Source organism: Triturus cristatus, chromosome 4_1, assembly GCF_964204655.1.
Source record: "Triturus cristatus chromosome 4_1, aTriCri1.1, whole genome shotgun sequence".
Classification (NCBI taxonomy): Eukaryota; Metazoa; Chordata; class Amphibia; order Caudata; family Salamandridae; genus Triturus; species Triturus cristatus.
The window spans coordinates 764,406,814-764,550,992 of record NC_140585.1 but is presented as its reverse complement, the minus strand read 5'-3'; positions in this window follow the sequence as shown (position 1 = coordinate 764,550,992).

Here is a 144,179-nt window from a genome sequence, read left to right as displayed (position 1 = left end):
GGGAGAGACAGCGTCGAAGGAGAAGTCGGAGAAGGGAGGACTCCGCACCCACGTTTCGCCGAGCCGCGCCCACGGAGGAGCGTGGCTGACCCAGGTGCGTGAACGCTTCACGGGCTGGGTAGGGAGGAGGGAGAAGGCAGAGTAAGAACCTAACTGTCTCTCGCCGCCGCACTTGTAAATATAGAGAGTACTTGACCCTATCAGTTTCCCCCCCCCTCACGTGCACTACCGACCCTGAGCACACCAATCGTTTACAGAGGGTAGGAGGCTGGACACAAGAGCACCGGTGTGTATCCCTCACGTCCCCGGCCCTGGTCGTTTCTTTACATAGTAATCGGACTGATCATAGCCCTTGTTGTTTTTGTCTCCCCTGTGTTGGCGTGGTCGGCTACGAGAGTCCTCGGACGTCCCATACCGTGACCTGTCCTTTGGCCAAACCCCTCCGAGGTGAACCGGGAACAAGAACCACTGCGGAGCGAGACGCCACAACCTGGATAAAAAGCACAGACCCGTACTGTTAAAAATAAAACCTTCACTTACTAAACGCCGTGTCCTGAGTCGTCTGTCCGAATCGCCCACAGTCAGCTTCTCTAAAAGTAATTCACATTTGAATGCAAGGAGGAGAAATTAGGATCCTATACATTCCAGGACAGAAATAGCCCCTGGTACTTCTGAAATGTGGCTATATTCCTAAATTCAACACTAAGCTTCCTTCGACACCCAACAATCAGGGCAATTTTGTGTGAATGTAGGGTAAAATTTTGATGGGGTTAGGAGTTGCACACTAGCTCCCCGAAACAAGCACCTCTAAATTTGGTGGCATATCCTTTCCGCATTGTGCCCCTTTCTATTGGAACAAACTTCCTTTTCATATCTGTACCTGCTCTGTTTTTCCACATTTCCTTTTTGGAAGTTAAGTCTGGTGGTGGCGGGGTATTTGGTGAGGGAGAGGATGAGCTGGGTGGCGTCGGCGTAGGATACGATGTTGAAGCCATGTTGTCGGACGATGGCGGCGAGGGGGGCCATGTAGACGTTGAAGAGGTTTGGGCTCCGTGGCAACCCCTGTGGGACTCCGCATGTGTTATTCGTGGGGTCGGAAAGAAAGGGTGGCAGTCTGATTCTTTGGCTTCCGGTGAGGAATGATCAGATCCAGTCTAGGACTGTTCTTTGTATGGCAGCGTCGTGTAGTCTGGCGATGAGCTTACGGTGGGAGATGGTGTCGAAGGCTGCTGATAGATCGAGTAGGATGAGGGCTGGATTGGTACGGGTCGAGGATGGCGTTGTCTTGGTTGAATCGTGTCAGTTCATTGTTGACTGTTTTCTCTGCAACTTTAGCTGCGAAGGGGAGGAGCAAGATCAGCCGGTAGTTCTTGAGGTTGGCTGTGGGCTTCTTGAGCAAGGGCCTGACTTCTGCGCATTTTCAGTCATCTGGGAAGGTGCCTGTTTCCAAGGTGGTGTTGATGATTTGTTGTAGTTTGTGTGTGATGGCAGCTCTGTGGTAGATGTGAGGGGGGCAGGGGTCCTTGGGGGCCCCTGAGTGGATGCCTTTCATGGTCGAGGTGGTGTCTTCGGCCGTGATCGGAGTCCGGGTGGAGATGGTGGGCTGGCTGGTGTGTCTGGGGGACGAGCCGGCTGTGGCATTTGATTGGTGGTTGGCGAAGTATCGACAAAGGCAGATGAGTGTAACTGTGGCTGTAGTAGTCGTGCTAATGTTTTCTTGCTCATTGAAGAGCACATCCTAGTAGCACCCCACCTTGAGACTCTACTATGATCCCACGAGCACGAACAGCATCACATGCAGCCCAAGAGGGTGCAGCTTCTTTCTGCCGTTCAAGCAGATGTTCTACTCAAGCTGCAGGCTTCTCAACGTCAGCGGTAGCGACCTGTCAAGTTTGCACTCTTTGAGAAATCTCACCAGGGAATGGTCTAGCATTAGATTTTCCACACTTGTGTGCACCACTCCACTGTGTTTTTCGGAAATAAACATTCTGTACAGAGCACAGAGTGGGAAAACCTCCGCAAATTCAGTGAACGGAGTGGAGTTTACAGCCCAGGCCTAGTATGATCATCTATATCAAAGCTTTTACTATGCATAATTTGCATATTTTCACTGGCTGGATGAAAGGTTTATTTATTTTATGCACACACTGATAAGTTATTCAGCGTGAACTACTAATTGACAATGATTCGCACAGTACATGTATGTAAACATTGAAGATACATGTGTATATGTTCTGTTGAAGCTGTCAATTGTTTATATTGTCCGAGATAAAGTCTTTTCAATTGAATTGAAATTGAAAACAATCCTAGTTTGGCCAATATCTGATAATTGACTGATTTATAGAGTGAATTATTAATTTATTGAATTATTGTTTGATTCACTGATTGACTATGACCATAAATCTGAGTTAGTTGTTATTATTTCTGTAGGCAGTGCTGATTATGAAGGATAATCTACATGTATTTTTCTTCCACCACAGGGATAATATTGTGGAGGTATCTCCACCAGTATGTCTTCCTGTAGATTCAGCACCGTCTTCGGAAATCTTTTATTACCACCTAAATCTAAATCAAACCTTAAATAACTGCCGGTTGTGCACTTACAGTGTAATTTTCTGTAAGGGTTCTGGGGAAGACAAAGGTTTTATTGTTCTTCAAATAGGAAAGGAGTGAGGGTAGGGTGAGATCTTTACTTCAATACTCATCTCCTGATGTTGGAAAAGTTATGAAGGGCCCTGCTATTATTGTTGGTCGATTTCTACAATTGATATTTTACCTTTTGAGCCTCCTGAAATTGGAATAGATTTAGTTTGATTGTGGCTCTTTTTTTTAGGGTTGTCACTTCTAAACCATGAGCTCCCTGAATTGAGAGTCTTGCCTTGGTTTTATAATTCTTCATGTGAGATTAATGTGTTGTGAACAAAGTGTCCAATGTTTATTCGTAGAGGCCCATTTCGTACTACTGTTACTGGAATAGATTTGACTTTGTTGTTCATTATGTTTTGTGTCCCCATTGGGTACATCTCGTGCTGAAACTGTAGGGCGTTTATTTAGTTTTAAAGTGTATATTGCTGCAAGGAGAAGGGATTAGCATCAGACTGGGTGTTGCCCAATAGTTTTACCTGTCAGTCCCTAATGGTGTAAAAATGAATGGAAAGTAATGGGAAAATAGTGTTGCAGCAGAGAGATCCTTTGTGAGAATTATGTAGATGGCTTTGTGTGCTTTGCTTTCTTCGCTTAGAGACGGCAATAGTTTCATTCCACCAACTGGGACTTTGACATGTATCCTCCAGTAGGAAACCTGGTGTGTTCCCTGAACTACAAGTTAGGGGTCACGGATAGCCCAGGTTGGGCACCATCGTTTTGCCAACATTCCTTCTGATAGCAAACTGTCCTTCATCCTCTTCATAATTCTCATCTTCTTCATTAGAAAGTTTAAACTACACGTTTGAATCAAACATGGACGGAAAGAGCTTACTGTTTATCAGCAGATGCACTACAAGTTTGTTTAACTACTAATGATAATAATGACCGGATAAGGCTGGCACCTTCTGGCCCTCTGGCCCTGTATGTCCCTCCACTGATGCCACTGTCAATTACTATTGGGGTTGCTCTCAGCTAACCTTTGGAGCAATGGCTGCCTTGGGTATAACATCTATGAATAACACTCCTACTGGAATTAAAAATCGAGCAAGGAAGAAATGAGTCCTTCCTACCCAGTACATCAGTCTGGAACAAACAATGATCTTTAGTTAAATCCTTTTGGAACATTTTAAGGTTATTAAATGTCAAAAAAGAGGACAGGAATTCAACGACTTCCTAACATAACTATCGATGCCAATTAATTCCTGTATTATTTCCTGTATAACTTTGCATTGCACATCACTTGATTGTACAAAGCTAAGTTAAAAAGAGGGAATCATCTGCTAAACCCCGAAGGAAGAAAAATAAACAAAAACACGGTCAAACAGGCCCAAAAAGTTAAAAACAGCTTAGTAAACTGTCTAAAACTCCTTTTTTTAAACTTGACCCATTGCAAATCTAGGCCCGACAGGGCGGGCTGGGGAGCCCATCAGCCTTACCGAATCTAGAGGACGCAGATTAGCAATATTGTCATTGTCTTTTTGATGGACGGGGGTGCATATATGATGTGGTTGCGGGAGGCTGTTGATCTGATTTCATTTGTTTGAACTGCTGAAGTTGGGGGATGGTTCTCCCATATCTCTTGTACATGTTTGCATGTAGTTATAATATATTACACTGGTTCGGCGTCTTGGACGTTGAACACACTCATGGTTCATGGCACACAGGTGTGCCACACAGTTAAAAGTCTGGCAAATCTCACCACGGAGTGAGTGTTCGCTGCCGTTCCCTCCCCCTATCGGGTGTTCCCCTGTTGACGTATTGTATGGAAGTTGGGGTAAATGTGAGGAAGGAGGGTTGGCAATGGTCCCGACCTAATTGGGAGGTTGGTGTGGGTGGTGGGTGGAACGATGGGGGTATGTGTTGTATTCTATTTGTGTGATTGCTACATTTTTGTCGGTTGGAGTGAGAGCTGGGCGGTTTGGCAAGTTGGACACAAGTGGCACTGGAACTGCCCTTCTACTGTTGATCGCATTGATTGTTAGGCTGTTAGGGATCACAAAGCGTCGTTATGGGTAAGCGATATAGATTATTGACTTGGAATGTGAGGGGTCTTAATTCCCCAAAGAAAGTACGCCAGGTGTTGGCTTATCTGACTCGCCATGACATACATATCGCTCTGCTGCAGGAAACACATTTGACTAAGCATACAGAGAGAGGTATTGCTGGAAGATGGGCGGGATTTAAGCTGACATCTTCTTATTCATCATATGCTAGAGGATCGATGACTCTGATTAGACGGGGCGTCACATTTATGCCTGCCCGGACGTATGTAGATGAGGAGGGGCGATGTGCAATGGTGCAGGGGAAGCTGGGAGGCTCCTTGGTATCTATAGTCAGCATATACAAACACAAACTGAAGGTGCGCCAGCTGGAACGGACGTGGAGACGCAATTACTCTGAGCCAGATAGACTACAATACACTACAGCTCCCAGAGAATACAAAAACGCAATCTCCTTAGCCAAATCGGAACATCTTTCAAACAGAATCTCTTCCGTGGACAATAAATCAAAGGAGGTCTTCAAAATCATGAACAAACTCACCTCAGACGACAGAACTCTCCCGGGTCAGACCCCCACCCAAGAGACCTGCGATGCTCTTAATCTTTTCTTTATCAGGAAAATCAATAAAATCAAGGACTCCATCCCCCCCCTCCCTCAGATACTCCCCCCAGACACCCCTCCGAACAACTCATCGACCTTCATCCACTTCCCCACCCTCAACCCCAACTCACTAGCTGAACTTGCGACCCAGGTAAAATCAGGCTCTCCGAACGACTGCTGCCCTCCTTCGGTCCTACGGGGTGTCTGTCTCAAACTACCCGACTGCATTCTACCCCTACTGAATGGCTCTCTCAGCACCGGTATTGTCCCCAGGTCCTTCAAGGAGGCCATTTTAGTGCCTCTCCTGAAGAAACCTGGTGTGGACCCGGCGGAACTCTCTAACTACCGTCCCATATCGCTTTTGCCCTACTTTTCCAAATTAATGGAGGCCCACGTCATCCGGTGTCTCTCCAACTTCATCGAGACCTCCTGCCACCTGGAGCCTAATCAGGCCGGCTTTAGGCCAGCCCATTCCACCGAGGCCGTCATCCTAGCAGTCTTGGACACGCTGAGGAGGAACGCTGACACAGGGATCCCCCAGGCCCTCGTACTCCTGGATCTGTCGGCCGCGTTCGACACAGTTGACCACAACATCCTCCTTCACCGTGTCGAGTGGGCAGGCATCCAGGGTCCTGCCCTCAAATGGACCCAGTCCTTTCTGACCGGCAGAACACAAGCCGCCCGCTTGGGCCCCTACACAGCGTCCAAAACCTCCACGACCTGTGGAGTCCCTCAGGGTTCTTCCCTGTCACCCCTATTATTCAACCTCTACCTCCGTCCCCTGATTCACTCGCTTCAGAGCTGGGACATCACAGTGTATAACTACGCTGACGACCTGCAGATCATCTTCCCACTCAACTCCTTGGACGCTGTGAACAACTTCCATTCCGCCATGATACATATCCAGGAGTGGATGAACTACAACCAATTAAAACTTAATCCTGGTAAAACTGAGCTCCTACTCCCCGGCTCCAGCCCCTCCCACTGGGGCCTGCAGTTCTGGCCCAATAAACTAGGCCCCCCCCCCGGTCCCTGTGAAATCAGTAAAAAGTCTTGGTGTGACCATCGATACCGAACTCTCCCTCAGATCTCATGTGGGCGCTGTGATCTCCTCATGTACATTCCAGCTTCGCAAAGTCAGTCACCTACTACCACCAGCCGCTCTGGTCCAGGTTATCATCTCCCTGGTACTATCCCGCCTGGACTTTTCCAACTCCCTGTACTACGGACTCCCAAAATCACTGCTGCATCGCCTTTAGGTCATGCAGAACCAAGCAGCCCGTCTCATCTACAAAACTCCCAAATGGCAGTCGGCCAAACCTCTGCTACACAAACTGCACTGGCTACCTATAGAACAAAGAGCGGCCTGCAAGCTGGGCTGCCTCACGTTCAAATCCCTCCACTGTTCCAGCCCTGCCCTTCCTGACAACACTCATTAATCCACACCGTCCAACGCGCAATCTTCGTTCAGCTCTCCTCAACCTGCTTGCTGTCCCCAAAACCAAAACCAACAAATTCGGCGGCCGTCGGTTTGTCCACCTTGCCCCCAAATTTTGGAATCGTCTTCCCCTGACCATCAAATCCAGTAGCTCCCTCCTTCATTTCAGAAAACTGCTCAAAACCTTCCTTTTTCCCCCACTCGGCTAAACTCCGCCTCCTCTGACCCCAGACTCACCTCTGTCTTACAGCGCCAGGAAACCCACGGTGTCAGTGCGCTCTATAAATTCCACTTAACATAACATAACATATACGGGCCTATTGTAGATGACCCGGAGTGTTTTTTATGCATGTATGTCAAATTGAGGGCATGGGCGGAAGCAGATATTCTGTAGGGAGGTGACTTAAACACATACTTGAACCCTGATCTAGATAAGTCTAATCCAATGTCGCACCAAACCCCCAGAGTGGCCCAGTGTGTAAAGAGTGCTATGCTAGAATTTGGATTGAGTGATGCGTGGAGGTTGCGAAATGCCCTAGTGAAAGAGGGAACACATGCGACACCGCTACACAACAGTTGGTCGCGATTAGACTATTGGCTGCTGGGTGGGGATGCGCTTGAATGGGTACTGGAGATTGCGAACTTGCCGCGCATTCTATCAGATTACAGTCCGGTACAATTAGACATAAAGATTCTGATGGCTGTGCATCGCCCCTATACGTGGCGTCTGCGCTGGGAGTGGCTACTTGATCCGATGTTTGAGGCTGCGGTGCAGGATGGCATAGAACAATACTTTCTACTCAATAAGGGTTCAGTGGACAGTGCCTCCACCTTGTGGCTTTTAAATCAACGATTAGGGGGGTGTGCCTTGGTACCGCGGTGGGCATATTGAAAGATATTAGGGAGCAGCGTTTCAAAGTTGAGACAGCGCTTCAGGCACTGGAACGTAGCTATACAGTGGCTTCATCGACTGACACTCTGGCCCTCATACACGAGCTTGTTTTGCAATATGACACCTTAGCTGACACTGAAATAAGATACATTTCGCATAGGCACACGGCGCGAAGGTACGGAGAGGGGGGAGACCACGCCGTACACTAGCAAGTAAGATTAGAGACCGTATGGAGCAACCTCATATAGATATGATAACGGACTCCCACGGTAAGGAACATTATCACCCACTTGCTATTACCGAGCAATTCTGAGATTTTTACGTGGATCTTTATACATCCAGGGGGGAGGCGACAGGGGCTGAGATGGAGGGGTACTTGGAGGATGTGGCGTGCACCTGGCTGTTGGATAACCACAGGGAATATCTAAGCTTGCCAATCGACGCAGAGGATATTAAAGCTGCTATTCTAGCTCTACCCAATGGGAAGGCGCCGGGACCGGATGGCCTTACGGTCGAATTTTATAAAACATATGCGGATTTGATCACTCCGTATCTTTTAGAAGTATATGCAGAGGCGCATGATTCAGGGATATTGCTACCATCGCTGCGGCAGGCGCTGATTATTACATTGCTCAAGAAAGACAAGCCCCCAAATAAATGTGATTCTTATTGACCCCTTTCACTGATTAATATAGATGCCAAGATACTTGCCAAAATTTTAGCTGTTAAACTACAACCTGATGCCGTGCCTAGTGCTACCGGACCAGTCGGGGTTTATACCTGGCCGATCCCCGTCCCACAATCTGCGGATTATATTTTCCATGTTTCATATTTTGGAACCAAGCATGTCGGTCTAGTGGAGCTATATGTTTTTTATTCTTCAGCATATGGGATTTCCACATATATTTATACAGTGGATCAGGGTGCTATATGAGGATCCATTGGCCAGGGTGCGTGTCGGCGGTTTAACATCAGACCCATTTGATATCAAGAGGGGCACTCGTCAAGGCTGCCCTCTATCTCCACTGCTTTTTACGATTGTATTGGAGCCGCTGGCGTGCGTTATTAGGCAGAGACACAGGGAAACAGCGCTAAACTTTAACTACCGTCCAGTTGCCATCTCGCTATATGCTGATGATATGGTGCTTTTTGGTCGTGAACCTTCTAGGTACCTGGCACAGCTGTTGCGGGAGTATGTTAGGTTTGGACGTTTGTCGGGACTAGTGGTAAATTGGGAAAAATCCATTGTTATTCCTCTGATGGAGTCCACAATACAACCGGACATGGATTTTGCGTTGGTATGGTCTGTAGACCCAATAAAATACCTTGGAGTCTGGATACACCGAGACCCGGATAGGGTGATCCGTGAGAATTATGGGAGGGCATACACTAAATTGGAACAGCAGGTGGATATATGGGTAACTTTACCACTTTCGTTGGCGGATCGGATTGCATTAATTAAGATGGTGGTCCTGCCGCAGTTTTTGCATTTATTTACTAACATCCCGATTGTGTTATCGAAGGTTTTTTCTAGCACTCTCCGTGGGACCCTGCTCCGGTTGGTCTGGGGAGGCAAACATGCCCGAGTAAAATGGTCAGTCCTAACTAGTGATTATGATAAAGGAGGCTTTGGGACACCAGACTTCTATGTTTATTATCTCAGTGCGCAGGCCCAATATGCGTATTATTGGATGAGACCGCATGCGTTTACTCCGCATGTCGCGATAGAGGAGGGGGACATATATCCAGTTCCGTTACACAATATGATCACGTACCGGGCACGTGGAATCCCGAGAATGGAGATAAATGCAGTGGACACAACAATAGCTGCCTGGCAGGAGATAGGGCGACTGACACGTAAGCTGCCGTTGTACGCGCCAGCCATGCACATAGAACATCATGCTGCCCTGTCGGTGACCCACAAGGCGCCATCAATGCGGCTGTTTAAAGAGGCGGGTTTTCAGCTGATGCAGGATATCTATCCAGAGGGGTCGTTTCTCACACCGGACACCCTGCAATATATCAGTAATCCTACGTTGTTGTTTAGATTCGCTATGCACAGACTTAGACACGTGATCAGGGCTCACTACGACACCTACCCTCTTGAACCTCCTACGTTGATGTCTTTACAATTCATGCTTACTACTCCCACTAACAAAAAACTGATCTCCAGGCTATATAGGTTGATAAAGGAAGAATTCATGAGTCAGCCAGACAGAAGCTGGGAGAGATGGAATGCCTGTTGACTTGCTCCGATATCAGAGAAAGATTTGAAATATGTATGTGAATTAACGGGTACCCTTATCATGAATGGAAACTTACGTATTATACATTTTAAATTATATATATCAGGTGTATTATACGCCGGCACGGTTGTATCGATTTGGGTTGCGTGAATCTAGCTGCTGTGCGCGATGCGGACTAGCAGACGCTGACTTTCTGCATCTCGCCTGGGGATGTAGGAAGGTAGCTGAGTTCTGGACACTTGTAGTGAGAGACCTAAAGGCTATGACAGGTGTGGAGCTACAGTGCACTCCACTTGTCTGTCTATTGTGTTGTGTGCCCCACGTTAAAGGAGTGAGTGGTAGATTTGTACGACTGGCACTGCTTATGGCAACATGGAGAGTAGCAATCACGTGGGGCGGGAGGCGTCTTCCGAAAGTAGATCACTGGATAAAGGACTTGGTCTACTGCAAAGGTAACATGGAGACATATGCGGAAGAATTACCTACGATCTCAAGACCAAATGACATTTGGGAGCCCCTGAGACTCTTTCTTCTGAAAAGGGCATCTGAAGCAGAGCAGAGTGACGCGGGCTAGTGTTTACAGGGTTGAGTAGTGTGTGGTCTGAGTGAATGGAAGGGAGATGCTCTATTATTCCAACACGACTTTGTGATTATTTCTCAGGAATGATGTGGGGAGTTATTTGTCTTGGTATTATAATTTGGTGTCTTTATGTATTTTGTTCGATTTGTGGGAAAGTTTTTGTTTATGATTAGTCACGCATACTGCTGATATGCTACATGAATATTTTTGTTATTTTATTTGTTGTATATTTTTTTGTGATTTCTTTTTGAAAAATAATAATTTGTTTTTTAAAGTATTTTATTCGGATCAAAATAAATTAAGACACTTTATTTAATGATAGGCAAAAAATACATAGTCAGTGAAACTCGATTTCTCTACATTATCATTTATAAAATGTAGTTTTATCAGTACAAATGTAGTGGGCATTTCAATTGAAAATGTGCTGTCTGTAAATGACAGTGCACTAACACAACATGCATTAGTAATATATTTTCAACAGTGTGCTCCATATTGCTGTGCCAGCTACATACCTCACCTTATCACTTTCCTGCTGAAGGGGTGTGGTTCATTTGCTACACTTTTTCTTTGTGTGATGCTTGGATTTTACACAGTTCATATGATATCAGTGCACAACACTGATGGTAGAACACCAACTCTGAAAATTGTTCTAGCACCACTGCATGGGTGCATGCTCTCAGGAGGTAGACGTACACCACAATACACAGGCAGAGCATCAATGCATTTTGTATGGAGAGAAACTAGTTTTAGTCTCCATGCCGTGTACAACATCTTTGCTGAAATACCAGAGATCAACAGTAAGCAATGCACTGTGACTGGTAGCTTACAACCGTGAACTACATTAAATTGTACTTGCAAGAAATGCAAGATGGTGGTCACGCAAGGCAAACCCCCATGCATGACCACACCAATGCCTCATGAAGGATGCCTTCTGTGCTATTCATGAATATGGAATTTGACTGACAGGATTTGATGTCCTTGGTAAAGTGTGTTTGGTTTTGTGAAAAGAACAACCATCTGCGAGATGCCTTTAATTATTTTCTAATGCATGTCATATTTATTGATATATTTAAACTTGTTTCTGTAATGTGTTTCTCAAAGTCCATGAGCATAGAGGTTCTGAGTAATGGTAGCTCCCTTACCCCTCCACGCAAACAGTGGCACATTACTTTGCCGTGCTTAACAGCTGTGTCGCGTCGCGTCTCAGCAATCACCACCACGCAGCCAGGTCAGTTTCTATTCTTTATTACATGCATATGTATCTGCAGCCAGCATGCTGCACGTCCTGCCTCGTCCCCCGCTTCCTGTGTATGTTGCCCTTCACCCCTTGACCGGAACTGGTGTCCGGTGACCTCTCCTGCCCTCTGCCCTCCTCGGGGTCCTAGTGCCTCATTTCTCAGGACACTACATCTCCCCCCTTTGTCACAAAGGCATTACGACAGTAGCATTCGTTGGTAGTAAAATGGGACAGTCTCTTTTGTAGTCAGTTGCAGGATGTGAACTGTCGACTGATGTGACCCGTGAGATGCTGCCTAGAGCGGCATTTCACATTTCCTCTATTAGTCTCTTCGGTCTCACAATGTCTCTTCTTGGCCTCTCCACCTGTCCTTGGCCCTCCTTTGGCCTTGTTGCTTCTGCGACACCTGCTCCATTGCATTCCTTCGTTGTTGTTATCCCTTCGGTGCCTGTCACGTGTTCTTCCTCTTTTTCTTCTTTCAAGCCTTTGAAGTGTGAGCTGTTCCTTGTGATTCGCCTGCTGTCTGATTCTGCTGTTATCATTGTTCCTTTCACTTGTGTTATCGTCAATGGGTCGTGGGCGAATGCACTGTCCGACTTCCGTTGTTGTCTCTGTCGTACAATGACAGTGTCTCCTTCATGGAGGTGTGATTTGGTGGCATGTCGTCTTCCATCAGCATATTCCTTCATTCTCTTCTTGGCTGCCTCATCTTTTGCTGCCACGCCTTCGTGCCCCGGCGCGGCCAGTCCTTCTATCTGCGGCAGCCTTGTTCTGCTTGTCCTCCCTAGTACTAGCTCCGCCGGGCATTTCCCTGTAGATCCATGAGGCATGTTTCTGTAATCCCTCAGCATTTGGCATAGTGCTTGTCCTAGGGAAATCTGCGACAGTTTCGCCCTCTGAACTGCCTTCTTGATGTTTCCCATAAATCTTTCGACCATGCCGTTTGCTTGCGGCCATAGTGGTGTTACCTTTCTGTGCTGTATTCCGAGGTAAGCCATGAACCTTCGGAACTCCTCTCCTGAGAACGGAGGGCCATTATCCATTTTCAACGTCTCCGGGAAGCCCCATGCTGCGAATATGTCGTCCAGAACAGGTAGAGTTGCGGCTGCTGACGTTGAGGAGACTGATCGCACAATCGGGAATCTGGAGTATTCATCTATTATGACCAGTAGGTAAGTTCCCGCGTCTAGAGGTCCAAAGAAATCAGCGGCCATTGTTGTCCATACTGCTCTTGGTAGTTCCGACATTTGCAGTGGTTCTTGTCTTGCAGGCGGACCCGTCGTTTGACAGAGGTGACAGGCCGCTATCGTATCTTCGACTAGACGATCTAACCCCGGGAACCAAACCTTTTCTCTCAGCAGTTTTTTTGTCGCCACAATGCCCCTGTGTGACTCGTGTGCAATGCTGACCACTTGGCGTCGTAGTGAACGTGGAATGACTATCCTGGTGCCCCTCATTACGATTCCGCTGTTTGTCTCCGAGAGTTCCCCACTTATTTTCTGTAGAGCCAGCATCTCCTCCTTTTGTACTCCTCCCTTCCATGTGCAGTTGTTGTTTATATGTCTCCATCTTTGCTGTCTCGTCGTTTCTCTGGCCGCTCGCAGTGTGTCATCTTTTTCCGTTTCTCTCTCTATCTCTGTTAGAGTTACTGGTGCCGGCGTGCTTTGCTTTAGCACGAAGTTTAAGTATTCTTCGGCCATTGAGGCCTTTTTTTCTGCATGTGGCAGCGGATGCCGTGACATGTAGTCGGCTGGATTATGCTCTTTCCCAGGTTTGTGGACAACTTTGAAGTCGTAGTCCATTAGTCTGATGCCCCAGCGCTCAATGCGGGGCGGCATCTTTGCTGCTGGGTTGCCGTAAATTGTTACTAGTGCTTGGTGGTCCGTGATGATGGTGAACGGCTTTCCGTACACAAACATGTGGTAATGCTCGCATGCCCATACCACCGCCAAGCTTTCTTTCTCCGGCTGGGAGTACGCCTTCTCAATGTCTGTCAAGCTTTTGCTGGCATATGAGACAATCTTCCTTGGTGACTCCTTTCCCGGCAGGTGTTGTGCTAATATTGCACCCAACCCCACTGGGCTGGCGTCAACCGTCAGCTCGGTGCAGAGCCGAGGGTCGAAGTATGCGAGGTGCTCCGCCGTCATCACAGCCTTCCTGATCTCTTCGAACGACTCATTGCACTCTTGAGACCAGACAAATTTCTGGCCCTGTTTTGTTAGCTCTCTCAGCGGCGTGCTCACTGTGGCAAAGTCTTGTATGTATCGGGCACAGTAGCTTGCCAGGCCTAGGAATGACCTTATTTCTGCCACATCTGACGGTGGCTTTGTCTTCTTTAGCGTTTCCACTTTGCTGGGATCAGGCCTCATCCCTTTTTCCGAGAATATGTGTCCGAAGAAAATCAGTTCTGTTCTCCCTAGCTCGCACTTCTCTCCATTTAGTGTTAGTCCAGCCTGCTTTAGATGTTTGCACACTTGCCTTAAGGCGCTGTCATGTTCTCCGTCTGATTTCCCAAACACTAGGATGTCATCACTGTAATTGAAACTGTTGTGTACTGGTCGTATCACCTGTCTTATTGTCTCCTGAAATATTTCGGCCGCTGACGAGATACCAAAACTGAGCTGGTTGTATCTGAATAGTCCTAGGTGTGTGGAAAATGTTGTTATGTACCTCGACTGTGGGTCCAGCTCTAGTTGGTGATACCCTTTGTATAGATCTAGCTTTGAGAATCGGCACGCCCCTGTCAGCCTGCTGATCATGTCGTTCAGATGAGGTCCTGGATGACGTCCCCTCGATGTTGCAGTGTTCGGTAGTCTCATGTCCACACAGATCCTTATTTTGGACGTATTTTTCTTCGGGACTGCCACAATCGGTGATACCCACGGTGTTGGCCCGTCTGCAGGCTCAATTATGTCTTGCTGCAGTAGGTTATTTATTTCTTCCTCCACTTGCGGTTGTAGGTGGATCGGCACTCTCCTGTGATGCTGTGCCACTGGTCTCACCGCTTCATTTATGTGTAGGGTGACCTGTTTGTTTTTTAGCTTCCCCAGTCCCTGCAGTATTTCTTGATATTCTTGCAGTATGTTTTCTTTTTCTGTCATGTGGTACGTCATCGCCAACAGCCCCATGACTTGTGCCGTGACGTTACTCAGCAGGCAGGGCGCGGGGATGTCCCCTTTCAGCACATGTATTTCTTCCTGACGCGTCACGTCCTGATATGTTAGCGTCTCAGTGAACTTGCCCATGTTTTCTACTGGTGTCTTTGATCCCCACGTGAACACATCTACTGTTGATGGCGATAGCGTTGGCCTTGTTCTCATTTTCATGTACTCGGACATGCACATTATGTTGCATGTGGCACCACTGTCTAGCACAAACGTTGTTCTGTGGCGCCCGACGTCGATGTCTACTGTGGCCGTCTTTTTTATTTGCTGTTTCTCCACCAGCTGGATGTGTTCCTGCTGTCTTCCTTCTTTGGGTGTGTCGGACATGAGGTATAGCCGTGCTTCTCTCCCAGCCGTCGTCTGTTCATCCGACTCTTCCGACGAGCCTCTCTCTGCTGTCTCCATATGTCTGGCGTGTCTGGTGCCTGTTGTCCCTTGTCTTGCTGTTCGTCCCCTCTCGTTCCTAAATTGCCTGCTCATGCAGGTGCTTGCGAAGTGATTGTCCCTATTGCATTTTCTGCATTTCTGGCCCATTGCTGGGCAGGTGCCAACGTGTGGGAAGTCAAAGCCGCATCTGTAGCATGGGACCGCTTGTTTCCTGTGATGTTGTTGCTCCCTGTTGTCGTTCTTTTTTAAATGTTCCGTCATCCGATGTGCCATCGCTTCTCCCTTTTCTTTTCCAATTTGTATTTGTTTGGCATGCTGCGTGGCCCTTGCTTCTGTGCGGGCCATCGTCAGTATTTTCTCAAGTGTTGTTGGTTCTTTTAGGATGCGTGCTCTGAACTCTACTGATAAACACCCTACGATGAGGCGCGTTCGTATTGCTTCTTCGTTGTCAAATTTATCGAATTCGCAGTATGTCACCAACTTCCGCAACCTTGTCGCGAAGTCATCCATGCTTTCTTCTGGTTGCTGGCATGCTGTGTGGAACGTGTACCTTTCAAAATCGATGTTGCGTTGGGGGTCGAACTTCTCTGTGAGGCACGCTTTCGCGCCTTTGTAATCCGCCGTCTTTTCCCTTGGTAGTGTCATCATTAAGTCTTCTATTTCGTCTCCGGCAAGGTTGACCAGCAGATCTAATTGTTTGCTCTCTGCGACGTCCGTCGCGCGCATGTATCGTTCAAATTGTCGTAGCCATCTCTCCCATCTGATGCCTGCTTGCGGTTCCGACATGTTGAATGGCAGCGGCCTGCGGAACACAGCTTGTGTGCTCCTTATTTCTTCGTCACCCATATTCTTCCTTTCTTTGTTTTATTTATGTACTTCTTTCCTTCTTTCTTCTTCCTTCTTGTTCCTCTGGTGCTATTTACTTTCTTTGGCACCTTTTTCTTGTCGTTTTCTCCTTATTTGGACCTTTTTCGTCTATTTTCCTTTTTTGCCTGACTCTAAAATGGCCTCCCGGCCTTCCTGTGCTCCTATTGGCCCAAATTGCCTGACTCCAAGATGGCCGCCACACTCTCGCGCGATTTCGCGCTGTTCGGGACTTTGCCTGACCTTTTAAAATGGCCGCCGTCTATCTTGGGCGCTGATTGGCTCAATTCGCCTGACTTTAAGATGGCCGCCTCCTCTCGCGAGAGTTCGTTGAAGCTCACGCACGGGAGGGATCTTAATCTTTCCTTCAGTTTCACTATCGCGCTGCTCTTACTTCTGTTAGCAGCGCCGGGGTGGGCTCCCGCAATGATGTTTTCTTCTGCTGGCGCTTCGGACCAGGGTGGGCTCCTGGCTCCGAACTTTGTTCCGCGACCGGGTGGGCTCCGACAGTCGCCGCGACGCGTGGATTTCGATCCCGCCTCGTCGCCAGTTGTCGCGTCGCGTCTCAGCAATCACCACCACGCAGCCAGGTCAGTTTCTATTCTTTATTACATGCATATGTATCTGCAGCCAGCATGCTGCACGTCCTGCCTCGTCCCCCGCTTCCTGTGTATGTTGCCCTTCACCCCTTGACCGGAACTGGTGTCCGGTGACCTCTCCTGCCCTCTGCCCTCCTCGGGGTCCTAGTGCCTCATTTCTCAGGACACTACAAGCTGCTCAGAGGCAAGTTTCAGTTCTGAGCAACAGAGCAATAAGGTCTTCTTAATGAGTGAAATACCAATGGGCAGCTAGTGTAGTCTGATAGTAGGGTGGCATGACATCTCATAGCAGATAGCATGAAAAGAGTGAACAAATTTAGCAGACCCAGCCCTCCCAGTGGGAGTAGAAGAGCTTTCTCCATACATTTGAATAAAGAATGAGGTCAAACGACTCACTTTACAGCACCATTTCCAAAGAAATTGGTTAAAACGCAGAAAACTTTGCATGCAGTTCTGAATAGACATAGTTCAACACTGCAGTTCTGATCAAATTGCATAGCAGCTTTCGCAGGCTTGGAACTAAGTTTACTACCCAAGGTCAATTATTTTGTCTTTGTTTTCTTTTTGGTCAGATTTGAGCTTTAGTGTTTTTTCTTAGGATTGAGATAGCCAGGGCCATGATGGTATATGTTTCACTGTAGTTATGTGTGAATACTCAGTAGGCAGTGCTGCAGGTCAATATACTGCCAGAACTGTGTGGAGTGCGTTTGGTTTTGTGAAAAGAACAACCATCTGCGAGAAGCCTTTAATTATTTTCTAATGTATGTCATATTTATTGATATATTTAAACTTGTTTCTGTAATGTGTTTCTCAAAGTCCATAAGCATAGAGGTTCACATATGTACATGCATACCTATAAAAATAAAGGCAGGCGGGTCAAGCATGGACTGATAGTGCAGACCTATCATACTTAAGACAAATATTGTATCAGTATATTAACAATGACTTGAGGGTTATCCATAGTCAATGTGGTCCTTGGCACACCTGTAGAGTGCACACGTTTCTCCAAGAGTTTCTTCCAATAACGTACACAAAAGGACATGCCACACATGCTAATATATCAAGCAAGCATTTATCTGTATCTCATACTTGCAGGCGATAGTGCGTTACCTCTGCACCTGTGCTTCATGACTCCCAACTCTAAACTGCAGAAAGAACCAGAAAGCACATTTAGCCTTGTACACAGATTGATGTGAATCGTCAATAAGTGAGTATTTGGAACATTATGTTCAAGATATCTACATTACTCCACAGCTCTTTTTAATATGATCCTGGGGTCTAATGTATTAACTGTAGAGATCAGTGTCTTCAGCCAGGAGCTTACAGGTTCCGAGTAACGGTAGCTCCCTTACCCCTCCACGCAAACAGTGGCACATTACTTTGCCGTTCTTAGCAGCTGCTCAGAGGCAATTTTCAGTTCTGAGCAACAGGGCAATAAGGTCTTCTTAATGAGTGAAATACCAATGGGTAGCTAGTGTAGTCTGATAGTAGGGTGGCATGACATCTCATAGCAGATAGCATGAAAAGAGTGAACAAATTTAGCAGACCCAGCCCTCCCAGTGGGAGTAGATGAGCTTTCTCCATACTTTTGAAAAAAGAATGAGGTCAAACGACTCACTTTACAGCACCATTTCCAAAGAAATTGGATAAAACACAGAAGACTTTGCATGCAGTTCTGAATAGACATAGTTCAAGACTGCAGTTCTGATCAAATTGCATAGCACTTTTCGCAGGCTTGGAACTAAGTTTACTACCCAAGGTCAATTATTTCGTCTTTGTTTTCTTTTTGGTCAGATTTGAGCTTTAGTGTTTTTTCTTAGGACTGAGATAGCCAGGGCCATGATGGTATATGATATCAAAAACAACCAAAGGTGATGGACTTAAATAGTAGCACCTCACTTTTAATAATACTGCTGCCTTATCTGGCTGTTAGTGCACAATAACTCCAGCACCATTCACCTAGTGGTGCCTCAGAAGAGAATCTCTGACAATTTATTCACAACAAATGGAGGTGCACTGAACATAAAATAGAGAGTCCAAAGTGTTTTTCTGTTTCTTTGTTTGACTTTTATTTCATAGCTGATAAAAACACAACAACAGCCAACGCGTTTTGTTCCTTTAAAGACAGATTTTAACGGAACGTCTTCAGGGCTGTAACAGAATAGAAAAGACATTTTTATAACACTCATTAAAACTGACGGACGTACACATATTTACAAACGTTAAAAAAGTTTTTTGTTTTAGATTATACAATTATATAAAGATACAAAAATGGAGTCATTATGTACATAAGATGCCCTAAAAACAAATGTATTTGTTGTCGTTCTTTTACATATTTTATAGTACCCTATTTATATATGTTTCTTCAAATAGACAAATTAATCACTGTACTATGTTCAAAGATCATATTGACAAATTCTTTAAAAAATCCAAAAGAATATTTAATTTCTAAATTTATATATTCCAAAACTGAGACTCGAAAGGTAAAAACTATTATCTCACCTCAAAATGACAGCAAGTCAAGTATAGGCTTTTTATTTGATGATTGGTAAATAAGAAATAGACAGCAAATCCCACATCAGGACATCCAAAATATCAGAATTAATCTAAAAAATTAAGACAAAGGAAACCAAATTAGAACAACCTGAGCTTAAAACAAGAGATTTCAAAGAGAGGGGGTTGAATAGCACCATTTATCTCACCTTCGTCGGTCGCAGAAGGTATAAATGTGTCTAGAGAGCCAGTGATTCAATATTAAAGATGAGGAGGTCCAATATAATGATGGCTATCAGATTTCTTAATAAAAATCTAAAGCAAAAACAAAAACCAGTATTGAATCAAATATAATGGAGAGACAAAATAGAAAATCATTGCTTCATGAAATAGGAATCTGTCATTTATAAAAGACACGAGACTCCTCAATGTTCACCGTTATTTGAAGAGGAATAGACCAAGACCAGAGATTTCGATTTTGAAAATCAGAACAGAAGACAAACCGTAACCATAAACAATTTAGTAGTTGATAGATCGAACTTCTTACTAGTAATGACTCGGTTCTCACCTGTACGATAGCTTCAAATGGTTGTGTAAGGCAGAAAGTCTTAATTTACAAAAGTAGACGCTCAATTTTTGAACAGCAAAATATCGATCAAACACCTAATAAAAAATATATATTTATATAAATAAATAAATTTATGGTGAACAGATTGATATTTACCAACAAAATTGTATATCTGTATATACGTTCAAACTAGGACATATGAAACAACCTGTGTTTCTGAAAAAATTGAATCGATACTTTATATAATTGCTGGATACTTCAAAAAAGTAATCAATACTTAGAATCCAAATGAACAATAGTTCCACCAGATAATCATAGGAATCACAAAATGCAATTTATTTTATATACATATATTCGGCATTCACAGCTATACTAAATTTTATCTGTAGCTTCAATGCATGACATATATATGAGTATACACTAAGAACCATGGTCTCTGATTCCTAATGAAGAACTTAAAAGGCGGGAGAAAAAAAGGGGGGCGGAGGGGGGAGAAAAAGGGGAGAAGAAGGCAAATTCTGAAGGCCATGGGAGGTTGGGTAATACTATCTAATTAAAATGTATAAGGCTGGACAACCAAGTTGAATATTGCTCCAACAGACAAACAGACTAAAGTTTCAGATTTTTGACCAAAACTAATACATTATTTGTCACATCTAAAAAGACACCAAATTAACCTCATATTGACTATCTAAACAAGTTTACAGAGTTCTATTTGCCATGGAAATACCTTGATACGTGATTCCTGCTCTCTCTCCGATTCACCGACAAACTCCATAGTAGTTTCCTGCCGCTTTTATACCATGTTTGGGTTCTCTAAATCAGAAACACCTGATCTTGAATATTAGACGCGTAATTAGTGACATCATAGATGCGCGACGCTCGCATTGGAGCAGCCTTGTATGTGGGAAGCCTCTCGCAAACGGTTCGGCCATTTTGAAGTGTCTAAAGTATAAATGTTTCCAACTGTATTATACTGAATATAACGCTCGTTGGATAAATATCCGATTTCAAACAAAGAAATAATAATCTGTGCTTTAGTAAATCAGAAAGTGACTATGTAAATCGTAATTCTAACAATGATTACGACTCGGGCAGAAACGACTGATAAATACGTTTCTTTCGCTGTCATGAGACACACAAGAATTCAAATAATTACCCTTGCTATCCTCTAATAAAAAGGCAAAGAAAATACTGAAAGACGAAAGCTGTAGAAATATGAAAAAGGAAACTAAGCAAAGGATACCGTTTTCATGCTCTAAAATTTCGGCTATCTTTAAATGTCAGTTGTATCTAAATCCATTAAGTTGGTTCTTATACTAGCCATGTATATAAATGAAAAGATAATGGTACGAGCCTATAATGATGACTAATATAATGATATGAGTTATAAATCTAATACTATTACGAATGTTTCACTGTAGTTATGTGTGAATACTCAGTAGGCAGTGCTGCAGGTCAATATACTGCCAGAACTGTGTGGAGTGCAAAGGCTGAGGTGTGCTGAAGACATTGTGCACTTGAAGTGGCCTGTTTTGGTCTCAATAATAGAATATCAAAGCATGGTGCTTGCCAGCATGTGTATATTTGTGGAATATCAGTGCTGCTGTAAGTCATATGCGATGTTCATTGGAAAGCTTCACGTCACTGGGTGTGTAATTAAGGGAGTAACTTGGGGAAGGAACATGAGGGAGAAAATGCACTGGAGATAATTTTCTGCAGATCTGTTCTAGATTCACTGGGTGAAATTCACTCTGTGTGGATCTGAGTACTCTAATAGTGGAGCGATGATGTTCTGACAAAGGGATTTTTTGACTTTTACAGGCCTAAGAACTTTACCACTGCTATGCAGATCTGCTACTGATTTTTTTTTTTTTTTTTTGAAAACCTTTATTGTGCACATTTATGCCATCTTACAACGCACATTCCCCGTCCATATGGCAAAGCAGTCAAATAAAGTGTACATTTCCAGAGATAAGAACACAGCCATTTAGCCGGCAACCCGGAGGTCCGGCGGCATTATTCAGGATGACATGCGCGCGGAAGGGGAGGTGTGTGAGTTGTGAAGGGAGCAGGCGCGGAATGTTACGTATGTGCTTTTTAGTTTTAGAGGTGTCTCGGGTGCAGGTTATCAACGGTAGAGGATGGCGCTGTGATCTAGCCCACTCCACAGCTATGCCGGCTGCCACCCAGGCCCCAAGTCAGTGACCCAGCGGACGTCACCATGTCCCCAGAATGTAGAGGCCTCCGGGTGGACAAACGCCAGCAACGCGCTCAGAGTGCGGGCCGCAGCGCGGCAAGGATAACCCAGTATAGCTCACAGCTACACATATGGCAGCGCATAGAGTTGGCGAGCCTGGTATGCAGCATCATAGTCCTTATCTATCCCGTGTATGCATAGCAAGAGTATGTGCTAGGGTTAAGGTCATAAACTCAAACAGGGCTGAGGGGGAGTGAAGAGGGAGGGGGGGTGGAGATCGGTCTGCGGCAGAGCAGGAGGGTCATTGGCTGTCAGGTTGGGCTCGGCAGGACCGCGCGATGTGCGTGGGGGGTCGCAAGTCAGGAGAGGGGAACAAAAGAGACAGGGGGCCTTCAGGGCAACATATCTCAGGGATTCAGGTTATCCCCCTATCCCGGCAAGCCCCCTGGAATGTCCCAAGGAGAGTGTCCCAGAGGTGTGCGATGGGGAACTTCCGGAGCCCTGCCGTTTCCTCGCGAAGGAGCACCGCGCTCTCCGCTTGCGCCCAATTAACAAAGGAGGCTTTCCAGTGGCGTACTTGCGGGGAAACTGCTGCTTTCCAGTGCTTGGTAATCATGCGTTTGGCCGTGATAAGACCCATGTCCCAAAAGCGTGCCTGCACCTTATTGTCTTTTGTGCGCCTGTAGAGTCCTAGAATGCAAGTTTCCCATGTGTGCGGGAGCCGCCCATCTGCACCGTGCGCGAGCAGTGACAGCACCGCGCCCCAGTAGGCCTGTATCTCCGGGCAGTGCCATAGCATGTGTAAAAGGTCCGCTCCCGGCAAGGAGCAGCGCGGGCAGGTTGCGTCTGTCCTCGCGAAATATCTGTTAATTTTATCAGGGGTGAGGTATGCGCGCTGCAGAATGTAGTACTGTATAAGCTTAAAGCGGGGGTTGCGTGGGATGTTTGTTGGGCCGGCCAGTATCATCACCCATTCCTTGTCCGTCCAGTCTCTTCCCCTGTCCGCCGCCCAGCGCTCCCTTAATGCTATTGTGGATGGCTGCGAGAGCGTCTGTAGCGCCTGCGCCAGCCAGTGTACGATGTGCGCGCCATGGCCCATAACGTGTAGGTATTGCATAAAGGTGTGTGTCGGAGGCTCATCTGTCATGTCACCCCAGGAAGCCGTGAGTGTGCGCAGAATGGAAGCATGTAGGAGGAACTGCCCCGCCGGGAGGGTCGAGTCTTCAGACAGGTTGGCGAACGTGAGCAGTGCGCCATCAGCATATAGATCGCTCAGCGTGTCCACCCCCGCTTGGTCCCAGCCAGCTAAGCGAGTCTCCGTGAGCTGCCCCATCGGGCTGGGCATGCCCAAAAGTGGTATGCTAGGGGCATAAGGTTTCGTAGCGCGCGTGAGACGAAGGCTCCTCAGAAAGCATCTGCGCGCCACTGCCAGGTGGATCTGGGAGGGGCAGGGTGCGCGGGTTATCGGATGGAACAGCGCATTAACGCGCGTTTGTGTCCATGTAGCCATATGTGTGGCCGTGTCTTCGAGGTGTTTGCCGCTCAGCCATCCCGCCACCCATTGCATCTGCGCTGCGAGGTAGTACAGCTCCAGATTAGGAACCGCCAGACCCCCCGAGTCTGTGGGCATATATAATTTAGTCAGCGCCACTCGTGGCCGTCCCTTGTTCCAGATGAGCGAACGGAGCAGTGCCTCTAGGTCTCGAAAGAGCCTGACGGGCACATACAGAGGCATGTTCGCGAAGTAGTAGAGGAGGCGAGGTAGCACAATCATTTTGGCTAGCGCCACACGGCTGGGCACGTTCAGGGGTAGGGTATTCCAAAAGCTAATTTGCGCTCGGATAGAAGCGATCGCTCGGCAAATGTTCCCTTCCAAGACATCCGCCGGTGTGCGGTAGATTTGGATCCCGAGGTATCGGAAAGTGGTGGGATGCCACTGTAGTCTGTCTCCCGCCAGCCGGATGTCACATTCCTGTACATCAGGGTTAAAGGGGTACGCCCCCGACTTGGCCCAGTTAACCCTGAGGCCCGATATCTCTTCAAAAGTGCGGAAATCGCCAGCGAGGGAGGCAGGGATGGCGGTTATGTCCCTGACGTACAGTAGCAAATCGTCTGCATACAGTGACACAGCGTGTATTCCATCCGCCAGCGGGATTCCCCACTCCAGCCCGTGTGCTCTGAGGGTCGTGGCCAATGGCTCCATGGCCAGCGAGAACAGCAGTGGCGACAACGGGCAGCCCTGGCGGGTGCCCCTGCAGACCCGGATGGTGTCCGAGATGAGGCGACCCGTGCGAACCCGGACCGTCGGTCTACCGTAGAGCAGGCCAATCATAGTCTGGTACCCCCCCCCCAATCGATATTTCTCTGTAACCGCCCGCAGGTACGGCCACTCCACAGAATCGAAAGCCTTCTCTAGATCCAATATGAGGCATCCCGCTCGCGGCCACTGCCGTGTAGCGTACTCCTCCACCCGGAAGAAGCGGCGTATGTTAAAGGAAGTGTGGCGCGTGGGGACGAAGCCGTTCTGGTCACGGTGTACTAAGGTGGGCACATGGGGGGCCAGTCGTCTAGCCAAGGTAGAAGCCAAGATTTTATAATCTGTGTTCAGGAGTGCCAATGGGCGATAAGAGCCCACCCGTGTGCCATCTTTGCCCGGTTTGAGAATAGAGACCAGCGTGGCTTCATTTAATGTGGGGGGCAGGGCGGCAGTCTCCGCTGCTGCGGTGTACATCTTCAGCAGCTCCGGAATGAGAATATCCGAACCGGCCTTGTACATCTCGGCCGGCAGTCCATCCGGACCCGGCGTTTTACCATTTGACAGGTTAAAGATGGCTTCCCGGAGATCATCAGGTTCCAGGGGGGCACCTAGTTCGTCCTGTTGCGCAATAGTCAGGTGCGGCATTGGCAGGGGGGAGAGGTAGGCAGCAATAGCCATAGGAGGAGCCGCCAAGCGGGAGCGATACAGCCCTGCATAATGAGTCGTGAAGGCTTCGTGAATACCGGTTTGCGTGTACACTATGTCCCCCCCTTCCGTCTGTACAGCCGCCACTGGCGTCGAGCGGGTCTCCTGGGAGATGAGCCACGCTAAAAGTTTTCCAGGTCTGTCGCCCAGGTGATGCGTCCTCGCCGAGTGCGCGGCATAGTTTATGTTCCGGAGCCGCTCTAGGAGACGGGTGTGCTCTGCGCGGGCCTCATGTAGCGGACCCCCGTCGCCAGCCACAGCCCCCTCCTCCCGTGGCAGTAAGTCCAACTCCAATCTGGTCAGGTCCCTCTCCAATTGGAGCCTTATGTGTCCCTGTGCGCGTAGGCAATGTCCCCTGAGTACCACCTTAAAGGCGTCCCATTCCGTCTGTGGAGATGACGCCGTGCCAGCGTTGTCCTCGAAGTACTGCGCAATGCATGTGAGCAGGTTATCTCGGAAAGCCGCGTCTAGTAGCAGCGCAGGCTGCAAGCGCCAAGTGGGGACAGGAGGGAGCGGGTGCGCCCAGGCCAATGACATGAAGTGTGGGTTGTGGTCCGAGTGCGTGCGGCCCATGTATTGTGTGTCCGTCACGTGGGGTAGGAGGGCAGCGGAAGCCATGAACATGTCCAGGCGGACGTGCAAGTCGTGAGCGCCGGAGTAATAAGAGTACGTCCGCGCCCCCGGGTTGCGTTGCCGCCAGACATCATGTAGGTCCCACTGCGCAGCCCACTCCAGCAACGCTTTTGTGGCTCCCCGCGTAGAGGCATTAGCGGGGGGTGGGAAGGAGCGGTCCAGCGCTGTATCTAGTGTGCAATTGTAATCGCCCCCTATTATCCACGAGGTTGCGTGCCATGGTGCCATGACCTGTGAGATTCGCGCCAGAAAGCCGCCCTGATCCACATTGGGGGAATAGAGGGACACTAGCGTGAGAGGCTGGCCATCTAATCTGCCCTGCGCAGCCGCATATCTGCCCTCCCCATCTACCGCCACCTCCGTAGTTACCCAGGGGGTCCCAGGGCGGATCCATATCAGTGTGCCACGCGCATAGGAGGAGTACTCCGTAGCGTAAAGCTGCCCCCGCCATCGTCGGCGCAGTGCTTGCACCTCGGCACCGCTCAAATGGGTCTCTTGGAGTAGTGCTATGTTGATGCGATGGCGCTTTAGGTAAGAGTAGATTTGATAGCGTCTGGTTGGCGTGTGCATTCCCCTGACGTTCCAGGTGCATATGTGTATATCAGTCATGTCAGCTACTCGTGCCTGCGTGCCATCCCTCCTCCCAAGGCGCGGTCCCCCGGTCAGAGACCCCCCAGCTCCTGCAGCCCGTCCCAGCCGTGCAACTGTCATAGGTGTCATATTCGCAGTACCATGATCTCCAACAGGGTATTGGGGTAGGGAACAGGGGGAATACAAAAAGCCTTAACATGGCAACAAAGTCCAAATACCAAAAGGTCGGCCACACAACAGGTCGCCGTCCAAACACTCAAGTGAGCTCGCGAACTATACAGTCTAAGGGGGTGCTTGTGGTTGCGTTCAAACAGGAAACAAAACAATGCAGTTACGGGCGTGCCCAGTGCCCCTCCCGGGTGCTGCACGCAAGCCCCCACTGGCCAGCGGACGCCCAGCGCCTCCCATGTCATGCTGCGGCAGCTATACGTTCAGGTATCAGTCTGGGATGTAAAAGAGTATCAGGGGGGGGTGTGAGCCCCCTCCTCCTAGGCAGGTCAAATTGCTGCGGGCCGGCAGCGGGTCGCGGCAGAGTGCTCCCCCGCGTCCGCAGCGGAGGTGCATGAGCCGCAGACAAACAAGTAGGTAAAGTACTTACAGTGGCCAGCACCGCATTTCGGTTCCCCAGGGCAGCGGCAGTGTGAGCGTTGTCAGGTCCAGGACAGCCCCAGGGCCAAGCGGGGCAGTCAGGCAGGAGCCCTGGCGGGTTCTCATTATGTAGGGGGCAGCAGTCAGGGCCAGCCGCCATCAACCAAAGAGATCCACAGTCTGGGGTGTGACCTCCGGGGGTCCCCCAGAGCTCTGCGTATCCGGCAACCCATATATTGCCTCGTCATCTGTAGAAGACGCTACTGGGCTGGCGCCCGGGTGGAGCGACGGCGCCGGGGAGTTGCTGATTTCCGCCACTCTGCGTAAAGCATCTTGTTGTTCTTGTTGGATCAGATCCGCCGGTGGGGAGTGGCGCACTGCCTCCCCGTGCAGCGGTGGCGTGGATGATCGTCGGCGGCGTCGCCTCCCCGGGCCCCTGGACTGTGCCATCGCGTTGGCTCCCGGCGCCCTTCGCGGCGCGTCAGGCATACCTCCATCCAGCCAGGCCGCGACCTCCTCAGGGTTCATAAAGAAGTGCGTCTTGTCACGCAGCACGACTCGTAGTTTAGCCGGGAAAAGTAGCGAGTACTTTAGGTTTGCTTCACGCAGCCTCCGCTTGACAGCCAGGAAGGAGCGTCTCTGTCCTTGAACTTTTGCAGTGTAGTCCGGGAAGAACATCACCGCAGCGTTCTCGATGGTGACCTCCCCGAGGTTCCTGGCTTCGCGTAGGATCGCGTCCCGATCTCGGTAGTTGAGTACTCGAAGGAGGAATGACCTGGGGTTAGAGCCCGGAGGGAGCGGTCGCATGGGCACTCGGTGGGCTCTCTCCACCACAAAGTGGGGGGAAAGTGTGCCAGCTGGAAGAAGGTCTCGTAACCAGTCCTCGACCTTACGTGCAGGATCCGCTCCCTCCCATTTCTCTGGGATGCCCACGAGGCGAATGTTGTTTCTTCGTGCCCTTCCTTCCGCATCCTCAGCCCTGCCTTCCAAGAGGTCCATTCTGGTTAGGAGGTCATGTACCTTTTTGTCTGTTTGTGCCACCAATGGTTCAACCGCTGCCACTCCATCTTCCAGTGTCTTAGTGCGGGCCTGCAGCTTCTTGTGGTCGGCGCGGAGGTGGGTCAGGTCAATCGCCACGCCATCGATTCTGGCCTCCAGGGAGGCGCGCGTCTGCTGCAGCGACTCTTCCATCCGCTCCATGGCCGCCAAGACGCTGTCCAGCTTCGCCGCCACGTGGTCGGTATCCATCTTGTGTGCCGTTTTCGTTTGTCTCCCCTTTGCCGCCGCAGACCCCGATCCAGTGCGTGTCCGCGCTCCTCCCGGCATGGGGCTGGTGGCTAGCGCAAGTTGATGCCCCCCGGTGTTGTGTGTCAGGGGCCCGTCGGCCGCAGCAGGTCACCCCGGCGGCTCCGGGATCGTCGTCGGAGTCCGCGTCTCACCTGCCGTAGAGCCAGCAGCTCCAAGCAGCTCGGGGCAAAGGTCTCTTCCCAGGGGAGCAGGGCACCTGCGTAGCTCCGATCAGGTCCAGTCTCTCGGAGGGTCGTCGGCGCGAGCGCGGCCGCAGGCGGCGCAGCCCGTTGGTCTATGAAGATCCCGCGCGAAGGAGGCCAGACTACGGCGCAGCAGATCTCAGGTCAAAGCGGGGGGGGGGGGGAGGCAAGTCCCCCGCGTCGCGTCTCGGGTCCAAGGGTCGCCGTCACCTCCTCGGGTTCCCGTGTCCGTCCCCTCTCCGGGTCTACTCCGCCGGCCCCCAGGCCCCCGTCCGCCGACTCCTAGCAGGGCCGCAGATCTGCTGCCATGTGGGTATCCCCGATCCGCTGCCCCCGTCGATCACACCCTCGGGGGGGGTGGGGGGCGATCGCTCCAAGTGTTGCCTCAGCCGCTCAGAGGCTTCCCCGCAGGGGCCGCCAGCCGCTGCGCGCCTCCGCGATGTGTCCCTCGTGGGCCTCAGCGCAAGGCCTACCTGTCCGTTGGAAGCCGCGGGCTCGCGTCGTCCGGGCCCCCAGCAACGTCGCCTCCAAAGCGGCCTCGATCTCGCCTCTAGAGTCGGTGCGGCGTCGTTTCGCCGATCAGCGCCGGAGTCAGCCAGAGTGCGCCTCGGGTCTTAGGGCAGGTCCACCGGCAGTTGCAGGCTGCTCAGGAGAAGTTTCAAGGAGTAATTCGCCCGGGATAGGGAGGCTCGGCCGGGAGCTCTACCCAGGCACGTCCATTCACCTCGCGTGGTAAGCCACGCCCCCATGCAGATCTGCTACTGATGCAGGTAATTTCATACACACATAACAATCACCAACTTTCATAGTGTCCACGTACTGCACTAACAACTTTGTAAATACATTTAAAGCAGTGTCATTATTTGTCACAGTGTGGTGTACATCTAACTCATCTGGTGCTTCTAAAACTACTTTGTTTCCTTTGGTCTTATTCTCATCTGATGCTTCTAATGCTACCCTATTTCCCTTAATGTTAGCTACTTTCTCATTCGTTTCTGTGTTATTCCTTTCTTTTTGTAACCATCAAATAAGGAATGGCTACTGTTAGTACTAACCAAACTATGAGTACTTAAAATATACTACATATGCATATTCTACAACATTGTTGTACACAATTTAGTTTTGGTTTTCCAGCAACCCTATCATCAGCCATTTTGAGTTATGAAGATTTCTCTTCTCTACTTTCGATTTACTTGTGGAATTCAAGATTTCTTTGGGAAATTTTCAGATTGGTCTCACTTTTTCGACAATCTATTCTGTAATTATTTCTTCATCACTTTCTTCATTTAAATCTAAATTCTCGAATTCTTCAAGAATTACATAGATCTATTGAGGACCTTTGAACGTATTGTTCAATACTCCTAATCTTTGACTTTGTCATCTGGGCTGTTCAGCAGATGTCCCAGACTGACTAGAAATTTCATTTACTTGGTCATGTTCTTGATTAACTGTTTTGAAATGATACTTTAACCTTTTAACATCACCTGGCCAGTTGTCACCCCTTTTGACCCTTTTTGCTTGTACTGCACTGTCACGGTCTTCGGGTGTTCTTTTCTTCTCATTTAGTTGTGGCACTATTTGGTTTTCTTTTTTTTTTTTAATATAAATTCTGTTTATTAAACATCAATAACAGGGTCATGCGATACAAATAATCAATTTGCGTATTACGGGGAACAGTGTCATTACAAGCGTTGGTGTTTCGCCTCATGTTATCAAGGTTGCAACAATATCACATGCAGTTGGTTTCAGATCGTCAAGTGTTCGTCAGGGGAGGGAACAATAGGGGGTTCGCACACTCCTCCCCGGTATACATTCCACTTAGTCCAGATTGCTATCCCGAGAGGTAAACCCTGTGTACAATTTTTAATTGTACCAATTTCAGTTTTGCCGAAATGGCGACTTCTTTAGGTGAGGAAAGTGCCTCTTGCCACTCTTCATCGTCAATCTCCAAACCGTCCCTCCCCCATTTCTCCCTAAGTGTTGTCAAAGGGTCTGGAGTATGGTGAACAAGTTTTTTATATGTTAGGGATATACTTTTTTCTGGTAGGTGTCCATCAAGGAGTCTATCTTCGAGAGGGGAGGACTCCGGGAGCGACGTCCCAGCTGGAATATTGACCTGTAGGGAGTGTTTGACCTCTGCGTATCTAAAGTATTCTGAGTCGGCCATCTCGTATGTCTGCTGTAGTGAGGTGAATGTCGCCACCCCATTCTGCCCCCAGAGGTCCCTTATATGCGAGATACCTATGAGATCCCATTTATCAAACCCTTTAGTACGTCCTAGAGTTCCCAACCGTTCTGAGTCCCAAAGGGGAGTCGCTAGTGTGAGTCTGTTGGCCCATCGCAGAGCACGATTAACCACGTGCCATAAGTGCACCACGTGCTTGGTAGGTCCAGTAAGCGGAAATCTAGCCGGCCTAGAATATAGTGCTCTCGTAAAATCCCCTCCCGGTAGCAGCCATCTATCCATACTGTACGCTGGGTCATCCCTGTTTCCATAATGACATTGGTTTATTGCGGACAACTGCGCTGCCCAATAGTACTTATTGATGTCTGGTAGCTCGATACCCCCGTCGCACCATCCAAGAGTTAGCTTCCGGAGTGCTATGCGCGGTTTCCCATCCCATAGTAGATCCCTTTGCAAGGCTTCGATGTCCTTAAAGAATGTGTGAGGGACCGGGCCGGGGTAGTTCTGAAGGGCATATAGAAATCTGGGTAATGCCATCATTTTGACAAGTGCTGCCCTCACGAGGAGGGATAGGGGCAGCGTTTTCCAGGTGTCGGTGTCCCTTCTGAGCCTCTACAAGGGCGGGATGAGGTTCCGCTCATATCGAGTCTTGGCATCTGTGGTGATGAATATGCCAAGGTATTTGAATCCCTCAACAGCTATCTGGATTGGGCAGTTCCTAGGTAAGGGTGGGGTTTTCCCATGGAGGACATAGAGCAACGACTTGCTCCAGTTAATTTGGAAGCCCGAGTTTCTTCCGAAACTGGCAAAGATGTCCAACACCACCCTCAGCGATCGTGGAGGGGAGGCAAGATAAAGAAGGATATCATCAGCATATAATGAGATCCGATCCTCCCACCCCTCGGTCCATCGAAGTCCCCGGATCGAAGCATCACTCCATATCCAGGCCGCGAGCAGCTCAAGGGAGAGTGCAAACAGGAGTGGCGACAGCGGGCATCCCTGTCTGGTACCCCTGCCTAGTGTGAATACGTCTGAGATTTTGTTGTTGACCACCACTTGGGCCAGTGGCTCCGCATATAACAGCTGTATCCACCCTATACATTTGGGGCCGAAGCCCATCTTTTTAAGAACTGCAAAGAGGTATGCCCACTCCAGAGTGTCGAATGCCATAGTCGCGTCCAGTGAGACCACTATCGCGTCTTCCTGGATACCGGGGCATCGTCCCAGTACTCCATGGAGACGCCGCAGATTAAGGGCCGTATTACGGTGGGGTATAAATCCCGATTGGTCTGGGTGTACCAGCTTAGATATAATCAGCCGGAGTCTATTGGCCAGGAGCTTAGCGAGTATCTTGGGTTCCGCGTTTAGCAGGGATATCGGTCTGTATGAAGTACATTCATCTTTTGGTTTCCCCTCCTTGGGAATGGTAACCAGTGTGGCTATACGTTGGTCTCTTGGCAATTTCCCTATTTTCTTACTGTCCTCATACATGGCTTTCAGGTGAGGCGCTACTTTATCTGGCTTGAGCTTGTATAGCTCAATGGGGAGGCCATTGGGATTAGTGCTTTGCTCGTGCTGAGGTCTCTTATTGCTTTGGCTAACTCGTCATTTGTGAGATCTCCCTCCAAATTTTCGCGGTCTTGCTCAGAGAGGGCCGGTAGGTGAATATCTGCCAAGAAATCAGAGGAATCTTTTTCTTTCAGAGCCCCTCTAGTACACTCTTTCGAAGTGAATAGCGAACTCTCTGGCTATTTCGTGGGGCTCAATGAGCACCTCACCAGCAGTATTTTTTAGTTCGGACACCACTCTTTGCGCTCTCTCTTTTTCATCTAGCCAGGCTATCAATTTACCCGCTTTGTAGCACCGCTTTGAATGCTTCCCACAAAGTAGTTGGGGAGTTCACCGTACCCTCGTTGTCGAGGAAGTATTGTTCAATTGCCTGCACCATCGTGGCTTTGGTATCTTGATCTTTCAGATACCAGGGATTTATCGGCACGACACAGCCGATTCTTTTTTCTCCAATGGTAAGGTGGACCCATATGGGGGAGCGGTCAGAGATACCCCTCGCCAAATGCTTGACTTCACGCGTGTTCACGTCCTCCTGAAAGGGCGCGAGAACGTAATCAATCCTCGATAGGGTATGGTGGGATCCCGACAACAATGTATATTCCCTGAGAGTGGGGTGTCGCCGCCTCCAGAGGTCAATGAGGCCAAACGCTTCAAGAAAGTTGGGGAGCCATTGCTGCCCCGAGCTGATGTCTCGCGGTGGGTGTCTGTCCAACTCCCCTGATGCAACAGAGTTAAAGTCTCCCCCAATCACGAGGTGCCCCTCAGGTAGGGAGAGAAGAAATTTACCAAAATCCTTATAGGATTGGGATTATTTGGTTTTCTTTGTTTTTCAGAATTCCTCTCTGTCTCACCCTGTCGAGGGCTTGTCTTTGCAATGTCTTTTTCTGCCTGGATGCGTTCTTCTTCCCTGTCTTGACCCTGTTCAGGGTTTATTTCAGTTTTGTCTTCTTCTCCTTCTACCTGAACGTGTTCTTCTTTTCCTGTCTGGTCCTGCTCGGGTCTTATTGCACTTTGGGTTTCTGCAGCCTGAACGTGTTCTTCTAGACCTATCTGTTCCTCCCCAGACTCGTGAAAGGTTTCATCCACTTCCGTCTGAGTAGATTTTTCTTTCCTTTTCTGGTCCTGCTCAGGTTCTCCAATAATTGTATTTTCACCTTCCTGAGCTTGTTCTTGTATACCTATCTGGTCCTCACTAATTTCCTGCCTTTCTAACTTTGTTTGATTTCTTGTTCTCACAATTACTTCAGGTATGTCAACCACTGGTATCCAGTCATCCTGACTTGTGCTCGGTTTTTCTTGATCAGCTATTTCAGGATCCAATATTCTAGATCCTTCAGCTGTACCACCTTCTGCAGCCTCAAACGCTTGTGTCAGTTGGGAACCTTCCGTGTCAGGTGCTGGTACTCTCTTGGTTTGGCTTGCGTGAATCCAATTAGGCAAGACTGCACATTTCACTGCTGTGGTTGTAACCAATATAACTTGTTGTGGTTTTCCCCACCTGGGTGCTAGACACGACTCTTGAGTGTGGTCCTTCACCACCACCCAATCAACAGGATTCAGATCAAGTGCTTGATTTGGCTGCCTGGCTACTGCGTCTTCTCCAACCTGGTGAGAGATAGAATGCACTAGGTCAGCCAGTTCTTTGCAATATTCCAAAACCAAGTCATCAGATATATTCAACAGTTTGTGTCCTGCTATACATGCCTGCCTCATTACTCTTCCCATGAGTATTTCATGGGGACTCAACCCTGTATTCCTATCAGGAATGCTTCTGAGCCCCATCAGAACAAGAGGTAAAGCATCATGCCAGTCCAGTGGGGTGGATGCACATACCTTTCCCAGTCTTGCTTTTATAGTGCAATTCAGTTGTGCCACCACTCCAGAAGCCCCTGGGCGGTATGCACAGTGCAGTTTTTGTTCAATTTTAAATGCTTCACAGATTAGTCGAATTAATTCATTATTAAAATGAGACCTTCTATCTGATTCCAAGGTTACTGGAAAACCGAACCGCGGAATCAGTTCTCTCAACAAAAGTTTGGCAACTGTTATACTCTCATTTCTTCTAGTAGGGTATGCCTCCACCCACCGTGAAAACCAAACAGACTATTATGAATATGTACTTCAATTCTCTGCAAGGTGGTAATTGGAAAAAATCTAACTGTAACCTTATAAATGGACCTTCAGCTTTTCCAATTTTTCCCATACAGACCACTGTTTTCCTTCCTGGATTTAGCTGCTGACAAGTGAAGCATCTCTGGCATAGACTCTCTGCTACACTCCTGAAGTTTGTATTAAACCAATCCTGTATAACAAGTCTTATCATGGCATCCCTGCCTATGTGGATGTCTCCGTGATACATCCTAGCCATTTGTGAAAGCATACAGTCTGGTATTACTGGCCTGCGATCTGAGTAAATCCATACATCATCTTCTGACCTCTTTTGGCATCCTACTTTCACCCATTCTTCCTTTTCTTTCATCTCTGCCTCATCTTGCAGTTGTCTTACTTCTTCCCATGTTTCTAATCCTGAGAGTAGCATAAATTGGCAGCTGATTCTGTTTGTTTAAATTTTCTTCTTCACTGCCATTTTATATTTGGCACAATGTTGGGCAACCTGGTCAGCATACCTGTTACCAGCTGTCACATAGTCATTTCCTGACTGATGTGCAGCACACCTGACCACTGCCACTTCTTTTGGCAATTGTATTGCTTCAAGCAATTCTTTTACTAAATTTCCATTTTTAATTGGGGATCCTGAAGAAGTCAAGAAATCCCTCTGCATCCATAGTTGGCCAAAATCATGCATAACCCCGTAACCATACTGGCTATCAGTAAAAATGGCTACTTTCCAATTTTTCCCAATTTTGCATGCTTTAATCAAAACCACCAATTCGGCTACTTGTGCAGATTTGACTCCTGGCAAATAGGATTCCTCGACTATTCCAGCCAATGTACATACAGCGCATACACAAGCCGTCTACAAACAGCTCATGTTCAGCATTCTTCAGGGGTTCTTCTTGTATGTCTGGACGGGGTTTGGTGCTAAGTTCGGTCACATCCAGACAATCGTGCTCGACCTCATCTCTCACTTCTTCTCCATACACATCTGACAATTAGGTAGCTGGGTTTAAAACAGTACACCTGACTATTGTCACATTCTCAGCACATAATATGATTCTTTCATATTTAGTCATCTGACTAGGACTAAGATACTGAATTTAAGTTCTTGTCAACAGAATCTCAACTGAATGTGGAACATGCACTTTTACCGGATGTCCCATCACAATTGACTCACTTTGTTCTAGACTAGTACAGGTTGCGGCTACTGCTTTTAAACAACCAGGTAAAGCTAAGGCTACTGGGTCCAAAGTAGCAGAAAAATATACCACTGGTTGTTGCTTCAAGCCATGTCTCTGAGTTAGGACTGAAAGTGCACAACTATTTCTTTCATAACGAAATAGTGCAAATTCTTTCGAGTAATCTGGCATACTTAAGGCAGGAGCTACGCAGACATTTTCGTAATTTTACAAACGCTTCCATACTTTCATCATCCCATTCTATTGGATCTTTTGCTCGTTTCTTGGTCATTTGTATTAAGGGTTTGGCCAGCAAGGAAAACCCTACAATCCACTGCCTACAGTATCCCACGACTCTAAGGAACATTCTGATTTCTCTCTGGGTTTCAGGCAATTTCATCTGTTTTATTAATTCTATTCTCTCAGGAGTCACTCTTCTCACTCCACTTTCTATTTGGTGTCCAGGATATTTGACTCAGGTTCGGCAAAACTGTAATTTTTCTGGGGATACTTTATGTCCACCTTCAGACAAATGGTTCAACAAGGCAATTGAATCAGTAACACAGTCATCTCTTGTTTTGAATGCGACTAGTAAGTCGTCAATATATAGCACCAATACCGACTCTCTGGGCAACACTAAGGTTTCTAGGCACCTTTTCAGTATCTGATTGAAAATTGAAGGACTTTCAGTGTACCCTTGAGAAACGCGATTCCAAACTAAAATACGGTCCTCAAATTTAAAAGAGAAAAGATATTGGCTGTCTGGGTGTAATGGAATAGAGAACAAGGCATGGCATTGATCGATTACGGTTAACCATCCTGCCTTCCACGGTATCTGGTACAGAATCACAGCTGGGTTGGGCACTAAAGGGCAAAGAGTTACAACAATTTTATAAATTTTTCTCAAGTCCTGAAACTGTCCTATATTTTCTGTTAGGTTTCTTTATGCCAATTGTAGGTGAATTACAGGGACTACTAATTATTTCTTTTAGAATGCCTTGTTCAATCATTCGATCAATTTCTGCTGCAACACCAGCTTTAACTTCAGGACTCATCTTGTATTGTCGAGTGTTTGGGTAAACTGCACCTTCCTTAACGGTTACTTTTACTGGGTCTACATTTGCCATTAACCCTACATCTTTTCCTGTAAAATCCCACACATCTGGATTTACTGTCGTTTTGACCTCGTCTGGTAAGTCATCTTTTGTCATCATGGAATACATCTCGTCTATCTCTGTGCCTTGTTTAGCTAATTTTGTAGACTCCATCTTCATCTGGGGTTTGAATTGCAACACCGTCCGGTGCGCAAAATATTGTGCAATTAATTTTGCACAGTAGATCTCTTCCTAATAAATTTACAGGACTGGAGTCACACACTACGAATTTGTGCATTTCCCTAAAATTGCCAATTTGTACCTCCATGGGTTCTGTAATAGGGGTTCTAATCTGTTTATTGGAAATGCCCACTACTTGGATCGCTTCTCCCGAGAGGGGTAGGTTTGGAATGTCTGCTGTTCTCCCAGTAGAATGGGTAGCACCAGTGTCCAATAAGAAGGTAATATCTTTTCCTTCTACTTTAGCATCAACATATGTACCTGACTGGTCTACCGGTAAGGATGCGCCAAGTACGCACTCCTTTTCCTCCCCCCTCAGGCACCTTCATTGGTCACTATCATCGAAATAAGGGTCCTGTAAAAGAAATTGCAAGGTTACAGAACTTTTCTTACCACTTCCTCCTTGAAATCCGGTGTCCGCACTGTACTTGGCCTGGTTCACAAAATTTGGCATAGGGGCAGGTGGCAACTGACTCTGTAGATTTACAACCTGCTGCGGTTCATTTATTATCTCCTCATTCTGCGTCTTTAAATTTAAATTTTGATTTGGGTCATTATTGTTCTGTATAATTTTACACTCATTTTTCCAATGCCCCAATTTTCCTCACCCATGACAAGGAAACTTTTTCTTTGCCTCCTCTCTACTCATTCGGCCCTTTTGTTTTCCCCCAATATTTTCATTTTCGCCCCTTTCCTTGATTTCCTGTCTGGCTGTTTAGTTGGAGTTTCTGCTGTTCTGCTAATTTTACTTGTGCCCACGTTATTTTTTCTTCTAATTTCTTTCATTTATTGTCAATCTCATCTCTGCAATACTTTGCGTATTTGAGAATATCGTCTATGGGCCTCGCTTGCCAACACAACATGTGTTGACGAATTCTGGTTTTAAACCGATCACAAACTGATACACAAAATGTCCCATATCTTTATCTCCAATGTTCTCAAATCCACTATACTGCTTAAATACCTGCAGAAACCGTTCATAATAAGTATGTACGGACTAATTTCTGTCCTGAGTCGTCCTATCTATCTTTACCCAATCTATTTCCTTTGGAGGAATTTTCCCTTTCAGGAAAGTGATCACCTGGTGATATTTCTTCATTACCTCTTCTGAAGGGGCTCCTGTTTTCTCATCTCTCAGGTATTCATCACTCAGCCAATCAAAAGTAATTTTACATTCTGTCCATAAATCAGCAGGTGCCACAATGTCAAACAAACCATCCAAATCCTTTAACAACACTTTAGAAACTTTCACAAATCTTTCAACTTGCCGATACCACTCAACTAGCTTTTCTCTTAACCTCAGGAAATCATTTGTAAATGATAAAATATCCTGTCTGGTCCATGGAACATGTACATATTCTCCGCCTGGACCTCCCTCATAGGACATAATCTTTCTACCTTTCCTGTTTCTTTCATCACAAATTCAGCAGTAGTTCGATTAGCATGTGCTTCTTCCTTTTTCCGCATCCATCTAGCTTTCCATTTGTCCAAGTCACCCCATTTTTGTAAAATGGTAATTAATTCTTTAACCTGTAATTTTCTTCCAGACACATTCATATTTTCCAGGTCATTATCACTGAATTCTGCTCTGTTGGGTTTCTGTAATACTTTGGATTTCCCTATTTCAACTCCCATTTCAGAAGCTAAGTTTGTTAATTTCTCATGGAATATCTTTGTATTTCTAGTGATACTTCTGCAGATAAACAAGAACTCTTCTTCATTGTAAGTATTTAACCTGTCTAATTCCACATCCCAAGCTATCATTTCATCCAGTTCCACTTTCAATTTGTAGATATCCAGGATTTTCATTGGCTGTTTTGGCTTGTCTATTCCCTGAGCCCATCTTTCCATTTCTCCTCGGGATACTATTGTGGCACTCTTAACTCCTGTAGCTGTTTCTATTTGCACTTCCTTTGAACAACTAGGTGTAACTCTTCTCGGGGTTTCATTTATCTGACCTCTTATCGGTAAATCCATTAATGATATCACCGAATCACATTCACTGCCTTGATCATCAATGATTAAGTTCTCTTTTCTGGGTTCAATTGTAGGTGTGGACATGACTGGGGGTTTGTGAGCGATTGTCTTATCTCCATATAAGGTAACCACCGGACCTATAGTCACTGGTATAGTTGTGCTTCAGGGTGAGTACTCAATTGGGTTATTTTCTGTATCAATTCCTCTCTATTCTTGTTTATTGCTTCTCTTTCTTTTTCCTGAAGAACCCTTCCATTTGTTGGGTCATGCATAACTTGGGGAACTAATGGTGTTCCCAAGACCGGAGCACTAGGAGTAGTTCTGCTCAGTCCCTCTTGGTAAGGTGGAAGATTTTTCATTACAATGTCCTCCAAAAAATCATCTTCCGATTCCCCACTACCGGTCATAGTTAAATGTTTGGTCTTGACAACATAGAAACATCCGCTACTCTGTTTGCTCTGCTAAAATCAGAAAGTCAACTTTCTATTACTGCGAGTAAACCATTCCACTTACTCTTCACACACTACGAGTAAAACCCTTGCGCTTACTCTTCACTCAAGCACTGATGAACCTGCAACTCCTTCAGTACTACCCTTTCTAGGTGATATAGGACCAAAGTTTCACCATCAAACTCTTTGCTATCAATCACTCCCACTTTTGTACAAAATAATGCCTAATTCAGCCCTTTCAGCCTTGCATAGCCCTTCAGCGCTACCTTTAGCAAACAAGTAACCTCACTGCAGTGTGGTTTCCATTCACCATCCGCTATTCACTATTCCCAGGAATTTCCAGACAACATAAAACAAGTACAAACAGGTAAGTTAATACATAACCATTAATTCAAATTCAAAGTTTTCACCTAACTAGTTAATAAATGAAACCATAGCTCTGCTACCAGAAAAACAGATCCAGCGGGTTACCAACCTCAGATACTCACTTACAATATACTCATTTGGGGCCATAAACACACACTCATTCATAATAGGCTAGTAAATTCCATTGGGGTCAATTTTTTGTGCTAATACCTATAAGATGATTTTTATCTAATATTATCTTACCAAACCTCTTGATCCAATGTATTTTCCACTAGTCAATGGACCTTTTAGTTAACTAAATAGATGACATTTTTCATATCATAAACCTTTTTTAAAGAACCACAGACTTGGGAGAGTTTAAATTGTTTATCTAATAAATTCATGTGAGCCAAGAACCAAAATACAGTGAGAACGCCGTCTTCGACAAGGAGAGGAAGAGAAAGTAATTCAATCAGAATACTCGTTAAACAAAGTTATTACGATGACAGAACCTGAATAGGGAGGAAAAAGAGAGAGCAGTACATTGACATACTACACAGAATTACATTTACCTAGTATGGTGTGGAAATCAACCCCTTGGCCAAGGAATTGGAAAGGGTCCCCTGGGACAGATCAGGTGACAAAGTCTCAGGACAGGATTCAAGAAAGGATAGATGACCTCTTCTAGATACAACGCCTGCGCCGCACCCCTCTCTGACACTATCTTCCTCCTCGATTCTTCCACAATGTTCTTCTATGTGCCTCCTCGATTCTTCCGCGATGTTCTTCTAATTAATTGATAAATTGGCAAATTAATTCTAAGTCTGGAATTGGATCTTCTTCAGTATTTTCTTAAATTTCGAACAGCATCTCAGTCTCTTAGCACTCTCCGTCTCTCTGTAGGAACTAATCTAACTAAACTACCTCTATTATACCTTTCTAATGGCATGTACCACCCCTAAATGTTTTGAATTTACGAAACTCCTAACTCTGATTGGACAAGGAAAGGGGAGATGATCATCACACCATGCTAAGTTTAATATTTTTCTTTAAGCTCATTGTTCTATGTTCCCTACCCTTAATTTACTTTCCTATGCTTTATTTCCCACCTGTATTCACAAGTTCATTAATACAATGTATGCAATTTTATTTAAAATCCTTTCCTTTCTCTGGACATCATGCTGGTTCCCAGGGTATGTTACTGTTTTCTTTTGGATGACAGTCAAGGCTTTGCATCGCGGGTCCTGGGTCATTACAACTGCGCATGTGAAATGGTCACATGATGCACAAGCTTCAGTCCCGCACGGAGGCCCAAATATGAACTAATAGAGAGGTCAAAGAAAGAGAGTATTAAAACCAAAAATAAATGATTTCACTGTATACCAGTTATCTCTACTCTATTCCCATTTACTTATATAAATCTTTTGCATTAGCATTTTAGTAAACTTACATGGTTTAGTTTCAGCAAAGCATGCACATTATCATGTGAATTCCAAGCAGCCATTTTAAGAGCAACTGCGCAGCTGCATAGATGAGGTAGATGCATGTGCAATTGAGAATCCCGCGTTTAGCAGCCATTTTGGAGACACACGGGTTACTTGTTAATAATACACATAGACAAGACCTAGATCCTAGATCCAGTGTATGGATTTTCTGGTGCAGATTAGTACTTACAAACACAATTATTATGGTATTATCAGTTATTTGAGAGAATTGCTTCCGAGCAAGCCTCTTTTATAGGAGTCCTTGCTCCATCACCTATAAGTGCATTAGAAATGGTGCCTAAAGTGTACCTATGGCATGGGAAGTTAAATGTCATATGTGGGCGGCAGCCACCCACATATGTGACAAAACAGATTTTTGACAGGAGCATCACTGTGCTCTGGGTAGGCTGTGGTTTAAATTCAGTACAGGGACACAAGGCAGGGAAAACTGCATGTGCCATTTGGAAAAATCCTTTTATATAGTTGTAGGCCACCTTTATAGTGTGCCTTGTAAGCCCACAGGGTCGGGGGCTAATATATGTAAAACTTTACACTCATGTTGAGATTACAGAAGATTCAGCAGTAACTCTTTGAACTGGGGATGCTAAGAAGGGCTCCTTCAATTCGTCCCAAGGAGCCTCCCAGCCACAGTAGAAGGGAAAACCAATTTTGAACTTTTGAGGTTGGGAGGGGTCAAAAAGCCGCTGGGTACCATATCTTGAAACGGGGGATCCTAGGTAATTTTATAGGGGACAGTGTGGAATGTTACAGTAAGGCAAAGAGGAAGTGCGACAAAAAGAGGTGGGGTGTTGTATGGTGCAACCGGGCCCATGCACAAATGTCTCCATTTTGGACTAAACGTTTAAACTTGACATCATTCTAGACAGTGACCTTTTACATGCTTTGAACGTACATGATAACAGAAAGTATTATGCTTGCAGCACATTTTTCAATGAGCAGTTTATCATAATATTTGTACACTCTGTCCAAGGCTAAGGAACACTGAACACATATCCCTTGCTTTGGCTGTCTGGTTGAAGGCAGCTCAGAATTGGAAAGACAAACCATTACATCAGCGTTGATTGTATGAAACACCTGTGAGCCACATTCCTCAGAGGAGCACTTCTATGGATCATCCTGGAAAGCTTGCCTGTGACTAAAATGCAGCCCTGCTGACTCTAATCTCTACCCTGCAAACAACAACGGTCTTTTCTATATCAAACTGGCTTCCTGATACATCTTACACAGGTATGGGGAGTTGGTTTGTCCCAAGGTATGTGGCAGAGGATCCTCCCACAATGCTCTTAATAGTGTAGGTAGTATTAGGTAGGAGTATAATTATGATATATTCTCATATACTCATATAAACACTGATCTGTCATAATGGTTGAACTCTTTATCTTTTTCAACATTCTTGTAATGTTGGTTACAATGCTTTGTCTCCTTTTGCTAATAATTGCAGCTCATGTTTTTTATACAAGAATAAAGGTGCTTAAATAAATGTTTGAAATGCCAATTCATATGTTTCTTGTGTCTCCTTTTGAGCATGCCTAAAAAAGAGTAGATTATTTCCATGATTTCCTTAGGAAATTAGAGTGGTCATGTTCTGAGGTTGAAGATACCATACGGTAAGGTTAACGATCTAGATGGCGCACTGTGGGCTAGCTAGGAATTGGGCCAACATACTCTGATGATATGAGTGGACTCAGATCACATATTCTGACATTTAGGTTGTCTGCATACACAGTTGTACTTGATTTGTAGGAACCGTCTATCAGAAAATGGTTATGATTATGTGGTAGAATTTCTCCAATCACTGGCTAGTGCACAGGATAGGTCTGGGATCTCTACCACGCCCTCCTCAAAAGATTCCTGGACAAAATAGACTCCATCTGAGAAAAAGGCCCACACTTTAGAAGAATGTTGACTTCTGACCCCTGACTCCTGCTGGAAAAAGAGGACTTAAACAAGACTTTAAGGCCTCAAGGACTCCTGAATACAGTTGGTATCCAGGGAATGCAACTGCTCTTTTACTACTAACTGGTTGGCTTCAGGTCTAACTGTTTCAGGGATACAAAATGAAGAAGAACCCCTGACTTCAAGTGGGCACAGGTGGCTATAGAGGACTAGACCATGTAGGAGATCCCACTGGCGAGGGACCTGGTGTCCAGAACGCTGCCCTAAGAAGCAAGTGACTGCAGGACTGACCAGAAGAAGCTTCCAATGGAGTTAGAGAATAAGGGCCTGATTTAGAAATTGGTGGGCTCCCATTGTCCTTTCGTGGCAGAATTTACAAGTAATCAATCAAGCTGATGGATTCCCACCCACCCTTTTTAAATGTGGGCTGGCTGTTCCTCCGTCGGCGTTGACAGACTTTCTGTGGCAGAGGCAGCCCACCTCCGACGATGCTGAAATTTCCCCTGCTGGCTAAAATTGCTCCATCGCCCCCAGGGTGGGGTAATTGCACTGATCCTATTTACATTTCTCAGTTCTGCTGGCATTGCAGGATTCCATCGTGAGACACATTCAACATTGTACTATTCCTGTGACTTTTGGATGGATGCTATCATCATTCACCTGATGTGTTTTAGCTAATTGTTTTTACCTGCATACCATACTATAAAACACTCTTGCTAGCCCTGGCATCTTTTGATGTGTTTCCCCTGTCTTTTTGCTTTCTGACCTCCTGGTTTTGACTCTGTTTTTGCTGGTTTAGTGTCTCTGAGAGGTCAAGGGCCTGTAAATCAAATGCTGCAAGTGGGCCTGCAGCACTGATGGTGCCACCCACATGAGGAGAAGGGTCCTCAGACCTGTCACTGCAGTGTCTGCACACAGTTTTTACTTCATGTTGACTTGGCAAGTGCACCCACTTGCCAAGCCCTAACCTTCCCTTTTACTACATGTGAGCCTATGGTAGGCCCAAAGTACCCCTATGGGCAGGGTGCAGTGTATGTGAAAGGTACAACATGTCCTTGTGTGTGTGACATATCCTGTTAGTGAACTACAGTGTAATTTGTTTTTCCCTGTTGAAAGGCAATCTGTCCCATACGACAGAATGGAGAATACTTTGTAACATTTTATACCTTCCCATTGGAACAAGATAGAGGAATGGAGTTTAGTATGCCTGAACTCAGAATGTAGAAATGCATCTTTTAGTAAAGATGATTTTTATGTTCTGTGTTTGAAAATACCACATTTAGAAAGTAGGTATTTTCTTGCTTTCCATCCTGTGTACCTCTGCTGGGTTGTGGATTGACTGTCTGCCTTTGGAGTGACAATGGCTGGGGATGGGCACTCTCTTCAGACAGCCACTGGGGTAAGTGTGCCTTTACTGGGTGAGTCAGGACTGCGCTGAATAGACCTGGGTCACCTTTAGTGTCATGGGAGGATATTTCGTTGCACCTGAATGAGCCTGGTCTGCCTTGGACAATGCTGTCTCCACCTCTTCCTTGAAATCTGGGCCAGAGAAGACCAAACTGGTTTGGACTGAGCACAGAAACTCTCTGCCCAACAGAACAAAGAAAAACTGAGTATAAATATTGGGGCCCAGACCCCAGAACTTTAGAACTTGCTTGGATCAAGAAACCTGCCAAGAAGAAGAGCTGTAAGGACTGCCAGAAGGAGTACTGCCCCTTTGCTGTGTTGTTGCTTCGCTGAGTTCGCCTGCAGTTACAGCTTCTGTCTTGGGCAGTGAAAGAACTGGACTGAACTTTCTTCACTTGTTGCTGAGTATCTCCAAGGGCTTGCAATAGAGCTTGCCTGCTGGTTCACGAAGTCTCAGGGACAGCAAAGTCTTCACTAATCTATTGATACCGCCTCTGTAACCGTGGGTTTCAGTTGCCACAGAGGGGGAAAGCAGCCAACACCGTCACATCACCGCTGGTTCCTCCGTGTCCTTAAGGCACTGCAGAGGGCATCTCCACACAACCCTGGTCTCACCGACGATGATGATTGCTGAGCCGCCACTGAGCCGCTGTTTGCACCACGACCTGTGAGCACCACACTCCACACCGCCCCGCTTCACTCCACCTCCCTGGTCTCACAGATGACATTGCTGCCCACTGACCTCGACATCCGTGACCGCACAGTGGTTTGGGGCACCGCTCATAAGTCAAACAACGCACCGCCCCGTCCCACACCACAGTCTGGGCCAACCGACGTCAGCTCCCATCAGCCTGCACTGCCGCTTGCACCATGACCTGTCAGCACCACAACAAGCACCGCCTCACTTCGCACAGCAGTCCTGGTCGCATCGACACGGCTGGTCAACTGCACGCGACTTGAGGGCACTGCACGCTGCACCGCTATGTTTCACATTGCAATAGCGATGGTTGCTACGACCGGCCCACACCAACGCGGTCAGCCGTAACCAAAGGTACTGTCTACGAGTCTGCTGACTCTAACGCCGGTCCGCACCGATGCAGTCAGCGTAACTGTTGGATTCTGTTGTTTTCTTTTTTTCTTTTTTTTAATTTTTACAATTTCTCAGGAAAGTTACAATGGTTCTAGAAGATGATCAAACCACATATATAAATGACAAAAGCAGTTAAAACAAAAAGCCAGAAAGAAGTAAAGACAAGCATGATTAATCCATAATAGACAAAGCAAGGAATACAAATTATGTTCTTTCTTTTGGGCTTAAAGGCATACTATTTCTTTTATCCTTGGTGCTCCACCAAGGGACCCGAAATTTGAAGCCCTTTTTTCCTAGCTCTATTTCCCTTACATTTATATAGTGCCGTCTCTAAATTAAATACATGAAAGAGTCTGGCATACCAAGCTTGGTATGTCGGAGTATCTTCATCCTTCCACTTTGAAGCAATCATTATACGTAGAGTTGCTGTTGCCAAAAAACAAAAATACATTTGAGTTAATTCTAGCTGTAGGGCTTCATCACAGCCGAATAGGATTAAAGTTGAAGTTAGCGGGATCACTCGCCCCATGAATTTATATAGAAATGTTTCAATCCCTTGCTTCACTGAGCTTAGTTTACCATACTCGGCGAACATGTGGATCATATCAGCTGGACCTTGTCCACATCTTGGGCATTTATTAGTCTCCCTTTTCCCCCATGCCCACAATTTCGCTGGTGTGAAGTAGAGTCTGAAAACTGTTTTAAAATGTTGAGCCTTCAAATTAGCAGATAAAAGGAACTTTTTTGACAGTTCTAGGGATCTACATAAATCCAGGTCCTGATTTCCCAATTTAGCTGCCCATCCACTTTCCATTTTTGTTATGTCATCGGAATTAGCTTCCAACAACATTGCATAGATCTCCTTCAATTGGGGCTGCTTATATACCAGGGAATCTAAAAGTGGAATACAAGCCATATTACTGGGTTGTGAAGTGACTAATTTAATTTTCTCCCTAATCTGTATATATTTAAATAAACTTCGGGAGTCTATCCCATAACATTCCTGAATCTCCTCGAATGACATAAGTCCATTTAAATTAACGATGTCTCCAACACAATTAATTCCCGCCTGCTCCCATTGCCTACCAATTTTATCATACAATGGAGGTGAGAATATTGATGAACGCCATAATAACAGATAACGTTGGATTTTGGGGATTTTTAACAATTTGCTGGATTTCTGCCAAACTATCCATGCTGCTCTAAGAGGTTTAAAACGGGTCTTCTTATAGTAACTCCCCTCCAACTGTCTATGTACTATCCCTGGTGCTGCGTCACCCAGAGCTAATTCGAAAATAGAAGGCGGAATCTCCTTATCCTGAGCTGTGGGTATTATTGGCCTAGATCTAAATAAAATGGTCATTTGCTGGAGCATAATAGCCCAGTAATAATATAAGAGTTTAGGAACAGCCAAACCCCCTTGATCTTGTAGTATGGTCATTAATTTCAGAGACCTCCTGACCTTCTTATAGCCCCAGATAAACTGTGAAAATATCCCCTCTATTCTTTAAAAAAAATAATTTGGTGGTTCCAAAGGTATACATCGAAACAGATATACAATGTTAGGGAACATAGTCATCTTTATGACATTTGCCCTCCCAATAATGGATAAATGCAAATTAGCCATTCGATTTAAATCAACCCCGATTTTCCTAATAAGAGGTTCAGCATTTATATTCCAAAGTGTCCCGACATCTGCTGCGATAGTTATACCTAAATACATGGCGGCCTACACCCTCTGAGGATCCTGCCAAGTAGCCAACTTAGAGCAAATAATTTTTGTTTTGTCAGTATTTTGCTCATACCCTGACTGCTTCCCAAACTCCCGGGCCAGGCTTTCAATCCTCTCTATTGCCACCAGAGGGTATGGGGTAACTACTGCAATATACCCCTGATCACTACAGGCTTAATTACTTGATCGTTTAATATTAATCTGATCAGTGGGTCTATGTATAACGCGAAAAGGATTGGGGAGCAGGGGCAACCCTGCCTTGTACCCCTGGTGATCTTAACCTTCCCCGACTCCCTCCCCATAAATTGTATTTTTGCAAATGATTCAACATACATGGCTCTAAGGGCCGTTAGAATATGTGGACCAAATCCATTTGGCCTTAAATTCTGCCAAAGGTTTGCCCACTCCACCTGGTCAAAAGTTTTTGGAGCGTCCAATAATATCAATGACATCTGTTGCCCTGAGATCTCAGCAGTGCTTAATTTGTAAAATTTGAAGTGCAGGTGCTCAAATGTTTGTCGGAGGCCACACCTACTTTTCTCTGGCCCCACCCACTTCCTCCACGGGCTCCACCCACTTACTATATTAGCTCCACCCACATCTTCAACTGGCACCGCTAAAAGTCAGATGTAGTATATACCTGATCCGAATTTCAGCAAGGGAGCCTTCCTCATAGTAAGGTTTTGATAGGAGGTTCCCCTGCCCTGTGAACAGTGTAAGGTGTAAGAGCACTTTGCATCATTCACACATTGCATAGATACAATCCTACGTGTGTAAATCAGTATATAGGAAATGTTACACCAGGCAGGACTACAAGGTATAGGAGTCACATGTCACCCATGATTGTCATTGTAGGCAATATAGTTTAAGAGTTCGAAGTCTGGAAAGGCGCAAATTCAGAATTTAAAACATAACAACATTGTTAGGGGTTCTCTTCAATAAGAATTGATTTCTACCCAAATTAACCCTTTTTGCAAGATCAGGATAATGAAAGATTGGGCAAAAAAACACATAGCTCTAATATATAACTTGCCGTTTGCATGCAGCTCTTTGATGACAGACTTGTTAATAGCTTGCTGTTCTATGATAGGATTTTAACTTACAAACTGCAAGTAACAAAAGGATCTCTCTGACAGAAGCAGTAACACACACTGACCTATTTTACATTATTTGCAATTTTTGATCTGCATGGTAAACGTTCTTTGCAGCAGGTATATAACCCTTTACTACCTTTCAAGCAGTCACAACTTCCCCTAGATAAAACTCCTGTCTCTCTCCAGGTCCAGGAAGGCGAATAATCACCAGAGTTATCTTGACATTTTAATTTATGCCTGAATATGCTCAGAACTGGGCCCTGCTGCCAGGTCCTGTCTGCCACTTCACCCCTGAAGGCCTGGACGTGAATGGCCACGATTCTGAATCGGACGGTGGTGGTGGTGAGACTGAGGCAGTACGGGTATGCTGGGGTGTGTGTGGCAAAGCACCGAATGAGCGCGCAATTGCAATGTGAAAAAAATCTGCGCACGCTGCTTGCCGTGCACAGCCCCAACCCCCGCAGATTTGCTGAACCGAAACTGAATCCACGATCCAGGCAGCCTGGGCCGGCCCGCAACTGTGCAACATGACATCATCAAACTAAGTGCCGCGGACCCGCGGCCACTCATCATCACACACTGCAACAATCAATATGAAAACATATAATCACGGCGCTTGCCAGGCCCTGCCCTGCCTCATCTGTGCAGCTTTATTTTAAACTCATGATGATTAGACCGCCCGCCGCCGCCGGGCTACCCCAGGCCATGCCTCACCTGGTGGCGCTTAACTCTATGTACTGCACAGTCCAGAGCAGTAGTCTACTCCACCGCCGAGTCCACTGACCTCAATGCAGCCAACGTCATCCAGGTCCTGCTACTTTGAACAGCGGCTGGCTGGCCACGATAACTCGGACGGTGTGGTGGTGAGTCTGAGGCAGGGCGGGTATGCTGGGGTGTGGCAAAGCATCTAATGCGCGCGCATTGCAATGTGAAAAAGTATGCGCACACTGCTTGCCGCGCCCAGCCCGCACAGATTTGCTGAGCCTGGCCCTGAACCGAAACTGAATCCATCCCAGTAGTACTGTAGTACTGACCCATCCAGGCAGCACTGCCGGGCCGGCCCGCAACTGCGCAATATCCACTACTGGCAATATCTGATTAAACTAAGGGCCACGGCCACTCATCGTCAGACCAATCAACATTAAAAAAAACAGTAATCACGGCACCTGCCAGGCCCTGCCCTGCCTCACCTGCACAGCTTTATTTTTTATATCATTAATCATGATTAGGCCGCCGGCCTACCCCAGGCCATGCCTCGCCATCACCTGGTCCGCTGGCGCCGTTGGAGTTCAACCACCAGTGTGGCGCCATTGGAGTTCAACCACCAGTGTGGATACTCGGTGGTGCTGGATGCGGTGCCGGTCAAGGTGGTGAAATGCAGCCGTGCAGGTATGCTGGGGCGTCCCGTAGCAAAATTAAAGAAGCAAATGCGCGCGCATTCAATAGCAAAATCTGCGCACGCTTCGCTGCCTCTGGTGCGCACAGCCCCAACCCCCGCAGAAGAAGACCAGCCCAGGCAAAGCCCTGCCCAACTCAGTGTCCCGCCCACCACTGGGCCGGCAACACTGATCCGCGGCCGGCGGATCGAGCAGAAGTCTAGTCTTGTGAGTTGTGAAAGAGACGAGTGAGAATGAGAATCGGAGTCACGTCACCATTCAGTTAAGTTCTTCACCATGATCATCAGTCCTGTCATGAACAACACAACCAGTACACGGTAAAGTGACAACAGCACTTACGGACATATAGCAGCACACGCTCTCTGTGCCAGTGCCACTAATTGTCAATTACTGACATGCACTAAATGCGTGACTGTAGACCCGGCCCTGATAATTAAGTGCCGGTGCTAAGCACCGGCAAGCACCGGCACAAATTAAGCTCTGGATCTCAGCAATATTAAATAGTGATATTACCCTTTCAATATGGTCTGTCGTTCCTCTACCCGGGATAAAACCGTATTGCCATGGGCTTACTAAGGAGTCCATTATCCTTGACAACCTGAGTGCTAGGATTTTAGAAGAAAGCGTTTTGTCAGTATTTATCACTGAAATTTTCCTATACGAGGCTGGGTCTTCCTCTGCCTTATCCTTCTTCAAAAATATGACAATATTAGTCTCCTGCCATGACCTAGGTGGAATTCCTTTCTGTTGCACTGCTAAAAACAGGTCTAACTAAAGGGGATCCAACTCTCTATACAAAACCTTATAGATCTCCATTGGTATTCCATCAGGGCCTGCCGCCTTCCCTGAAGCCATCAACAACAGTGCCTCGTTAACCTCCTCCAATGTGATATCTATTTCGAATTCTTGAATCACTGGCGGTATTTCTAATGCAGCATTCCCTGCTAATGGAGGACTCAACCTAGAGTTATAGAGATCTTGGTAAAAATCCGCAAATATTTTCACTATCCCCTGAGGTTCAGTAGAGATTAGACCGTCCTTCCCTTTTAGCCTTGTTATACTGTTTGCGGCTACCCTTTGTCTAATACGAAGTGCCAGATGTACCCCGTCATTTCTCCATATTCATAGCTATCTCGTTGACTAGTTTGAAATCTTTCAGCTACTATTTTATTAAACATCCCGTTTATTTCGGTCTTAATCCTGATTACTTTTAATTCAAGATTCAGTTGTAGCTGAGTCTGTTTTTGCACAATGGCTGTCATGTGTTCTTCCTCATACCTACTCAGCTCCTTCATGAGTGCGCTTACCCCTTCTCTTTGTTTTTTCCTATAAAACCCCACAAAACTGATTATCTCCCCCTTAGACCTGCCTTAAATGCGTCCCATATATTCTCCCTAGAATGCTGTACCTGTTAATGTCGTAGAATTGCGTAGTCCAACCCCTGATATGATCGATGAAACCCTCGGTGACTAATAGTTTCCTATCAAAAGTCCATTTTGAGGCAACGTTTTCATACCTCGAGGCTTCGATATCCAATACCAAGGGGTTATGGTCCGAAAGGACCTTAGGTAACTTCCTAATCTGTGCACCATCTATTAGGGAGGAAGAGACATAAAAATAATCTAGCCTTACGTATTTTTTATGTGGGCATGAGTAGTAGGTATATCCCAGATCCCCTGTTTTTTTTAATGACCACAAATCTACCAACCCATGACTATCAACTAGTGACTGTAAGGCTTGAAAGACCCGTGGTTTCCTCCCTTGGTATTCACCCCTACCCACCCCCCCTTGCATCAATATGAATATTAAAATCCCCGCAAATAATCAGGGGGACTGGCCAGGAGGCAAGCTCGATTTCTAATTCTGCCAGCAAATCAGCATTGTCTAAATTTGACCCGTAAATAGTACAAAGTGTACCAAAGCTTGGAATTAAAGCAATTGCCCACCTTCCCCCATTTATCTAATAGTGTCTGTTTAATCGGTGGCAGCCGATAAATTGAGACCCCTCTAGTGTTTGAAGTCTATGACGAGCAAATTGCTTGTGTATAGCCTGAAATGGTATTTAACCCTCTTTTCTGCCAAGGGATGTGAGTTTCTTGCTGGCAGATAATATCCAGACCAAGTGATCATAATACTTCTCCTGTCCTCCCTCTCAACTCTATCGTTCATCCCCCCAATATTTACCGTACAGATAGTCAGCCTACCCATCCCTACCTTTTCCTTGATACTTACTTTTCCTCTTAAACCATTCCTTCAGATTGTCTGGAACCCAAGTCTTAATTTTACAACCAAACTCTGCTTTCCTGAGATTTTTTATTTTTCCTGCCCCTCTCCCCTCCCAACCCCCCTATCCCCCCTCCCCCTTCCCAACCCCCTCACCCCTCACTGTGTAATGAAGCAGCAGACCTATCTAGGTCTGTGGGTGATGATTAAGGGTGTTCTCCCTAGGGTGACATTTAAAAAAAACAATTAGTGCCTTTATTTCCCCCATTTTACTAAAAATTAGACACTTACTAGCCAGAGCCCCCATCTTATGCTACCGCGTATTTACATACAGCAGAAAAGAAAAAAATCTTGACCAAGCTGGAGGCAGGAAGACAACATCTAACCCCCTGGAGAAAAAGATTCCTACATATTTCCGCCCCGGCCTACACTACTTAAGAATCATATACCCCCGAGTCTAGAAACTCCTTGGCCTTGACCTCTGAGGTGAAGACTCTGACCCGGTCTTTCCAAACAACTTTCAGCCTAGCCGGATTCAATATGAAGGCTTGTGCCCCCTTTTCCTGGAAATGAGTAATCATTTGGCGTAAACGCCATCTGCGTTCCACTGTTATATGGCAGAACTCTGGCCTGGTGAAGAAAGAATACCCATCTGCTGGCCGTTGTGCATCTGGTCTGGCCTTCTTGAATACAGTTTGTCTCAATAAATAGTTTCCAAAATATACCAATAATGCCCGTGGCTTGGCATCAGGCCGAGTTGGCTGACGTATGTTAAATGGCAGTCTGTGCGCCCTCTGTATTTCCTCAGGCCACCTCCAACCTTCCAAATATGGAAAAGATTTCTGCAGCAACTGTACCATGAATGCTCTTGCATCCGATCCTTCCTTCCCCTCCGGGATCCCGAGGAAACGTAGATTGTTTCTTCTTTGACGATTCTATTCCAGCTTGCATTGAATGTCTATAAGTTGGGCCTTATGTGCCTCCACTTGCCCCTTTGAACTAGCTAGATCCACTTCCAATGTGTCGGTTCTTGATTCCACTTCGGTCATCCGATCAGAGATGTTGTTACAAGTTCTTGCAATCTTTCTGACAGCCCCCTGGAGTTTCCGTGCCACATTTTGTGCACGTTTGCTCTCCATACAGGATTCCTCACTATGTGCCACAACACAGTTGATGAATACAGGCCCCAGCTAGGCCCGCAAGGCACAAGGGTTCGCTCTCCTGTAACGGAATCTATAAGGAAGTTGGCACGGAAACTGCAAAGTACAAAAACAGCATTTATTAACCCTTAAGGGTGGTCCTACAATCCACACAACACTCTTCAGTATTGCATGGAGTAGCACAAAGAACATTCGTACACAGTCCCCTTTTATACACAACAGAGGGGCTCATAGTGGGTGGATACAACGTAAGGCCGAAGAACATTACCGTTTATGGTCATTCTCGATACTGAATCAATACATGGGCGGAGCTAACACACTCTTTGAGCCCGCGAAAACACATGGTCAAGCAAAGCTAATTATAACAGATGTGGTCAAGTCTGGGCATGCGCCAGATGGACAAGAGGGAGCTATTTATAAACTGTTGCTAGGCAGATTACAAGAGCAACTAACACAGAGGTCGGACTCTCCTCGTGGTGAACACATGGCAGCATGTCAATACAAAATGGAGTCCGGACTTCGGTCAACATAACGAAGAAAACATGATCTAAAGGGAAAGCATTAATGTTTTCAGTAAATGCTTAATCACATTCTGCCTTAATTTACAACAGACGACCCTTTCAGCATTTACTGAAGACATCCGGTTTCCAAGAATAATCATCATATATATCAATTATCATCATTCCCTTAACCTCTTTAGCTAGACCCTTCTGGCGAGCAACATCGGCAATAGCTTTCTTATCTGGAATGCAGAATGAAATGCATACGGAACAGCACAATGGTCCACATTGAATACACATACAGAAAAGGAACAGAACTGCTATAATAATGCAGAGACCAGTTAAGACCTTCCATCCCCAGGCAGTAACCAACGCCCAAAACCATCCAGAAAAGGACCAAGTGCCGTTTTCTGTGTGGATTTCAGCTGCTATTTTATGCAGCTTGTTAATGGCGTTATAAACGGATGGCGTATGATCAGGGATGAACACACAGCAGCTACTTCCAATAATTTTACAGGCTCCACCTCGATCAGCTAGCATTACATCTAATACCATACGATTCTGCAATGCAACAATCCTAGTTATTTGTAACTCTTCCGTAAGATTCCCAAGAGCAGCAGCAGTCTGATTGGTCACAGCTTCTACCACTCTTGTTAATCTTCGGATCTTCCTACTATTCAAAGCGGCTCCAACAAAGAAAAACAGTCCTAAGTTAAAATCAATATACTGTTGCAAGCTGGTATCGGTTTGATCCACATCATCAATTGATAGAGTACGTTTGTATCTATTTACAGTCACATTATTCAAAAGTTTCAAATCCTTATGATATGACGCGGGTGCTAGGAATACAGGAGGTAATAGGAATGATACATAGCATACCCCAGACCACCCAGCCGGCAAACGGTAATAACCTTTATTTCCACACACAAAGTAGGTATTATGGGACGCTAGGAAGGTACTGTCATTCAACCCGTCAATGTTCAATACGGTTATGCAATCACTGACACCAACAGGGATAAAACCCACACTCTGGACACACAGGTCCGCTTGAGCTTGTGCTACTTGGATTACGAATTTGTCCTTCCCCACAGTGTCTCTGGTGTTCGTGAAGATATAGGGAATGGATTCATTGTCCGGTCGGTACTCTTCCCATTCCCAAATTGTCCCATTTGCTTGTGGATACCCATTCTTGTCCTGATGGCATTCTTTATTAAGTCTAAAAAGCAATCGTCCCACTGTCGGTTTCCGAGTGGCAAACAGCAAAGTGTACCATGCTCTACAAGAGCCATTATGAGAGAAAGGAAGTGGTATGAATGGCGTACCTCCTTTCTTCTGATGGGCTGGCATCATCCCACATATCCAACAGTTCGTAGCGTTCGTAGCAACGTGGGTGTGATGCAGCATCTGAATGAAAGTGTTATTCAAATAGGATTGTCGATGCTTCAACTCTTGATACGGTAATGTATAAAAGTAGTGCTCCTCGGGCACCGGAGTTGTCAACACAAGTGTTTTCCGAGCAGGAGTTACCTCCTCCACAAACCATGTGGTTATCCCAACAATAGCTACTGTTAGCATGAACCCCAACGCACAAAGGATTTTCTTCTTCTCCATGTCAAAAGAAACAATACCCTGATATCTTCCTGAAACTAAAAAGTCTGTCAGAACTCTTCCCCTTGGGCAGCGGTTGATTTCTTCACCAGCGGGCCAAGACGGGTGTCGCTACACTAATGCAGGGCTGATCCCCCCCCTTGCCTCATCGGCTCTCCGTTTCACTAACCCAAGGGCCGTTCTGACAGTATGTCCCGGCACTGGAAACCTTACTTCCTTGGTCGAAGATGATATCGCCTTCCTCCAGAAGTCGTGTGGTCCGAAAAGAGCTCCTCAGTGTCTCGTGGCTCAGCAGCACGGCCTGTCTCTGCTGCTAGGATTTCTCGTTGATCGGTCAGCACGGCAGACTCCACCAATCCGGGCGGTACCTTTCGACAGTGCAAGGAATGGATCCAATTCTTTCGGTTCGAGACTCGCACAGCCGTCCTCGTTGCAAGGAGGACTTGTTCAGGTCCTACCCATCTCGGCTCCAAACTGTTCGTTCTGTCGAAGACTTTCACCATAACATGATCTCCAGGCCGGAGACCATGTCCTTCGCCGGTAGACCGATCAGGGAGCGCCTCTCGGACCTGTTGATGAATAGAAACCAAGTTATCCATTAACTGTGCCAGATAATCGCTCATCATTACACAAGGTACATCATACACAGCCTTAGGCCTTGGTGGACCCCAAATGTTCATTGGGCGTCCGAATACTATTTCGTATGGCGTAAGGCCGGTTCGAGAATGTGGCACTGACCTAATTGACAATAACGCCAGCGGCAGGGCGTCTGGCCAAGTCAAAGACGTTGAAGCTTGGATTTTGGCGATCTTAAGCTTCAATGTACCATTATATTTCTCGACTAGTCCTGCAGACTGGGGGTGGAATACGGCGTGGAACTTCTGGGTGATGCCTAGGCCCTTCAAGACATACTTTATAACATCCGCTACAAAGTGAGGGCCATTATCACTCCACAGAAGTCTACAGACGCCGTATCGAGGGAAAAACTCTTTTAGCAGTAGCTTCGCCGTGGTCATTGCAGTATTGTCTTTCGTAGGGTACGCCTCAACCCATTTACTGAAGGCGCAGACCACTACTAGAACATACTTCAAATTGTTACAGCGCTCAAGCTGGATGTAGTCCATCTGCAGAACCTCAAAGGGTGCAGTGGGCGTCGCAAATCCTCCTGCTGGAGTTCGAGTGCCTTTCCCTGGGTTATACTTCAGGCAGATCATACAGGTCTGCACCACCCTCTTTGCTGTGCTAGCAATCTCTGGATGCTCCCAGACTTGGGTAAGCAATTTCACAATTGCGGAAGCTCCAACATGTGCTAGCCCATGTGCCATCTGAACCATAGGTTGTACAAAAGCCGTGGGTAACTTCCATCTATCCATCTGTTTATTTCTCCAACAACCCTCATCATCCAACTCTCCCTCGCTAGCCCATTTCTCCCGCTCTTTATCAGAAGCGGTCCTTTGCATTTCTCGCACTTCCTCCTTCGCATCACGCCAACTCTCCACCTGTGATTTTACTACATACATGGCAGTAGCGCCGGGCTGCATCGCAGTCTCCCGTGCTACTCGATCCGCTAACGCATTCCCTTCTCCAACTTTATCAACCACTTTCCTATGGGCGCTACACTTAACGATAGCAATTTTCTTTGGGTATGTCAATGCAGTTAAAAGATTATGAACTAATTCTCCATGCATTATCTGTACTCCATGTGACGTTAAAAACCCTCTCTCCTTCCAGAGTAGGACGAAGTCATGCGCTACTCCGAAGGCATAGCGGCTATCTGTATAAACATTCACACATAATCCTGTACTGAGCTCACATGCTCGTGTTAATGCTATCAGTTCCGCTGCTTGAGCTGATTTCTGTGGTATGCGTGCTGTCTCCACTATCGTGTGTAATGTGGTAATTGCATACGCTGCTGAAGTCGTACCATCTGGTAGCTTCAGGCATGATCCGTCTACCCACAATTCTCCATCTACATCTGAAAAGGGCGTATCCTGGAGATCAATACGACCCTTTGTTTGTTCCTCAGTCACAAGAATACAATCATGCGCTTTCTGCGCCTCAGGCTGGGTCTCGGGGTATGGCAACAATGTGGCCGGGTTTAATGTCACGCACCTTTTCAACGTAATATGAGGAGCCAAAAGCGTCAGCTCATATCCCGTTAAACGGGCACTGGTCAAATGCTGCGTCTTTGTTTGATTAAGCAGGGCATCCACAGCATGGGGAACTAACACCAACAATTTATGGGACAACACAATTCCTTCACTTTGGCGTATTGACACAGCTGTCGCCGCAACCGAGCGAAAACACCCTGGCAATGCTCGGGCGACAGGATCAAGTACAGCCGAAAAGTATGCACAAGGGCGTTGCTTATCGCCGTGCATCTGCACTAAGACTGATAATGCACATCCATCTTTCTCATGCACATACAACGAAAAGGGTTTTGCATAATCAGGGGTCCCTAACACTGGTGCTGAACAAAGGGCCTGTCGCAGTTGCTGAAAAGCAGCATCACACTCATCTGACCAAGGGATTGGGATAGGCGTGTCTTTTGTCAAAAGAGCTAGTAATGGCTTAGCTATGTGTGAAAACCCCAATATCCACTGTCTACAAAAAGAAACAAGGCCCAAAAATGCACGCACATCCTTCTGCGTGGATGGTCTCGGTGTGTCCAAAATTACTTGGATACGATCTGATGTGAGTGCACGTCCCTCCTTAGACAAAAGGTGACCAAAATAAGTCACCTTTGGTCTACAGAATTGCAATTTCTTCCTAGAGACCTTGTGATTGTGGGATGCTAAAAAGGAAAGTAAGGATAACATGCTTTTCTCACACAACTCCAGGGTGTCAGCCGCCAACAAGATGTCGTCGACATATTGAATGAGGGCGACCCCCTCGAGTAAAACAAAGGAATCCAATTGCCGTTTCAAAGCCTGACTGTAAATACTAGGGCTTTCTGTATAGCCTTGGGGAATTCTACAAAAACGATAAGATCTATTGTTTAATGTGAACCCAAAAAGAAATCGGCTATCAGGGTGAATGGGAATAGAAAAGAAGGCATTTTTCAAATCAATCACTGAGAACATGGTTGCCGTAGGCGGGACCAAGGTAAGCAACGTCGTGATATCAGAAACCACCGGGTACTGAGGTATCACGATCTTGTTTACCTCCCTCAAATCAATTATGAACCGATAGACCTTTGCATCCGTGTCCTTTTTCAAAATTGGGAGAATCGGACTGTTACAGATATTATAGGGAACTTCTTCCACTACCCCTACTGCTATCAAGTCTTGCACAATCTGTATGAGAGCCTCCTCGCCCTCCTGGGAAATACGATACTGCGGGAGGCGTGGTAGCACCGCCCCCTCCTGGACACTAATGTGGACCGGAGGAATCACCATTTGTCCCACATCTGTGTCCGAAGTCGCCCATAAAGCTCGGGGGAGGGTAGCCAACAACGCATCCTCTGATATCGTACACATCCGCCCAGACCGGGGGTAGTTGTCATTCAAGATCACCCTCACACCCTCAGGGGAGCAGCGGATTGTAGCCCTAAAGTACTTTAACATATCAAGGCCCATAATGTTATCCGGTGTATACGGAGCAAGCAGAAACGGACAGGGCGCAGAAAAAGAATCAACCTTAAATGTAAGGGGCTGTGAAAGAGGGCTTCGGGAAAGTGTACCGTCAAACCCTACCGATGTAACCACTGAGCCGGATGGGGGAGCCCCCGGAACCAAGTACCTAGACAATGCACTACGAGTCGCTCCTGTATCTACTAGGAACTGATCAGTAGAACCTAAAACCTCAGCCGATACATAAGGACCCGTCTGATCGACCGGCACCTCGACTGATTCAGACCCCCATCCAACGCATTCCTATGCATGTTGAGAATCGTGATATCCCGATCGATCGATGTCCGATACATGATACTGGTGCTGGCGATCAAAAACATTTGAGCTATCTCGGTGCTGCCCAGCAGTATCGAAACGGGCATTATCATTAGAATTCCATCTAAAGTTCGAGGAACCCCCTCTACCTCTCAGACCACCCGGAGTATGCCCCTGACGGGAAGCGTGCAACACTGGGCAATCCCTGGCCCAATGGCCCAATTGCTTGCAATACGCACACTGGTTCCTATTCAAATCAGATCGGCCCGGAGGGGGACCATAAGATCCGCCCCTTCCTCTATTATTACCCCGTCGGGGCGGGCCATATACTTGTGCTAACATCACCTTAGTCTTGAGGTCTTTCGATTTCTTCTCTTCCTGGCCCTTCGCCTCGTGCTCCTGACGCTCATAATACTGAGCGATAGTCAGAAGGGCCGTCGGCGTCGCGGAGGACCAGGAACTCTCGCTCGCTTTTAACCGGGCCGCAACTGCCGGTAGCAGATTAGCCACATATTTGTCCGCGAAAAGGTGGCGGCCCGTGTCGTCAGTAAGCGACTGGCCACTAAAATCATGAAACGTCTCCTCAAAGCGCGTAAAGAAGTCCGCAACTGACTCGTCAACTTTCTGCTTACATGCAGCTAACATATTCCAGTCAATCTTTTTAGGGGGGATAATCGTCTTCAACTTAGTCACAATAGCAGCAGGGAGATCTAAAATATTCTGGGGTGGTTTCTGTGCAGGCTTCCGTTCCCTATCCTCATCCTCAAGGTCAGACCACCGGGCCTTAAAGGCAACCGCATCATCTACCTTTCGGACAGAGCGCCACGTATCCGGCGGTAGGATAAGGCCAAAGAACAGGTCTATATCCGCTAAAGTCATAATGCAAGAATTCAAGGCCCCCTCGACTTCTTCATAGAAGGCCGCTGGATTCTTGCGGGGGTCAGGCAACGCATTCTTTAGTGCCATAACATCGGCCCTATGCCATGGAGTGTAAACCCAATTATATACAAAATATCCCCTTGCATCGGCGGAGTTAATATCCGAGCTAGTCCCTGCTCCCTTAGGAGGAACATACAAAGGCGCCGCCTCTCGCATTGGTTTAGCATGCACTATGTCATCCTTATCTGACTGGGAGGCGGATGGGTGGCCCCCTGCTGCAGACGAATCCGACTGCTTCTCCTCCTCCGTTTGTTGACGTGCTTTCTCTCTAAGGGCCAGCACCTCGTCCCGCAAAGCGAACAGCCGCCGAGCCGCCTCAGGAGCCTTAGGGGGAGAAAAAACACCATTACGTAATGCTCCGGCATCCGAAGACACTTCGTCAGGCTCAAGGACACTAGAATATTTTCGGAAAGCAGCAATTACTTCATCCGCGAAATGAGACAGAAAATACACCCTCTCTCTATCTTGCCACGACCCCCAAGTATGGAACAAGTCCTCCTTAGATATCTTGCCCTTAAGGGCACGGAGGGAAAGTTTCCGAAGCTCAGCCATATGCTCGGCCGATAACATGGACCGTGTGTCTACCTTACCCGGAGCCGGGCCAGAATCTTGCGGCCGCGGAGCAGATGCGCCAACATAAGGGGGCGGAGAGCGATCTAGCAAATAAAAATCATCATCAGGATTATTAAGGACAGGATAAAGTGGCTGACGAACAACATATTGACCCGAAACCTGTAGCCTACGCTCTTTCTCTTGTCTGTCCGTTTGCTCTTTGTCCTCCCGACGCTTCGCTTCCTGCGCTCGCACATGATCATTCTTCCGTTGTTCTTTATCAAACAGCGCTTTCTCACGCTTCTCTCGCTCACGCACTTCCTTCACCCATAATCGCACACACTCAAACATATCCTGACGAGCACGCCGCTTACACATACACTGTTCCACATACTCAATCTTACGTATATCAAACGATCCATACAAAGGCCATCGCAACTCAGGATCCTTCCTCGTGTATTTCCTCCATAACGTGCTGTACATTATGGAAGAGAGACCATGCTTCACGTACATATACCTATTAGGAGTCCCCTCTGGGGGAGCTGGAGCAGATTCCTCGAGGTTCAACCGATTTCCAAAACAGCAGCACCACTTACGGAGTGCGCTAAAAGCAGGCATGCTAGAAATAATGCAAAATATGCAATATTATAAGGAAAAATGGCACTTAATCGTTGCGCCGTTCAAAGTTTACACAGCTCCTGGAGAAATCTCTCCACATTACCTGCCTATATGTGTTGCAACGCATATATTTTCACAAAGACAAATTCAAAATATGACTAGTCATCATCAATCAAACTCAAATAGCCAACCCAGGCTTCAAAAACTCGGAGCAAGTACCGTACAACGGTTCTTACCAATCAAGAGTCCAGGTTCCAACTGCCAAGCTCCACAATCGCCCAAACGGCTCTCACGGCAGGACCGACAGAAGAGGTCTCAGTCGATGACCGGCGCCACCCAGACGGTCAGCTCGGAAGGGAAGGAAGAAAAACCTCGGGATGCCAGGGCTAAGACGCCGCTGGCAGTGATCACGTCCCCGGCCAAACTCCTCACCTTCGTCGCGACCAGTCCTTCGAGCATCCGAGTCGCCGATGAGCCCCACGTGACGGGCGCCAATTGATGAATACAGGCCCCAGCTAGGCCCGCAAGGCACAAGGGTTCGCTCTCCTGTAACGGAATCTATAAGGAAGTTGGCACGGAAACTGCAAAGTACAAAAACAGCATTTATTAACCCTTAAGGGTGGTCCTACAATCCACACAACACTCTTCAGTATTGCATGGAGTAGCACAAAGAACATTCGTACACAGTCCCCTTTTATACACAACAGAGGGGCTCATAGTGGGTGGATACAACGTAAGGCCGAAGAACATTACCGTTTATGGTCATTCTCGATACTGAATCAATACATGGGCGGAGCTAACACACTCTTTGAGCCCGCGAAAACACATGGTCAAGCAAAGCTAATTATAACAGATGTGGTCAAGTCTGGGCATGCGCCAGATGGACAAGAGGGAGCTATTTATAAACTGTTGCTAGGCAGATTACAAGAGCAACTAACACAGAGGTCGGACTCTCCTCGTGGTGAACACATGGCAGCATGTCAATACAAAATGGAGTCCGGACTTCGGTCAACATAACGAAGAAAACATGATCTAAAGGGAAAGCATTAATGTTTTCAGTAAATGCTTAATCACATTCTGCCTTAATTTACAACACAGTGCAAGATTGATTCAAGTGTAGGCGGCACTGCGGTTGTTTCTGCTTCGCTATTAGGTTGTTTACTGTTCCCCACCAATTGATCTCCTAAGGAATAGTCCCACCTTAGTTCATTCGGTATCGGATTCTCTGGTCTAGGAGCTCTGGAGATTATCTTTCTAGCGGCTAGACTATTTTGCCTGCCACTAATTCCTGTACCAGGAGCACTGTCCTCCTCGCTCGATTCTATATTAGATCCGGTGTCTGATCCCAATCCTGACCAGGTGGCATCCGATAAGGAATAGAAATCGTTCGCTTCTGAATCGATCTCCCTCTCCTTCTACCTTGGTGGTCTATGTGTCCTTACTGACCCTGATGGTTCTTTTTCTTTTCTTTTTCTATTGTCCTTTAGGGGGTGTTGGCCACCCCCTAGCTGATCATTAGGGGTTCCCTTGCTCCCTCCATCCATATCTCCTGAGGCCCCCCCTTGTTTACCACATCTGCCAAGTCTGCCAGGTCTGCCTAGTCCTCTTGAGTAGATTGATTTACTTCTTCTTGTTGGAGCTCGTGGCGACCAGGCCCCCCATATTCTTCTCCAAACCAGCTTCTCCTGCACCCAGATCAGTCCCAATGCACACCTCTGACACAATTCCCTCATTTTCATTTCCCTGAGTGCCTATATCTTTGAGGCTCTCCACACCCCCCTTTAGCTGTGGGGGTATCTGGTGCAGTGTCTCATGTAAATCCCCCTGTAATGACATCGAAAGTATCTCATTATCCGCCATTTCCTCTGTGTGCACCGCCTCCTCTGGCCCTAACGTTGGCTTACTGGTTATTCTCCTGCTCTGTCTGCCGCCTCCCGCTCCTGACTGCTCATCCGCCCGCATTACTCCTTGAGTGCTGGTCCTTTGGAGCAGGTCAGTTACTGAAACTACAGTCCGCAGTGGCTGGGGCTTTAATCCTGCGCCCCTCTCCTTCCTGTCTAGGGGATTCTCAGAGCGGCCCCTCTGCATGCGTCCCTGAGTTGCTGCGTGAGCCATGGGAGCTGTCTCCGATTCCACTAGTTCTCTCCGGGGGGAGTCCTGCGATGTATTCTGCACATTCACCCCTCTGCCTCTCGCTCCAGATTTGGGCGGCATCCCGCTGACGATTGGGACGCCACTGCGCACCTCACTTCGCCTCGCGGATCAGGAGAGCTCTCTCTCAAAGCCTCTACACCCCGCGATGAGCGCCTCAGCAATCTCTGTCAGCGTTCTGATCCAGCACTCAACACCAGGTACTGTGGATCGGCATTTACCAGCTTGGGGGGTTTGCATTCTGGGGTAGCGGGGAATTAAATTAGATTAATCATGTCACCCTTGTGAGAGCCACCTACGACTGCCTCAGCACCGCCTCAGCATGGTCGCCATCTTGCTCCGAGGTCTCTTCGGATTCTGTTGTTTTCAGCACTGCAGTAGCCCCAGATGGAGCTAACGGCTTTTTAAGGAACTGCATTTTAAAGTTATCAATGCAAAGTGCATATTTTTGATCACTGTATGTTGGTCTTTTATCACTTTGGTTTTGTTTGCGCAGATAAATATTGGTAATTTGTTTTAAACTGGTGTGGTGTCCTTTTATAGTGTTTTCACTGTATTACTGTTGGTTATATGCAAATGCTTCACACACTGGCTCTGAGATAAGCCTGATGACTGGTCGTGCCAAGCTACCAAGGGGGTGAGCCCGGGTTATTTCAATATTGTATCCCCCTTATCCTGACTAGAAGGAAGGGTCCCTATTTGGACAAAAGTGCAAACCATTGCCAACTAGGAAGCCTCCATTTCTAACAACATTTCAGACCATGGTCTTTTGCCATTCCACTGCAAAAGAACATTGTTCTTGAGAACTCTTTCAGTGAATTTAGGTGTTTGTTTTTGCTTACTCTGTTTCTTCTTCATTTATTCTTTTTTTACTTATTATCTTGTGAGTTAGTCAATTTATTTAAGTTAATTATTTGATGATGGCAGGGAGAAGAAATCCCTGTTTTTCTGAGGGAGTATTGTCAGTCATGGTGGATGAAATTATTAGAGCCACAATTGCTTGGAGCCCAAGTACAAAATACAACTATACCTCAGAGAAGGCTAGTGTGGGCAAGAATAGTTGACAGAGTGAAAGCTGTAGCAAGCAACCTGCGTTCACAAGAGGAAAATAGGAAGAGGTGGAATGACCTGCAGGATAAGTGTGCTCTCGGGCCTCCAACCATCACCTGGAAGCCCAGAGGACTGGTGGTGGTTCTCCCAGTCACCCCATACAACTTTATCCCTAGGAGGAGAAGGTACTGCAGATCTTTCATCCTGAAGGCTTGACAGGAATCTCGGGTGGATTGGAGCCTGGTAAGTAATACTTTGGAATGTGTCACTAAACCTAAATGTTGTTTTAGCTGTTGCGAATGTGTTTTGCAACTTTGTTAATCCTGCAAACATTTATATGATTTATTTTCTTCCATTTTTGTAGGAAATTTGTAAAAACAAATCTTTATCTCATTTTACTAATTTTTAATATGTGTTGTCAATATGTGTGTTTTGTTCATGAATATATTTTAGTTTTTGCCTTCTTTGTTTGTTTGTTTGAATGCATTTTGCTGTATTTAGGATTACAGGTTCCAATCTCAATTACATTTCACATGATGTTATAGTGCTTGTAAATGTTATTTCACCTAATAACCTATTTCATGAATGTGTCTTATATTGTAAATATCTGTTCATTTTTATAGTATACTTTTACTCGATATGTTCAGCTTACAATTCTGCAAGTGTTGTTAATGTTTAATTGAAATGGCTACAACTACCAAAATGCCTCGTTTATGTTTTGTGAAAAAAATATTGCGATATTATGTTGGTCATTCTCTCCAAGCATTCATATTTTCACATTTGCTAAAGTGCTATGTATTTATTAATCTCTATTTTATGCTGCGTTTTGAAATGTTTTTTTGTTTAATTTTGTATGCTGTCTTTTTATTTTATTGAATTGATGTTGTTTGTTTCACAACTTAAAGTATGCTGGTTTAAAAATTGTATATGAGTTAAAAAAATGAATGAATGTACTTTGCAATGTTTATATTATGACTAATGCTATTTATTCTTCTAAGCTGTTTAATTTTCAGAATTTCTTCCCTCCTAGGCCTTGGAATGGTTCATTTCACATTTCTCCTCTCTACCGTGTTGTGCTTAATGATTGGTATATTTTATGTATAACTTTCTGAAAAAAAGTTTGATTTCAGGACATCATTTTACCTGCTTTTTTAAAGTAGCTTTGTGTGTAATTTAAACAGTTTGTGATTTATAATAATGCTAGTGAAAGATATAATCATTATATTAATTCTCTTTTTCCGTGTAGTTTGCTTGATTTTTTCCTTCTAACTCATTTTATGTATAATCCAGACATTACTTTTTTTTGTTGTAATTTTGAATGCATCCAAAATACCCATACTATGTGGACAGCCATCTGCCACTGCTTCTGATGATACCTCCATGTCAGACCAGGAACAAGCCTTCAGTGAGGAATCCACTCCTGCAGGTGCAGATGATGAGGAGCAGGCTAGTCCATCTTGTCTGTCTGAGAAGACACCTCCAGTGAATCTCACTCGACCCACACCTATACCTCCCATCCCAGCTATTACCACACCTCAGTCTCTGGATACCTCCACTTCTTTTGTCCAAAGGAACATCATGCCAATCTTGTGCCCCCCAGTCCTGACTGCTGTTGATCCAATACTACCACCACCTCCAGTTCAGATAGGACCCAGTGGGAGGGAGCATACTGGGTCAAGGGAACAGGGTAGTGGGGGTAGGGTCCATGGGAGGGAATCTGTGGACTATCAAAGTGAAGCCACTGGGTTCATTGTCATCCAGGCCCACATCTCTCAAGTCTTGGCATCCCTCAATCAGTCACAAGACATGATGGGCCAGGTCCTTGCATAGCTCAGTGAGATGAAGCAGTTGCAGAGGGAACACAATGTTCAGATGGAAAATTTCAACTCAAATTTTGGGTCCCTGACTAGGTACTGCATGATTGTTTCACCCATAAGTTCAGTGCTTTTCCAGCAACGTCTGCTCCTTTCTGTGATTCAACAACATCTGGGCCTATTACATTTGCCTCAGCCACAGAAAGGGAAGCTATGCCACAAGAGGAACACCTCCACACCCTCTGTCGGCGCAACTGTGGATCCACCAGTCCCCCTCAGAAGGCGACATTCATCAAGACAGGCAGGAGAGGATGGCAAGACCTCCACCACCACCAGAAAGAGGCGTAGAACCTAATTCCCTCCAATGTGATTATCATTCACTCTGTTGACTATTTTCTGGACTCATTGACCTTTTTGATGTGAGTTGTATTTTGTACATTGGATTTCAAACAATTTTGGTTCTTTAATATTCATTTCATTCTCCATGATAGAATTTGATATATTTTTTTTTTTAAATGTATCTTGTTTTTTTAGATTTGATTTTGTTGAATGAAATCAAAAATTACAAATTACAAAACTGGTGTTGTATTTCGTTTTTCAATTTGTTCAATTTCTTTGTTTCATCATACATTTTAAAAAGTTAAAAATAAAAACATTGTTTATTCATAAGCAAATGACAAGTAGGTAATGTGTTTCACATTTTTTTAACGGACAAAAAAGTAAACAAACACAAATCAAAAGGTATTTATTTAATTACATTGGAAGAAAGAATAGTTTTTTCATATTTTTCAAATACCTTGGAGCCCATGCATAATCCAAATACTTCAAGCTATATTTTCAATTACAAATCCAGACCTTTTTACCATTCAACAGAAAATAAGTCTAATGCAAGCTTAAAAACTTTAGTTCAATCAATGTGCATGTTGTCTTTGTACAAGATATCACACAAAACTGAAGGGTTGAGGCAGGAAGAAATTGCACCTGCCGATAATGATATAACGGGAAAGGTACAAAATATTCTCAGAGGTGCAATGAACCAAGGAGTACAACCCCTCTCTACTCCAAAAATGGAAAAATACAAAATACAAAAAAACAAATGATGGTTCAGCACTCAGCGGTTGTGTTATAAGAGATACTTGAGTACGGCAACAAGGTTAGAGAACACAGGGAGTTCACTCCGCCGTAGCGGCACTTTTCCGACGGTTCGGCGACAATATTTTTATCGCCATATGTACAAGCTGTCGCTAACCTCTGTTAGAGGTAGTTTTCCAGTGAAAATTTCCATAGAAAAGATCACCACTTCTGTTAACGATAATGACATGCAAGGGAGGCGTTCCCGTGCAAAATCTGCCACTAACCCCACTTTGTGATATTTACAAGGACATTCTAGAAGGGAGGACGTCCAAAAAGCTGCCTCTAACTGCAGTTAGAGGCAGTTTTTTAAGACCAGAAAATAGCTGGCCTTAAAAATGGAGATAACACGTGGGGCCTCATTCCAGCAGGCTGTGGTGCTGAACAGTGCTGCAAGCAATGTTGCTGCACTGCCCTGTGACAAAACAGGGCAGGAATGCGCACCATCAATAAGATAGTGCACATTCCTGGGCCTCAGTCATAAAAAGTGTTGCAGCGCTGCGACAAGACAGCGTTGCAACACTTTTCACTACGCCCTTCTTGCGACACCATGGATGCGCTGTTCTCAATGGACAGCGCTCCATGATGCAATTAATGACAGATACATCTGGAATCCTGATGTGTCTGTCTTTGCTAAAGTCACTCATAGCTGCAGTTGTGTCACAAGTATGATGCAACTCCAGCAATGCCTGGGGCCAGTCTATCCCTGTGGCACTGCGCACCCTTACGCCTGCCATCAGGCAGGCGTAAGGTACTGATACAGTGCCGTTCTTGAGGGGTGCCAGGGTATCGGCACAGTAGGAGATCCATCGGTTGCAGTTGCACGTAGCGGGGTCATCGTCTGTAAGCGTTGGCGGAGTGGTGGTGCTGAGGGAGTTGACAAAACATTCATTGGTGGCCTTAATCCAGCTGCGAGGGAGAGATGATGGCGGTGGTGTACGGTGGGCATGGTGAAGACGTGATGTAGACACTGATGGTTGGTCCAGGAGAGTCCGGTGGTGTGGCTGTAGTTGAAGTTCCTGCTGGCAGGGGAGACATGCTCGACCGTGTGTCCTGCTATGTGGCTTGCTGCGGTGACTAGCTGCTTGAGTCTGATGTTGGGTAACTTCCCCAGGAGGGGGTGGTGTTTTGGTCACTGGGGTTGTCCAGGTGGAACTTGAGTTCACTGAGTAGGATGTCGTTGGTGGCTGGGAGAGCCTGGGGTGCAATGAGGTCTACAATGGTATCGGAGAATGGGAGTCCATGGCCCGTGGGGGAAATGAGGGTGCTGCAGAGGATTGGCTTGGGATTAGGGTTGGTCCAGATCTAGAAGTTAAGGTGTTCCATTGTCACCGTTGGGTCATTAGAGTGTGTTGTCAGATGGGTAGTGTGCTTCTGTAGGTGATGGCAATGCCTCCTGGGCGGTCGGGGTGGTTCTTGCGGGTGATTTAGTAGCCGTCAGTGATGGCGATGGCGATGTCCGGTTTGGAACAGAGGTTGCCCCTGGCACCCTGGCAGGCAATTTGGTGTCCAGGGTTGATGGCGAGGAGGGTGTTGACGTCGTCGTGGTGGAGTGTCCGAGAGGAAGGTTGCTTGGTGTTGAGCACGTTCCAGGAACGGATGCAGACGGGCTTGCCTATTGCTTGCCTTTGGCAGGGGAGATGTCCATTACAACGCAGGCATTACAGCGTAATGCCTTTACAACACAACCCCATCAACGCAGGTGCCTTTACCTCGCATTCCATTACAATGCATTGTGAGGTCAGTAATGGGATATTTTTAAGTTTTAGGTTGGGCATGGGTTTTGGGTGTCGGAGATTAAATTTGGGGTGTATTATGGGGTAAAATTCGAAATTTGGGGTGTGTTTTGGGGTCAATTATGAAAATTGGGGTGTGCATTTGGGTCAAATATTATTTGTAGGTTGTGTATTTGTGGTTCAAAGATACATTTTAGGGTTTAGGGTTTGCTTTGGGGTGCACAGGTTAGTTTTGGGGTTGCACTCACTGAAGTGGGAATAACAATAATTACGTCTCCGCTATGTAACACCTTCCCTACTGTTGCAATATGCCTAGTGTTAGTATGCATTGTAATGGAATGTGATGTAATGGTATGCTTCATATATACCTTTGGCACACCAGTGGTTCGCCCGCTGTGCATGGCGACACAGTGGCCGCCATTGAGATGTGCTGCAGGGGACTGGACAACTGGGAGGTGGGAAACACCAGAAAGGGCACTGGATGGGGTGCTAACGCGGGTGTGTGTGTGAGCTGGTGTTGTAAATATTTACATGAGAGAAATCTTACCTCGAGGCCGGGTCCTGTGTCTTAGTTGCTCCTGCTCTCCTGAGTCTGCTTCCAGGAACAGGAAGTAGGCTCCCTCCCCTAAGCCAATCACAACGCTGCAATGCGGTGTTGGGATTGATCATTGGCGCCGGGGCAAGGCGTTCAGCCAGGGACTGGAGGGGTGGGCATGTTCTCCAGTGCAAACAGGACAGTGTGCATGACTGCTTTGAGCGGCCTGAGTGAGCCGACCAAACAGTCATTGCGCACTTGAGTGGGTATGCCACTCCACCCCTACCCTGCTCCGTGAGTGGAGCAGCCGTACCCACCCTCCCGCCCGCAAAGGAAACATAGCACAATTACATCAGGAAGGTATTACCATGTGTTGATTTTTCCTCTTCTCGCACTGCTTGAAAGCAGTGGGGCGACGCTCTTTTGCTATAGTGGATGAGCCGTCACTGGGGGTACGTCATCTACAGGTGCTAGGCCTGGGCGACTCGACCCCCGGGCCTCCTCCGCTATGCGTCCCACCTTCTCCTTGCCTGGACATTGACACCGTGGCACAATCCACAGCAATCTCTCCAAATCCGTGACTCATCCAGCAGGGGCCTCAGCCAGGTGGGATTTCACAAGTCTGGGTACAGCAGTCGCCAACAAGTCGGCTGGTGAACCTCCCGATGCAGTTGATGCAGCAGGGCCCTTTTAGGCATGAATTCGCAGTGCTTCCACCACACACATTCCACTCAGCTCAGGGGCCTCACCCTCCACAGCGTCCGGCCAGCACAACATCATCTGGCCTGTGATGCAGAGAGGTGCCACCCGCCCAATATAGGTAATCCCATCCATGCACCGTGGTGTAGTGGTGGATTTTAGTATGTGATGCAGACCTCCCTACCATTCACAGCTCCAAGGGGCTCAAGGCAGTCTTCTCACAAAGGGCAGCAGAGTGTCTCCAAGTGACCTACCAGACTTCACCACCAGGTACGGGCGAGCGCCGTGCCTCAATGTCTACCACCATGGCGCATTGACTCCACAGCTTCTCTGCATCCCACTCCAGGCTCCAGACGCAGGTCCAGCGAGGCATCCAGGCTCCAGACGCAGGTCCAGTGAGGCATCCAGGCTCTCTTTCTGGTCATCCTGGATGTTGGGTGGCTTGAGGGGGTTGTTGATGTGTGCTGCACTTGGCCTTGGCTGCTCTATTCTGCATTTCATTTTTGTGTGTGCCTATTTTCTATTGGAGGTCGAACGATAGGCTATTTGTTCCAAGGCAAAAAAACTCACGTTGGGCTGACTAATGTACTTTTTTTGCTACTAATGAGCCTTTCGTTAGTTTTCGCCCGCTAACGCCGGATTTCCTATCGCCATCACACTAATCACACCGGCAGTTTTCACCGCTGATCCCTGAAGCTATCGCCATGTAGCGATGTATTGTAAATATACCACTAACAAGGCGATAGTTTTTAGCGGTACATGGCGGTAAGAAAACTGCCGCTAACTAGCGTTAGCTGTAGTTTTCGCCGGTCCTTGTACATATGCCCCACAGTATGTGCCCAAGTAAGAATTTTCAAAGTCAAGATTTTCTTTCTTCATTTGATCTTCATTTAATATCTTCTCAAAATAGAAATACATCAATGAGATAAAATCCAGTAGCTGACACGTTTCGTCCACATAGGACTTCTTCAGGTCTCTGACGTATATATCTGGGAATCGTCAAATCCATAGTATCTGCTCAGTTTATATCCCAAAGGTAGTCAAGTTGTATAGTCTGTACATCTGCCAATGTAGATCCTTTACAGAGTGTCTGTCATGACGTCTACTTTAGAAGAAGATATGTACATCCAAAGTGTGTGTGTCTTTCCCGGGATCAATCCATGTTCCCTTTGTACTTCGCAACAGCAGCATATAACTGCAAATGTGACAACTTTGAAATGTCCAAATGAAGATGACATTGTGAAGTAACCTAAAACAGATGAAAACATTTTTTTAGATTAAATTCAAAAATAGACACATTAAAAAGGACTCATTTTGAGGACTCATTTTCTAAGAACAACCACAGATAAACAATATAAATAAACACAGTAGTCAATGTGTCCAAATTTTTATCAACAAACATCTTTGCCCTGGATTTTCCTAAACTTGTCCTTTCTAAAAAATATCTAGCACAGACATATATAATCATTAGATTGAAAGTTGGTTTAAAAGTTAATGTAATATTATGTTAACATATATACTTACACTCATGTGAAGAAGTTGTTAAGAACATCTTGACGTAAGTCTATTCCTTCCTCTTCACCACTAACCCACTGTAAGTGTGGAAATCTCTTAAAAATGTTATAATGAGCTCCACTTCAAACTTACCAAGTGAACTTCCAATTTCCATGCCTGTTCGGGTCGATGAATCTGTGCCATTGTATTAGAATGGAGCACAACCCAAACACATCTCCAAAATAAACATCATTGTCAACATTAGATGTTCAGTCAATAATGAGAGGTTTGGTGACATTTTTAAATGTTTATTTTATTTTAAGAGATTAGTCTGAATTTTTGGTCTTTTGTATTTAGATTAGTCAAATAAATACATTTACAGAAAAGTTCTAGAAAATGTGGTTAGAACAAGCATAGAAAATAACTGTGTGTACCATAAAGAATTGGGGCCATATGTATAAAGCCAAATTGTGATCGCAAATGCTGAAATTCGCAGAATTTCAGCGTTTGCGAACGCAATTTGGGCAGTGTGTTATGCTGCAAACAACAACCCACATGCAAAATAAGGAATCGCAAAATTTGCGATTCCTTATTTTGCAAATGCATTTAAGGAATCCCAAATTGCGATTCCTTAAATGCAATGTAGGAAGCACCCAAGTTGTACGATTTTGGCTTAAGGAATCGCAAATTACCACCAACTTCAGGTTGGTGGTAATTTTCGATTTCTTTGAAAAATGCACTTTTTTGCATTTTTCAAAGTGCCATGTGGCGCACATACATGCCCTTAGCGCATGTATGTGCGCCACATGTGCACACATAATTATTTCAGGGGTGCAAAAGGGTGTCCTATTGACACCCTTGCAACCTTGAAATTGCATTCTCAATTTGCGATTCTCTAATTGGGAATCGCAAATTGAGAATGTCTTCCCATTCATTCCTATGGGCATTCTAGCCCATAGGAATGAATGGCAAGGTATTCCTTATTTGCGAATCTCAATTTGCGATTCGCAAATAAGGAATATGAATGATTCGCAAAATATTTTGCTAATCCTACCTACATTGCGTTTTGCGATTCTCTAATTGCGATTTCCTAAAAATCGCAATTTGAGAATCGCAAAACACGTTTCACCTACATATGGCCCTTAGTCCCCATGCTAATCTAAAGGACCTAGCCTGTCCTAGCAAGAATGCATAAAGAGTTTTTTGGGGAAAAGAGAAAGTACAATTTTAGAGCAAAAGGCTTATAACTATGAAAATGTTGAACTCCCAATAAAGAGTAGTTCTGGAAACTCAGTCACGTTCCCTAACAGCTGCAATAGCAACTGTTAAAACAGGTAAAGGAATTAATCACAGCAGTAGCGATGGGTGGCATAAGATATACAGTCTCCTAATAAACCTTAAGAAAAACAAAGAAATCACCATTAGCAGTAGCTTATGGAAATTCAAGTTAGCACATCACAATGCTAAGGGACATGTACTATTTGGAAACTGAAAAAACGGCTGCCGAAACAGGTGGTTATATCATCTATAGCCAATGAGGAAGGATCGTTCGATGGTCTGTTGCCTTCTTCCCAGATCCCCACAGTACACGTCCTTGTCGACATGTAGTTATGTGAATTTAGCTACAACGTATTACAAAATGATACATCTAGGAAGTTTCTCTTGAGAACCTTTGCAAGCCTACTCTGTTAGCTGTTCAGTCTCCCATTGCGTAACAGTGGCCTGTTCTATGAAATGAAACATTCATCTCTAGCATGTTCTGGTTAGATCATAGAATTTAAATCTACAACAAATTTTCTTTCATTAATATACTTGTTCATTATAAGCATATGGCGGAGGAAACAATCTAAAATATAATGCAGTCATACTGTGTGAGGAAGGAACTAAATACATTTTGCGGCAAGCAGCACATTTCATGAAGATGCCAAGTTTTACAGTTCAGGTATAACGTTAAATCATAATTTGACAAAAATGCATTTATTTTCTTAAAGGCATAGAAAAGAATTAGGAAAAGATGGAGGCCTAGCAGTGAAAGAACAATAAAAATGGAAGCTTTCTGCAGAAATAAGTAGCATTTTCACTTTTTGCACGTTTAGCAAAAGCACATTTCCGTACCACTATTTTGATATACATTTTCCATGTTACTGTTAATGCACATTTCTACATTATTATGAGGTCAAATTTACGTCAACATTTTCAACTTCCACAACACCTTATCATCGGATGAGTAGAAGAGGGCTCCACCAGTCTTATACATACATCAAAATCTGGCCCTTAGGAGCCTAAAAACCCTATCCACTGGCCTCTTTGTTCTTCCATGGGCCTCAATGAAGCTGACTTCCCCACGTTTTGTTGGATTCCTTAGCCTGGCCCTTGCAAGTTCTGACACTTCTAGGGGCATGGTGCTATTCTGCACTACAAAGGTATCATGTGTTGATCCTGGAAAACACGCACACACGCTTGTGATGTACAAATCAGATTTATTGTTGAGCCATCGATCTCCAATTGGGAGACCGTGTGAATAAACCCGCTCATGGCTCCATTTCTCTTTACTTTGGGCCATCTTGTCCCACAACTGTTCACAGGTTTATTGGTCACAGAATACAGTACATATCGAATTGATGATGATTATATCAGGGGTTCTCCATTGCCTCCCCGTAAATACCTAGCTGTTGGCCCACACATGCTGAGTGATCCTGGTCTACCAGTGATGAAATAGACCATTCTAGGTGACACAACTATCCTCAAGGTTATTCTTCAGTCCTGATGAGATCCCAGTATCAACAACTGGGGTCGAAATGTCGCCAACATTAATAGGAGACTGATCATAGTTGTGTACAGTGAACACACTGTGTATTTGCCTTTTTTGTTGCATATTTCAATGAAGAGCTGGCTATCTCCTAAGAGAAACCAATTTGTTTTGTATACTCACCTATATGATAATTTTTTGTTCTTTGGTTCTGGTTTTTCACATTGGGTGCTTTCTTAAATCTCTTTAAAGTTCATTTTATTATAAATGCAATGAGACGTTCTGTTTTGTGTGATTTTTAATAAAACTTTAGTTTGGCTGAATCTAATTGAAAACAAAAATGATGGAATACTGGTTGTCAGACTATTATTCAAGCTTGTAAAAAGATTTGGTCTTTGCAGAATATGTGCTACTCTATTAGGACTCGTTCTATATAGATCAATTCTACACAGAAGTCTGTGTATTCACATTGTATCCGAAATGAGTTCGAGGCGAACACATGTTCTTATCTACTATGTTTAAACCAGAGTTCAGATTGGGATGCTCTTGTCTCTTTGTAGAAGTACAAATCTGGTAAGCACGCAAATTGCAAATTGATTGAATAGTGGTTTTTTCGATCATGGTAATCTTGTTTTCAGTCGTGTGGTGGCACCCAGGCAATATGTGTGCAAAGACTTTAAGCATAAGTTTAGCACAGTGCCAATAACCCGGAGCTGTAAAAAATGAAAAAAAAATGCTTTGCCCCTTTCTTTCTTGGCGTGGATGGCAATGTACTAATCCTATGCTAAAAACATTGATAGAAAAGTTGACATTGGAGGTGAGCAAATTCAGAGTGTCGCTGGTGTTGTAGGCTGTTCTATACAGGAGCTGCTCTCCACTTAAACTTGGTAACTACCCAGAGTTCTCTGCTTCCTTTTTGCACACACACATACACACATACATATATATATAGTTTTTTTTGTATGTACATAAATATATATATTTTTTGCATACATATATATATTTGCAATTGTTATAATCTGACAAATAACTCAGCCCAGATAAAGTCACTGGCCTGAATTGGTGAAATAAGGACATAACAAGGGATAAGGTTACTCAACAGGTTACAACACAATTCTTATTTTTATCAGTGGCGAGGAAATGCAAAACAAGAAGAGGCAAAAAGAGAAGGCAAACATACAAAAAAGACCAAGAAATAGCACACCCTGCCCAAACTGATCGCATTCACAAACATGTGAAATCAATATATCAGATTTGTCTTTGGCTGCTGGTCAAGAAAAGATATTCAATTATGGCTTGGGCTTTTCTCCCTGTGTAATAATAGAATTTGTTAACCTCAGGATTGAAACTTACGAATTTGTAAAGAAATTGAAATCACTGAACGACTATGCCATGCGGAGCCCCAAAAGTAACATAAATGACAGTAGCTCTACAACTACCACAATGCCGTTCTCCACTGGTGATATCCCTGAGTTATTGATTATCAAGGTGGGATCAATTAGCAGTTCCTCACAAATTCGAAGGGAGACTGAGATTTCTTAACTTGAGTGCAAAGAGGTGGCATGGGCTGATTGTAGCATGCAATATATGAATAGTATTGTGCTTTGGGTGCGTTTCATTGATGATTTATTTATTTATTCGGTATGTGCTTCATAACAATTCATTCAATATACAATTGACAGCCAAATAGAGTACACAAGAGATTGAATTTTGGAAAGTCAAATTACAGGTTTCTGATAAATCTATCCAAAAGACAATTATTCGTAAAAAAAAAAAAATCTTGCAACTCCATCCTACATGGAAATAGTGGTCATCCATCATCACTGAAGTGGAGCATATCTTACAGCCAGTTACTTAGAGCACGTAGAATCTGCTCCACTGATGCACTATTCAAAATTGAAGCCAAAGCCATGATTCAAGGATTTTTAGAAAGAGGATATCCTGAAAAAGTACTCAGAGAAGCCCAACAAAGAGTACTGGCAAAAAGCTGAGATTAATTGATTTTTAATCAGAAACAGAAAAACCAAAGGACTCTGGTACATGATAACATAAATGAGAAAAATATCACAAGATTTTTTATGGAATGCAACATTAAACATGGTTCAATTTGCTCCCTTTCAATGTGCAATTGGCATATATTACAACCTTAAAGATATACTTGGCCAGCATCCCAAAATCGCAACATCACATATTGAAAGGTTTTGTTGCTTGGAGACATTTTAACAAAATCTATGTTCCCACAAACTGATGAAACAGATTGGCTAACTAATAGGAACCTGGGTTCAAAAAAGTTCATTCGTTGTTAAGCCTGTAAATCTGGAGTTAATCGCATCACTTACTTTTGAAGGAAGAACATGCAAAATGATGGAAAGAATTACATGTGAAACTGATTTTGTTGTTTGCATCCTTGAATGTGGTTGCAAATGGTGTTATGTTGGGAGCACAGTAAATAAGGTTAAGAATAGATCCAGATTCTACTTCACATAAGGGCCATTAACATCAAGCTAGAATGTATCCGAAGACCGAACATTTTTGGGAGGTGCATCAAGGAAATCTGAATAATAGCCTACAATATTATAGCATAAAACATATTAATGCACTCCGCCAAAAAGGCAATAGAGAGTTACAATTGAGGTGCTGTGAATCCAAGATGATCATTCTATTAGGAACTGAAAGACAATGGGGGCACAATTTGGACACAGAATTACATGCATATATGCAGGGATTCCTGGACTTTATGTACAGAGCTTCATGAGTTGATGATGTTTTAGAAGTTGTGCAGTATTGAGCACTTTACAATGACTGATATAATACCAATGTCTATTTGAGTCACACTAAAGTGCAAGTGCTGTCACTCCCTCAATCATGTTTTAATCTGGTTAAGATGGTTCTTTGAACTATTAAGTTTTCAATTTTGAATGTGTTTTTATTTGGACATGTTTTTCTTTACGCTTATGTGTGCACACATATCTCACGTTCATTGTACATGCTCCCTTGCACTTCATTTGTGGCATATATATATATATATATATATATATATATATATATATATATATATATATATATATATATATATATATATATATATATATATATATATATATATATATATATATTCCAGCTCAGGCTTGGTTTCCGTCACGTGGGAAGCACTCGAACAGCGTCCCAGGGCTCCAAGCATCAGCCCTGTATCATAGGTATGAGAACGCCAGGCAGCCGAGTCAGTTACAGTCCTGTTGCCACATACGCCCATCGCGTTTCGAAATCTTTCTTCTTCAGGGGCTGGTGGTATCGGAAGCACTTGTGTTCATTCTGCAACTCCTTTTGTACACATGGTGACGTGCCCTGGATGGGCGGCTCTGAATGAGACTCCGCTGTGTCTTATGGGAGTCGTAGTCTGACCGGACATTGTAGCGTCCTAATTGCAAGTGCAAACAGTAAAGTTCAAAGCTCGGAATGAGCCTCAGCTGTCATCTGTTCTCTCAATCCAACGACGTTGTCCCACATCGAGGGGCTCGCAGGATGCTTTCCCCCGTGGCCCCCAGGTTCTCGGGGTGGTGCTTTCCCGGCGGCACGGACGCCGCCAAATATTCCAGCTCAGGCTTGGTTTCCGTCACGTGGGAAGCACTCGAACAGCGTCGCAGGGCTCCAAGCATCAGCCCTGTATCATAGGTATGAGAACGCCAGGCAGCCGAGTCAGTTACAGTCCTGTTGCCACATACGCCCAACGCGTTTCGAAATCTTTCTTCTTCAGGGGCTGGTGGTATCGGAAGCACTTGTGTTCATTCTGCAACTCCTTTTGTACACATGGTGACGTGCCCTGGATGGGCGGCTCTGAATGAGACTCCGCTGTGTCTTATGGGAGTCGTAGTCTGACCGGACATTGTAGCGTCCTAATTGCAAGTGCAAACAGTAAAGTTCAAAGCTCGGAATGAGCCTCAGCTGTCATCTGTTCTCTCAATCCAACGACGTTGTCCCACATCGAGGGGCTCGCAGGATGCTTTCCCCCGTGGCCCCCAGGTTCTCGGGGTGGTGCTTTCCCGGTGGCACGGACGCCGCCAAATATTCCAGCTCAGGCTTGGTTTCCGTCACGTGGGAAGCACTCGAACAGCGTCGCAGGGCTCCAAGCATCAGCCCTGTATCATAGGTATGAGAACGCCAGGCAGCCGAGTCAGTTACAGTCCTGTTGCCACATACGCCCAACGCGTTTCGAAATCTTTCTTCTTCAGGGGCTGGTGGTATCGGAAGCACTTGTGTTCATTCTGCAACTCCTTTTGTACATATGGTGACGTGCCCTGGATGGGCGGCTCTGAATGAGACTCCGCTGTGTCTTATGGGAGTCGTAGTCTGACCGGACATTGTAGCGTCCTAATTGCAAGTGCAAACAGTAAAGTTCAAAGCTCGGAATGAGCCTCAGCTGTCATCTGTTCTCTCAATCCAACGACGTTGTCCCACATCGAGGGGCTCGCAGGATGCTTTCCCCCGTGGCCCCCAGGTTCTCGGGGTGGTGCTTTCCCGGCGGTACGGACGCCGCCAAATATTCCAGCTCAGGCTTGGTTTCCGTCACGTGGGAAGCACTCGAACAGTGTCGCAGGGCTCCAAGCATCAGCCCTGTATCATAGGTATGAGAACGCCAGGCAGCCGAGTCAGTTACAGTCCTGTTGCCACATACGCCCAACGCGTTTCGAAATCTTTCTTCTTCAGGGGCTGGTGGTATCGGAAGCACTTGTGTTCATTCTGCAACTCCTTTTGTACACATGGTGACGTGCCCTGGATGGGCGGCTCTGAATGAGACTCCGCTGTGTCTTATGGGAGTCGTAGTCTGACCGGACATTGTAGCGTCCTAATTGCAAGTGCAAACAGTAAAGTTCAAAGCTCGGAATGAGCCTCAGCTGTCATCTGTTCTCTCAATCCAACGACGTTGTCCCACATCGAGGGGCTCGCAGGATGCTTTCCCCCGTGGCGCCCAGGTTCTCGGGGTGGTGCTTTCCCGGCGGCACGGACGCCGCCAAATATTCCAGCTCAGGCTTGGTTTCCATCACGTGGGAAGCACTCGAACAGCGTCGCAGGGCTCCAAGCATCAGCCCTGTATCATAGGTATGAGAACGCCAGGCAGCCGAGTCAGTTACAGTCCTGTTGCCACATACGCCCAACGCGTTTCGAAATCTTTCTTCTTCAGGGGCTGGTGGTATCGGAAGCAGTTGTGTTCATTCTGCAACTCCTTTTGTACACATGGTGACGTGCCCTGGATGGGCGGCTCTGAATGAGACTCCGCTGTGTCTTATGGGAGTCGTAGTCTGACCGGACATTGTAGCGTCCTAATTGCCAGTGCAAACAGTAAAGTTCAAAGCTCGGAATGAGCCTCAGCTGTCATCTGTTCTCTCAATCCAACGACGTTGTCCCACATCGAGGGGCTCGCAGGATGCTTTCCCCCGTGGCCCCCAGGTTCTCGGGGTGGTGCTTTCCCGGCGGCACGGACGCCGCCAAATATTCCAGCTCAGGCTTGGTTTCCGTCACGTGGGAAGCACTCGAACAGCGTCGCAGGGCTCCAAGCATCAGCCCTGTATCATAGGTATGAGAACGCCAGGCAGCCGAGTCAGTTACAGTCCTGTTGCCACATACGCCCAACGCGTTTCGAAATCTTTCTTCTTCAGGGGCTGGTGGTATCGGAAGCACTTGTGTTCATTCTGCAACTCCTTTTGTACACATGGTGACGTGCCCTGGATGGGCGGCTCTGAATGAGACTCCGCTGTGTCTTATGGGAGTCGTAGTCTGACCGGACATTGTAGCCCCTGGGGGCCACGGGGGAAAGCATCCTGCGAGCCCCTCGATGTGGGACAACGTCGTTGGATTGAGAGAACAGATGACAGCTGAGGCTCATTCCGAGCTTTGAACTTTACTGTTTGCACTTGCAATTAGGACGCTACAATGTCCGGTCAGACTACGACTCCCATAAGATACAGCGGAGTCTCATTCAGAGCCGCCCATCCAGGGCACGTCACCATGTGTACAAAAGGAGTTGCAGAATGAACACAAGTCCTTCCGATACCACCAGCCCCTGAAGAAGAAAGATTTCGAAACGCGTTGGGCGTATGTGGCAACAGGACTGTAACTGACTCGGCTGCCTGGCGTTCTCATACCTATGATACAGGGCTGATGCTTGGAGCCCTGCGATGCTGTTCGAGTGCTTCCCACGTGACGGAAACCAAGCCTGAGCTGGAATATTTGGCGGCGTCCGTGCCGCCGGGAAAGCACCACCCCGAGAACCTGGGGGCCACGGGGGAAAGCATCCTGCGAGCCCCTCGATGTGGGACAACGTCGTTGGATTGAGAGAACAGATGACAGCTGAGGCTCATTCCGAGCTTTGAACTTTACTGTTTGCACTTGCAATTAGGACGCTACAATGTCCGGTCAGACTACGACTCCCATAAGACACAGCGGAGTCTCATTCAGAGCCGCCCATCCAGGGCACGTCACCATGTGTACAAAAGGAGTTGCAGAATGAACACAAGTGCTTCCGATACCACCAGCCCCTGAAGAAGAAAGATTTCGAAACGCGTTGGGCGTATGTGGCAACAGGACTGTAACTGACTCGGCTGCCTGGCGTTCTCATACCTATGATACAGGGCTGATGCTTGGAGCCCTGCGACGCTGTTCGAGTGCTTCCCACGTGACGGAAACCAAGCCTGAGCTGGAATATATATATATATATATATATATATATATATATATATATATATATATATATATATATATATATATATATATATATACATATATATATGTATTACCTACTGGCGGTCGCCAGTAGCCAGTTATAGTTAGGACCTAGTTACTATAGGAAAATGGCAACATTCTATTCGCAATAATTAATTGGCGCTGATTGCCGAATCTTCACGAAATTTTCAAAACTAATTCTTTGTTGAAATCAGCTCCTATGTTGATTCGTGAAGGGGGGGCTGAGAAAAAAGGGGGGTCCCAAAACGTGTTCTTTCAATGTTAATTTCCATAGGAAACTTTAGACAAGGCTACAGGTCGAACGGGTGAATGGAATTACCCCAAATCTGGAAGGGAGAAGGGTCTTGGTCTAGAAAGCACGCTTTTGTTTATTTGGTGTAAATCCATTCAGTAGTTTTTGAGAAATATCGAAATTTACAGATATCAATATTTGTGAATTCTGCCATCTGATTGGTTGAGGCGTTACAAGCACAAGCTTGCTGGTGATTGGCTGCGAGTGGTGCGAGCGGTTGCAACTAGGAAGTGTTGGCTGCCATTTTGTGATTCTGTGGAAGCGAGTAAGGGGAAAAAAGGGAGAAAAAAGTGGGAAAGAGGAGGGTAGGAGCGCTGTGAGGTTTGTAGGGTGGGTAGGGTGTGCTATAGAGGGAGTGTGAAGCAAATTATTTATCCCTACTGGTGTGAAAGTGCTGTTTTGCCCACTGTATGATGGTGCTGATGTGAGATGCCGGTACAGTCTGGGATTAAACCGTGCATCTAAACTGTGATCTGAGTGCTGTAAAGTGATGTGCTCTGGGCGCTGTAGCAAAGTGGGCGCTGTAGCATATCTGTACAGGTGGTGTTAGTATGCATTTAGAGTACAGCGGGAGTGGGAAGCAAAGTACTTTGCGGTATTGTTATGAAGACTCAGGGATGAAACTGTGAGTGTAAGTCGTGAGTTTATTGCTGTTAAGTGATGCGCTGTGGGCACTGTAGGATACTAGCCGCTGTAGCATACCTGTGTAAGTAGTGTTACTGTGCGTTTATTCTATACAGGGAGTGGGAAAATAACTACTCATCCCTATTGGTCTGAAGAGTGGAATGTAGTGTTTTAGGAATCAGGAATAAAGGAATAATCGTGAAGAATATAATGCAGAATGTTGCAATGCCAGAGAAGGAAAATGGTAAAATGAGTTGTGTCTAAGAAAGTGGTTGTGTGTAATAAAGAGATGGAGTCTGAAAATTATATAGAAAGTGTCTTTATTTCAGTGGCATAATTGGACCCACTGGTGCAAGAGCTACGGTATCCAGCTGATGCAAAGTTGAACCACTTCTGCTGTATTCAAACGTAAGCTCGGGCATTGGTGAATTGTACATTACATATTCCAGTTGCCTGTGAAATAAACAATAGCTATTACACTTGAATGACTCTACATTCTATGAAGAAAACAAAGGTAGGATATGATTAGTACATGTATCGTTTAAGAAAGAAATAAATAAAAAAGAAATTGCAAAATATAGTCATCAAACTTTTTATGTACCTTGGCAGAGCTTTTTTGTAACAGAAAATTAACAACAGTAGAATAGTTAGCAATCTGTTGTATAGTTGATTCAATGTGGTGCGTGTCAGAATTGGTACTAGTTCTACCCACATTGGAACTTTGAGGATGAATACAAACATTTCGCTTCTGAGAAGCACATTCGGTACCATTGTAGTCAAACCGTACATTATTGTCTTCAGCTGTTTCAAAAAAACATTCTTGTGTAGAGAGCTAAGGCATCGAGCTTAGACAAACTCCAATTGCTTCTGCTGTAGTCAAATTGAAGCTCCTGCATCAGTGAATTGCACATTATATGTTACAGTTCTATGTGACCTAGAGAATAGCTATTAGACATGAATAAATACATTGTATAATGAAAATAAAGGTAGTTTACGATTACCACACTGTGCCAACCAGTTCCTAAACAAAGTCGTCTTTTTACATTTTTATCGGGAGGTTCTGAGCAGAGGCTGACTTTGAGTAAAATTTTGTGAAAGGGCTTTGTGAATAACAGGCAGGCAGAGAGGTGTGTGCACAAAGAATAGACGTGGTTTCTAAATGGGTATCGGGTTTAGGTTAATTTTGGAAGTAAATAGCATATTTGCATAGGCCATACATCACCGATTCCTGGTTAGACTGGAGACGTAAGGGGGAATAATGAGGATAGAGTTCAAATGTCTGAGTATACTTATAAAGTTATTATATCAAAGTAGTAGGATTGAAGTGTATTATAAAAAATTTAAAGGAAAGAGTAAAAAAAGATGGAAAAAATCCATTCAAGAAAAATTGTGAGTTTCTTACAAGTCTTGGAGATTCCAGTCCAGAAGTTCTTCAGCTGCTTGAGATGCATAATGTTCCAAGAGGCTGTTGTTGCCATCGTGTGAGAAAAGCGAAGCAATCCAATTCATATCCTCGAAGGGACAGTAATGTTCCTCGAATGTTGGAGCGGTAATTTGAATGGGAGGTCAATCTGTGATGTTTTGAAAGGTCGCATGTTGTAGGAGATCTTTCGCGACTGCGCAGAAATCCCACTGGGCTGCGATTCCTTTTTGCATTGCATTCGCCATTGCTCCACTGCCAGAACAATCATGTTCATGATTTTCAAGATACTCCATTACCTGCTGGATATCTGGAGCGATTGTTGAGATGTTGGCAAGGCATACATCCATTCGCTAGTCGAATGGGCAAGTTTTGCAATCAAACCAAGGTTGTACGCATATTGCATAAGTGTAGATAAATGTTATGTTGTAGCTAGCTCCGATAATAGATAGAGGCAGACAGCCGAAAAGTTTTTCAGTTTTTTTGCAGAATTGATGTAGCTTGGCGTAAAGGCGTATTCTGTCAGACATAGTTGTTACCATAGAGAGCGTAGCCATTTCTAGAAGTAGAATTAGTAGTAGGATGGCCGCAAAGAGGGTGAAAATTATGGGCACTGTTCCTGTTATTCCAGAGATGATCGAAAGAATGTCTGAATGTAGTCTGGTATTAAAAGAAGAACAGTTTGAAAGCGGTTAGAAGGCTGTAGGAGATCGTGTTAAAAAAGTGTGCCAGACCTTGAGTGTGACATGTGTTGAAAGTTGTGTAACAATTCACAAAGTGTAATGGGAGGTTCGTATTTAAAAGGGAGTGTATTTTCCTTGAAGTTCGTGGTATCTGAAGTCGATAAATTCTTTTTGCAGAAGTGAGGGACACTTCTGTTGTGAACAAAAGCGCTTTCAGTTTGGTTTGTTTAATGAAATCTGTTTTCAAAGTAGGGATTGAAGGCTAAGTTGAAGTTTGGGAGTTAGTTTGTGTGGGTGGGAATAGACATTGCCACAGGAAGTTACTCGGTTTGAAACAGTAAGGACATACGGTATGCCAGCTCACATTCCATAGGAGTGCATGTTATTGAGAAGCAGATAACTGCCGTTAGAAAGCTGTGTGAATGTTGGTCTGATTGTGAGAGTTGGCGTCCTTTTAAGAAAGGACGCAAGATTGGGGGCTGTAAACTTAGAAGCGTCATGTAGTTGGACATTCTTGGATAGTAATGAATGACTGCTATTGTGGTCGCACTTTTCACCTGTGAGAAAAACTTCTGAATGCTCTTTAAAACAGCGATATGTAAATGGGAGAAATCACTGCTCGCGAATAAACGCGCTACTTCATATAATCACATACAACATGACAAACTACATGTACACCTAGCAGACACAACGACACTACGTACTGTGGGAACCGTGGCTAGCCATGTACACAAAGCAAACATAGCATGGCACCTCTGCCACACAATGCAGAATGTGGAGAGAGATGGGAGCAAAGTATGTGCGAAGGTGGCAAGTAATTCTCAATTATAAAAGTATACAATGCAAACTCTTGAGGGGATGTGCCAGACAGACTTGAGTATGCAGAGCACAGACATGTACATGTCAACATACACTGATGGTCTATTGAGTGAAGTGGACAGTGGACGCAACCATGATAGTACAGTCAGTAGGGAAGATTACGGAATGGTAGTGCGTACGTGCCTCCTCCCCCCCAAATGTTTAGGGAAGTGGGCTGGCTCACCGTACGCAAGGCTAGCGTAGGGGTATGAATAAAAAGCATGTTTCTTTGGGTGTGGTTCTCTTCCGGATTGGCGAACGTGTCTGCCAGGTTTGCGCAGCTTACACCGCCACGAGGCTGACTCTGTGAGCGAAGGTGGGTGCGTGAATGATGCTGTCAGCCTGCTGGTACTCAGAAACTGTCATGGCCACTGTGACACATATATGCCCCATAGTTCACCTTTCGACACCTCTGTATGTGAAAGAGGGCCGACCACGTGCCAGCGGAAGGTCCTGGGCCGAGGTCTGCGAACTCGGAAGGCTCCTGAGATTAACACTGGTTACCGCGACGCAGGCACACAGAGCCCAGCCTGAGGCCCAGGAGCGTGGAGTGCTCTGTATAATAGTAACACAGTAGTCCGACAGGTACCGACAGTAGAACGGTGTTTTGATACCATAGTGGACGATGTTAGAACTGTATCTGAGAGTGGAGATGAAGGTACTCCCTTCGACCAGCTGCAGCCAACTGTAGGTCCCAACAGTGGAACGGTGTCTTGATCCCATAATGGACGATGTCCGATATTACCTGCTGCTGAGTTCAGAGAACTCCCTCCGTTGAGGTGCATCATACTCTGTGCTTCCGTAGCTAACTGCTGTACAGGATTATTGGGCTTTGTTGACTGCAGTCGGTGGAGTACACCGCGGTACAGCAGGTCCGAACAGTGGAACCGTGTCTTGATATCACAATGGACGATGTTAGAACTGCATCTGAGAGTGGAGATGAAGGTACCCACTCCGATCAGGTGCAACCAACTCTAGGTCCGAACAGTGGAACGTTGTCTTGATCCCACAATGGACGATGTTAGAACTGTATCTGCGAGTGGAGATGGAGGTACTCCCTTTGACCAGCTGCAACCAACTCTGGGTCCCAACAGTGGAATGTTGTCTTGATTCCACAATGGAAGATGTCCGATATTACATTCTGCTTAATTTTTACAGAACTCCTTCTGTTGAGGTGGATTAGACTCTGTGCTTCTGTAGTTAACTGCTGCACATGATTATTAGGCATGGTTTATTGCAGTTGCAGCATGTTCGAACAGTGAAACGAGGTCTTAATTCTATGATTGAGGATGTCAGAAGTTAAAGTGTGTGATGATGTTTGTGTATAGCTTCTGATGAGGCGCAACCAACTCTAGGTACCAACAGTGGAATGGTGTCTTGATCACACAATGGATGATGTCCGATATTACCTGTTGCTGGTTTTTCATACAACTCCATCTGTTGAGGTGCATCAGATTCTGTGCTTCTGTAGTTAAGTGCTGCACATGGTTATTGGGCTTAGTTGACTGGTATTGCTGGAATACACTACGGTAGAGCAGGTCCAAACAGTGAAATGGGGTCTTGATTCTATGATTGAGGATGTCATAAGTTAAAGTCTGTGATGATTTTTGAGTACGCCCTCTGATCAGGTGCAACCAACTCTGTGCTTCCGAATCCAGCGGTATGTGGCTGTGAGTTGCGAGTGACCACTGGATTTGGTGTAGACTGCAGTTCGCAGGGTTCACAATTTAGATTGCGTGGTGATTGTTTAATTACAGAATCCAGTAGTTAAGTAATTAGAACGTCCATTGAAAAATACACAATATTGTTTTAGTATACTTGCTTCAAGAAGTTTTTTTATATCAGTTATAGGTTTAGTGAAATGACCAAATTTATCTTGGAAGTCCAAAGGAACAGTGAATAGTGTAGACTGTGGAGAGATGAAATCCCAATTCAAATTGTTTTGATTTATTCATTGTAGAGTTCTCTGTAATTTATGTTGTTTTATTTTGTACAGAGGGAGTGAGAAAAAGTATTGATGGTTGTGTGTGTGAGTACTGCTTTTAATTAACAATGCAGACAGTAGTGTTCACAATTCAGTTCGAGTTGCTATTGTACATGATGCAGTCCTGTAAGAGAAGAGATTGCTGTAGTGTGCTCTGCCTGCACCACTCATACGCATCATTGCAGGCTCCGCACACGTTTTCTTTGCTTCGTGTATTGCAAACTGTAGAGCTCAAGTCAATGCTACGTGACTGTGGGCCCTTGCTGAACGCTCTCTCTGGCCTATACTGCAGACTTCAGTGTTCACATTTGACACTGAGTCTGTATTATAGATGATGCAGTCCCATTAGGAAAAGACATTGCTCCAGTGCGCTCTATCTGCACCACTGATATGCATCATTGCAGGATCCGCACACTTTTTTTTGCTTCGTGTATTGCAAACTGTAGAGGTCAAGTCAATGCCACGTGGCTATGGGCCCTTGCTGAACGCTCTCTCTGGCCTATACTGCAGACTTCAGTGTCCACATTTGACATTGAGTTGGTATTATAGATGATGCAGTCCTGTAGGAAAAGACATTGCTCCAGTGCGCTCTGTATGCACCATTGATATGCATCATTGCAGGATCTGCACACGTTTTTATTCTTCGTGTATTGGAAACTGTAGAGCTCAAGTAAATGCCAGGTGGCTGTGGGCTCTTGCTGACTGCTCTCTCTGGCCTACACTGCAGACAGCAGTGTTCAGAATTCAGATGGAGTCGCTATTGTAGATTAGGTAGTTCTGTAGGAAAAGACATTGCTCGAGTGTGCTCTGTCTGCAGCACTCATACGCATCATTGTAGGCTCTGTACACTTTTTTTTTGCTTCGTGTATTGCAAACTGTAGAGGTCAAGTCAATGCCACGTGGCTGTGGGCCCTTGCTGAACGCTCTCTCTGGCCATTACTGCAGACTTCTGTGTCCACATTTGACATTGAGTCGGTATTGTAGATGATGCAGTCCTGTAGGAAAAGATATTGCTCCAGTGTGCTCTGTCTGCACCACTCATATGCATCATTGCAGGCTCTGCACACCTTTTTTTTTAGTTTGTGTATTGCAAACTGTAGAGTTCAAGTGAATGTCATGTGGCTGTGGGCCCTTGTGGCCGCTCACTCTGGCCTACACTGCAGACAGCAGTGTTCACAATTGAGATTGAGTCGCTACTGTAGATGAGGTAGTCCTGTAGGAAAAGACATTCCTCCAGTGTATACTGTCTACACCATGCATATGTATCATTGCAGCCTTTGCACAGTCTTTTTTGTTGCTTCGCTGATGACAAACTGGGTAGGTGAAGTCACTTTACGTATCTATGGGTCCTTTGTGACCGCTCTCTATGGCCTACACAGCAGACAGCAGTGTTCATAATTCAGATTGAGTCGGTATTACAGATAATGCAGTGTTGATGGCAACAGATATTGCTCCTAGTACGGGCTGTCTACAGCACGCATTTTCAGTGGCTGTGCACATGCTGAATGCTTTTGATGTGGTTATATGAGTGCACTAGAACTGATGGAGCGTTTATGATATAATATTTTTGTGTATTATTTCAGATCTATTGATTGTGTGTCAGTATACCACAAGTTGTTGTTCTTTTACGATGGAATTATTTCTGTATTATTTCACATCTACTGTCCCTACCTTACTGCAGCATAAATTATTGATTCTTTTAATATTGAATCTCTGTGTGTGATCCAATGATTACTGTTGCAGTTGATGCTAGCAGCAACCATTGTCTGAAGGCTGGTTTAGACTTACCGCACACACATCCAGCACAGACGTCACCATGGTAATAAAAAGGAGTAGAGCGTACGTGCCCGTATCCACTTCTACTATCTATCTGTGTCTGTGTGTTCATTATGTATGCATGATACTGTCTCTGGGCCGTACTATATTATGTTGTATTGTGGACAGTGTATTGAACCATGTTACCTGTGGTATTGGAGAACATTTCGGTAATGTAACTTTTAGGTGTAAGGATATCATAGGTGGAAGGCTACTTTACAGAGCATGAATATTAATGAAAATGATGGTTGCATGTTGTGTGTAGTGTAAGATATGTGTATATTGCAAAAAGTTTTGAACAAAGGCCTCTAAGCAGAAGAGGTGTGTCTCATGAAATGCAGTACAGATATTGACTAAAATGGGTGGCGTTTTCGAACTATTACAATGGGAATTGTTATGAACTAAAGAAATGCTTTATTTTATGGTTACATGGCAATCGCGCAGCCAGTGCGCAATGAGACCACACCCGATGTTATTTTGAGAAAATGTATTCATTATAATATAAGTTTATTAGAGTTATAAATATATAAGTGTTTAAAATATTTTTAATTATCGCTTGCTCTCATATACACTTTAAAGTTTTTTAGTTTAGTTTTGAGACAAAAAAAAATGAGGGCATGGCGTATGCAGCGCGACATCGTACGTCTATGACGTAACACAGGGCGTGGCAGCGTACACTCGTCACATACGCAACATGCAGCGGGCATGACCCTATATGTACATGACGTAATGCGCGGCTTGGTAGTGCGTTCCCATCGCATACCAAAGTAGCAGCTGGCACGACCTCATATGTACATGTTGTTACGTGGGACGCGGTGCCACAAACCCGTCGGATACAAAATGCGCATCATATAAATGTGGTGGATAGGATTCACGTGTTGATCGAGCTTGGTAGACTACCAGTACGGTACTGTAGTTTTCTCCCCCCCCCCCCCAAAAAAGATATACATATTTTGTGGTTAAGATATCAAATATTACATAATTTGTAAAGTTTAAAAAAAGGATGATAGAGATGCAAAATAGTAAAAAACAATTTGAAAAAATATAGGTTTTATAAATACTAAAATATGAAATTAACATTTAAAAAACCTTCGAAATTCACTGAAAAAAACATAGATTTTATAGACGTTATAGTTAGGAATTAGCATTTAAAAAACCTTAGAAATGCTCTGAAAAAAACATAGGTTTCAGGGACGTTATAGTTAGTTGGACATTTGACACATATAAAACCAGAGAAATTCGCCTGTTATAGTTAGTTGAGCTAACTATAACTCGTGCGCCTGCAATGCACTGCTGATGACGTCACATATTACATCACTCATGACATGGTCAGTGACATCACTCATGACATCACTGATGACATCTCAAATGACATTACTGATGATATTACTGATGACATCATCCACGTGATAGTCTGACACACCTCTTCACACTGTAATATAGCCTTTGATAGACGCACTCTAAAATACAGACTACCATTTTGCAAAGCATAGACACACCAATACCAGATACTAGATACCCATCCACTGATTCCTATCTATATATTGTGAGCCAGATATACACTGATACAGTCACTCATACATCGTGTCACTCATCATTACATCAGTGTAATATCCACTCATACACGTATACATACATTTACACAGTGCTACTGATCCATAGAGTTACTCACACATCTATTCAGTCATGCCAAAAATCAATCATACACCCATGTACTGACCTATGCAGATATATACACAACACCTGCCTTATTTATACACACATCACTTTCCTTATTTATATAGAAACTATCACAAACTTACTCTCTTATACAATCACTAATACATGTACACATTTGTGTATGTAGACACTCTTGCAATCACTGTCTTTCACGTAGTCAATTATACACACCAACACTCACATATAGTGTGTAAAAACATATATAGTTTCTCACATATATACAACTGAGACATCAATTCACTAATCGACACACCTGTTCACACAGTCAGCTATCTATACAGCCCTTCTGAGATGCACTTTTGAATCTATAGAACCAGTGAATCGGCCATTCAGACATGTATGAACAGTCAGATACCACCCACACACCCACATAGACAGTCAGACCCCCATTCAGAAGCTCATACAATCAATGAGAAACACATATACACACTGATGTAGCTATTCACCAAGCCATGCACCTGCTTACACACCAAGTGAGAGACTAAGAGAGACATTCACACAGTCTAGTCACTAACCTATGCATTCAGTAACATACATTCAATCAGTGACTTATAGAGTTAGTCATGCATCTACTAAATAATGTATTCAGGCACTTTTACATCGACTTATTCTTGAATAGACCTTGGCATAGATATATATGAAAAATATGTAAACTTTACAGAAACACACATTCACTGGATAATGTCATCAGTGATGTCATCAGTGATGTCATTTGAGATGTCATCAGTGATGTCATGAGGGATGTCACTGACCATGTCATGAGTGGTGTAATATGTGACGTCATCAGTAGGCCTGGGCTAAAATTCCGTTCCGCTCGCGGAAATTGCGATAATTTGACATATTCGCGTTCCACGGAGAGCGCGAAAATGTCAACATTTCCGCAATCCGCATTTTATCAGAAATGTTTTGCTTGCTCGCACTGTAAAATAATACATTCTCGCGTGCGCGCGATCACCTTACCTGAATCCCCGCGTTCGCCGACAAGTTTTCCCGATCTGGTCACGTTCTCCATGAGATGTTGGATTGTTGGGTGCCTTTTGCGCTGTCTCGCGACAGTTCGCGCCCGCAGTAACGTCATTCATCGTGCGATCACGTCTTTCTTCTCGCGATCATGCACCGCGAGACAAGTGAAAACAAGATGGCCGCGCCCGCGAGCAACCGCATGGGTAAGTTGGCGAACCACGACCACGCAGAAAATTATGAGAACGGGCGGGAAAAAAACTTCCGCATCTTCGTGATATTTCCGCGTGTTTGCGGAGCTTTTTAACATTTTCGCGATAATTTGCAAAAGTGAATTTCGCAAATTCCGCCCATCCCTAGTCATCAGCAGTGCATTGCAGGCGCGTGAGTTATAGTTAGCTCAACTAACTATAACAGGCACATTTCTCTGGTTTTACATGAGTCAAATGTCCAACTAACTATAACGTCCCTGAAATCTATGTTTTTTTCAGTGAATTTCTAAGGTTTTTTAAATGCTAATTCCTAACTATAACGTCTGTAAAGCCTAAGGTTTTTTCAGTGATAATATATATATTTATATGTATATACATACATATACATGTTCACATACAAAAAAAGCTGGACATATGACCAACGCACAAGAAGAGTTCTTGAAGTTGTAAGTTTTACACAAGGTGTATCATGATGTGTTTTTTCATAAAAGTTTGTTAAAACTGATGCCAATATATTTTGAACACTTACAAAGGACTATTTTGAGCAGACACATGCCTGCCTAAAATGCATTAAATATGATTGTGCTAGATTTCATAAGGGGCAGTTTTATCAAACAAGCCAAAAGGATATTATGTTCCCCCCTATTAAAAGTGACGTAGGATAACATGCACTTATGATACAGTGGATGTTCCAAACTCACATTTGTGAGTTATTATTATCAACAAACAATAGTAAACATGTCAGCCAAATCACTAAAACATGAGAATAAATGGCTAAAGTTTTGATTGAAAACATAATAAAATTATGTTTTAAATACAATGTTATTTTGTTTTTTAAATGACAACTTTGCATAATGTTCTTCTCATTCACAAATATGTATGTAAGCCGGTCTGTTTATTGAAAAATGAATTCTATATGCATACTTTTTTGATTAGAAAAGACAAATGTAAACACATTAGTGACAGACTAACACATACCAAAAACAAAATACATATAATCTGTAAAGCGCTCTGATACCCTCGGTGGTCATGTTCCTGCTATATAAAACTTTCTAAATAAAAATAAATAAATAAATAAAAATTATTTATGTCCTTCGTTATGGCCAGATGATGACTCAACAGTGAACACAAATCGAATACTTAAGGGGACTTTTGCAGATGGGATGTTCTGTCACAAACGAAACAGATATTTTGTCCAACCTATTCCAAATGCAATATTTTGTAAAGTACTTGGAATTGTGCTGATGGAAATTCTGTCATGTATATGTTGGAGTATCCATCTGCAAAACTCAAAAATAGGCACAAATAATGACTAATTTAGAAATATTTCAAATGCATCAAAGTAAAAAGAATCGTTCCCAGACATATCTACACCCTCCCTCTAGCTCCCCCCTCAGTTGGCCAAACACAAAGCCCTAAAAGTGAGGGGTCTCCTTTGCCACAGGCATCTCACCCCCTGCCCCTATTATGCAGCATCTCTGTAGACTAGACAGTGATAGTGAATGGCAACCAGGGGCTAAGCTGCCAAATTCAACAAATGGTTGCATTTCTGGATGCCATTCACAGTTCAATGTCTGGCATGCATAGATTACTTCCTCACAAAATAAAGTGATGGACGGAGTGTTGATACTTTTCAAAAACTCACCCCCAGTCACAGATCTGGGTTTAATCCATAGTTATTTTGCTCACCACGTTACCCCAGTTTGGACCCAGACATATGCAAATCATTCTTGACACTGCTCCCAATAGGAACAGTCCAGCCCAAACTGCCAAGCCAGGTCCTGCCTGGACTAGAAACAAGCAACCTGCAACCATTTTTGGGGTATGAACCCTCATCAGCCAGGCTAGCTTGAATCCAGTGGTGCAGTGAGCAAGGGAACCACGTCTGGGAACACCCTTAGACACTTAGGGCACACATAGCAACATCACAAAGTAAAATGATGGATTGAGTGTTGAAACTTTTCAAACACTCATCCCCAGTCACAGATCTGGGTTTAATCCATTGTTATTTTGCTCGCCATGTCACCCCAGTTTGGACCCAGCCATCTGCAAATTAGTCCTGACCCTGCTCCCCATGGGAACAGTCCAGCTCAAACTGCCAGGCCAGGTCGTCCCTGCTACAGAAACAAGCGTCCTAGAACCCTGCCAATTTAGGGCAAACAAAGCAAACACAAGGAGATGATGGACGGAGTACTGAAACTTTTCAGACACTCACCCCCAGTCACTCACAGATCTGGGTTGAATCCATCATCGTTGTTTAGCTCACTTCGCCACCCCAGTTCAGACCCAGCCATATACCAATCAGTCTTGAACCTGTGCCTCGTGGGAACAGTCCAGCCCAAACTCCCAAGCCAGGTCTTCCCTGGACCGGAAACAAGCTTCCTGGACCGTTTTCGGGGTAACACTCCTCATCAGCCAGGCTAGCTTAAATCCAGTGGCAAAGTGAGCAAGGGACCCATGACTGGGCATACCCTGTCAATTTAGGATGAACAAAGCAACCACAAGGAGATTGTGGACAGAGCACTGAAACTCACTGATCTGGGTTGAATCCATTATCGTTCTTCAGCTCACTTTGCCCCCCCAGTCCAGACACAGCCAAGGGCAAATCAGTCTCGATCCAGTGCCTCGTGGGGACAGTCCAGCCGGAACTGCCAAGCCAGGTCCTTTCTGGATCAGAACAAGCATCCTTGAACTGGTTTTGGGGACCTGGCCTGGCAGTTCGGGCTGGACTGTTCCCATGAGGAGCAGGGTCAAGACTGATTTGTCCAAACTGGGGTGGCATAGTCAGTAAAAGAACAATGAATTCAACCCAGATCTTTTGACTGGGAGTGAGTGGTTTATAGGTTTCAGCACTCCGTTCACCATCTTGTTGTGTTTGCTGTGTTTGCCCTAACTGACCGAGTGTATGCCCAGACGTGGGTCCATTGTTCGCTATGCCACTGAATTCAAGTTAGCCTGGCTAATGAGGGGTTTTAATCTGAAACCTCTCCCAGGATGCTTGTTGCCGGTCCAGAGAGGACCTGCCCTGGCTGTTTGGGCTGGACTATATCCATGAGGAATGGGGTCAAGACTGATTTTCACATGGTTGGGTCCAAACTGGGGTGGCATAGTGAGCAAAAAAAGATGAATTCAACCCAGATCTCTTGGATGGGGATGAGTGGTTGAAAAGTTTCAGCATTCCATCATCTTTTGTGTTTTCTATGCAGATATTGCTTGACAAAATAGCAGCCTCCTCACTCACCGTAGCCTTCAAACCAGCCCAAACATCTTCCCCAACTCAGGTACCTTCCTCAACCCAAATCCAAAATCCCATCCCAATCCCAAGCACACTCACTTCTTTGCCTGCAGCCACTCCAACAGCACAAAAATCACAATCATACTCACACACAGAAATACAAACACACATAGAAACACACAAATAACATACACACATTATTAAAACTACACCCACAAGCACAACACCCCCAACCACCACCATACCCACAACAACCACCATACCCACAAACACCACAACCACCACAACAGCCACAACCACTACCACACACACCACAACCACCACCACACCCACAAATACCACAACCATGACCACACCCACAAACACCATGACCGCATCTACCACCGCAAGAACCACAACCACCACCACACCCACAACCACCACCCAACTCACAACCACCACAACCACCATCACACCCACAACCACCACCACATACACAAGTAACACAACCACAAACACCACACACTCACACAGAAGCATACCTACACACAAAACAACACCAACCAAAATCAAATGCACACTATCACCAGAAAATCAAACACCAGCCAAGCAACATACATCCAAGCATATACAATAAACACCAAACCCACATGCAACTGCCACACATACAGACAGAAGCACATCACCCACTCCAGGTCGCTCTACATCAAAAAGCCAATCCTCTACCACCCCGCCTACCCTTATTCCTCCTTCTGAATTTACCTCTTATCTGTCGTTAACCCCAACCAAACCTAAACGCATCTCTACCTAGAAAAATCATTGAGGTCCCTGCTCTGTGCCCAATAGATGCCCCTTCCTGAAGAGGTTACCCTTTAGACTATGTTTAGGAAGCAAGTTATTGACAACAAAGCCACAGGGTGTTATTGTGAGAAACCGTTTTTGTTCTTTTATTTAAAAAATACAAGTTAATGAGAAAAGTCTCTCATATATGAATAAAAATGTTTAATTTTTCAAAGTTTGTCCTAACATTATTATTCATTTACAACTCAATCATTGATAAAAATGTTAATAATGAAAATGAGAAATAAATATTCTTACTTACAGTTATGACAGAAAATACATTTTTTTAAATGACATATTTGTAAAGTCCATACATTAGTTAAAATAAACTATGTAATGGACATTCAAATTTTGGTGCAATCATTCACCATGATAACAGACACTTAAACCAAAAAACAAATTGTTTTTTTTTATATTTTTAAGTCTAAATAAGTGAAAAAATAAATACATGCATTGCACCTTAAAAAAATGAAAACATTTTTTTTAATAAAATACAGAACATGCACTAGACAAGCGGAAATGTACATAAATAAATAAATAAATAAAATGATTTAAGTATAGAACTAATAGTGATTTTCCTTTTTTTTAAACGCTTTACCTTGTCTAGTGCAATTACTAAATTATATCAAATTTAAATTATTCAAAATATTTGTAATGCCTATGTTTATAATTTGATAGTTACTAAAAATAATTAAACAAACCTGTATGAAAACATCATGAATTTTGATTAATATCAAATTTTCTGTGTGTCCATTATCATGCAGGAAGCTTACACCAAATCTGAAGAAAAAAAAAGATTAATACAGGTGTGATTTTCTAAAATTTCTAAAATGACAAGATTACACACATATGCATTATACATTAGAAAGATAGTTTCTAAGTGAAATTAAAAAATACATGAGTCCAGAGCAAATGTAGACAAACAGTTCAAAAGAAAACAAGTAAAAAAAAAATATTACCTTTGATTCCGGCGACAATTGTGTTTGTTTCGTGGTCAAGTAGCAGAGGCAAAGGCAGGACTTGGATTATTGGGTTCATGACAGACACAGAAAATAAGGTACGTTTCTACCTTATATCCATACGAACCCACTAACCCAGGAGTGGAGGTTTACCCACCACAGTTAGATCGACGGGGAGGCACATTGTAATTGACCGGGTGAAAATATTGGCTGAAATCCCACCGACAGCTGCTTTTAAATATGATGCCATCGACGCAGGAGGAAAATTCTGGAAGAGACGTCGGCGCATGGCTCGACTATCGTCCATAGACCTGCCTGCATCTAAATTGTGTTAACCACCTAGTAAGCAGATGTATTAACTGAGGGAAAAGTGATGGCGTGAAGAGATCTGCCAAGATCTAAATCAGGCCCTAAGTCAGAAGGTCAAACCTTTGACTGGTCAACTTGCTTGGTGTATCTGGCCTCTGCCCGGTTGGAGTTGGCCTGAAATTGCACCTTGGTCCCAATACACTGCGAACTGTTGTTTTTCAATAGTGCCTTACTTTTCCTAAGAACTTGTTGCTTCAAAAATCTATATCTCCGGTTCCCCTTAACTTATTTTGATAATGTTGGTGTGTTTTTGCTCCTTAATGATTTATCTAATTTTCTAAATTGGTTTAGGAATTGTATTTTGTTGAGTTTTTTACCCTGAAATTGATGGTACTTCTTGAACATACACACACTTCTCAAGGGATTGTCTTCTGCTTGTACCATAGCTACAATGGTTGAAAAGAGATTCTCTCAGAACTGCGTTTTAACCTAAACAGAGTGGGTTTATTTAGGCGGTAGAGGTTCCCCCTGTACCAGATCAATAACTCAATTCCTGACAATTTATGTTCCTTGAGTGTCTCTTAAATATGGAGCATGCCATTTCAGGAATGCCCTCGCCCAGTGCCATCTAGTGCTATAAAGGCAGCATGGGCACGGGAGTCTAACATCTCGTTTCTACTAGTCACATGTGTTGTAGTTAGTTTTGCAGAAGACCACATATCACTCAAATGGACATCATGACCACATGCTGAAACTTCACATGTACACAAAAGGGTAAGTGTGTTTCGATACTTCAAAAAATACATTTTAAATTAATGAATTTCAACAAGTCTAGGTGTGGACTTGACATCTGAAAACTTGTACATGAGTTACTAGGGATTGAAAGCAATTATTTCATGCTTTCTCCTCTGCTCAGGGAAGTGCACCTCTGAAAATGCCTTATTATAAGGGACATCTCTATGCAAATGTGCTTATAAATGCTGAAAGACACATACCTCTTGATTTGGCAGAAAAGTAAATGGTAAAGGGAATCAGAAAATTCCATAAAAGAAAATAAAAATGCAATGGCGTTTGATTCACTAATAAAGCTCCCAAATTATCAGTATACAAATCGCAACACGTAACTTTGTGCCTAGCCAAAGGGATTTAGAATGTTATTTTGAGGTCAGCAGGTGTGCGGGCCCAACCTCAGTTGTCTCCTCATACTATGAGTTCCACAACGGCACAGTGAGGATTTTTGTGCTCAAAGGTTTTTTCCTGACAGGGAACTAGTACAAAGACAAACGACTCATTGGCATGTATTTTGTTGTCCAATGCAACTCCCTTATTGAGAGACTGTTGCTATAAAACAAATCTTCTCCCAGCGTTTTGGCGGAATAAATAGTTTTATAGGCTTGCACCTCTATGCATGCTGTGCTTGGCGGTTCTGAATAAACAAATCTATGGCTGTCATGGGGCTATATGGACCTCTTATATAGGAAGGCCCTCTGATACCATGCCTCTCCCCAGTGCAAGCGCTTGCTCTGTGTGAGGCTCTTTCATGGTAGAACCAGCTGCAGTCCAGCTGTATTAAACACAGTTCCTCCACAGCTGTAGTTTAGGTGTGTGAACAGTGACTTTGGCAGGTGGGGCTTCCTTCCACTACTTTTTAGCAAATGTCCTATTGCTACTAAACTGTTAATAAGGCCCTTCACTGAGCGACTCAGAATACTTGTAAAGCGCCTTCTGAAATTGTAACCGCTCAAGCAAATGGTGAAACTGAAGAAAAGATACACATTGGGACACGGTGGGTTGCATATTCCAAATTCATTTAGAGTCACGTGACATGGACATTAGTGTATGGGGTAATATGATGCAGCTCTCAAGTTGTCACAGAATATCATTCTTTGAATAATATGGACTTAATTTTGACACCCACTACTGAGGACATACACACTCGTGCATGTTTTCTTACCATACACTAGAGACCCTTTTACACGGGTAACAATGACATAGTTATCCTAGCCCATTGCTGAATTCTGCTGCCATTATCTAAGGATAAAAGCCTTTCGGTGTCTTTCCCCACCCACAAACTAGGGCCCCGATTCACAGAACTAATTTAAGACAAAATCCTAAACTTACTACCATTTTCGTATTCACAGAAGGCACTTACTCATTTTGGTATTCACAGAAGACACTTACTCATTTTGGTATTCACAGAAGTTAGTAGTCCTAACTTTAGGACTCCTAAATGCCTTCTGTGAATACCGAAAGTCTTAAAATTAGGATTTTTCTCAGTTTAGGAGTCCTAAAGTTAGGACTCCTAACTTTAGGACTCCTAAGCTGAGAAAAATCCTAATTTTAAGGCTTTCGGTATTCACAGAAGGCATTTAGGAGTCCTAAAGTTAGGAGTCCTAACTTTACTACTACTAAATTGAGAAAAATCCTAATTTTAAGACTTTCGGTATTCACAGAAGGCATTTAGGAGTCCTAAAGTTAGGAGTCCTAACTATACCACTTCTAAACTGAGAAAAATCCTAATTTTAAGGCTTTCGGTATTCACAGAAGGCATTTAGGAGTCCTAAAGTTAGGAGTCCTAACTTTACTACTACTAAATTGAGAAAAATCCCAATTTTAAGACTTTCGGTATTCACAGAAGGCATTTAGTAGTCCTAAAGTTAGGAGTCCTAACTATACTACTTCTAAACTGAGAAAAATCCTAACTTTAAGGCTTTCGGTATTCACAGAAGGCATTTAGGAGTCCTAAAGTTAGGACTCCTAACTTCTGTGAATACCGAAATGAGTAGGTGCCTTCTGTGAATACCAAAATGAGTAAGTGCCTTCTGTGAATACCAAAATGGTAGTAAGTTTAGGATTTTGTCTTAAGTTAGTTCTGTGAATCGGACCCCAGGTGCATACAGTAAAGTATTAATTTGAATCTCACGATGTGAAAATTTGGGTCGGTGGTAAAGTTTAGTTTAGAATTAGCATGTGACTACACTGTCCTTTGTCTTAATTTGAAATCTGTCCTGAAAAACTCCCCTTACCCCTCTGTAATTGGAGGAATACATGCACCGGGGGATCAGGGTATGAATTTAGAGTGTGTGCCACTTGAACGAATGAAAGCTGCACTCTCTCATAGACGCATGGAGCTTCGTTCCAGGGCACGGTAGGCACTGCAAATAAGGGCATCACTTTTGCAGTCAAATTCTTTGTTTGTGTTGGCTAATGTAATGGGAGTGTGTTGGAGACAAGCGGCTCGAAGTAAAAGCTATATGAAGGCAAGTACAGCATGTACTCTTTTGTGAAACATACTCAAGTACAGATATAAATATCGCTGAATTCTTAGGAAAAGAGCACATTTTAGGAATTCACTCTTCAACTATCTATAAAGTTCATGTAGAAAAACTACTTAAGAAACTATCTGAACACGACCGTTTTATGTGCAGAAAAGTAACCCCTCGGCATGTTTTAAGCATTGAAAAGTATGAAGTGGAGAGAGAGATACTTAAATCAACCCTTGATTGTCTATATTTTCAAAGTACATTTTTTGGAATAACTACAGAAAAGTATACTTGTTCTTCCTAATCGTGCGGAATATCTTCCATTTCATAAAAAAGAAAATATTGGAGCTATCTAAATAAAGACACCGTTTCATCCATTGAATTGTCTCGACACGTCTATCAAACCAAAAGAGATTACTGGCACCAGAAACATAAACATGATGATAGGCATTCCGTTTTGCTCCAAAAGTTGAGCTTGCTTTGCAGAACTGAGGAACACGTGTGCATGAAACAAAAACTAGGAGATAAAGATTAAATGTTCGCGTAACATGGATGAAAAGCTACAGACAAAAAAAAAACATCTCCGTGTGACAAGGGAAAGGGAGCTATTCTCTTCACTCCCCCGCTTACTCTACGGGTATTTTGACTTACTTTTCACTATATACACGCTCACTCAAATACACACACTGTGCCATGGAAATCATAAAGTAAGATCAAAGTTTTCGATTAAGTATTTAAAGTTTTGACTGCACAATTAATCCGGCTCCACGGAGCCTACGTGGGTTATCTACACCAACAAGAAATGTATGCACAAGGAAACCTCACCAGTTAAAATGTGTCTGGAACAAGTCATCACAAGTTAAGAAGGATCTCGTGTTGAGTAATCATGTCAGCACATTACACTTCGGTTCCACTGTTCTCTTGGTTAATGTGGGAGTACTTAATACCACTTGAGTCAATAGATTATGAATGTTACGTCTTTCCATTGTGGGAAAAAATAAAGATATCTGAGCAAAAATAAAGATGAGTTGAAAACATGAAAATAGCAAACTAGCAAGTTAGCCCAGATTAGTCTGGAGACATGTGGAGCGGGCAGGTGGCTATGGAGCAGTCTTGACCAGTCCACACTGTTCACCAGTCTGACCACTGCAAGAATGAAGAGCACATATGCAGGCTCAGCAATGTTTGTCACAGAGGTGAAAATGTTTCGTTTCGTACAGTAATGTCGTGCTGGTCTTGTAAAATAACTCAGTGTATCAGTGTGTCTGCTTGTACTGCAAGTCAAAGGTATGCCTCCCAGCAATGCTGGTCCAATCAGGGATGGACATGATACAATGGGTGACTATTAATGGATAATTTGCTAATTTATTAAAAGTGTTTAGTACGGTGAGTAGGCCAAAGGGAGCATTGTGTGTCAAAGCTGCATGAATGAAGTATTTTTATATCGCAGATGCTTTCTAGAGGCATGCCAGCACTAAAATAGAGAAACCGTGAAACCTTCCAGGAATGTGAATAGACTTGGGAAATTGGTAAGTTTCAGACTTTTTATGGAGGCCATATAATTAGCAAGAAATTGGCACTTAAGAGGAAGCTTATGACAGAGGGTAGGCACCCAGAAAGGGAAAGAGCAGGCACCAACTGTAAACAGCCTACTAGCCGTGGAACAAGTTAAGATGAGGGCCAGAATAAGGCTGAAGTCCTGATCTAATGTAAACTTTGCTACTTTCAAAAAGAGCCTTATGTGAGATATGTGGAAATTTAAAGACAATGCACTTCACAATGGGCAACCAATGGAGGTTATCCAAATACATTTTGGCAGAGATGTAACGCGGGAGATTAAGTAGATAAGGCACAATAGCATCAGAACATGCAAGCGGTTAAGAAGCACTTCAGCAGGCCCATCATGGTTGTTTTTCCATAGTCCACGTAAGATGGGCTAGATTCCTTGAAATCAAGACGTCTCCCTTCCTGTAAGACCCTGCAGGATTTTTCTGTTGTGAGTCAAAGGAAAGGCAAAGCAAGTAGTCTAGTCCTAATGACACATGTGGATCAAAGGGCAGACCAGAGTCGTCACCTGTGTGTATTAGTTACAGAACCAAATGCCTGAGGCCACCGGGTTGAAGATCACATACACGATTGTTTACCAAGGATGAGCATCTCCTTTTAAAAAAAATTAAGCTTCAGCATATTAAATATCATCTAATTTATGACTTATATTAGACAGGCCTGAAATGAGGAACACATTAAATAAAGCAGGGCTTAAAGAAGATGGCAAGGCAGCAAATCAAGAGGGGAGCCAAGGACTGAAAAAGCAGTAGTGAAATAACTTGTCTGCGGTCCTGAAGACAGGACATAAACCAGTTTAGCAAGATACTGTGGTCAACCATATAACAGGCTGATGAGACGTTTAACGGACTCACAGCAGCAGTGCCACCTTATCCAAAACGGACCTAGACTTATCAATAGCTGTAGTAACAAAGTTTTTGTCCTGTGGGCTGCTGGATATGTTGGATTAAGTACCCCAGACCATTCTAGAAAATTACTCTGCTGGGAATTGAATTGTTTTATTCCAGAATTTTGGCATACATTGTTAACAAACTGGATAATATGGTAGGGTGGCCAATGGATTTCTTTACTTGTGGTAATGTGGCATTGAAATGCCCTCTGATGGGTCACTCCTTTTCGGTAAAAAGGCAGAATTTGCATTAGAGCTCTTTAAGGAAAGTGGACCTATTGCACATTTCCTAGGTCTGTTGACCCATGGCAAACAGTTTTCACATTACTTCAAAATGTTTATGGGCTAATCCAGGGGGCTTGAGTATTGGCAGAGACTGTCTCCCAAACCAGTAGAGCAATTGTCCCAGTCCTTTCAAGGCAGTGGACATGGTTCTGGCAGAAAGCAAACAGGTCAGCAGGGACATCATTCCTCCCATTCCTTTTCCTCTGCTGCAACAGGCACCAAACCACTTTACGCTATTCTAGGGTCACATGGCCAACCAGTTGGGGACAGGATCCATAACTTCCTCCCAGAGTGGTGGTCTACAATGGCTGAAAGATAGGTCTTTCACATTTTTCAACATGATATATCCTACATTTTCTTTTTGCCTCATAAAATATATCCCTCACATCAGAGGGAATTTCAGATGAGAACCTGTCTATTTTTCTGCAAGTGGTGCGGGCATTCTTCTCCAAGGGTGCTATCAAGAGGGTACTGAACTCAGAAAGAGAAGAGAGTTGCTACTTTTGATATTTCTGATCTCCAAAGAAGGACAGTGGCTTCAGGTCTAATTTTGGACCTTTGGCCCCTGAATGTGGAAGGACAAAATCAAAATACTTATGTTGGTCCAGACCATCTCTGCCCTAGACCTGGGGTACAAGACATCTGGATGGTGTCCTTTGATATGCAGGATGCATATTTTCACTAACCCATTCTGCAGTCCCATAGACCATACCTGTGGTTCAAGATAGGCCAGGAGCATTTTTAGTTTATGGTGCTCCCCTTCATCCTTACCACACCCCTTATTGTTCAAGAATCGTGATGGCGGTGGTCATTAGCCACCTTGGGAGGTTGGGAATTCCAGCCTTTACCTACCTCAATGAATTGTGGTTAAAGATAGGCTTGTCACAGTCAAATGAAGACAACCTCCAGACTATAGCAAACCTCCTTACATTGTGCAGAATTTACCATCAACAAGTTGAAGTCACACCTGACTCCTTCACGGAGACTTCAATTCACTGGAGCTGTGTTGGATACAGTGTAGTTCTGGGACTTCCTACTGTGGCAACATGTCCAGGTAATTCAGGCTACTACACCAATGTTTCAGCCTCAATCCTGGACAATGGTGAAAACTGCTCTGAGGCTTCTTGGCCTCTTATTCTCCTGCATCCTCCTTGTAAGCTACGCGAGGTGGCACTTGTGGACTCTACAGTTGAATTTGAAGTTTTAGTTTGGCAGCATCAAGGAACTCTGTTAAATGTCATCCAGATCTCAGAGGAAACAGCTCGCAACCTGCTATGAAAGTGATCAAGTGAGGGGAGGATAGGAAGTGAACAGCGGGGAGGGAGACCTGAAATGACACCAGAAAACACAAATACCTCTTCACCAATAACATAGAGTATGTATACTACAATACATCAACTAACTATGTAAGGCAACCCATATACCTGTAACAAAAAAAAACATATGCAGCTTGAAGTATCCTACAGATTCTGTGGCTTCTGTGTAGAAACATCAATCACTTCATCACGTTTGCTGTGTTAGAGTATATAAAAGAAGATTCATATACCATAGAAAGACCATGTATATCTATATACTCGAAGTAACGGTTATCAAAAAAGAAACCAGTGTATAGCTCCATACGATGACATACTCTTTCTAGACTCCACAAGACGGCACAGGGGTTGAGTGAAGTCCCATACCAGTCTCGTAACCACCCCTGTTAATACAGCCAAAGAAACAGTAAATATATAATCCACTTTCCAGGTTTGTAGGATATAGCAATTTGCCACAATTACACAAATGATAAATGTGCCACAATGTTCTTGCTGGTTATTTATCACCAGCAAATAAAACCACCATAACTGGAAGGTAATAAGGGTCTTACTATCCACTTTGTGCAAACGATAATCCACTTTGTACAAACGATAATATTCCCACGGCATGGACCACAGGCAATGGCTCGCCAACGGCGGGAATCTCAGAGAGTTTACAAGCCGTGCGGGTGGGGTAATCGGAACACCTTTCTTTCCACATGAACTGAACTGAAAAGCCCGCACACACAGAACGAGTCTTTATAATTCACGGTGCAGAGCACCCTTACCAGACCGCCAAGTAACAGCAATCCATCCCCCTGAACTCTGACATCCAGAATTTCCGACGTTGCAGCGCTGTTCGTAATCTCAATTATGGGCGGTTCTAGCTTATGCAGTGCGTCGGAGCGCTACGAATCATGGGAACAGTAGTCCAAGCCTTCTTCCAGTTTGTTTCCCTCAATGCAGTGACAAAGATTGCTAGCGCACGGTGAAGGTACGTTCCAGGTTTACCTAAAAAGCGTGCTCGCGAGAGTGCGCTCATGACAGGTGGAGACAGCTCACCATTGGCATGGCAAAGCTCCACCTAAAAATGGGTGCAGCAGTCTTTCTTCTCCCCAGGGACAGAGGGGGGGTTTATCCCAATCTACCTCCCCCCAGGGGGGCAGAAAGCCGGTTGGACACCAGGGAATTAAAAATGACACCAAAACAAACAAAAGGAGGAGCCGGTGTTTTTCTCCCCTTCTGAGGGCAGATAGGTTGTTTCTCCCATTTGAGGAAGTTACCCCAAATCTGCCCCCACTAGACATTAGGGATTTTGTGGTTGGTGCAAGGCTTTGTAATCTGGCACTAGCCACATCTCTACCCCAAAAGGGACAAATCAGTCTTTCTACCCACTTCACCCCCTAGGCAGAGAGGAGATTTACCCCCACTTTACCCCTGGAGGGGGGGCAGAAAAGTCACTGTATGAGAAGAGTATACATTTGTTATAAAATCATGGGGTTGCTCTGGCCCATAATAATATCTGGCCCCACCCTCATCCCTAAAGCCTCAAAATGCTTTCTACTCTCTGGGGCATATTCTCAAGGAGCTATCGCCGAGTTAATGGCACTTTAGCGCAGCCAAAGTCGCGATAAATCCATCGCCCCATTCACAAGCCGGTGCAAACTGCCGATACCATCAGTTTCCCTGCGATAGCATCCTCAAAAAACTCGCCACGGATGACCATGGCAACTATCGCTAATAAGATGCAGAGTAGGGGTTCCCGAGCAAAAAGCCGCAACAACACCACTCCGCAACATTCTCAACGACCTTCCACATCGGTGATAAGATCACAAAACATGCGATAAGGCTCTATAGCAGCAGGAAACTAAAACCTGCTCTGACCTGGTGCAAAGTTGGATGACAACCGGCAACAGAAAAGGGAGCCCACAGCACAGCCACACCTGAAGACCAACAGACGCCATGGAGCCACTGATAATGCAGCTCGGAGCCCTAACAGGGACACAAAAATGCCGCCACCACACCCACGACAGCCACCCCCCGGACCACCACAGAGGCAGCGCGGACAAAGACAGCGGACCCCCAGGAAACACAACAGCCTCACAGACCCAACCCCTGACAATGTCATTGCACACTACAGGCTCAAAACCATCCATGCATCCTGACCATCATCGCCCAACATGTTGACAGCACCTACACAGCGGACAACCAACATCCCACCTCAGACACAGCTGCTGGCTGTGCAGCACCTGTTGGCCACTGGTACCTCCCAACCAACACCCGCCAGTCGGAGGAGTCTCACAGCCTGCCACATCTGAGTCCCTCACACCTGCCCGGGATGCCATCATCAGCTTGGTACCCCATTACCCATACGTACACCACAATGCACTGGAACCGCTGGAGACCAAGCAAGGACCATACGCCATAGTTGGAAGCACGCACGTGTCGTGGGCAATCGACAGCACACATGTCCCACTTGGGCCCCCTGCCGACACAGCACACAAGTACCCCAACAGAAAGCACATGCCTCCCATCAATGTGCAGGCAACATCCCAACACCGTTGAATCACCACCAACGTTGTCGCCAACTACCCAGGCAGTCTGCATGAGACCTACAACTCCTGACAGTCCTACATCAACCAGCGCTTCCGGGATGGCACCAATGGAAATGCACAGCCCGTTGGCAACTACCAAATGAACACCCCACATACCTCAACTCCACAACCATGCAACACACAACTCTGGCAATTCACATGTCACAAATCCACATGCAAAATGCCAAACAACATGCCCACCCACCAGACACGACAGCACAACCTACCATGGTAACCTGGGCTAGCCGTGAACATAAGCCATCAACGTCATGGCACCCCAGCCACACAATAGTGGAATGTGGGGAGACGTGCGAACCAGGCATGTGCGAAGGAGGCGATGTGACTGATGAATTGGACTGCACACAATGCCAAGTGTGGCATGGATGCGTTGGACAGACTGCAGTATGCAGACCACACACATATCCATGTCGACATACACCGCTGGTGTCTGGTGTAGTGGACAGTGGACACAACTGTGTCACCCCAGCCTGTGGGGGAGATCAAGGAAATGTAGCTTGTTACGTTCCCCCTCTAAGCATGAGAGGAGTAGGCTGGCCCGGCGTGCGCCAGGTCAGCGTATGGTTGTGAAGGAAAAGCACGTAGGGCGTGGTCCTCTTCCGGAATGCCCAACGTCCCTGCCAGGGCGACGCCTCTCATCCCACCATGTGGCCTACGCCATGAAGTGTGTTTCCTGGGATCCTGTGCACCTGCTGCACCCTGGGCCGCTGGTTCCCGAAGCCGTCATGGCCGCCCCTGCGCATCCAGGCATCACTGCTCACCTGTCGACACCGGCTTGCATCAAAGAGGGCCCATCACATGCTGGTGCAAGCTCCAAGCCCGAGGCCCCCAACCTTGGCAGACTCCTCGGACCATCACGGCCTCTACGACACAGGCCAGTGGAACTCCTTTCTCGTTGACGTACTCCACTGGCATACACAGCAGACAAGTAGGACACACATTTGGAACTGAGTCTTGATTACACCGAGTACATGATTTAAGGCTGAGTTCATGTCACTATACTCCCTCCGATGTGGTGCCACCAAGTCTGTGCATAGGATTCCCACCAAATGTGTCTGTGGGCCCTTGCTGACTCTGGCCTTCTGCCTGCACTGCGGTCCTGCAGGCCTCACACTAATCCAATGCAGTCTGTCACAGGCAGGACACGGCCTCCTCCCTGGCTGCACACCCGCCCAGCTCTGGTGCCACTACCTATGTCAGCCACAAATCTAATACAAATGCCATTCCAATGTCATGTGTGAGAGATCCAGGAGGAGATGGCTGGGCAGCAGTTGGCCCGCGCTGACCGCTGCCTCCGGCCGACACTCTGGCCAACTAGGTCGCACTTTTTGAACTGAGTCTTGATTTCTTTATGGCAGTGTTCATGTCACAGTATGCAAGGAGAGGAGTAAGGGGAAGATGTGCTTCAGTCCGGAGGAGAATAGGCTCTCCTATACGGTGGTGATGGGACACTACCAACAACTGCACTGGTGCCACTAACTCTACGCAGCGCATGCCTGCCACACGTGGCTGAGGGTCCCTGCTGACCGCTGACTCCGGCACGCACTGCGGTGGAGTACGTCACACAATTTGAACTGAGTCTTGCTCACTACACAGCAGAGTCCATGTCATTTTACAGGCCTCATCGCATTAGTGTGTGCCCTAAAATCCATGGGCAATCTCTCTTTGAATGCCGGTGGCGTCTAAGCCCATGGGCTGGAAGCTGTCTTCATCTACATGCGATTGAATAAGGGTCAGACCCAATATACCCTTGAGGGCTTGGGCAAATAAATGCGGAAGGGTAAATATGCCAACAAGGGGTTTTGTTTTAGAGTGATCTATTATTCGTAAATTTCAATGATCTGAATCAATAAACATGTTAAGATGAAATAACATCACTGTGAAATCAATCAACTGATATGAACATTTAAAATATATATAATGACAACAACACACACGGGGGTTCTTTTTGTGATTAAAGCACAATGATTTTTATATTTTCATCCAAAGTAAAAAGATTAAAATCATGGGGATATTTACACATGAAGTACTTGGCACCTGCAGTTCGTATTTATACAGCCAGGCTGTTTCGATTCAGGCGGACCCCCATCTGCGTTCTGAAGACTAACGTCAGAAATCTATAAAATCACGGCAGGATTGACTCCCGTATAAATACGAATAGGCAACTGCAGGTGCCAAGTACTTCATGTGTAAATATCCCCATGATTTTAATCAAAGTTACGTGAGAACACTATTGAGACCTCGAAGAGTCTGTTTTATGCAATTATTGTCCTGAAGATGGTCTGACGGATTGACACCACCCAAGACCGAAACGTCGACTTTACCATCTAATTCCAGTTTAAATGTTATGTACAGTAGATTATATGCTCAAAAAGAGTTTTATCTCTGTTCAAACGAATCAGGAATAGATGTGTTTGTTAGATGAAATGAGGACTTAATTCCGTCCCCTGTTTTCATGATATATTGCTCCAATTGATGTCTCTTTTGTACTCTTTTTACTTTGGATGAAAATATAAAAATCATTGTGCTTTAATCACAAAAAGAACCCCCGTGTGTGTTGTTGTCATTATATATATTTTAAATGTTCATATCAGTTGATTGATTTCACAGTGATGTTATTTCATCTTAACATGTTTATTGATTCAGATCATTGAAATTTACGAATAATAGATCACTCTAAAACAAAACCCCTTGTTGGCATATTTACCCTTCCGCATTCATCTACATGCAGCTGATACTGACAAGGTGGAAAAGTGGGGTCTGTAGCATTCAACTCTGCCATCTTCCTGTTCCTGCTTGCTTCTGCCCTCTGCATCCTGCCCTGGAAGGACGCCTTCCACTGTCCTCCGTAACCCTCTGCGAAATTCCCCTTGGACATCGACGAGTACACGCTCAGCTCGTGTGGCAATACCTCAGTGCACCACAAGTCACTGTCCCATGGCGGAGTGCCTGTGCCGGCAGCTGTGCATCCGGGGCCACAAACTCTGTGCTGCTCAAGTCAGGGACCCATGATGTACATACCTTGTACTGCTGATTGTCTGCTCACTGTTGTGGTCTTTACCAGCACCAACCAACACCTGGTGGTGGCTTACACTTCCCAACACCCATCCAGCACAGGCCTCTCTGGAGATGTGAGCCTGGCAATAAAAGGGGCCGGGTGCACGTGCCTGTGGCCAGTCCCACAAACTCACTTAGTGTGTTTGTGTGGTTATTATGTATGCATGAGGGACCGAGGTCATTCCACATAACATTGTGCTGTGTACAATGTGTGCATCCATGTCACCGCAGGCAGTGGTGTAGACCTGGGACATGAAACCGCGTCGTACCTCCCTGTGAGCGTAAGTGGGGTGAACAGGTGTATGAAAGTACTGCGTAGGGGTGTGGCTACTCCACACGTGGATCTGGGTGTGGTGCAGTGTAGGTCTTGCCAAGGATGTGGCTGATGCGTGTGTCTCTGTTGTAGTGTCTGCTCCACCCATCCCTCAATCGACAATATTGCCATGTGGCATGCCCCTGGTGTGCATGCTCGGCCGAAGGAGTACATGGAGGAGGGCATGCCCGCTCGGGCTCAGGGATCACACATGCCAACTGTTGTGTTTGTCTCTATTATCTCTGCATGGGCCAAAGATGTACCCTCAACTGCATGTCGTGTTCAGCCAGGCAGGTGCTCTACATCTGAGTCAGCCCTGTCCTTGCAATGGGCCGACACACACCTGTCTGGCTACATTCTGCGCAGCATCATCACTGTTTCGTAGTAAGGCTTGTGGACATGCGCAGACAGGCATGAAAATGGTGTGCCGTAGGGGTGCATGTGATTCAATCGCGCTGCACACAATTGTAAATGTGCTCGGGGGTGCAGCAGTGAGGCTACGTAATACACAGTGATGCCGCTCATTAGCAACATGCAGTAAATGTCATACGGGAATCACTAAGTCACACATATCACACACCAATGAACCAGTGAGCCTGCCAACACATCATGCAGTACGTAGTCTTGACTAATGTCTCTCTGCACTGTCACAGATGACCAAGTATATGCACTCTGCGCTTGGATGATGACACAGAAAGCTCCTGTATGACCCAGGCCTCGTGTGCAAGATGATCGTTGCATGTTGTGTGTTGCACAAAATATGTGTACACAGCAGAGCCCCATGGATATGCGTGCCAGATGCACCGGACGATGATGATGAAGATGAGGCAGGTGGACCACACCCCACTGCAGCCGCAGCAGGAATTGCCCGTAGGGACTACATCATTGACAATTTCTTCTCTGGTTAACGTCACATTGTGAGGGTCCTTAGCAGTAATGGCACTGTACGTTGACTAACCACAGGCAGAGCATGTGCTAATAAATCCATTCCCTGCGTGCATGTCACTCATCTGTACAGGCACTTCACTCAGACAAGTGTGGGTGCGACATGTTGTGCTGGCAATTTAGGAATTTGTTAATGGATTGTCGGTGTGTCACCTCTGTGCAGTGAGGCTGTTTCGGGTGTCACGGATTCGAACTGCCAGTTCTGTGTGTCACAGTTGTTACCATATCCCACTCTTCGGCGTTTCACATGTGTCCCAATTCATTCCATTTTGGCTGTCATTTGTGGCCTACAAGTGAAACAGGGCTTCTTTTGGGCTATGATTTGTGCCGCCATGATGTAGGGATGCATCCTGTGACTCAAGCCCCATGACATGGGCGACGCGTACGTGGGGGGAGTCACTGCCCCTACATTGGTCCCTGCTTTCATTATTGCATGGTCATGGACATGGCACGTTGGTGTGTAGGGGGTGTTGTTTGTCCCTCTGCAATGTGAAGAGGAGATGCGGTTTCACAGTGTATTCCATGTTTGTTTCCACATTGGCGCAGCTTACATACTGAATGCATGTCAATGTACATTGTGGCTGCTTGTGGGGAACTGCCTATCTGATTTGGACAATGGTCATTTGTTCTGCATCACAGCTGTGGGGTTGTGCTTGTACGTTGTCATCTCACCGTTTGTTTGGTCTGCTTTTATGGTGCATTTTCCCACCAGACGCGTGTGAATTGCAGGCCTGTTGCTGGTTTTCCCTGCTTTTTGTATCACGCTTGGCCTCATCGCAACTTTTTTTGTCTTCGTGTTTCGCATTTTTGCGGCATGGCACTGATTTTATCGCGGTCATTTGAGGTGTTATCTGGGGACTATCGTATGATGTCGCCGTGTTGTGAATACTTGGTTAACGCGGCGTAAATTTCCCGCGATGGACTACGATGTTGAAGGTTGCGTTAAGTAACTTTTGTGATGGTTATCACACGTTCTTGAGAATATCCCCCAAGTGTAGTAAATCCACGTGCATGGAAATACGGAGAAGACTAGGAACTGTTCCTCCGAGTTTCTTTATTCTGCTATCTGTATCAGCAGCACATCAGCTAGTGTCAGTTGGAGACTCTCAGGTAGTGTGGGATGAAGGGAGCAGGTCCAGTCTTCCTTAGTTAGTACTTATTAATGTAATAAGCTAACCCAAATGTTATCCAATGGAAGAGGTAGGCCTTACATTAGTGAAAAATGAATTTAGGTATTTTTCACTACCAGGACATGTAAAACTTAAAAAAGACATGTCCTACTTTTAAAATACAATGTACCCTTCCCAATGGGCTGTTGGGGCCTATCTCTGGGGTGTCCTGTATGTATTATAAAATTAAAGGTTTAGGCTGGGTAAAAGGTTTATTTTCCCAGGTCAGAAAGGCAGTTTTAAAAACTACACTACAGGCTGCATAGCAGAGTTGAGACACATTTTAAAGTGCTACTTTAGTGGGTGGCATAATGTGTGATGCCAGCCCACTAGTAGAATTTCATTTACAGGCCCTGGGTACATGCAGTACTGCATTACTATGGATTCACAAGTAGATTTAATGTGGAAATCACGTGTAATCCACTTTTACCATGTTTTAAGATGAGAGTACACACACTTAAGGTTAGCAGTGGTAAAGTGCTCGGAGTCCTGATTGCTAACAAAAAAGAATTCAGAAAACAGGAGGTTTAAGGCAAAGAATTTGCAGCGAGGGCCATGTCAAACAACAATGCTGTTCCATCTGAGTATGCACATGGATATGAATAGAATGGGAAAACCAATATGGGGAAGTAATTACTTAGCTACCCTACAACGAATGATTCCATTTTAAACAGAAGGTGGAACATTGCCATTCTGTATATCTCTGGCACTATGACTTTATTTTACGTTTCAGTTATTTCTGTTATGTTTGGAAATATCATATTCTGCAATTTGTACATCACATTGGGAACACAAATGCTTTTTAGGTAAAATTGAACAGCACAGATCTAAATGGAAAGCTCTTTATTTTGTGTTTTGAAAATGTTACTTAGAAAAAACCCTTTACACTTTGATAGGGATCCCATAAGGAATTTATAGCCTTCTCCTTACCATTGAATGGTGCTAGTAATGGAGGGCATTCACTGGCTTTATGCACAGAATAATGAGCCCATGGATCAATGGCAAGATAAATACTTTAAAAACAGAACTTCCGGCTTTAAAATACCAATAGAGAAAAACATAAAATCCACCACATATGGCGTATGGCACAAGAGAATACACAAATTAGTGATCAAACCACAAAAACATCATTATTCTACAAGAATCATGAATGCAGAAAATTCCTCACGAGGATCCTCATAGAGTGCTACAGTTCAGAATGCACCACCACTGAGGTACCACATTCACAAGCTTGCTGTAACGCCAATGAATATGTCAACAAAATAGAGAACCCAAAAGACTACCTCAGGAGCAATGTCCTAATTTAAAAAGAACAAGAATGACAGAACAAAGGATGCGCACAGACAAAAGTCTTTAGTACTCAAGACATCTTTCTTCAGACCATTCATCAACAACGTATCTAGGCCCTTCTAACACTGCCAACTACTGCCCAATTTTCAATAGCATTTCTAAGGAGAACTGATTGAAAGCGCTGTCCTTTCTCACATCTCCAACTTTTTTGAAGAGAATGATCTGACCAGCAAGTGGTTTCCATCCAGACAGGGGCATGAAATCTACCTTGAAAGACATATGCCAATGATCTAGAGTTAGCAATGGATAATATTGGAGTTGCAGCATAACTACGTTAGGACATAGCATTGGTCTTCAACACCTTCCACCGTGAGACCCTACTTATGCAACTAAGAAGGCTCAGCATAGGAGGAAGTGTCTCTTAAACTGGATCTCCTTCTTCTCAAAGATGGTCAACGCATGGTAACAATGCTACCTTTCACCTCATCTCATCACTCCTCACATTATGGCATTCCACATGGCTCAAGCATCTCCCTAATGGTATTAAACTCTAACGCATATTTCAAAGACCGTTCAAGCCCATGCACTCTAACAAGCCACAACTATATAGATTTATTAAAGTGTATTGATGAGCACACCAATAAAATGAAACTTTTTAAATGTATTAACTGAACAATGGTGTCTGCCTGACACGTGTTATAAGTGAAAGTGGTTGCATGCAACTTGGGCATGTCATGCACAACTTGGGTATCATATAAGCTGTATGACAATATATCAAACCAACATCATACCAGCCAACCACAATTGTGTACAGTTATTAAAGAATGACTCTAATTTTTTCAGCAATATACACTGTTGAAAATAAATAAAATTTGTAAATTCAATTCAAAGAAACAATATCATGACATTACATGAATTTTCTAAATAAGACTTCGGACAATATGCCCAATGCATTTCGGGATGGAAGTCTCTTCTTCAGGGGAAAATCTGTAATGGAAACAGAATAAAATGTTCTATGCATCAGGGTGGTCAGTAAACAAAAAACATAATAGCTCTGATGTCAGCTTCTACCTCTACCTCACATGGGCAGTCTGCCATTGTTCACTGATAGAGATGGTCAAGCTTTAGGCTTTGGTTTTCATTGATGTTTAAAAAAATTTTTTTGTTAGAAATACCTTCATCCCAACAAATTCTGTGGCACTACCATCATGACTATGTGCCTGAACATTTTAGTAATTTTTAAGTAATACGTGGGTTGTAGCACCCCTTGCACTGTTTTTATAGACAAATGAGCAGGTGTTCACCATCGCCAGGATGTTGCTTATTGTTGCCTGTTACTTGACTGAAAGAATAAAGAGGTACATCGCTGTCATGCTCTTCCATCTATATTATCCTCTACGATTTTTTCCTTCACTTCCGCTTCATCATCGGTTCATGACGATTTTTTCCTTTACTTCCGCTTCATCATCGGTTCATGACGGAGCCTGTTCTGAGGGTTCCACGATTACAAACTGAATCTGGAAGCGTTTTGACCAGACCGATGTTTCAGTACTGCGTTTTTGTTGTGTGAGGGGGATCACTCACTTGATTTTACTTTATTTGTTGGCAGATTTGCTTTTGATCAAAAGTGATGTATGTGGGGCCAATGTTGTGTTACTTACTGAACGTTATGCCGACTGGCATGTGAGGCAGTAACAAACGACCTCCAATTCTGTCTGTCTTGGTCACATTTCTGTATGGTGCTCTAGCTGAGGTTCACGGACTTCATTTCGGTTTCCACAGTTCACCTTCAGGTGTTCTTTGGCCACCCTTTCTTTCATGTCCCTTTTGGGGTCCCTTGGAGAGTCTTTCTTGTGATGAACTCTTGTTATCTCAGTATGGTTTAAAGCTTTTTATATGTGCATGAGGAGTTTAAAGTTGTTTGTGTTTTTTTAGCCTGTAGAGCTCTTTGACGTGCAGGGTGATGTGAGTACAGGGTGGGAGGTTGCGGTGAGCTTGGTCTCTGAGTTTCGCATGGTCTGGATTCTTCTGGTCAGTTGGGCATTGACTCCGTGCTGTCTCCAGTTCCTGCACTTTAGGTTTTCTTCTGGGATTCAAGAGGACCCTTTGCCAAGGAGAAGAGCTGGAGAAACTGAGGAGAAGTACTGCCCATTTGCTGTGTGCTGTCTGGGGTTGGCCTCTAGTGGCTGTGTCTGCCAAGGAAAGGACAAGGACTTTGCTGTGTGCTGTGTCCTCTGCTTGAGGAAGATCTCCAAGGGTTCGAAGTCGCGCTTGCCTCCTGTTCTGAACTCTCGGGGACACAAAGACTTCACCCCCTGTCCCCCCTGAACTCCTTTGCTGGGAGTTCTGACCTGCCAAGAAGTACCTGCCAGTGTAATGGGCCTCTGGAGATTGTTTCTGGGGCTGGGAACTGCAAAAGACTAAAGAACTGTGAAAATTGATGCATCGCCTTGTTCCAACGATTCGCAGCGGTGCGAAACGAATTTCAAACACATCACCAAAGCTGAAGAATCGACACAGCGCCTACCCACAGCTGAAGAGTCTGCCATGCAACAAGTCCTGTACACCGATCTCCGAAGTCCAAGATCACTGCACCGACTCTGATGCAGGCCCTGCTGTGTTAGAACCGACGCATCGAGGGGACGCAGCAGGAATTGTCGCAGCGCATCCCGGATCTTCATGCATCCCATCGTCCTAGACCGTCAAGCATCGCATCGAGGGGCCAGGTCTGTCGTATAGCTGGGAGACACAGTAAGAAACTGATGCATCACCTCCCCACGCAGTAAGAAACCAACACATCACCACCTCTCCGGTAAGGAACCGATGCCTCACCTCCACCGGAGCAAGGAACCATAGCATCACCTTCCCTGTGTGTAAGGAACCAACGCATCCCCTTCCCTGCGAGTCTTTTTGCTTGTGTTTTTGATGCATCCAAGGTACTTTGTGTTGAAAGTGTTGCATCCGCAATTTTCTAGGAACAGAACTATTTCTACCTTATAAAAGTCATATTTTGATTACTGTATTGTGGTTTTTTGTTGTTTTGGTCTTGTTTGGTTTAGATGAAGATTACTTATTTTTCTAAACTGGTGTAGTGTCCATATGTAGTGGTTTCACTGTATTACTGTATGTGTGCCCAAATGCTTTACACACTGCCTCTGAGATAAACCTGTCTGCTCGTGCCAAGCTGCCAAGGAGGTGAGGAGGGGTTATTTTAGAAGTGTATCCCCCTTACCATGACTAGGAAGAAGGGTCCCCACTTGGACAAAGGAACCTACCTTTCCCATTTCTAACAAGTGCAGAGGTCCTAAGAGGAGGTTATGCTGGTGGAGCTTGCTGTAGGAGAGATGAAGTAAAGAAATTAGTAGTGTTAACAGTATAACAGTACAAGTGAGAGATCATGTGTTCCGCAGGTTTCCTCCTAGTGAGCATCAGTTGAAAAATTGTTCCCTTCCTTCCTTCATCGGCCAGGAAAGATGTGTTTCAGCAATCGTTTTATCCAGGATGGACTACTGCAATTCTTTACTTGTAGTACTGCTAAAATACCTTTTAAACATAGTACAGATGCTTCAGAATGGGGAGTCAGACTGATTTTTGGTTGAAGAAATCATCAGCCATTCCCAATGATTTCAGGAAGCTCCATTGGCTTCCTGTCTGTAAAAGTTGCCTTTTCGAAGCTTAATGTCTATTTCAGAAAATCATTTATAATAGCAGGTGAGCCCTCGCTGTTCTCCTGGTATCAGCACTGTGGTTATCTTGGATCTCAGCCTGCTTGAATGATAAAGGTCCCCAAATGTTTACAAAACGAGAGTAGGGGGCCACTCATTAGTAGTGATTATGGCTGAAGCCTTTAAAGCGCTACCTCCACTATTACGTGCTCAAAGCAACTGCACTGTTTTTAAACATACAGTTTGGGGGTCCCTCTTGAACGCCGAGATTTAACAGACCTGTCTGATATGTATCAGATGAGCATTCTGTATCTTTAGTACATATCCTGTGAACGGGTATTTGATGATGTAAGCCTTTCTATATCTGGGTGTGTCCAAATTGAGCTGGCTTTGGTTTCTTTTGGAGAACTAAAGTTTCTGAGACTTGCCTAACAACACATACACATACACATTTGATTGCTCTGAATTGGTCATTAGGGGCTAGTTTTACCAAAAAGACATGAAATGTAGTGCAACAAGCCAACTTGCTGCATAGCATAATGAGGAGAGCAGGAATGGGCAATATATACCATGATATGGCACATTCCTGATCTCTCCCTGTTCTGGTGCACTGAGTGCTGCCTGGCGCGAATACGGGCCCCTGTGCGCCATGGTGCAAGGGCGCCTGTGTTACAGGGAGGATTGTTTATGTGCAGGAAGCGACACCTTCCTGCACAAAAACAATCCTTTGAGGCATTTTCCTATTTCTAAGTGTGCTGCAGAATGCTTGGAATTTACCAAAGCACACTGAGCCATGCAAGCTTGCTTTGTGTGGCTTAGTAAACCCCACTAAAGTATTTGTGTTGCCTTGCGTTATCTTTCAGGACACAAGGGCAAAGCAAGCTCTTTGTACATTTTTGTCTTGGCGTTTAAAAAGTTTAAAGTTGCAGGTTACTGATAATAAAAACTTATTTCTATATTGCACTTTCAGCTGCAGGATGTGACATTTCCTGTGCTGTAAAGACAGGTTTACTGAACCGGCATCTGGCTGGGAGCGGGTGTGGCAAGTAGGTGAGGTGGGGGAACAAAAAAAAAAAGCCACTTACCTTCTAGCAGGCGAGGTCTCTCCTCAGCTTCAGTTCCGGAAGAAGGAAGCATACAGGCAGCGTTATGATTGGTCTAAGCGCTGTGTATCAGTGCTCAGATGGAGACAGGGAGCCTGTTCATGTTCCCCACCAGGCTGTGCATTACAGCCTGGTAGGGAAAATGCAAAGTGAGCATGACTGTATGGCTAGCCCAAGCCGGCCAACCAAACCGTCATGCGCACTTAGAGTGTCTCCACCACTCCTCCCCCTGTAACCTCCAGCCCCACCCAGCCCTAACCTAGCCCTGTAGCGAAGAAAAATTTAATGATAATAAGGATGTTATTATCATTTTATTTTTCCTTTTTCCTGCTCTGAGAGCGGTGGGCGATGCTCCTCCACCTTGGCGGAGGGGCCGCCCCTGGTTTACTGTGGCTAAGTTCAATGTTATTCAGTTTATCAACAGTGTCAAAAAGAATTCCGATCCATCCTATGAAGCTTCAAAATAATGGTTTTGTAGTTAATCCCAACCATGAATCTGCTCATGCTTTGTAGAAGAGAGCACATCTGGATGCAAGTGTGTTGTGTTATGTGAATGACTCTAAGTCAGTCTGTGTATTTACTATAGAGACAGATATGTTTATATTTCTAACTTGTGCATAAAGTTTTTTCTAGAAAACATGGCAGCAGCATACATGTGCTTAGGAACAGCCATCAAGTTAATCTTTCTGCTTAGATTAAAATCTAAGTTACTTACATAGAATGAATTGGTAATTAATTTTTGTTTTATCCCCTGATAAAGGCATCTGACATAAAACGTTTCCATTCTAAGATAATATAAATGGCCACTGCTGGCTGGCTTAACAAGAAAAAAATCATTAAGCAGTTGATAAGAGGATAAAAGTAATTATTTTGCAAACAACCTAAATAGATCGATGAGCAAGCGTAGGAACTGTCTTATTTTCTCAAAGCCCATAGCTCAAGTTAGTGTTGATAAACGTCAATGTAGTGCATTCTAAGCGTATGCCTGAAAATCGAATTTTTTTTTATTTTGTGATAAGATTATCTAGGTAAAACAACTACTGAGGTGTTTTCCGTAGTTCTTGCAGTTAGAGAGGCAACCTTGCAATATCACAAATGAAATTGCAGGTGTTCGCTAATGAATAGATACATGAATGAATTAATGAATATTTATGTATAGTTAGCTCAAAATGATTACAATTTCAAAGAAACGATAGAGTGTAGCAACATGAAAAATTAATAATAATTGATCAACATCACTTCACATTTATTACGTACATCACCATGGACCTTTAAATGCAGAAAGTAAAATTAAAGACAGGGGTCGGCCAATTGCTTGCAATGTTTCATCCATGAAGGAGTTGGCTCTATGAATTTAGTAAATCTTGTAATAAGCTGCGGATATTTCTTTTGTAGACAGACTAATGTAGTCTGCCCATAGCTTCGTGTACTATAATAATTAAACGGATTTCTCAGCCACCACCTGTTCCATTTTAAAAGCCAGAGAGATGCACACATATGTACAAACGTTTCTATTTTAAAATTGTAAAGTCTGCAGTTTTTGGAGAGACAGTTTTCATGTTCCCGCCGGCCCGGCACTAATTAAAGACATGGGATACCAGCAGGAGTTCAGGCACGTCTTTATTCTACGTGTCTCAGTGCGCACTGCCCTCTTACGCTCCTCCCCTTCCCTTTCCTGCCATGCCTGGTCCTGTCTGTAACCCAGGACAGGCATGGCGATACGACATCTCCCCCCTTTGTATTTTGAGTGTTCAAAGTTCTATTTTCAAAGTTCTTCAATGAGTTGGCTGGGCTTTCTAACAGTTCTCTGTGGTCGGCTGCTTCGTGGTCGAACAGAGAGATGCCTCTCTCTACTGTCACTGGCTCCTGATGTCTATTGGGGTTCTTCATATTTGTTTTCTTCTTGACCTGAATAGTCAGTGTCCCAGTTTAAATCCCGAGCCCGAGTATATATTGTAGGATTGCACCTCTTGAAGTGTGACACATTTCTGGTTGTTCTCTTGACTCCGGCTTCTGCCGTTATCATGGTCCCTTTCTTCTTGATTACTTGCAGTGGCTGAGCGCAGTAGCGGCTGTCAGCCTTGGTTTTCCTTTCCTGCTTTACTAGCACCCAGTCCCCTTCTCGAATGTCAGACGTCTTGGCATGCCTACGGTGATCCGCATATTCCTTAATTTTCGCCTGCTTGGTCCGATCAAGTTCTACCAGTGTCTCATAGTCCGAATTCGTGTATCTGGATTGTGTGATAGCGCCTGCGGCTGGTATTCGACACTACTAACCAATGCCCTGGCATCAGGGTGCCAGGGCATTGGTTAGTAGTGCTGTGTGGCGTGGTCCTGTAGGCCCATAACACTTCATTTAGGGCTGGCTGAATGTCTCGTTGAGCTAGTTCATCTTGTTGCATTGTCTTTTTAATAGTAACCATGAATGGCTCCACCGTTCCGTTGGCCTGAGGCCACAGGGGAGTGATCTTTCGGTGTTTGAAATTTAAATGTCTCACAAATCCTGCAAAGTCCTGTCCGTTGAATGGTAGTCTATTGTCTGTCTTTACGACTGTAGGGATTCCCTATGCGGCAAATGCTTCATCAATGACTGGTATAACAGCAACTGCTTTAGTAGACGAGATTTGGTGAGCAAAGGGGAATCGAGAGTATTCATCCATGATGACAATGATGTACTTCCCTGATTTCAGCGGGCCAAAGAAGTCAACCGTCACGTGTTGCCACACGCTATCTGGGAGGTCCGACATCTGTAGAGGGGCCTGTGGTCCTTCTCGCCCCTCCAGTTGGCAGTGTGGTGCAGTCTTGTAATGTGGTTTCTACCATTTGATCAAGTGAAGGAAACCAGACACGTTCACGCAGCGCCTCCTTGGTGGCTACCACTCCTCTATGTTCTTCATGTGCCAGGTTGATGGTGCCTTGTCTCAACTGGTGGGGAATTACGAGCCTCCTGTCTCTTAATAACAGACCATTGGTGCTGATAGAGAGGTCATCTTTGACATGTTTGAATGCCATGAGTTCGTGTGTGTTGATAGCGTAATTTGTTCTTGGTTCTATCAAGTGTCTCTATGAATTGGTGCGGACACGGTGCATGATGTTCTGTAACGTGGCATCTTTTGCAGATGTCTCTATGATGGCCTCCAGTGGGACGGCAGGCGGGCATGCTTGGTCGATGACGAAATGGAGATATTCTTCTGCTACCGAAGACCGCACTCGCGTCACAGCTTGGGGATGTCGTGATATGTAGTCCGCCGGGTTTTCTGCCTTCCCGGGTTTGTGGATGATGGTATATGTGTAGTCCTGCAGGCGGATCCCCCACCGTTCAATCCTCTGAGGCATCTTCGCCCGGGGATTGCCAAAGATGGTTGTCTGAGCCTGATGATCGGTGATAAGGGTAAAGTGCTTGCCATAGACGAAAAGGTGGAAATGTTCACATGCCCATACAACCGCCAGGCTCTCTTTTTCCGGTTGGGAGTATGCTTTTTCCATGTCGATGAGACTGCAACTGGCATATGCGACAATGTGGCATTGATTTTTTTCATCATCTTATTGTGCCAGATTGGTGCCTAGCCCAACGGGGCTGGCGTCTACCATGATTTCCGTCTTCTGTTTGGGGTTAAAATATGCCAAGTTGATGGCTGAGCTCACAGCAGTCTCAATTTCATTGAACGCTTGTTCACACTTATCTGACCAGTGAAATCTCTGCCCTTGTCGTGTTAGTTCTCGTAGTGGGTAGCTGATGGTTGCATAGTCCTTGATGTACCGGGTGCAGTAGCTCACCATGCCCAGGAACAAACGGACGTCGCTGACATCTTGTGGTTGTGAGGTGTCAGATAATGCTGATACTTTCTCAGGGTCTGGTCTCATGCCCTCCTTTGAGAAGATGTGTCTATAGATTTTTAGGGTTGATTTGTGAAACTCACATTTGTCTTTGTTGAGTGTGAGGTTAGCGTACAGGAGGGCGTGACACACCCGGTCTATGCCTTGTCGTGATCTTCCCGAGTCTCACCAAACACCAGGATATCGTCACTGTAGTTGAATGCGTTCGGGATGTGTTGTATTACTCGCCGGATGGCTTCCTGAATAATCTCGGCCGCGGACGAGATCCAGAAGTTAAGGCGCTTGTATCGGAAGAGCCCTTAGTGTGTAGTGAATGCGGTGATATATCTTGATTTGTCGTGCAGCTCCAGTTGGTTGTACCCCTTGTTGAGATCCAGTTTTGAGAAAACCGTCACTCCGTTCAGGCGAGTGATCATGTCGCTGACATGGGGTCCTGGATGCCGCTCCCTTTCAATGGCTGTGTTTGGGGCTCGCATATCAACACACAGGTGTACTTTGTTGTCTTGTCCTCTCTTGGGCACAACTACAACTGGCAACACCTATGGGGTGGACCCAGTCGAGCGTTCTATGATGTCTGCTCGTAGTAGGTCTTGAAGTTCGTCATCCACCGCTTGCTGCAAGTGAAAAGGCACTTTCCTGTGATGCTGCGCCACTGGTGTAACTTGTTCATTAATGTGCAGTTTGACTTTGAAATGGGCTAGTTTCCCTAGCCCACAAAACAGCTTCGGGAACTTGCTGACAATGTCTGGCGAGTCATCCACTCTGTATAAAATCTCCACCAGCTTCAAGCGTTCTGCCGTCGGTAAACTGAGAAGGCAATCGTCTGTTTCAGGGCCTTCAATCACGTGGACGCGTGCCAGAATCATTCTGACTTTGTATGTCAGTGTTGTGGGAAACTGTCCCAAACACAGCAGTGGTTCTCTGGACATCCGTGTGTAGACTCGTACTGCGGCTGGCTCCAGTTTCGGTTTCATTTTCTGATACTCGGCACCACAAATGTAGTTGAGCGATGCGCCTGTGTCTAGAACAAATTTAGCAAAGTGTCTTCCCATCTGAATGTCTAGCCTTGGGTACTTTTTTACCCTGTCTGGATCTGCCACCATACATACATATTCGTCACTGTCTAACGATAGCGGAGTAAGTGCAGATGACTCCCTGGACGTCAACATGCGGGATCGATATGAGCTGTGTGACTGGGTGCTGGACCTTGACGAACTCGTTGATCGATCTCTTCTCCCTTGCACAGCTCTGACATGGTGACGTGACCCTGTGCTTCGCTTAACCAGTCCTGTTTCCTTGCGACAGGTTTGGCAGGCAACTTCAAAGTGGTTGTCTTTCCCTCATCGATGGGATTGTTGGCCGATGGCTGAACATGGGCCCGTATGAGGGTAGTCTTGCCCACCTCGATAACACTGCGATGGTTGTCTTCGGGAATGACTGCTTTGGTTTCCACTGCGAGATGACCTTGCATGAAATGATTTCTTGAATCTCCTAGACTGCTGATGATCTGGGCGACGTCTCGGTTCAGTGTGGGATTGTACGCGGAGAGCCTGGTCTCTTTTCTCTGTCCTTTCCAACTTGCTGGCTTCCATCTTTTTTGCATGCTCCTCCGCTTAGTTGCTTATTCGGGTGAGTTCTTCTATGTCTTCGAGAGAATAGTGTTTTTTTAACAATCGGCAGCGTAGCGATTCCGAGTGACACCCATCAATGATGCGCAGGCGAAGTGCATCTTCTGTGCTAAAATTGTCAAATTCGCAACAGCGAGCCAGACGATTGAGACGGGAGATGAAATCACTCATTGGCTCATCTCGCTCTTGTGATGCAAGATTGAAGGTGTAGCGCTCATAGTCGAGGTTCCGCTTGGGAAGGAATTTCCTGTTCAGGGCCTCTCTCACATCATCATAAGAAGCCGCGTTAACTGGGGGCAGTTCTTTAATGATTTGTCCAATATCTTTGCCCACTAAATTTCGTAGTGCGATGAGTTGCTTGTCGGGATTTTGGACTTGTGAGCCCTTCATTAAAACCTCAAAATCTTCAAGCCAACTCTTCCATTTGGGGCCCATTCTCTTTCCAGACGTCAGTGTGAGAAGGTGGCCTGATATAAGCTGTCCACTAGTTCTAGTGGGCACCTTGTATCAGTCCAAACAACCCCTTATGGTGAATGGTTAAAGACAACCTTTATTGAAAGCTATCCTAGTGGTAGCTATGGAGAGCAGCCTTCAGGCTAAGTCTTGAGGGAATGTAAAGCAGCTTGTTTTACCAGTCTATAATCTCTTGAATGATCAAATGAAAGGACAACCACACCCGGTATATATTTAAAATATATGTATTTAGGTTAACACACACCCCTCTAGTCTCTTAATGAGGTCGCCCCCCTAGCCAACGCGTGGTCCTCCCCGTGCAGTGCGCTGTGCTACGCTCGACCGCTGTTGCTGACTTTGCCCCTTTGGTAACCTTGCCGTGTTGATCATATTTATTTTTTGCATTTCTTCCCTTTTTTCATTTTGTATCTGGTGTCCCCTTCTCCCTGTAATTGTCTCCCCGTTTTGCCTGCTGTACCCGTGTTTGTGTCCCCCTCGCTCCCCCTTTTGCCTTCTGTGCCCCCCCTCACCCTCCGCTTCCTGCCGCTGCTCCCTGCGGCCCCGCCCCCCGCCGTTCCCATTCGCCACCCCGCTCCCGCCTCCCAGCTGCTCCTCCCTCCCTCAGCCCCTCATATGGAGGCCGCCCGGTGGTAAAGGCAGCGACCCTTGACCCTGTCACCAGGCAGGTCGTTTCCCTAGCCACCGCGTGGTCTTCCCCGTGCAGTGCGCTGTGCTACGCTCGACCACTGTTGCTGACTTTGCCCCTGTGGTAACCTTGCCGTGTTGATCGTATTTATTTTTTGCATTTCTTCCCTTTTTTCATTTTGTATCTGGTGTCCCCTTCTCCCTATAATTGGATCCCCGTTTTGCCTGCTGTACCTGCGTTTGTGTCCCCCTCGCTCCCCCTTTTGCCTTCTGTGCCCCCCCTCGTCCTCCGCTTCCCGCCGCTGCTCCCTGCGGCCCTCCCCCCGCCGTTCTCATTCGCCACCCCGCTCCCGCCCCCAGCTGCTCCTTCCTCCCTCAGCCCCTCATATGGAGGCCGCCCTGCGAACGTGCAGCGGGAGCGCCGATTGTGCGCCGAAGGCGTGCCAAAGGCAAGCCCGTCTGTGCCCGTCCACGCCTGGACCGCGCCCAGCGCCAGACCCCCTGGCCCCCGCAGATGCCAGCCCACCTGCCGGACCTACGACGCCGCCACCCTCATCGCACTCAACACCGGCCGGATCCCCGGCTGCTACCGAGCCACCCCAAGACGCACCCACGGACCCTTCACCTGCCAATCCTGCAAGTTCTCCTGCATCCGGACCTGTACCGCAGCCGCCAAGCCGAGCACCAGCAGCAACCACCTGAAGTGCATCCTGCTCAACACCCGCTCCGTCCACAGACACATCGTGGAACTCTGGAACCTGCTCGACACCACATCTCCAGACGTCGCCTTCCTCACGGAAACATGGATGAACGCCTCCTCAGCACCCGACATCGCCATCGCCATCCCGGACGGATACAAGATCACCCGGAGGGACCGCGTCAACCAGACAGGAGGAGGCATCGCCATCGTCCACAAGAACACCATCCGCATCACGATCAACTCTGACGACACCCTCGCAGCCGCCAAACATCTTCACTTCCAGATACACACCGACCCCAAGACCACACTCAGAGGCACCCTCATCTACAGACCCCCAGGACCCCGCACTCAATTCAGCGAAGACATCGCAGACTTCATCAGCCCACACGCCCTCCCCTCCGCTGACTACATCCTCCTAGGGGACCTCAACTTCCACCTGGAGAACAACAACGACAACAACACCACCACCCTGCTGGACAACCTCGCCAACCTCGGACTCAAGCAACTGGTGAACACCTCACCCACTGCGCCGGACGCACGCTTGACCCAGTCTTCTACTCCAGCAAGCACATCTCCTTCAGCAACTCCACCGGACTCCACTGGACAGACCACAGCTGCTTCAGAAGAACCACGACTCACCACCACCCGCAACAGGTTCCCCGCAGGAGCTGGAACAAGATCACCACCGACCAGCTCACTACTTCACTGAGCCAGAACCCTCCCGCCAGCTCAACGGACCCCAACCAAGCAGCCAACAACCTCACACAGTGGATCACCAACTGCGCTGACAACCTCGCACCTCTGAAAAACCATCCCAGCAGGCCTAGCAGCAAGAAAGCCTCCTGGTTCAACGACGACCTCAAGAACTCCAAGAAGAACGGCCGTACCTTCGAGAAAGCCTGGCGAAAATACCCGACTACAGACAACATGACCGCCCTCAAGCACAAACACCACCAGCTGATCCTAACCACCAAGAGGAGAGCCTTCAAGCAACGACTAGACATCAACGCACACAACAGCAAGGAACTCTTCAGCATCGTCAAAGAGCTCTCCAACCCCAGCTCCGGAAACAACGACATCACTCCCTCACGAGACCTCTGCACCGAAGACACCATCCACACGATGAACACCATCCACTCCGGATCACCAACCGACCCATGCCCCCACCACGTCTTCAACAAGGCTGACTCCGTCATCGCACCCCAACTCCGGGACATCATCAACTGCTCCTTCAACACCGCCACCTTCCTGGAGAGCTGGAAGCATGCCGAACTCAGCGCCCTCCTGAAGAAACCACCGACCTCAAGAACTACCGCCCCATCTCACTCCTCCCTTTTCCTGCCAAAGTCATCGAGAAGACTGTCAACAGACAGCTTGCCGCCTTCCTCGAGACGAACGGATCCCTCGACCACTCGCAGTCCGGCTTCCGAGCCAACCACAGCACCGAGACCGCCCTCATCGCAGCCACTGACGGCATCCGAGCCCTGCTCGACAACGGGGAAACAGCGGCCCTCATCCTCCTGGACCTCTCCGCAGCATTCAATACTGTCTACCACCGCACCCTAGTGCAGCGCCTCAGCAACATCGGAATCCAAGAGAAGGCACTAGATTGGATCATCTCGTTCCTCACTGGAAGAACCCAGAGAGTCCGCCTTCCCCCGTTCAGATCCGAGGCCACCAAAGTCATCTGCGGCGTACCACAAGGATCATCACTCAGCACCACCCTCTTCAACGTCTACATGAGCCCCCTCGCAGCCATCGCACGCCAACACAACCTCAACATCATCTCCTACGCCGACGACACCCAGCTGATCCTCTCCCTCACTAACGACCCAGCCACCGCCAGAACCAACCTACACGAAGGGATGAAAGACATAGCCGAGTGGATGATGAACAGCCGCCTGAAACTGAACTCAGACAAGACGGAAGTCCTCATCCTTGGATCATCACCCTCTGCCTGGGATGACTCCTGGTGGCCCCGCACCCAAACCTACGGACCACGCATGCAACCTGGGCTTCATCCTGGACTCCTCCCTCTCGATGACCAGACAAGTCAACGCCGTCTCATCATCATGTTTCAACATCCTACGCATGCTCCGAAAGATTTTCCGATGGATCCCCACCGAAACCAGGAAGACGGTCACCCAGGCTCTCGTCACCAGCCGACTGGACTAAGGAAACACCCTCTACACCGGAACCACAGCCAAACTACAGAAAAGACTCCAACGCATCCAGAACGCCTCCGCACGACTCATCCTGGACATCCCCCGACACAGCCACATCTCCGGACACCTGAGAGACCTGCACTGGCTCCCTGTCAGCAAGAGAATCACGTTCCGACTCCTCACCCACACACACAAGGCCCTCCACGACCTGGGCCCCAGGTACCTCAACAACCGCCTGACCTTCTACACTCCCACCCGCCAGCTACGATCGACCAGCCACGCCATCGCCGCCGTTCCACGCATTCGAAGAGCCACCATGGGAGGAAGATCCTTCTCCTACCTGGCAGCCAAGACTTGGAACTCCCTCCCCATCCACCTCCGTCTGACCCAAGACCACCTCTCCTTCAGGAAGCAACTCAAGACCTGGCTGTTCGAGCAGTAGCGGACCCCCCTCCCCTTAGCGCCTTAAGACCCTCCAGGTGAGTAGTGCGCTATACAAATTTCTTGATTGATTGATTGATTGGAGTTCGAAGTACTTAAGTTACAAGATAGCAATCATCAGTAAAAGCACAAATACACGTTTGGGCCCTTAGGGGCGTACCAAACCATATACCAAAAAAATGGTATAAGAACCACGACTGGAACAGGCACTAGGCCTATTGCCTCTAGAATCTCTGGGACCCCAAGGAACCACCCAAGGTAGTGACACAGGGGACCCATGGGAACTGTATGCAGTGTGGAAACACAACCGGCTTCCTATTACTTCTATGGGCAATGTCGCGGTTGGAAATTTAAAGATTAGGGACACTTCTAATCAAGTCAGGACCAAACCCTTTTGGACTTAAGAGGTTCTAGGGCTAGCACCCACGAGAGCACAAGAGTACTCGAGTTACCTCACCCAGGGAAGCCGGGTGCATAGGTGTCTTTTGGAGTCGGGTCGTGTCGTCGATTTCAATGGTAGCCTGTAAAGAACTGCTGCTGCCGTGAAGAGGAGAAGTGTCCGTGGAGATCCAAGGCCGGATCTAGGATGGAAGGAACCTGAAAGCAGAGGGGACAGAATCTGGGTCACTTGCCAGTGACCGAGGGCAGGATGGACCAATGCCCACACATGTCGGGTGCTTCAGGTGAGTTGATGGGTGTCTTCAGCCACGAGGTCCAGGAGGCGTCGACAAAGTCCACCAGCCGGATTCGAACTGTCAAACGAAGTCTGTCGAGTGCTGCGGTGTTGGCGACCAGAATGGACCCAACAAGCCATGGCAATGGCAAGTCACTGGAATTTAGAGAAAGGACTGCGGTGCAGACCAGCAAGGTCTGTGGGACTCACCCAGTGACGGTAAGTCGGGACACGTCTGGAGCAACCAGGTAAGGCCAATCAGAAAAGGAGTCGCCTTTGTGGGGACCTGCTAGCCAATGGGCTAGTGATCGCGAAGGAGCCTCGAGCGATCGCACATGAAGCTGGCCCACGGGTCACTCGTGGAGTGGAGGCCAACAATCTTCGGTGCAGGAGGTGCTCAAGGCTGGGGTGCTCAGAGCCCAAAGCACAACTTCGAGGAGGACCAGGAATATAGTGTTGCCGCAACAGTTCACGGTGTCCAGGGGTCACAGTTCCACGTCACCCACGATAGCCACGGGCCTCAGCTTTGCTGTGGACTCAGGGTAGCCTCAGGAAAGTCTGGAAATTCACCTCTGGGGATGCAGAGACTTCGGCGTCTGGCGGGAGCTTCAGAATTGCAGACCGGTCAGTTGCTTCTTTGGTGCCTGCCAAGCAGGGGAGTCACTCCTTGCCCCCAAGGGAGATTTCTTCAGTCTTCTAGTCAGGATAGAACATCGAAGGTCCAGGATGTACGTTGCAGAGTTTCGTCCAGGGTAATCTAAAGTCCTAGGGACTGGATTCCTATGCTTATACTAAGTTTAGGGGATGGACTAACTCTAAGGCCCCATCTATGGGTGGGCCAGGAAAGAGGGGTAGTTACACCCATTTCCTTTGTCCAGTTTCATGCCAGAGCAGGGGCAGGTAGCCCCTGCAACCGATTAGACCTGGAGAATGGACAGGGACACCAAGTGTGCCCCCAGTGCAGGACTTCAAAGCACCAGAGAGTGCTCCCACCCAGCCCCAATGCACATCAGCCTGTCAGGGGAGGTGGGGACACCTCCCCTCGACAGGAAACCTATTTTCCAGGCCTCCCCTACCAGAGTTTTAGTCAGCAGCAGGAGGCCAGACCCGTGTCTGTGGCAGAGGCATGCATTTTGTGATGCCAGGGCTCAGGAAAGTCCTACCTGGTTTAGCCAGTGTGAACATGTCTCTCCCTCTAGAAGTGTGGAATGCTACCCCCGCCGCCAGAACAGGCGGGGGGGATAGTATTCCAAAGCGTTTGACACCAAACACGACATGTTTTGATGCAGCCATCCCAAAGTTAGCATTTACCGCGAGGTTATAATGCGCTGTATATGGTATGGCTGTATCACAGAACAGCCATAAGGAAGTATTTCCGAAAGCTGCAGAGGAGCTCAGCTCATGCTTGGGCACCTTCTCACACAAAACCAAGCACTCTGCCTTCAGGATTGTCGAGGCCAGTGGCTTATAGGTTTATGTGTGTCTGTGTAAGGTAGTGATATAGGTAGCCTATACCACAGTAAGGGGTGCAAGCACACCCTTACCCAGGCTGCAGTAGCAGACCATTGGTGCCATTTTGGAGTGCTTCCCAGGGATGGCATAATACATGCTTCAGCCCCTGGTAAGCCTCTGAGGTACCTATTTCCTAGGTACATAGTGTACCATATACTAGGGGCTTATAAGGCATTCCAGAATCCAATTAGATATGTACCCAATGTACATGGAAACCATTTTAGAGAGGAAGCAGCTCGGCTGTGGTCCTGATTAGCAGGGCCACAGCCAGACGAAGGTCGAAAAACAGTGAAACACCAGCAAAAAGTGTGGGTCCCCATGTGAAGCAGATCCTACTCTCCTACAGTCAGTATTAGGGGTTCCGGAGGACGCAAGAATGATACTCCCATGAACATTGGCCCAGGCAGTGGGGCTATTTGCGCCGAGCCAGTCGCCGCTGGTTGCGACGAGTCAGTTCGTGTAGACATGATGGGGTGTCTGTGGCTTTACTCCATACTTCAGTGAGTCCCACTGGCGTCAAAAAGCCTCAGTCACACTCTCGGCGGGCTCTGGTGTGCTTTCTGGATAGCGCCTGGCTTAAGAATCACCTCACTCCGTGCTTCGGTGAACCCCACTGGCATCTATGGGCCTCAGTCACGCTTTCGGCGGGCTCTGGGGGACTTTTCTGGTGGTGCCTGACTTCAATATGGCCACCGTGCTGGGAGTCAAGCTTAATCAATGGACAGTGCCTGACCTCAACATGTCCGCCATAGTGACTCTTGTCTCCTGTCTTCACAGGGTGCTCTCTTTGGTTACTGTCAGCTTTAATTTTGCCCCCAGACTTTCCTGAGCTCTTCAGAGGGTGAAGGTGCTATGTCAGTCCTCTGGTCACCCCTCACGCTCTCACCTCTTTATTTGCAGTGCTCTGGCCGACAATGAGGATGCTCCGCTCTTCACTCGCAGTAGCGTGTGCTTTTTCCTTCACGCGTGCAAGATGTTAGCGGGGGGTGCCTCAATCTCACCCTCGTCGCCAAGTTTCATGTTCCCGCCGGCCCCGCACTAATTAAAGGCACAGGACACCAGCGGGAGTTCAGGCACGATTTTATTCTTCGCGTCTCAGCGCGCACTGCCCTCTTGCCCCTTATGCTCCTCCCCTTCCCTTTCCAGCCATGCCTGGTCCTGTCTGTAACCCAGGACAGGCATGGCGATACGACAACAGTGAAACCCACTTGGGTAGGAAATCAAGAGCTGGGATCAAGCCAAGCCAAATAGACATTAAGGGCCAGATTTACAAACATTTCACACAGCACAATGCAGCAACACAACTTGATGAGCTGTGTTGGGTTGTAGCTGCGAAATGATCTATGTGGGCAGCACAACACGAATCCTCAAGTTGAGGATCCAGGAGCACGGTAGAGCCATAATAGGGGGAGGCACAAGGTACCCTATGGCAGACCATTACAAACAATGCCATACCTCTGATTCTACATTCTGGTTTCATGTGACTGAACATGTGCTGGCCAACAGAAGGGGCGGAGACAGGGAGCTCACCCTTAGGCAAAAAGAGGCCAAATGGATCTGCAGGTTACGGGCCATAGGCTGTGGTCATAACACTGACAATGAATTTCATTACTTTTTTAATTAAGCTTGGGTATGCAGCAATCTGAGCTGTGTGTAAGACATGTTTACCGTACGTATCATAATGGGAAGTCTGTATAATAGCAGGAAAAGTGTAACATGCCAAAAGTATAGATTATGACTTAACAACTATTGCCTGTTTGGTGTGTTATTTGCTAAGTATATGTTAGCGTTTTTATCCTTCTTTTATGTCCTTTATAACACTGCAGTATGTCTCTCCTTCACATTCACTCTTTGGAATACCATATGAAGCTTTCCAATATATGTCTCCTACCTTCTTATTCTCATTACAGAATTTCTTTTAAAATTCAGGTCCATTATTTTACGGTAACTGAAGTATGTCCATAGTAGAATATGTCCCACCTTATGAGGGATGATTAACACGATTGTGTTTCAGTAAGGCCCATTCAGTAGCTTCAAGACCATCTCCATGAGGAATGGAGGTATAGAGGGAGGTAACATCGATAGTACATAGCCACCACTGTTCTATGTGTTGCGTGTCTAGATCATTCAAAACATTTAAAAGATCTGTAGTATCTTTAAGATAAGACTCTTGGTTTTGTACAATAGGTTGTAGAAAGTAGTCAAGGTATCTACCTATAGGTTCAGATAGAGAACCGCATGCTGACACAATTGGTCGAAAAGGTGGTTTCTCTAAATTTTTGTGAATCTTCGGCAGCATGTAAAGTTTGGGCCTTCGTGGATGCTCTGTATATAGGAACTTCTCTGTTTTCTTGTTAATCCACCCCATCTCTCCAGCACGTTTGAGAATCTGTTTCAGGAGACACTGACGTGCTTTTCACCAAACGTGTTCTTTTCGTATTTTTTAAGTCAGCTCACGTTCACCTCACTATTCGATTATTGGCCACTCCAGCGCACTCAAGGCATTCCGCATTAACCACGCAAGTCCCCAGCTTTTTCTCTATTATTTGTATGTTTAGGCACCACTCATCACTCTAATATTATTTTATTATTATTACGGTTCAGCTTGCACACGCGAATCTATCGCACACTCTAACATAGTCACTTTGATGGGCTTTCACTGACAATGTTACGTTCACCACTATTGGAGAGAGTTGAGCGTTTACGTTCACCTGTTACGTGATGTTCATTATCACCGGAGAGAGTGGAGTGTTTACTTCGTAGCTTTTACGTATCACAGATTATCATGACTGTATCTTTGCAGAATCTTTATTTTGCTTATGAGGACTTTCGATTGACTTGCCTTTTTGTTACTTTTAGCTTCAAGAAATACCCCTGACGAAGGGTTCGCTCTGAACCCGAAATGCATTGGGTTAATTGTTGATATACCAGTAAGGCGGATGATGTTCTATAGCCTTACAAAGAAGTTAATCGACATGGAGAATTCCTATTGAACACAATTCACATTGAGAATAAATCAATTGTTTTGAGAATTTCATGATTACTGGCTCAAATGTTTCCACTTGGATGAAAGCATCAGAGGCTTCCAATTAGCCCATTGAAACAGTGCTCGCGCCAGCAAAGGAATCTTTTTCTGTTTGCACTATAGACTGGATGTTCGCCACAAGTCGTCTCTGGACAGGCGCCTAGGCGCTAGCAGCACACTCTTAAAAACGTTTAATTTGTATTGAACGCTTCACTGAGTGCACGTTGACATTTGTTTAGTATTTCTACATAGTAGAATATGTCCCACCTTATGAGGGATGATTAATTATTTATCCGCCGCATTCTGATTTTTTAATCACCAGTTATTACTAACTGACTGTCAGTGAACCCTGATTGTATTACTAGGGACCTCAACCCATTTAAACATGGCCACCAGAATCATTGAGCTGAAGGGGCCATTTCTGATTATATGAGTTGAGTTAGTAGTGAACTCTGAATATACCATTAGGGACCTCAACCCATGCAAACATGACCGCCAGAGTCAATAAGCCGAAGGGGCCAATTTGGAATATATGGGATCAGCTTGCCGACTGATTCTGAATATCGTACAGAATTTTGAATTCACTCCGATCACCTTCTTCTCCATCTTTTGCTTCCATTTGACTTCCATCTAGCCCATCTTATTGCGATGTGCCATTTCGTGGTGCGAATTTACATTAATTACCGAGCAATATCGGATCATCATAGGCATTAGAGATTCACCCGACATAGAATCTCTCTAACTGTTGTTACGATATGACCCCCATTAGGTACCAATGCAGTATTTCACTTAGACTACATGCATAAGTTATACTAAGATGGCGGCCACTTTTCTGGGCTGTTTGGCAGATGGTCGCGACTGATGCAAAACACACTCTAGGACACCCTAAGATCTGAAAACAACACTACATGTAGATCTCCCCTTTTTATACACTCTGGGACAACCACCCTGGTGCAACCACACTCCTCACATGGCCGCGTGGCTGTTTGTGACTCCATAGTGGCATTTCCACTGTGTGCTCTCCATATGGGACAACGTCTAAGATGGCGGCCGTATTTACAGCTCTCCTTCATTTAAGGCATCCCTTAAGATGGCAGCCGTAGGGTTGGCTAGTATGCGGTCTAGCACAACGAGGGTGTGTGACATGTCAATAAGTGTTACACATTGAGAAGCCTTATCTAGTTTAAAAAGATAACTATGGAGTGAAGCGGGAGACCTTTTCTAGGGAGGATGAATAGAAGATCCCGGGCCGCTTATCACGGTATGTTTGACCACGAAGGTCGCAGTATGCATGGGGACCTAGCACTGCGGGTGTTGCTTGGAATTAGGAATTACCTTCGGCTTTAGCGTTTTTGTAGCAAAAGATATATGTTAGCAAAGGATGTAGTCATCTATGCTTTAGTTGTGTAGAGATGCAGCGGTGCGGAGGGTCTTTCTTTAGTGGCAACTGCCTTTGTGTTTAGCTACTTTGTAGCAAACCGGATTTAAAAACCGGGGCCATAAGGTGGCAATCACTAATGTTTTTGTTTAAGTAGGGATGTTGCATTGTGGGTGTCTTTTCCAAATTTGGGAACCACCATTGTTTTTAACAATCTTTGCAGAATTACAATAAGGCTGCAGCAACTAAAAAGTTAGAATATTGTGAGCATTATACAGGTGGCATCCCGGTAACACGAACCCCTCTTGTTTCAGGCTTTTTGGTATGAAACCACCTAGACAGCAAGAGGAATGAAGACTTTATCGATTACATATTTTGTTGCAGTGGTTGCACAATATTCAGGCACCATGTGGCACCTGACTAATCTTGGTCATGCGAGTCAACATAGACACTACAGACTGTTCAGTTCAACTATGGGACAATTTAGACATATATTTCATCAGTCTAGGACTCAAGAGTTTTTTTAAACATTATACTGATTTATCAATATAACTATGAAAGGTGTTCGCTATCTTAAAGATACTAAGGGGCCCATTATGATGGTGGGTGGAGGCACCACGGCGGTGCTGGCGGTGGTGGAAAATGCTTTTTTCCTCATGCCAGCAGCGGTTCCCACGCCCCCCATATTAGTATGGGCAAACATAGCCCATTCCCGTCCACAGCGGTGCGACGCAAACCCCCATCAAAGTGTGCCAGCCACCATGGCAGTGGGAGCCAATGGAGACTCACCGCCGTGCAGAATGACGTCCCGTCCACTGTACAAATCAGGATGCCCCAAACAGCCAGTTGCACCGCAGCGGAGAAACCGCCCAACCAGAGACGGCGGAAGCACGACAGCGGAGCACGAAACCAGATTCCCGGTCCCTTCCACCCAGTCCCGACCGCAATGGATCCAGCTCTACACGTCTTTCCGGTGCTGTACCTGATACACTACCAGCAAGTTATGCACCGTTGTGGACGAGGCCGCAGGCACGCAAACACACACAGCTCCGCTCACAACCACAACACACAACTCCAGGGCTGATATACGGTTCCTGTCCACACCAGACATCCTGGTGGGGACAGAAACACATCCACAAGTGTACCCAGACATGTTTTACCTGTCACAAAATCACCTCTCTGCATCCAGGTCACCCACCAACCGCGATACTGATGCAATGTCCTGACCACGTCACCGCAGCGGGGAAGTTGCAGAAAAACATGCGTACAATGCCAGCGCCAGGAATGGGCAGTGCACAAAGATCATAGGGTTACACCTCCAGCCGCCACACACTAGGCCCCCCACACACATGAAGGGACATGCCATGTGCCTCTCTTGTGCTCCCCCATGTACACTAATCACCCAGGTGAACCCACACCCTGCACCAAACACCAAACAACTAGGGAGACATCCTTAGCAGGTGGGGCTGCAGAGGAACACACAGTACAGAAGCACAGGGCCAGGGCAACCCTCACACCACACCTACACTACACTCATGGCCACAAAACTGAGTCCAAGAACAAAATAAGCACACATACATTACAGGAACAATCACTAAACTGGACACACAGTCTGTCAAGTCACACAGACATACCCCACACTGACACACAGCCACATACTCAGACCAGATGTTAGCATCAATGGAGGACAACATATGAATATGCAAAGCAGTGGTGTGTATTGTAATCAGTGGCAGCGGGTAGTGAATAGGAGACACAAAGCACATTTACTAACATAGAGATGCAGTTGCAAGCAATGCTTTTACACGTAATAGCTTGTTTAATATTGAAATACAAATGTAGCTGTACTCTCAGAAATACCGATATCTTATTGTGCTAATGTATGATTGGTTTAATATATCATGTTTGTATTTAAAAAAATCCAATAAAAAGTTGTTTTTTTTAAATCAATGGAGGACAACAAATAGGAAAGCTAAAGTGACGTGCACACAAATGGAAGGCCAAGGAGGCAACCACTAAGCATGTTTACATCACATTCAAGATAAGGGATATATAACAACACCCTTAGCCCATCAAATCACACATGGCTGGCACAGTGAGTGAAATCAAACCACAGTCACCTCTGTGCAACAACTCAAGGAGACAGCAAGGCAAACCATGTATAGGCCCAGGAATGAAAGGAAGTCTCTGAAGTCAAACAGTGAACAGACACACATCTGCATCCAACTACTTGACAGGTGTGTGTCAGCAGCACAACACACAGGGCACATTGTTACACTCCATGACTGTCAAACACAAGTAGGATCCTTCACACATCCCCCCAACCTCACACCTGCAGCACACAACACAACACACAGAAGGGTGCCAACAATGTCCAGTCAATACACTGAAAAACAATCACACTCCCTGGGGGGCATCCACAAACATCACACACACACACACTCATAAATGCCTGAACCAATGCTGGCACAAAAATAACAGCTAAACACAAAACTCAATAACAACATACCCAGTAGTACAACAAGACCAGACCTGACCTGTGCAGCAAAACTGTAGAAAGGCAATGGGAGCATAGACAGAACAGGAGAACACAACCTCATCAGTCAGGAACAATGTACAGTCAACATACTACACCACAGACAAGATGTGCATCATCTCAAAACAATCGTGGACACAAACTGAGACCGATGGGCCTACAATGAAACACAGACAGACATACCACACCACCCATCAAGTCAACATGGTGCTATAGTGTACCACATGCATGCACATGCACAATCCTGACAAATGACAGGTCACATATGAGAGGAGAAAACTCCAAGGATGTACACAACACTGCATGCATGACAAGCAGTGTGTGAAACGCCAAACATACCAGTCCCACACAGATATGAGTGACACAACATGAACCCACATAACACTAATTAGCGCAGCACACAGACAACATAACACTCAGGAGGTGAAGCAGTACCTCAGCAAACACACATACAGCTAACCCAACACCCACAGATGCACAGATGTACAAGTCTGGGACTCCCAGGTGACAACAACATGACCAGAGGACTGTGCAGCACAAACAGTAGAACTGCATATGAACAACCATGGCTGCAAAACAAAATACGAAAATCACATATAACCAATTGGGAAACTGTCCTGAGTGGCACATTGGTCCTGTGCACCACAAAGTATAGTGTAACAAAAGAACTGATGGGCAGGCACACACACTGGCAACCCAAGGGGACAGATGACGTGAGATTGAAGTGTTGTGTACGCCAGTAGTGGACAGGTGAGGATTGCCCCATACAAAAATAGATGGAGTGCAGACTCGCAATGGGTAGGCATCAGAAGCACAGATAGGGGACGGTATGACTCCACACCCCACATGCCATAATGGAGCCAAAAAAGCCCCAAGTGATAGCAATGCATGAGAAAACACACCCACAATGCCAGTGTGGCTGAGCAGGTCTGCACAGTGAGTACAAACAGTATCAAGACAAATGGCTGATCAACAAACCACAACACTAACTTGCCAGTCACACACTCTGCATACTCACAACACTACTGACAAAGTCACTCCTTCACACTGCACACTTCCTCAACACCCAAGTGCACACATTGAATTTTACCCATGTGACTAGGACACCTGGCCATCACTAGATGAGCATACACCAACACTGCTATGCACACATCAAGAACGCTCACACAGACATGATGACCCTGGCCAGCCAGCCTGCAATACTGTGGATTGAATCCCACATTGTGCGTGCAGTGCATACAAACATGACATGTGTACAATATAGCTAACCTGACCAAAGAGTGATAATGATACCAGTAGTTCATCACAAACCAACATCATTAAACCCCGAAGCCTCAGAGTCAAGAAGAACTGAAGTGCCTGTCACCTCCGTTAAACCCTTAAAAAATAAACCAAGCCATTGGCAATGTTGAAGAGGCATATAGAGCATATGTCACAGTTAACCATACCCACACAGAAAACGCTTTATTTAGCAAGGACACTGACAAGGCAGACAACAGGAGTAACTGTCTTTATTCGCATATTACACAGAAAAAGTAGACAAGAGCAAGGCCAGTGGCCAGGACAAAGTGCAGATGAGGTACATGAGATCCTGCACAGGGAGGGGGCAAACAGCAAGGCCAGTGGCCAATCCAAGGTGCAGATGAGGTGCATGAGATCCTGCACAGGGAAGGGGCAAACAGCAGTGAACATCAAGGCCAGTGGCCAGTCCAAGGTGCAGAGTAAGTACATGAGAAGCTGCACAGAGAAGGGGCAAACAGCAAGGCCAGTGGTCAGTCCAAGGTGCAGATGAGGTAAATGAGATCTGCACAGGGAAGGGGCAAACAGCAGTGAACATCAAGACCAGTGGCCAGTCCAAGGTGCAGAGTAAGTACATGAGAAGCTACACAGGGACGGAACAAAGAGCAAGGCCAGTGGCCAGTCCAAAGTGCAGATGAGGTCCATGAGATCCTGTACAGGGAAGGGGCAAACAGCAGTGAACGTCAAGGCCAGTGGCCAATCCAAGGTGTGGAGCAAGTACATGAGAAGCTGCACAGGGAAGGGGCAAACAGCAAGGCCAGTGACCAGTCCAAGGTGCAGATGAGGTACATGAGATCCTGCACAGGGAAGGGGCAAACAGCAGTGAACATCAAGGCCAGTGGCCAGTCCAAGGTGCTGAGTAAATACATGAAAAGCTGCACAGGGAATAGTTTAACACAGCAAGGAGCAATAAGGCCAGTGGCCAGTACAAAGTGCAGAGTATGTCCATGAGAAGCTGCACAGGGAATAGTTTAACGCAGCAAGGAGCAACAAGGCCAGTGGCCAGTACAAAGTGCAGAGTATGTCTATGAGAACCTGCACAGGGAATAGTTTAACACAGCAAGGAGCAACAAGGCCAGTTGCCAGTACAAAGTGCAGAGTATGTCCATTAGAAGCTGCACAGGGAATAGTTTAACACAGCAAGGAGCAACACGGCCAATGGCCAGTGCAAAGTGCAAAGTATGGCCATGAGAAGCTGCACAGGGAATGTGTGAGACTGTACACTGCCATGGTCAGCAAAACAGTTAGGGGGATAACAATGGCCAGTCCAGGCTCCGCTGTGGGAGAGACAGGTGTGTGAGGGGGATTTGGACTCAGACTTGGCTGTCAGTTGGATTGGGAGGTGGCTGAGTGTCGTAGCAAGTTGGAGGACTGGACCGGGGAGAGAGAGGCCCAGCTGAGGTAGAGGCATCAGTTCCTTTGGAAGTGGGAGGGCTGCTTGGACCGGGTGGCAAGGTGGCACGTGGAGGTATAGTCATACTGCCGTGAGACACAGCATGGGACGGAGAATGTGGAGGGGTGCCTTTCCACTTCTTGGGGACTCGAAATGGCGGTCTGTTGGTGGGAGAAGTGGTAGTTGTTGTGGCAACAACAGGCACACTCTCCAACAAAGCTGCACCAGGGGCAGACGGTAGCCCTCTGTTAAAAAGTACACCTCAGAGGGTTGAAAGAATATCCAGAATCGATTTGTAGATGGAAAGTGTTGTTTAATTGAAGAAGTAGGTTATACAGCTCAGCCATCCAACTGCCAGCAGGTTCCTCCCCAGATCTCTCACCAACATGCCTCAGCCAGCTCATGATGAGTTGACACTCTAGAACCCCAACACCTCACAGAGATGTCAGAAGTGACATAACACAAATTAGCATATTACAACATATCTCCCTCCTTTACATATTGTATTAACTTCACAACAAACCACAGAACTTTATACGAAATAATCCTTCAAATAAGAAGGTGTGCGTGAAACTCTGCTAGGTCTCATTTTGTCTTGCGGAACAGTTTTCTCTCTTGGCAAAACTTGAGAAAAATGTAACTCATCGTTTCTATTGCATAAAGCAACACGATTCAAATTCAACACCCTGTGATCAGCAGTTCTTATTGCATTATCAAACACTTTTATCACTTTGATGGGTTTGGAAAATTTAGAACCAGCAACACAAAACCCCGGTTTTTTAATCCTAACCATGTCACCAACCAAGACCTTTGTTACTTTGACAGCATGTCGCATATCATAGTTTTCTTTACTCTTAAGACACTTGGAATCTTCCTTTTCTTCCCAAGAAATAGAATCCTTAATCCCACCATTGGTCGAAAGAAATTTGTTCACCCAAGGAGGTTCCAAGAACGTATCAGGATTCCTTCCCCGAAACAAAAGAAAAGGAGACTTCCCTGTTGTAGTATGTGGAGCAAAACGATAAATGCAGACCCTTTTTGATATTTCATCTTTCCAGTCAAGCCCATTTTGCTTGGCTAAAGAGATAGTATCTTTAAGAACTCTATTAAATCTTTCCACAGTGCCATTTGACTCTGGATGATACAGAGCACACTTTTTATGCACAATTCCACAACCACTAAGAAAATTTTCCATCTCTCCAGAGACTAGTTGGACCCCATTATCAGTCAAAATAGTTTCAGGAATACCCTCCTTAGCAATGAGCTTTTTTAAGCAATCAATAACACTTTTAGTGTTTACATTTTTTACAAAAAATATCTCCGGCCACCTAGAAAACAAATCCATAATTACAATAACAAAAGTGTCCGAACCATCCCCATGAACAGGTCCTAAAATGTCTAAGGCTATATCTTTCCACGGACCACTGGGACGAGATCTTTTCTCCATGGGTTGAGTTCTAGTCTTAAGCCCTTTTTCGCTGAGGGTACATTGAACACACTCTCGAACTAAATGTTCAACTTGAATGTCTACTCCTGGCCACCAATAACTTGAGCGTATCCTTTCCTTCATCTTGGAAATACCTAAATGCGCCTCATGAGCTAAATTTAGTAATTCATTTCTTAGAGATGTGGGTGGAACTAATCTGTGACCCCTCAACAACAAACCATCACAACAGGAAAGCTGATCTTTCACCAACCAGAAATCCTTCACTGAAGAACCACCCTGTTCCTTGTGATGCCAACCATTACGAATAAGCTTTAGTACCTCTTGAATGGATGCATCAGCTTTGCAAGCATCTAGCCACCGTTCGTGAGAAATCACCTCATAATCCACCCCACACACAAAATCATGAGGATGACCAAAAGCAACATCCTTCTCAGAGTCAAGTAATTTTGGATCGACACATGGAACCAGTCTTGAAAGTGTATCCGCCACAAGATTCTCAACACCTGGAATATATTTGACAACAAAGTCAAACCCTTGCAAACCAACAACCCATTTTGAAATTCGCGGCGAAATCGAATCAATGCCTTTGCTAGTTAGCACTTCACACAGCGGTTTATGATCAGTCTTAACAACGAAAGATGTACCCCACAAAATTTTTGAATTTCTTAATAGCCCAGTAAACCGCTAGAGCTTCACGCTCAATCACTGAATATCTGGTTTCAGCCCCTTTCAGACTTCTCGAAATAAACATAATGGTGTTCTCAGGAGCAGTACCACCTTGATACAAAACCGCACCAAGCCCCTTTAAACTTGCATCAGTGGAAATAATGGATGTTTTAGTGGGATCATAATTTCTAAGATTCGGTGCATTTTGTAACATCAGTTTTAACTCACAAAACTCCTTCTCACAAGATTCATCCCAACAAAATTTCTCTCCCTTTTTAAGAAGGTTCCTTATGTTATATGTGGCCTCTGCAAAATTCTTTATGAATTTATTATAGTATTCAGTCATACCAAGAAAGCGCATTAATTCTTCCTTCGAAGTGGGAGCCATCAAATCTTTAATCGTGTTCACCAGATCAGCTTTTGGAACCACACCATCAGAACTTATGGTATGTCCCAAGTAGTCAATCTTATCAAAGCCAAATTTACATTTTTGTCGCTTAATAGTCAGATTGTGAGCAGTCAGTCTACCAAGCACTTGCCTAACTCTTTTCCCATGCTCAGACACATCAGATCCGTACACCAAAATGTCGTCCTGATATACACAAATACCAGGAATATCAACCAATACCTTCTCCATGACCCGTTGAAACACCGAAGCGGCAGAAACCAACCCAAACGGAAGCCGTATAAACCTGAACGTCCCAAAAGGCGTAACAAAAGCAGTCAAATCCCTAGAAGATTCGTCAAGTAGTATTTGATGGTATGCGGACGTCAGATCAATTGTACTAAAGATTTTCGCCCCTGCCACCATGCTCAAAAGCTCAGATATGTTAGGAAGGGGATATTTATCAACCAGTACGCACTTGTTAAGCTGTCTAAGGTCCACACACAACCTCAGGGACCCATCAGGCTTTCTAGCAGCCACTACTGGAGCCAACCAAGATGTCCCCTCAACTTCCTCAATGATGCCCTGAGATTTAAGTTTGTCAATCTCTTTAAGCATATCTTCTTTGACTGTGAAAGGAACATTCCGCACCTTGCTAGAAACAGGAATAGATCCCGGGGCCAACTTTATTTTATGGAAGTAGCCCTTAAGGCAACCAAACTTTTCTCCAAACACCAGGGGAAATTCTGCCATAAGTTGAGACTGTAAGGAAGTGTTGTCTAATGACTTGACGGCATTCCTCTCTTTGATAATGACGGGGGGTATACTATTGGGATCTAACATGACACCCAGGTCTTTTTGGTGCCACCAGCTAATAATACTATCCCCCTTTTTAGAAACATAGATCTTCCCGGAGGTGAAACGATCCTCAAACTCAATTAATCCCACAAAGTATCCTCTCAATTCAATGGGATCACCACCATAGGCAGTGGGACGAATGTCAGGTTTTAACAGCTTTACTTTGGAGCTCAAATTGTCACTAAAGAATTTATTAGAAACAATGGTAATCTTAGCTCCTGAATCAAATAATACTTTTGTTCTATGACCTCCAACTAATATAAAATCTAAAGGTCCATCACTTCCAACCTGAACTACAATTTGTCCACATTCAAAATCATGCAGTTCTGTTGTATTATCTTGAGAAACTTCATTCACTACACTTCTAGAAGCCTTGATTCTACATGCATTCACCATGTGTCCCTTCTTTTTACAAAAGGAGCATATTGTATTTAGGGCAGGACAAGATTTATCATTCGCCCAGTGAGTTGTACTGTTACATCTATAACACTTACCACTCTTTTTGAGCTGAGCTCGAGACTTAGTATTTAACTTGTCCTTAGCCTGGGATTTCATCAAGGAATCAGTAGGTTTGTGGGACACATTAGTATTAACCACTGTAACATCAGAAACCACTTTGTCAAGATCTTTTTTAATTTCCTTCACACACGCTAGTGAGTGTTCTATCCTTTTAGCTATTACCAAAACCTCATCAAGAGATGGTTCGTCTTTTAGCCAAAGTTCATCTCTCACCTTTTCAGAGATGCAACCAAGCATAAATT